Below are 110909 nucleotides of genomic sequence, written 5' to 3'. Positions count from 1 at the left end.
TTATTTTTCAGCCCTCTCCAGAAAGCACATCTCTTACCTATTTTGAGCTGATGATGTGGCTTCTTATGCACAAAGTAACATTTCTTGATTTGATGTCTTATTTAGCTCCAGTATATCCCTCCTCAGGATTCCACCTATCTAAAAGTTTGGTATTTACTTTTCAAGCTGCCTGCTTTTGGCCATGGAATATTCAAGTTTCTTTTAGAGTGGGAATTTGGAAGGTGATTATAGAGAATTCTCTATGGTAGATCGTTAATTGTCTGGAAAGCTGTCTAGGCTGAAAACTTGCTTCTATAGATTTTAGATTTCTTTCTGATGGTTAAAATTGTTTTCTGTATGCTTAACACCAAAGCAGTGCCCGAGAAACTACGTCAGTGCATGTCCAATGACAATTTCTTTGAATTGTGAATCAGGATCTGATTCTCTGTAATCAGTTGGCCAAATGGGGTTCCTAAGGAATGAGGAAGAGAACACACAGTCTCAAGTTTTCTGAGGAACCCTATCCGAAAACATCACTACTTCCTGAGTTCCCCAACTTCCTCTTGTAGGGAGACTCCTATGTGTACTCCCACCTGTGTAGGTCACGGCCTTTTCTCAGGGAGTGCCACATAAAATGATTACCAGAATTTAGGAACACCTCTTGTGGATCTACTTGGCAGTAAACATTCTAATAGAATGCTTGAAAATTGTAAGTTCTTGCACCTGCTCTCGAGTCATTTATAACCTAACCAACTGGTCTTCCTGATATGAACAGAGTTGTTTGCTTGTTAATAAATTCCTACCGTATGATCCTGACTTGTGGTTTGTTTGTCCATAACTAGGGCAAATACTAAAGTGTTCTCTAACAAAGGAGGAAGCATCATGTGCATCTCCCCCTGCTTTGAATAGGAAATAAATTTGAATCCCCAAATCATGTGACTGATTTAGAGTATTGTAAAGGTCATGACAGCAAATATCAGAGAGTGGGTTTAATGAGTAATAGTGTTCTATATGCCTTTGAAAGATTTTTATTCCGTTGTTTTAACTACCTTGCAATAGGGTAGGTTATGTGTTACAGCACCTATTCGTGTTAAAATCACCTTACTACACATCAGTGCCTTAAAATAGTCAAATGGTGGTTCACTAACCAATGGCAATACATTGTTGGTTCCACAAAATTGCTTCACAGATTACAAATGCTACTTCTTAGGTGCACTGAATTGTGTGCCCTTTAAGATAAATGCTATAATCAAGGGCCTAGCCCTGAACAAATTAGAGCCCAAAGGTTGCACTGAGGAGAACAAATCAGATAGGTTGGTAAAGGGTTGGGAACAGATGCTCTTGGAGTAGGTATCCTTAACCCACCTTAGTTTAAGTTGATCTGTAGAAATGACTTTATTATAAAATGTGCACTGTTAAGTGTTCACATTAATGTTTCAACAGTTGTATACATCTGTGAGATAACCCTCCTCAAAGAAGATACAGAATGTTCGCATTAACCCAGAAAGTTCTCTTGTGCATCTTTAAAATTATCCCTGTTCCTCTTTACTCCAGTGATCATTTGCTGATTTTTCTAACTATAGATTTATTTTGCCACTTTTGAACTTTATGTAAGTGAATCATATATACTCTTGCATCTGGCTCTTTCACTTAAAATGCTTTAAAGACTTCTCCATATTGTGTGTATTGTTAAATTATTCTTTATTGCTGGGTAGAATTTCATTCTAAAATGTACCAGTTTGTTTATCCATTCTGCTTTTAGGCTGTTTCGTTTGGGGCAATTATGAATAAGGCTGCTATGTATATTCTTAAGTTATATTTTTTTGTGGATACATTTTTATTCTCTTGGATAAATACCTAACCATAGAAAATTGCTGAGTCATATGACAAGTTTTTAAGAAGCTGCCTTCCTGTTTTCCAGAGTGGTTTATCGTTTGGGGCTCTCATCAGTAATGTATGAGTTCCAGTTGCTTCACATGTTTGTCAGCATTTACTGTTGTCTGTTTTTTTTATATTAATTTTCTTGGTGTGAAAGAACTCTGATTTTAATTTACATTGCATTTCCCTGATAATTAGTGACATTGAGCACTTTTCATATGCTTAATTTACATTTGTATATCTTCCATTCTTTAAGGAAATACCTTTCATGTGTTTCCTATTTTAGAATTGAATTGTCTTTTTATTGTGGTTATTCTGTGAAATCTGGATACACGGTCTTTGATGGGTATATGTGCTGTGATTTTTTTATTTTTTGTAGATTATGGTTTGTTCACTTTCTTACTGGCATCTTTTAATGAGCAGAAGTTTTTATTTTCATAAAGTTTACCTTATCAAGTTTTTCTTTTGTGATTTTATGACCCCCCAAGCTCACAGAGAATGTATTTTCTTCTAGAAGTTTTATGGTTTGGGTTACATCTACCTGTAATCCACCTCACTGATTTCAGGTTTTACATTTATGGTATGGAGTTTTACATTTAGGTATATGATGTGTCTCAGTTATTTGTACAGAACATGTTTATCTCAACATAGATATCCAGTTGTTCCAGCAACATTTGTTAAGAAAGATTTTCCTTCACCCATTAGATTGACTTAGCATCTTGGTTGAAAATCAGTTTACCATATGTGTGTTAGTTATTTCTAGACTCTCTGTTCTGTTCCCCACAGAATACTTTATTCCTCACAATACTTCATTAATACTGCTTTTCATATTTTCCAGCAAGTCTCACGTTCCACCTGGTACTGCTGCTGCTGTCCTGTCACTAAGTCGTGTCTGACTCTCTGCGACCCCCTGGCCTCCAGTGTGCCAGGTTTCCCTGTCTTTACTGTCACCTTGAGTTTGCTCAAACTCATGTCCTTTGAGTCGGTATAAATTCCCTTTAATCTGAAAAACTTCGTTGTAGCATTTGTTCCATTGCAGTTTTTCTAGAGATGAATTCTCTTGGCTTTTATCTGTCAGAGATTATATTTTACATTTATTTTTGAAGGTTATTTTAGTTGAATACAGAATTCTATGTTGACCTTTTATTTCTATTTTCAGTTCTTTAAATTTGTCCTCAGTTCTCATTTGTTTCTGGTGAGAAGTTGTCCATCATTTTTATGTGTTTGCCTGAGTATACTGTGTTTTTTCCCTTTGATGGTTTTATCTGCTCTTTATCTTTAGTTTTCAGCAGGTTGGTTATATGTCTAGGTATGTTTTTCTTTGTATGGGGTTTACTGAACTTGTTGAATCTGTATTGATGTCTTCCATTAATAATGAGTATTTCTTGTGGCTATTAGCTCTTCAGTTATTTCTTTTGTTCCATACTCCCTCAACCTATCCTCTCCTTCTGGGAGTCCAGTTACATGTATATTAGGTTATTTGATTTTATCTTGCAGATCTCAGGTGGTTTCCCCTCATTGTTTTCCCTTTTTGTTTTTAGCTGTCATCAGGTTCCCTGATGCTTTTCTGTTAAACCCATCTGATGAAATCTTTATTTCTGATACAGTACTTTTTACTTTTAGCATTTCATTATATTTGTTTAGTTACCATGTTTCTGCTTTTTCATTTTTCATGTATATTGTCCACATTTTCCGCTAGATTTTTTAAAGCATTTTCATCACAGTTATTTCAAAAATCCTGTCTATGGATTCTGACATGTTGGCCTCCACTAGATTTTTTTTTTAGCATTTTGCTTTTAGCCAGAGTTACTTTTAAAGATCCCAACTGATAATTCAACTGGGTCATTTCTGAGTCATTTCTCATTCTGCTGCTCTTAAACCTTTCTCTGTTACCATGGATCTTACTTTCTTGCTTTTGCACATGTCTTAATGTTTGATTGTATGCAAGGCATTTTGTATACAAAACAGGAGAGACTGACGTATTACTTACCTTCAAAGTGGGGCATGCCCATTTTTCTTTCAGCCACTTGAGTAGTGACTCAGTCAATCTAATGTTTATTTGAACTAGATCTGGGCTCTTTTGCAGCTTTAGCTTGATTCAGCTCACCATTAGCTTCAAATATTTTGAATGCAGAATCAGAACTTTCCCTTCAGTAGGGCCTACTGAAAATAGGTTTTGGGCATGGGCAAGATCCCAGATATCTGACTTTGCTTCATAGCTAAGGTGTCAACTTCTGGAAAAGTGCGTGATCTTTCCTTTCTAGTGGGAATTGTAGATAAACCAGCCGCTAACTTGGTCAGTGGGATAAGTGGCTGGGAAGGTATTTCTCTCAGTTCTTTTTTGTTTGTTTGTTTTCTTTTAGTTGATTATTTTTAGCTGCACTGGGTCTTCATTGCTGTATGCAGGCTTTTCTCAAGTTTAGGTAGGCAGGGGCTACTCTCTAGTTGTGGTGTACAGGCTTCTTATTGGGGTTGCTGCTTCTGTTGCAGAGCACGGGCTCTATCTAACTGGGTGGGGTCAGTAGTTTCGGCACACGGGTTTGGTTGCCCCATGGCATTTGGAATCTTCTCGGACCAGGGGTCAAACCCGTGTCCCCTGCATTGGTAGGTGGATTCTTAACCACAGGACCACCAGTGAAGTCCCTTAAGTTTTACTGTGTGCCCCACCCTTTGTCTTTTCCAGAGGAGTGCCTGCAATACCTGGGGGTTGGGTCTCCCATCTCTCCTGCCTCCTGTCTCCCTCTTAGCCTTCAAGAGTATCTCTGAGTATCTCTGGTGGATTTCTTAGCATTCCTGTGTTGCCCCCTCATTTTATGAGAATCTTGCACTTGGGAAAGGCTCCACTTACCTCAAGGGCAGGAGTGATCTCTCTCAACTCTTCTACTATACATACCCTGTCCCACTTCTGGTCTTATCACCTCCCTATACTTTTTTTTAACATCCAAGAGGTAAGATTGGTAGGTTTGTGTAGCTCTCTTTGTGAATTTGAGTCCTCTAGATTCTATTGACATGCCACCCTCAATGGGACTGTTAGATTTTTTGTTAAATTCAGCTTCCTTCTCTTTATTCCCCTATGGTGGATTTATCTTCCTGGCATAGGAATATAAGCAACCATGTATCTCCTCTCTCCTGTGAAGGACTTAGCAGGTTGCTTCACTTAGATTTCTGTCCTCAGCTCTCCGATGAGTTACGAATATGTTTGATTTTCAAGATAATCTAGCCTTTGTTTGCTAGGGTGGGAGATATATGGCTCTTGTGGTTTGTACATCCAAATGAATGAAATCCAGGAATGGGAGCTTTAAAAAATGGTTTCATCTACATATTTTTAAAATAGTTTTTAAAATTAAAACTACATGGATAATAAAAAGCTAAATTTTACAGAATGGTGAACAATGAAAAGGGAATTACTTTCCCGTTATAGTCCTCCCTCTCTACACCCTCTACAGACACAAACATCATTACATTTCATGTGATAATTTCTCAAAATTATATTTTCAAAAAGTATGCATATCCCTCCCCTTTTTAAATTTTGGCTTCACCACATGGCATGTGGAATCTCACTTCCCTGACCAGGGATAGAACCTGCACCCCCTGCAGTGAATGCTTGGAGTCTTAAACCACTGAACTGCCAGGAAAGTTCCCCCTGGCCCCTGCTTTTTAAAACACAAATAGAACCACACTGTATCTTTTACATTTTGCTTTTCCCCCCCCCCCCCATTTAACTATTTCACCATCTTAAAGTTCTTTACAGGCTGCATAGTATACCTTTTTTGTTTGTTTCCTGCCACTCTGTACTGCATGCTAGATCCTAGTTCCCCAACCAGAGATCAAACCTGTATCTCCTGTGTTGGAAGTGTGGCGTCCTAACCACTGGACTACCAGGGAAATACCAGGAATGGCGTGTTTACAACGCTTCAGGAAGCTCCTGGAACTTCAGGTTACTTCAAGGTGTTGCCCATGCTGAAGTTAGTGGTATGGGTTTGGGGAAGACTGAATATGGCAAAAGAGGTATGGGGTGCTGGAGATTTAGTTGTCTGGCAGGTAGTGTCAGAACAAAGTTGGTTTGTAGACCCCACCAGAGTGGGGATATTGAAGTATGTAAAATGTAGAAACTCAATTGCAACTCTTTTATACATATATTGGGGGTGTTAAAAAGTTACTGATGCCTGATTCTTCTCTTGCCTCATCAACTCTATCATGGGAAAAAAAAGATAAATTCCATTTTGTTTGTAATGCCTTACCCATCTATATGACTTTAATGATCCTGGTAAACAAGATTACATCCAAGGAGGTTTTCTAAGGGAAATGAAGACTTTCATGTTACATAAGAAGCATTATCTATGTGATTCTGGGATATTCCTTTGAAAATGTTACATGTTTTGAAATTTTTCTCATCTATCTAATTAGCATATTAGATTTAGTTATTGACATTTGAGAAACCAACATTCTTTCTCATGAAAAAGGCCCTTGCACAGAAAGTGCTCTTCTAATCTCTGGGGTCAAAGGAGAGATTCTTAAACATGTAATAATGACTTCTTACTTAATAACAAAGTCACACAAAAAAGTTATTTACTTTTCATGGGGCCCCTTTCCGGGAGATTTTATATATTGGGAAGTATGCGTATGGGTTTTCCACCAACATCTTCCCTGAGGCTCCCCATGTCAGTAACTGTGCTGTGCACTCCATTGCTTTGAAAGTTAGAAATGCAGTCATCTTTCTGAGACATCTATATCCCTTTCCCTGATTCCCCCATATCCAATTCTACACCACAGGAAATTGTTTACCTCACAAAATTCTTCAAAATACATTTACCTTTTCTCCATTTCTTTTTCCCATCACTCCAGTCTAGGTGAACTGTTTTATTTCTTTTGCAGTATCCTTTAGTCAGCTCTAGATTATCAATTCTTGTTCTCTCAATTCATTCTCTACTCATTGGCTAATATAAACTCATTAAACGTTAATTCTGGCTATATCACTCATTGCTCAAAACTCTCTAGTGCCTTCCCAATGCCCTTAGAATGAAATCCCTCACATGGCCTCTGTGGATCTGCACCACTAGTCTCTCCTGTTGTTGTTTAGTCACTGAGTAGGTCATGACTAAGTTGTGTCCAGCATGGCACCCCACTCCAGTACTCTTGCCTGGAAAATCCCATGGACCGAGGAGCCTGGTAGGCTGCAGTCCATGGGGTCGCTAAGTGTCAGACACGACTGAGCGACTTCACTTTCACTTTTCACTTTCATGCATTGGGGAAGGAAATGGCAACCCACTCCAGTGTTCTTGCCTGGAGAATCCCAGGGACGGGGGAGCCGTCTATGGGGTCGCACAGAGTCGGACACAACTGAAGCAACTTAGCAGCAGCTCTTTGTGACCCCCATGGACTGCAGCATGGCAGACTCCTCTGTCCTCCACTATTTCCCAGAGTTTGCTTAAATTCATGTCCATTGAGTCGGTGATGCTATCTAACCATCTCATCCTCTGCTGACCCATTCTTTTTCCTTCAATCTTTCTCAGCATCAGGGTCTTTTCCAATGACTTGGCTCTTTGTATCAGGTGGCCAAAGTATATTGTCACCCTACTTGTTTAACTTATATGCATAATCTCAGTTCAGTGCAGATATATGCATAATACATCAGGTGAAATGCCAGGCTGGATAAATCACAAGCTGGGATCATGGTTGCTGGGAGAACTATCAACAACCTCAGATATGTAGATGATACCACTCTAATGGCAGAAAGTGAAGAGGATCTAAAAAGCCTCTTGATGCCGGTGTAAGAGGAGAATGAAAAAGCTGGCTTGAAATCAACATTCAAAAAACTAAGAGCATGGCATCCAGTCCTGTTTCTTCATGGCAAATAGAAGGGGAAAAGTGGAAGCAGTGACAGATTTTTTCTTGGGCTCCAAAATCACTGTGGAGGTGACTGCAGCCATGAAATTAGGTCTTTCCTACCTCTCCACCAGTTGGAACCAACTCCTCCCCCTTCCTCTTTCCATCTGTGCTGGTCTTCCTGTGCTACAAACTGGCCAAGCTTCTTCCATCCTCAGGGCCTTTGCACAAGCTTTTCCTTTGCCTTAGAATTCTTCCCTGGCCTACCCACTTCCTCATCCCTCTTCCCCAAGTTAATGCCTTATCCTTTAGGCTTCATTTTAAACATATCTTACCCAGGGAAACTTCCCTGTCTAAACAAATCTACAATGGATCTCCCTGTTATTTGCTTTCACTGTTTCTCCTCAGCATTTATCCCAATTTTACAGTTACGTTGCTGTTTTAGGTTTTTTTTTTATCTTTTGGCTGTGCTGCACTGCCACACTACACATGGGATCTCAATTCCTCAACCAGGGATCGAACCTGTGTCCCCTGCATTGGCAGCGCAGTCTTTACTACTGGACCATGATGGAAGTCCCTTATGTTGTTCCTTTAATTTTCTCTATTATTGGAATATCCATTTCATATAAAATTTAAATTGTAACAGGGTATAAAGTCTCTTCCTTCCCTGTCTCTCTGCTATGGATTTCTCCTCCTTACAAGTACTTAGTTTTAGCATTTTGAATATCCTTTCAGAAATATTTTGAGTATATAAGCAATGATGTACATAATATTCCTCTTTATTTTTGCCTTCTCTTTTATTAACACAGATCTTATGTACATTTTTCCACACTTAGTTTTTATCTGTTACTAATATATTGTGGCAGTCTTTTATATCACTGTGTAAATAGTTTATTTTTCATGTACCATATGGTATGGGCACATCATAATTTAACTTCAATTATTAGGCATTTAGGTTGTTTTCATGCTTTGGTTATTACAAAAAATGCTGCATTGAATAACTTTGTATTTAAGGCCATTTCCCACATTTATACTTATAGTATATATTCCTAGAATTAAAGAAATTAAAGGTTATGCGCATTTTTAATTTGGGAAGTAATTCTCAAACTGCTGTCAACGGAGGCTGTAACAATTCACATTCTCTCTAGCTGCAGAGGAAGAATGCATGTTTACTCATAACTCAGTGAAAATTTTGTTCTCTGCCAATGTAAGAGGTAGAAAGTATCTCTTGGAACCTTTAATTTGCATGTTTTATCTTCCTTGCAAAGTTATATTTTCATATGTTTAAGACGCATTTGTATTTCTTCTTTAGTGAACTGTTTCTTCATAAACTTTGCTTATGTTATTATTTAATGTGTGACTTCCTCACTACACTCTAAGGCAAGGGTCCCCAACCTCTGGGATCTAATGTCTGATAATCTACGGTACAGCTGATGTAATAATTGAAGTACACAATAAATGTAATGCTCTTGAATCATCCCCAAACCATCCCCCCTACACTGGTTGTGTGGAAAAAACTGTCTTCCATGAAACAGATCCTTGGTGCCAAAAAGGCTGGAGACTAGTGCTCTAAGGTCAGGGATCCCCTGTATTTTGCTCATCACATAGGTCTTGGTACTGGAATGAATGAAGCTCAAAGAAATGACTGGCTCATGTTAAGCAGTAGTCAAATTTAGAACTCATGTTTGACTCCACAGCCCACGTATTTTCACAATCACCCCGTGGAAAGACAAAGCATTTAATTCACCACACCAGGGGCTAGAAAGGTAATGTAAAACGGCCCAAGTGTGCTGGGAAGCCAGGACTATGGCAGAAATGGTGAACAAATGCTACCTACGGTAGCAGCCAATTTTTAGACCTGTTTTACCATCAAGCAGGACTGCACACCTATTGTCGGATCTTTATTTACTCCGAGGCCAGATTTCTGGCTTTCTTAAGAAATCTAATTTTTAAGTTTCCGATCAATACAAGACTGCATTCAAATACAGCCCACCGGCAGGATTTGCAACCTCTAGCATAAACAGAAGTGGGAGGCTGATGAGGCGGGTAATACCTTAGCTGGATAAAGACAGCCAAGAAAACTACGAATTTTTACGTAAGGCGAAAATGAGGTTCTCAGCCGTAGGGTCTGTAGGGTCTGGGCTTGGGAGCCGGGACTCCCAGAAGGCGGCTTGAAATAAACGCTGGGTGGCGTCAAAGCTGGGCAGGGCCAGGAGTGGCTGTACCCAGCGCTGTCGGGGTTTCTCAAGGAACGTCCACACAGGGGCGTGAAGGCGGTAGGGGCTGGCCAGGACGAAGACGACGACTGGCTGCGCATCGCCTCACTGGCTCCTTTAGAGCCAAGTGGACCGAACGGAAACGCTCGACCCGTTCCGACATTGTAGAAGATCCTCAACCTCCCAGGCAAACCCTTCTGCTCGGCGATCTACTTCTTTCCCTGTTCGGCCCCTCCCCTCTTCCCCAGTCCTACGAGTTCCGTTTGCCTGGTCGTCTGGGAAACCGTCAACTTCCGGCCTCGCAGCGGTGGGCGGAGCTAAGATGGCTGAAGAGAAACTGTCTGCGGTGAGCTTCGAGATTCTGTTTCGTGTGTGGGCCTCCGGCCGGGGTTGCGGTTGGGCAGGGTCGGGCCGGGTCGGGCCGGGCTGAGCAGAGCGGAGAGGCGGGTAGGCGGGTAGCCGGGTGGCCTGTGTCCCACGTAGCGGCCGCTGGAGAAATGCGGGGCTGGGCCGGACCACCTCGGGTCGGGCCGGGTGACGCGGTCGGGTTCCGGGGAACTGCTCGGCCTGGGTCCCGGCTGAGATCTTTCCAGTTACTGGGCTTGTGCTAGGACTGGGGTTGCTCTTGGAGTGCTCCGGACAGAGAAGTGAGGTTTTCATCAGAAAAGGCTTTTTTACTCGCCCCATGCTTTCTGTCTTACGAGGTTAGGGAAGGAAGCACTCTCACCTGTGCAGACATTTCCTGTTAATCTCTGGATTAGGCAGTGAGGCAAATCCTGAAAGCTTTCTAGTGCGTGTGGGTCGGGACCGTGGTTTGGCAAATATAGGAATTCAGCTGGTCTGAGTTAAGCGTTGATTAAATTCCACGAAACTGCTAATACAGAGTAACTCAGTTGAATTCAGGATGACCCAGTAGTAGTTATTTTGGAGGCGTAAATTCACAATTGGCTCTAATTTCTATCGAGTTCCAAGTGTGAAGCTTTGTTTCCCTTGTTTTAATGTTAAATTTCCAAGCATGTTCTGCGGATTTGTTAAAATGACTTATTTGTTGTTATTTTAGTGGCTAAGTCGTGTCCAACTTTTTTGTGACCCCACCCGGAATTTATTGTCCTTTTAAAAAATATAGGAGGCAAAATAGCAGTCTTTGACAGACTGTTTTATGCCTTAGTTTTGGCTGCTGAGGAGCACGGCCAGTAATACCTGTCGGGGGTTTGTTTGTTTTCTAGTCTGTCTTAAGAGAAATCACATTATTTTAGTATAATGAGAAAACTCTGTATACAAACCATGAGGCCCAAAGCAATTTATTAAGCTACGAATTAAAAACAAAATTAAAAGCGTTATTAATGTTCTTAGAATTTAGACATTGAAAACATGATAACTTAAGCTGCATAATCTTAAGTGTAAGGTATACAGGGCAACATGACATTGCTGCAAATATAGCTTATTCTTCAGTGCTCATTGTAGGTGTGGGTCGGTATTCATGAACAGAATATGAGTGTGATGGCAGAATTGTCCTATACTTTTGAATCCCTGGTAGTGTATTAAAGAGAATGGTTTATTTTGATATGATTTAGCACTTTGGCTGCAAGTTAATCATTTTCATTATTATCAAATTTATTGCTAGCAGTGTTACATTTATAATAACTCATCTTTCAGGTTAGGGCTGAATGGAAATTTGAATTTCTCCCCTTTTTGGAAATTATATGGCATCTTGTAATAGAATTAAAAGGACCTAGCCATGCCACCGGAGAAGGCAGTGGCACCCCACTCCAGTACTTTTTGCCTGGAAAATCCCATGGACGGAGGAGCCTGGTAGGCTGCAGTCCATGGGGTCGCTCGAGTTGGACACGACTGAGCTACTTCACTTTGCATTCTTCACTTTCATGTACTGGAGAAGGAAATGGCAACCCACTCCAGTGTTCTTGCCTGGAAAATCCCAGGGACGGGGAAGCCTGGTGGGCTGCTGTCTATGGGGTCGCACAGAGTCGGACACGACTGAAGCGACTTAGCAGCAGCAGCAGCAGCAGCCATGCCGCTCCACCTGTATCGTATTGAAATAAAAGCAAACCGTAAGCACCTGGTCCACTGGTGTTCCTTGCAGTACTGTTTATAGTGGCAAAAAGCTGGAAACAGTGAATTCCCATTAGCAGGGTAATGGATGACTTCTGATATTCCCATACCAAGGAATATTATGCAGCCATTAAAAAGAATGTCCGAACTATATATTGTTGATGTGGAGGGATTTCTGTGGTGTACATTTAAGTAAAAACTAGTTGTGGAGTGGGGTGTTAAAGAAAATTCAGAGTAAATTTTAAAAATTATATTGGGTTTATTCAGTGATATAGCATCCAGTCTAGGAGACAGAAAGGAGCTCTGAGGAGCTGTACAAAATAAAATACTTATAGGCAAAAGGGAGCAGGAACAAGGAAGTTATAGACAAAAGGAGGGTTGGTTATGGCAAGGTGCACTTTCCTTCAGGGGATGGCAGAGGTCTGTCAGTTATAGTATACAACTAGTGCTGATCAGAGGACCCCTGATTGATTTAAGATTCCATTTCTGGGAGAGCTGAAACTAAGCTTCGATATGGTGACTTGGGGCTTAGCAAACAAACATGAATCCATGTTGGGCCTGTTGTTAACAGGGATATTTTGTGTGATGTTAATTTGTGATGCAAAGGAAAAACGTGTAGATCTGTAGATATGCGTTTATAGAGGAGGAAAGAAGACGAAAAGACTTAAAATTCAGAATTTTGAACACATTTGTAAGGAAAAATCTAAGAATTCTACAGCAAAGACCTTGAGGCTAGGAGACATCCCAGCAAAATGAAGTATGACTAGTCCAGTGTGGGACACAGAGAAATTCTAATATGCTACTGAAACTACTGAGGATTATTACTTGTTCCTTAGGAGAACTGGGGACTGATATTTCTGTCTTATTTAAGAATATATAATAGTTTAGAGAGCTTAACGAAACAAGTGAATAACTGGTTTCCTTGCTTTATACCTAAAAACATTTTTATAACTCCCTAATTCCTGTTTTTTTTTTTTTTTTGGTGTGTTTGTGTAAATACCCATCATTCTTCCTGTAAATTACAAGATTAAACCTTTCAGAACAGAAAGCAAGAATTACTAGTTGCTACTACTTGCTCAAATATAGTGCATAGCATATATCATCTAACATGAATGTTAGATGAATAAATAATCATAGAGCTACTTAAAGATGAAGAAGGAATCAAAAAAAAGTAAGGAACTTACTATATATCTCCCAGTTATGAATGAGATTGAATGGGCTAAGAGAATCCTTTGTATCGCAGAATGTCCTGGAAGATCTTTTGAGAAAGAGACTCCTCAAAAAATTGTAATTTATTTTAATTCTACTTTGTGCAGAAAGAAGCACTGCTGATTCATGAAAGGGCTTTCTGACTATTTAAGACTCTCTAATTAATATGTTCCCCAAAGTTAAAAAAGTCCCATTTAGATAAAAAAAATTTGGGGTTCTTTAGCCAGCTTTGTTGAGGTATAATACACATACCATAAAATTTACCTATTTTAAGTGTACAGTTTGATCAGTTTTAGTAAATTTATATAGTTGCACAGCTGTCACTACCATTCACTTATGTCCATCTCTCAAGAAAGTTCCCTTAAGACCTAACTACAGGTATACTCCTAACGCCAGCACATGGCTAATCTGCTTTCTGTCTGCACAGTTTTGCTTTTTCTACAGTTTCATGTAATGGAATCACTTAGCATGTATTTTGAGGTTCATTCATATTGTATGTAATAACAGTAAAAGTTTGTAACTTTTTATTTCTAAGCAGAATTGATGGATATTTAGATTGTTTCCTGTTTTTGGCTATTTGAATAATGTCACTATGACTATTGGCATACAAGTCTTGGCGTGCCGTGTTTTCATTTCTCTAGGAGAGTAATTGCTATGTTATTTGGTAAGCTTATGCTTTAAAAAGAAACAAAACCTAAAACTGTTTCCTTAAGTGGCTAAACTATACTATTTAACATTTCTATGAGCAGTGTATGAGGAATTCAGTTTTTTCACATCCTTGCTAACACTTGGTATTGTCAACCTTTTTGAATTTAGCTCATCTAGTGGGTGTGTAGTAGTGGTTATTGTGATTTTAATTTGTATTTCCCTAATGAATAATGGTATTGAATACTTTTTTATGTGCTTATTCATCCATATCTTTTTTAAGTGTCTCTACAAGTCTTTTGCCCATTTAAAAATGGATTGTTTCGTTTATTAGTTAAGAGTTCTATGTTTGTTCTATCAAGATAATAAAATAACTAAAAGAACATTATAAATTCTTTTTTATTTTGAGGTCTTTTTGGTTGGTCTGAAAGAATAAAAGGTTATTAAAAGTTTTAAAGAGCAGTGCTATTCATCTTTGAATACAGTGGGGATTGGGGCACTTATTGTCTGCACAGTTGAAAATCTAAGTCTAATTTACAGTGGCCCTGTCTATCCCTAGCTCCCTTGCATCTGTAGATTTAACCAGTCTTGGGATATGTTTATATTTTTACTACTGAAATAGACTCAAAATTTTTACTAAAAATATTCTATATAAATATTAAGTATTTAATATATAAATTATACACAAGTTTAAATATTTAATATTTTTACTATTGAAAAAAATCTGTATATAAGTGGACCCTCAGAATTCAAACCCTTGTTGTTTAAATGTCAACTCTATAATGAAAACTTATACTTCACATGTTAAGAAATGAGTCATTAAAAACTTACCTAAATGTCTCTTTCCTGCTGCATTTTCCTCTTTTTTTTTTTTTTTTACCAGAAATGATCTCATTCCTTAATTTTATGTTATTCTTTGGTTTTAAGTATAGCTTTTATCATACTTAATATCTTTAAATAATATATTGATTTTTTAAAAAAATTAATGTTTCTTCATTTTTTAAAGCTATGAGGTATCTTCTTACAGGGAAATGCTACAATTTGTCCATTCTGTTAGATAGAGATTTGGGTTATTTCTGATTTTTTTCACCTTTATTGAGGTATAATTGACAAATAAAATTTTTACGTATTTATAATATACAACGTGATGATTTCATATACACACACACACAGTGAAAGCATTCTCATCATTGAGTTAATTAACACACCCATCACCTGTTTTGTGTATGAGGACAGTTAAATTCTATTCTCTTGGCAAATTTCAGTTATTCAGTACAGTGTTATTAAATATAGTCACCATGTTATGCATTAGATCCTTAGACCATATTCATCCTATAACACCTGGCAAGCACTTTTTTCTGTTTCTGTGAGTTCAGTGTTTTGTTTTTTTTTCCCTTCTGGTTTTTAATTAAAAGAAAAAAAAAATGCTGCTGTGAACAGGGCCAGGACTAGGGCAAGGCAACTTAAGTACTAAGGATGCAAAATTTATTAGTATCTCAGACCTGGCTATGAACACTTTTATATATGTCTCCTGATGTAAGAGTTTCCCCCAGAGTATTCCTAGAAATGGATTGATTGCTGGTTTATGGGCTACATCCATCTTTAACTTTATAGCTTATGGGAAATTTTGAGATGATTGTAGCTATTGATGCTTGTACCACCAGTTCTCATTGCTCACATCCGTGTTATATTTACAGCTTTAAATTCTGTCAACATGGTGGATATGAAATCTTAAACGAGAGTAATTTACATTTCCCTGATTAGTATTAGTATTGTTGGTTGTCTCCATTTCCTTTTCTCTGCAATGCCTAGGTCTTGTGTTTTATTTAATTTTCTACCTCAATATTTGTTTTTCTTACTGACTTGTAATACCTACAGTTACTGCCTGTTACTTGTCTTTTTTGGCTTTGTTTTGTATTGCATATATCTTCCCTCAGTCTTCATTCTTTGCTTCCTTTTTGGAACAGAAGCTATTATTTTTTGGCTGTGCTGTGCAGCTCAAGAGGTCTTATTTAGTTCCCTGACTGGGGCTGAACCTGAGGCCTCAGCACTGAAATCACCAAGTCCTAACCACTGGACTACCAGAGAAGTCCCCAGAAGTTATTCATTGCAATGTCGTTGAATGTTTATGTCTTTTCTTAATTGATTTATGCTTTTATATCTTGTTGAAGACTTCCCTACCCTATGTATTTTTTTTAAAGGCTTTAAAATTTGCCCTTTCCACATTAGTTTTCAATCTGTTTTGTTTTCGTTTTCCTAATGAAGCTTTTTTCTTGAAGTCTCTTTTGTCTAAATGTTAATATTGCTACTTTCTCTTTTTGCTTCTGTATTTTTGGCGTATGTGTTCTCCCTTTTACTTTGTTTTCCTTTGCCCTTTTGTTTTAGATGTTTCTTTATACAAAATAGCGTATATCTAGATTAAAAAAAAAACAATTCTGGCAATCTGTCTTTTAACTAGAGAATTTCATTTTTTTCTCTATTCTGACTTTCATCTTCCTTAACAAAGTACTCAGATTTTTTAAATAATATATATTTAACTTAAAGTTCATATTTAAACCTGAATAATATAGGGATCATCAAATGTTTTATTACCCATTGCTTTCTGCCAATTATGCCATTGTTCAGTTTTTTTAGTTTTTGTATATCTCAGTTCAGCCCCACAAATTATACTTTTTGTTTGTTTTATGCAGTAAGTAGATGCTTATACTTCCATATTTTACCAGTTCCTTTAGTTGTTCTACTCCTTGCTTCTGAGATTATTTTCCTTTTTCCTAATGTATGTTCATTAACAATTTATTTAGGCATTATAAAAACTTAAATTTTGTCTGAAAGACTTAAATTTTGCTGTTCTTGAATGTTAGTTTTGATTGGTGTAAAAGTTCAGGTTGGGAGTTGAGAAACTGTTTTTTAGGGGGCCAGTTGTAAATATTTTGAGCTTCAGGGGCCATATATTCTCTGTCACAAGTAAGTCAATTATGCACTTATAGTGGAGATCATTCATAGGGAATATGTAAACATGTGAGTGTAACTGTTCTGATAACATTTTGGTTGTAGACACTGAAATTTGAATTTTATATAATTTTCATGTGTTCTAAAATATTAAAATTGTTTTTAATATGAAAAATGTAAAAATCATTCTTAGCTTGCAGGCCATATAGCAATAGGCTGGATTTGACCTGTGAGCCATAGTTTGCTGATCTCATGTCTAGGTTAGTATTCACTTTACTTAGTACTTTACTCTTGGGTAAGGTACTAATTCTAATTATTCTTATAATGTCAATGATATCTTCTGTTTTTAATTGTTGAGAAGTCACCTGTCAGTCTAATTGTCGTTTTGTTGCTGATAATCTGGTGATACGTTTTTTCCTTTGGCTGGTTTTAAGAACTTATTGTCATTGGCGAGGTCCTATGATGTATCTAAGTGTGGATTTATTTTCATTTAACTTGGTTAGAATTGGTTGAGCATCCAGAATCTAAAGATTCGCATGTCTCATTACTTCTGGAAATTTTCAGCCATTATTTTTGCTTATGTACAACATGCATGCATGCTGTCGTTTCAGTCATGTCCGACTCCGTGCGACCCTCTGAACTGCAGCCTGCCAGGCTCCTCTGTCCGTGGGATTCTCCAGCCAAGAATACTGGAGTGGGTGGCCATGGCCTCCTGCAGGGATTCTTCCTAACCCAGATTGAGCCTGCATCTCTTACTTATACCTTGCATCAGCAGGCAGGTTCTTTACCGCTAGTGCCACTCGGGAAGCTTCTTACACACAACATGGGAGGCAGATTAAAAAAAAAAATTCATTTGAAGATTTTCTGCCAAGTTATAGTATAAAATAGTGTGTCTATGATATTAAATAATGGCTTTGTAAAAATACTCCATCCTAGAATTGAGTGCTTGATCATCTCTGTGTAGATGACTTTATAGGCTTCCTCTTATCAAAATTGTGATTTTTTTGGTTTTGGTGCAAATCAGTATAGCATTGAGTGTAATACTAATATGTTTTATAATACTAATATGTCTAAGAACTTAACACATTTATTTGTATACTTTATATCATGCATTACAGTTCTGTATAATAAATGCACATTGTAAGTATATACAATAAATATGCATTATGCATTATTAATAATTGGGACAGCAAAAGTGCAACTTGACATTTGGTTTTTAAACCATATTCAAAATAATTCTTTGTACTTTTATGCAGTTAATAGATTACTTGCATGATTGGAGAGCTGATGATTTTTATTTGAATGCTTCTTTAAGCTAGCAAGATTTATGGTGGTACTTTAACATAGGCTTCTTCATTTCAGAGAACTCAGCTTCCTGTGTCTGCTGAATCTCAAAAACCCGTGCTGAAAAAAGGTCTGTATATAATTTCATTGCGTCTGTATATTTGCACAGATTTTTCTGTCTTATTGATTCTATTCTGCCATATCTAGCTTTCATTTTGTGAAGTTGTTAGATATTAGGGGATTGATTTTACCTAAAAGTATGTTTAAATGGGGTTTTATTTTAATATATAAATGTGTACTAACTTTCTACTTGTGGAAAAACCACTATAAAGTTCCTGTAGTATAGATCAGGCCTCAAATAATCTCATGTATATGTGTGTTGAATAAGTGTGAGGTTTTATAAAAAGTCTGGGAAGCCTAACTTGGTGAGGACTCAGCGCTTTCACTGCCAGGGGCCCAGGTTAGATCCCTGATCGGGGTAAGATGCTGTGAGATGCAGCAAAAAATAAAATTAATTAATAAAAAAAATAAAATCCAATAGAGGTACGTACTGTATAGAGGAATAAGATTTCTTCATTTGTTAACCTAGGAAATCTTAGGAGGGTTTGCATCCCGTTTGTCAGTGACTATACTGGCTCTTCCTCCATGTTCACCCAGTTTTAAAGGACTGGGTGTCTTATCTACTTCCTAGGCCTTAGACTATACCTGAACTTTTTGTTTAGCAGGAGAGACCATCTGTTTTATTGTTTATTCATTTATTTATTATCTGCTAGATGAGGAAACATGGAAGGGGTATGCGTTGCCCAGGGTCTTGTGTGTTGCTCTTGTTTGCATACCCGAGTTACAGTCGCCAGGCTATATGCCGTTTTGCAGCATGCGTTCTCCTGTTGTTTGCTCAGAGTTTTCATTTTGTTAATAAAGTGTTTACTTGGGGCATTTCTGTTTCTGTTATTCTTTGAAATTATAATACAAGTTGTTGGAAAATACTAACTTTCAGGAATTTATTTTCAAAGGGTTTTTTTTTTTTTTTGGAAAACAGTTTTCACTGAAAGAACAGTACATCTACAATGTAGATTATTTGTGAAATTTAGATGAATTCTGCCAATGTCTAACATCATTGCTAATTTTTTTTTTATATTTGTGTGTATTTATTTGGCTGGACTGGGTCTTAGTTGTGGCATGCAGGATCTATAGTTCTGGCATGTGGGATCCAGTTCCCTGACCGGGGATCAAAGGGCCCCTGCATTTGGGAGCAGGGAATCTTACCCACTGGACCACCAGGAAAGTCCCCACTGCTAATATTTTAAACACCATTTCTGGACATGAGCATCTTCTTGCTGTGATATCTGTTCATTTAATCAGTAGGGTGATTTGGGACTTGTGCTATTGTAATCATCCCTCCAGTATTCTTTCCATACTTCCTCCAGGGTCATGTCGTGTGGTTCAGTTGACTTCCAGTCCAGGAAAATTGTAATTAGTACACACCAATCAAGAATTGGCCCATGCCCAATTGAGGCTAATGAGATGAAAAGTTTATAGCTATTGGGAAAGGGACATATTGACAAGTATGCTAAAAAATTAAGCAGTGCCATAGTGCCCTTTGGGAGAAGGCAATGGCACCCCACTCCAGTACTGTTGCCCGGAAAATCCCATGGACGGAGGAGCCTGGTAGGCTGCAGTCCATGGGGTCACTAAGAGTTAGACATGACTGAGCGACTTCACTTTCACTTTTCACTTTCATGCATTGGAGAAGGAAATGGCAACCCACTCCAGTGTTCTTGCCTGGAGAATCCCATGGACGGAGAAGCCTGGTGGGCTGCAGTCCATGGGGTCGCACAGAGTCGGACACGACTGAAGTGACTTGGCAGCAGCATAGTGCCCTTTCCAATCAGTTCTTCCTCCCTTCCCCACTGCAGAGCAACCACTTTCTGGTTTCTGGTATTAAAGTTTAGTTTTTCCTGTTCTTGAACCCCTCATACCTGTGAGTACTTAGCAGGTTCCAAGACCAGTGAGTGATAGGTATTTGGAATGCACAGATAAATAGGGCATGGATTCTGCCCTCAGGGAATTGACAGTCTTCAGGGCATAGGGAATATAAGCAAATAATTAAAGTGCAGTGTGTATTCCCTAGGCCCATCCTTCTGAAGGTTAAACATATCCAGTTTCAGCTCTTCCATGTGGGAGTTTAGAACTCTTTTGCCATTATTGCTTTGGCTCTATAGTGAAATTTGTTGGCCATCTTGGAAGTAGAGCGTTTAGAACTAAATAGAATATTCCAGGTATGATGTGAACAGGGCCAAGTGAAATGTCTGGAAGATAAAATCTGTTGATTTGGATCTTTCTGTTAATCAGCTAAGATTGCTTTGCCTTTGGGCAACCATTTTACACATTTGCAATACCATTGTATTGCATAGTGTCAGAGGTGTGATTCATATATAAATATAGTTCAATTCAGTTCAGTTCAGTCACTCAGTCGTGTCTGACTCTTTGCAACCCCATGAACTGCCGCACGCCAGGCCTCCCTGTCCATCACCAACTCCTGGAGTCCACCCAAACCCATGTCCATTGAGTTGATGATGCCATCCAACCATCTCATCCTCTGTCGTCCCCTTCTCCTCCTGCCCTCAGTCTTTCCCAGCATCAGGGTCTTTTCCAGTGAGTCAGCTCTTCACATCAGGTGGTCAAAGTATTGGCGTTTCAGCTTCAACATTAGTCCTTCCAATGAACTCCCAGGACTGATCTCCTTTAGGATGGACTGGTTGGATCTCCTTGCAGTCCAAGGGACTCTCGAGAGTCTTCTCCAACACCACAGTTCAAAAGCATAAATTCTTCGGCGCTCAGCTTTCTTTATAGTCCAACTCTCATATCCATACATGACTACTGGAAAAACCATAGCCTTGACTAGATGGACCTTTGTTGGCAAAGTGATCATAACTTTCCTTCCAAGGAGTAAGCATCTTTTAATTTCTAATGAGAAAATCAGCATAAGCTTATAGAAATTTGGAAAACATAGGGAAGTATAAAGAAAACAGGGGAAAAAATCAGCCCTAAGGATTAGTGAACTTTGACAAATTAAAAATCAGGGTAGTATTTTGAACAGAAAGCTTCCATATTTCACTGTGCAATCTTTAGATGTCTCACAGATGGCCAGCAGGCACATGTTAAGATGCTCCTAATTACTAATTATTAGAGAAATGCAAATCAAAACTATGAGGTACTGCCTCACACTGATCAGAGTCTTCATCATTAAAAAGCCTACAAATAGTAAATCCTGGAGAGAGAGTGGAGAAAAGGGAGCCCTCTTACACTGTTGGTGGGAATGTAAATTGGTGCAGCCACTATGGAATACAGTATGGAGGTTCCTCAAAAAAACTAAAAATGGAGTTGCCATATAATCAAGCAGTTCCATTCCTGGGCATATACATAGACAAAACTCTTAATTCAAAAAGATACATGCTTCCCTGTGTTCATAGCAGCACTATTTACCAAGCCAAGACATGTAACAAACCTAAATGTTATTGACAGATGACTGAATAAAGATGTTGTGTGTGTGTGTGTACATATATATATGTACACACACACAGAAAATTACCAGCCATTAAAAAGAATGAGATAATGCAGCAACATGGGTGGACCTAGAGATTGTCATACTAAACGAAGTAAGTCAGGAAGAGAAAGACTAACACCATATGATATCACACATGTGAAATCTAAAATATGGCACGAATGGATGTGTCTATGAAACAGAAGCGTACTCACAGACACAGAACAGACTTGTGGTTGCCAAGGGGCAGGGAAGTGAGGGAGGGAAGTATTGGGCATTGGAATAAGCAGATGCAGACTACAATATACAGGATGGATAGACAACAAGGCTCTACTGTATAGCACAGGGAACTAGATTCAGTATGCTATGATAAAGGTTTATAGTATATTGAAAATCTAGTATTTTGTTGAAATAGTATGTAACATAGTATATGAAATGGTATATATTTAGCATATGAAGCAGTATATATCATAGCATATTGAAAATCTAGTATAAAAAAAATCATAGTACTTTGTTCAAAATCATGGTAACGGTTTATCACAGTATATTGATTTAGTTCCCTGCGCTATACAGTAGAACCCTGTTTATCCATCCTGTATATAATAGTTTGCATCTGCTAGTTCCAGACTCCCAATACTTCCCTCCCTCACTTCCCTGCCCCTTGGCAACCACAAGTCTGTTCTCTGTGTCTGTGAGAGCACTTCCCTGGTGGCTCAGCTGGTAAAGAATCTGCCTGCAATGTGGGAGACCTGGGTTCAATCCCTGGGTTGGAAAGATTCCCTGGAGAAGGGAATGGCTACCTGCTCCAGTATTCTGGCCTGGAGAATTCCATGGACTGTGTAGTCTATGGGGTTGCAAAGAATCGGACATAACTGAGCAACTTTCACTAAGGTTTCACGTGATAAACCATTATGGAAAAGAATATGAAAAAGAATAGATAGATATAGATGAGTCACTTTGCTGTATAGCAGAAATTAACATTGTAAATCAACTATACTTCAATAAGAGGCTTTCCACATGGCACAGTGGTAAAGAATCCACCTGCCAGTGCAGGAGATGCAGGATAAGTGGATTTGATCCCCAGGTGAGGAAGATCCCTTGGAGTAGGAACTGGGAACCCACTCCAGTATTCTTGCCTGGAAAATGCAACCATGAGGTTGCAAAGAATCAGACATGACAGCACACACACATACTTCAATAAAATTGTAAAAATCCTAAATATCTTTTTAATCTCTAGATTTTCTCAATCTTGATACTATTGACTTTTTGGTCAAGATAATTGTTTCTTGGGGGAGCTGTCCTGCATATTGCAAGATGGCCACTGCATTCTTTATCTCTACTTAGTAGATGTTAGTAGCACCCAGTTGTGACAACCGGAAATGTCTCCAGATAGTTCCAAATGTTCCCTAGGGTACAGAATTGCTCCTGATTGAGAACCACTGCTGTAGTTAAAGAGTATGATACTTCAGTAGAAGGTAGACTGTAGGAAGTTGGTAAGTTTATCATGGGGACTTCACACATAAGTTGAAATAACAGGCAGAGAGACTTTATTTGAACAAGCAGCAGCCATGGCATTTTAACCAAGAAGTTCTGAGTCTGGGTTTGGATGTTGTCTCCCACACCCTTCCCTCCTCAGCTTGAGAGGCCAATATCCTAGCTTGACTCCAGTCTTAAGGGTAGTGAGTGCCAGCTCACTGGAGGGGATAAACAACTTTTTATTTGGGATTCTTGTCTAAATATATTAGGACTTTTTCAACAACAAGCAACTTATTTGGAATTGTTTACAGAACTACTTGATGGTTCTGAGAAAAAGTATCCTACGTGGGGCTACTTACATCCTCTTCATTTTCCTCCCATGATACGACCTCAGATAACTCAGAAAACTTTCTTCTGGCTTTCAGTTGAGGTGAGTTAACTGATTTACTTCATGGGCTTATTTGCTTCCTTAAAGGAGTCTTCACTGAAGACCTTACTCATTTTGGAGTGGCTGCATAGGCTAGGATGAATTTAATTTACAATCTGAGACAATCTATTTACTATGTGAGAAACTTGGTCTCAGCTTGTGGTTTGCTTTTAAAGTATTTTTTAATAAACGAAGTTTTAAGAAATTGTGGCAAAACACACATAACATTTACTTCTTTAATCATTTAAAAGTACAATGCAGTGGCATCAGTGGCATTCACCATGTTGTGCAACCATCACCATCATCTATTTTCAAAACTTTTTTAGCACCCCAAACAGATTCTCCAGCCATTAAATATAAACTCTCCATCTCCCCTCACCTCTAGCCTCTGGTATCCTCTGTTGGTTTGGCCAAAAAGTTCCTCTGGCTTTTACATTTTTCATTTTCACCAAGAACTTTATTAAACAACGTATTCACTGTTTTGTTCCACTATCTTCTGCCATTTTTCAGGCAACTTCATAATTTCATCTTCCCAAAACTTTTTATCTTTTTGAGCAAAGAACTGTTCCAGGTACCTTTTACAGTCTTCCAGGAAATTGGAAATTTTTTCCATTGAGAAACTTCTGTAAAGACTGAAATAAATGGAAATCCAAAGGTGCAATGCCTGGTGAATATGGTGGATGAGTCAGAGCTTCTCAGCCAAGCCATGACAGTTTTTGCCTGGTCATCAAAGAAACATACAGTCTTGCTTTATCCTGTTGGAAGATTATGCATTTTCTAGTGATTAATTCTGGAGACTTTTCAAGTGCTGCCTTCATTTGGTCTAATTGGGAGCAGTACTTGTTGGAATTCATCATTTGGTTTTCCAGAAGGAGCTTATCAATAGACGACTCGCTTCCAGTTCCACCATACAACATATCACCTTCTTTGGATGAAGACTGGCCTTTGGTCTGGTTGTTGGTGGTTGATTGCACTTGCCCCATGATCTCTTCCATTCCATGTTATTGTACAGTATCCACTTTTTGTTGCTTGTCATATTCATTTTAAAAATGGAAAGTTTCCATTATGTTTAAGTAGAGAATCACAAATGGAAATACAGTCAGTTTTTTTCACTTAACTTATGGGGAACCCAAGCATCAAAGTGATTAACATAACCAAGTTGGTGCAGATGATTTTCATTGCTTGACGTGGATATTTTGAGTATGTCAGCTATCTCCTACGTGGTATAGATATGATTGTTCTCAATGTCTTGATTTGATCACTGTCAACTTCAATTGGTATATCCAACTGAGCATCATCTATCGAGAAATCTACAGCATGAAACTTTGCAAACCATTTTGACATGTTTGATTTAGTCATCTTCTTCATACACTGCACAAACCTTTTTTTTTTGCGTTTTAGTTGTGTTTTTACCTTTCTTGAAATAATAAAGCATAATATGCCAAAAATGTTGCCTTTTTATCTTCCATCTTTAGTATTAAAGTGGCTACAGAAAAATTCACCAATTTTGATAAATTAAAAAAAATGCATGCTGATATGACAGTTGTCACAATAGAATCTAACAGAACTGTTCTGAATGACGTTAAAGACAACTAAGTGCAACTAGCTCCATCATACAGAAAAAACCAAGTGAACTTTTCAAGCCAAGCCAATACTATCTGTGTGAATTTGCATATTCTTGATAGTGCATTCATATATGCAGAATTATGCAACATTTATCCTATTGTTTCTGACTTATTTCACTTAGCATATTTTCAAGATTCATCTGTGTTATAGCCTGTTGAACAGATTTCATTACTTTTTAAGGCTAAATAATATTCTGTTGTTTGTACACACAGTAAATATTTTGTATATCCAGTTATCTGTTGATGGACTTACGGGTTGTTTCTACCTTTTCACTATTGTTAGTATCATTGCCATGAATGTTGATGTATAAATAAATACATTTGAGTACCTACTTTTTTTATGTTTTTTTCTAGGACTTCGCTTTTTATTGAATGTGTTACATAAGAGATTTAGTCAAAAAGCTCATGTTGTCGCCGGACTCCTCTTGTTCTTCTTTCTTTGCCTTCCACTTCTCAACTGGAGAGCAATGGTGGAGGGGCAGGACTTCCTGGTAGGGCAGATCCATCAGCCCCCACATTGCAGATGAGGCTTCCCGTGTTGACAAGGCTGGAGCCCTGCCGGAAGTGTTCGGCATTTCTGTTAGTTTTAATGAGAACATTGATCTGTCCCTCTATGACTGAATGTCATCTCATTGTGGTGTGGGGTGAGGCCAGTAGATGAAGATGAAAGTGCCCAGTTAGTGGCTGACTGCCCACCTCACTGCTGTTCAGGGCCTCATTGCAATGTGGCCTTAACTTCCTTGGAAGCATTTTAGCAGCACTGTAGAAAGGGGCTCCCTGCTTTCAGCTGTTTTGGGTATATACTCTGAAGTGGAATTGCTGGCTCCACTTAATGACGTAATTTTACTTGATTTTTTTGAGGAATAGTGTTAACTTCTAATTTAAATAGAAGGTACTGTATACAACTTTTATTTTTCCCCGATGATAGTAAAATCTACAAATTTTAGGTGCCCAGTTTTTGAATTTTGACAAATAACATATGTAGTCATCAGCTAGGATGAGCTAAATATTTTTATCACCCAGAAAGTTTCTTCCAGCTCCTTCCCAGTCAGTCCTTCCTTCAGTTCCCTAGAGGGAACCATTGTTCTGATTTCTGTCCCTGAAAGTAAATTTTGTCTGTCTGTGCTTGAACTTCTTGTCATGAAGTCATACAGCAGTGCATCTTTTGATCAGTTTTTTTTTTTTTTTTTTTTACAACTCGGTTACAGTTCTGAGTTTTATTTGGCAAGCAAAGGATAGTACACCCTCGAGGTGTGAGAGTGGGCCGGCCCCAAAGGAGAGGCCTCAGTCCATCTTGCTTCTCTTTTTATACGTTTTGTCTTCTCCTTGCTGAGCCTGCTCTATGTAAATTGGGCTAGCCCAGAAGGGGGTGTGCTTGTTTCACCTGAAGTTCTCACTCTGGTCCACGGATTTTCTATTGTTCCATTTTCAGAGGCTTTTCCCTTTCTTTGTCTTTTAGCCACTGCCATTTTTTACTCCTTTTTTGATCAGAAGTTTTAATTTTGATGAAGGGTGATTTATTAATTTTTTTCTTTATGGTTAATGCTTTTTGTGTCTTGTCTAGAAGGTTATGACCCTTACCCTCAGACTGAGTTGTGTGCCCCCACCTCTTCTGCATTGGTATTGCAGAAATTAATCTTTTTGGTTGAGGGGGTGTTTAATTTGATTCTTGACACTTTTATTAACATATACCATATATACAGAAAAGTACATGTTATAATTGTACAGCTTAATACGTTTTTACAAAGTGAACATATCCATGTACTCACCATCTTTTTTTTAAACATAAAACCAATGTATGTATTTGTTTTTAATTCATTGATTATTTTATTTTTGGCTGTACTGGATCTTCATTGCTTTGTGCAGGCTTTCTCTGGTTGAGGGGAGCTGTTCTTCCTTGTGTGTGGGCTTCTCACCGCAGTGATTTCTCGTATTGTGGAGCTCCGGCTCTAGGGCGAGTGGGCTCAGTAGTTACAGCACACAGATTTAGTTGCTCCACCACATGTGGAATTTTCCTGGACTAGGGATCAAGTCTGTGTTCTCTGTATTGCCAGGCGGATTTTCTTATCCACTGTGCCACCAAGGAAGTCCTTGTACTCACCATCTTGATTAAATTATAGAACATCATCAACATCTCAGAGGCCTCCCTCATACCCCCTGCTGCTGCTGCTGCTAAGTTGCTTCAGTCGTGTCCGACTCTGCGTGACCCCATAGACAGCAGCCCACCAGGCCCCGCCGTCCCTGGGATTCTTCAGGCAAGAACACTGGAGTGGGTTGCCATTTCCTTCTCCAACGCATGAAAGTGAAAAGTGAAAGTGAAGTCGCTCAGTCAGAGCGACTCTTAGCGACCCCATGGACTGCAGCCCACCAGACTCCTCCGCCCATGGGATTTTCCAGGCAGGATACCCCCTACCAGTCATTAACTACTCCTCTCAAAGATGGTTACTTAGGTATTTAGGGTTTTACCTACTTTTGAACTTTATATAAGTGGATGGAATCATTCAGTGTATACATTTCAGTATCTGACTTTTTTGCTCAAAATTATCTTTTTGGTATTCATGTATCTTGTTGCATGCAATAATGGCTGTTTTTTCCATTATAACATAGTATTGCATTATGGGTTGATAGCCCAGTTTATTCACTTTACTTGGAATGAACATTTGGGATACTTTCATTTTGAGATGTTACGCATAATGCCATCCTTAAAGTGTATGTTTTTTTTGGTACACTTATGTAGCAGGATTTGTACTTATGTACACTTAGTAGCAGGATTGCTGGGTCACTGGGAAGGATGTACTTAAGTTCAGTAGATATGAGCAACGTTTCCAAATACATTTAATATAATCCCCTTTGTGTATGTGTACACTTTCCCATATGCTTAATTATGCATAGAAATTCCTTAGAAAATAACTCACTTTCTAGCGAGGAGGAGGAATGGACAGAGTCTTTAATATTCTCTCTGTCCTTTCAGTTTTATTTTTACTGTATGTATGTAGGGTTGTTTTAATTTTTTTTTTAATTGAAAATCTTGCTATCATAATATGTCAAAAGTCCTGTTCTGCTTTTTTTGGTAATAGGAAAACTTTGATATCATTATTAATTTTGTGTTGCTAAGTTACTCATTTAACTACACCAAGTTTCATCCCAATTATAAAGGACTTTCCAGTGTTAAAATGTATAAAATTGGAAAGTTCTTTACAATTGGGACAGAAACTTGCTGTGGTTAAATGAGTAATTTGGAGGCCTGGGATATAGCCCTGCCTTTCCCATTAATAAGCTCTTGAATATAGGCAAATCACTTAACCTCTGGAATCTTAATTTCCTCATTTGTGAATAGTCCCAAAATTGTATGACTCACTAGCCTCATGGGAATATTCAGTGGAATAATAAGGGAGAAAACACTTTGCACTATATATATATATAAATTAATGTTCATATTATTATAGATATAAGTAAGCCATATAAATGTATAAAAATATCATATATAAATATGGGGAATTACGTTTTGATTTTAGAAAGTAAGATAGTTTAAAATAATCTAGGGTATATAGTAAGGGCTTCCTCAGTGGTGGAGTGGTAAAGAATCCACCCGCAATGCAACAGATGCAGATTCGATCCCTGGGTTGGGAAGATCCCATGGAGGAGGAGATGGCAAGCCATTCCAGTACTGCCTGTAAAATGCCATGGACAGAGGAGCCTGGAGGGTTATAGTCCATGGGATTGAAAAGATTCGGACACAGCTAAGCACACATGCACACAGGGTATGTAGTAAAACCATAATCTGTTATATGAATTGTTCCTTTCTTCCTCATCCCAGTTTATGTTCATGAGAGGCAAACCTGTTGGATAGGTAGCAGTTTAATATTTTTTTTATAACGCTGTCTTCTAGCACGTACCCTTGGGTGACTGCTGAGTCAGTCTAGTTTCTGCCTCCTTCATCCTCATTTATATTTCTGAGCAGAGGTGGCATTTCTGCTGATCCTGGAGCTGTTTGCCCTCAAGTCCGTTCCTCACCCTTCCCTTCTCTGCTGAGTATTGTGAGGAGCAGACCCTTGCGGGCTTCATTCCTTCCTAGGCTGTGGTGTCAGCACAGTTTCTGGCTGGATTAGCAAGTGAGGGGAACTGGCAGGAGACTGGAGGGTGGGAGGAAGGAGAAGACAGGGCTTTCCCTTCTTTCTCTCTGCTTTGGGAAGTTGGAGGAGTAGCGTGGCTTCTGAAGTGTCTCTTGTTGCTTCTGGCAGTCAGGCCATATGCTTTGAGCTTCTTCCAGGTAAGCTCAGCCTTAGGTACTGGTAGCAATACACTCCCTCGTTTTTTCCCTCAGTTCAGAGGTGGTAGTGACTTGTTCCCATGCTAACCTCTGATTTGCATCACTGTTCCCCCGTTGGTTCTCATTTCTGCCCTCACCTGTTCGCTGCATTGAAGCCCTTCTGTTTTAAATCCTCAAGTAGTTTCTGTTTCCTCATTAGACCCTGTCTGATACAGAGCTCAAATTGATATAACAAAAATGCCTTCCATATTTCAAGATTTGTTATTTCTTTTGATGTCCCCAGTAATATACTGAGGTAGAAAAGTATTATAGTTCCTATTTTAACATGAGGAAATTAACTTGTTGAATAACTACTTGCAGATTTTTCATAATTTCTCCAGTGAAAATTATAGGGGGAAAATGGAGGCCCAGAGACTTAAATTACTTGCTCTAAGTCCCACAGAAGTCTGTTACTGATTGAAGATTGGACTTCTACATGTAAAAATCCTATGTGCAAGTGTCTTCTCCTTAATGAGATCTGTTACCAAAGAAGTGTTCATTTATAATGTACTTACAAAAGCTTTAGTCATTGTAGAAAATTTTTTAATTAAAAATTTAAAGCACTATAATTTTCTGCTCAACATCCCAGATGCTGGGAAAGATCGAGGGCAGAAGGAGCGGGGGGCAACAGAGGATGAGATGGTTGATGGCATCATCAACTCAATGTACATGAGTTTGAGCAAACTCCCAAGAGAGAGTGAAGGACAGGAAATCCTGGCATGCTGCTGTCCATGAGGTTGCAAAGAGTCGGACGTGACTTAGTTACTAAGCAACAACATTTGTATATCCAGGGTGCTATTCACTACCGTTAATCAATGTAATGTAAAGTTTTGAATTTTGGTTATTTTTATGAATAAAAATACAATAGGGCAAATTACAGGGAAGAATTCTTGTGATGTCATGTTTGTTTGGTTATGGAATTGTTTAAGACGTGTCTGGTGTATTCTTAAGAGGAGGAAAGAAAGAGACGTCACAAAAGAGTGGAATGGGGACAGGAGAAGAGAAGGGCAAGGGAGTATTGTTGCCAGGTCACCAGCCTTCCGCCGCCACTGCCTTGGTGATGGTGGAGAGCTATGTGGGAGCTGGAGATGTGAATCAGGTCTTTTTACAGTCACCTGAAAGGCTTTACCTTGTCTTGATAAAAAATGGGAGGGGGCAGTGTGCTGAGTGAGATCTTTTTTACAAACAGCTGAAAAACTTACTGTGTCATTATCTCATCAGCTGGTTACCTGACCTCCATGGTAATATAGACTCCTAAATTTAGTGTAGCATGGGAGATGACTACCTTGCTCTGCTATAAAATACAGGAGGAGGCTCTACTTTGCACTTAAATGTCTTATTGTTTTTAGGATCTATCAAATAGGTAATTCTCCTAATACTTGCGAAAGCATGTGTGAACCAGTATCCCTGTTTGTAGGGGGAATTTGACTGAGCAATGATCTGGAGTACAAGAAATTCAGCTTACACATTTACAGGTAAAATTCTAACTAAATTCAGGATTCATAGGGATTTCTGTGGTATCTAGAATTTCCTCATCTTCAAAACTGACTAATAATAATCATAAAAATAACATCCACAGCTAGCCCTTCTTTAGGGCTTACTGTGTACCAGACAGTACTCGAATCTCTTTATGTGTATTGTCATTCAGTCCTCACAACTCGGGGGGGATATTTTATCCCCTGATCCTTCTACTTAAGTGTGAGGAATATATCACTAATAATGGGTATTTTATTATCATCTGTCCCTTCTGCTAGTACTGTCTTACCAGCCCCCAACTCTGCCCTGATTACAAGCTCCCCGGAAGCTTATAATCAGTTTTGTTCACTTTTGTATCCCCATTGCCTAGAACAGTGCCTGGCATGTGGTTGGTACTCCGTGAATATTTGTTGAATGAATGAGTTTTTTATAGATGAGGAAACTAAGTTTTCCAAGATTACACAGTAATAGGACAATATTACAGATCACTGTAATGATCTGTAAAGTCTTTGGTGAACCTAGAGTTCTTTTAACTTTTAGACAAGCTATCATCAAGAGTGTGAAATGACTGTTGCTGCTGCTGCTGCTGCTGCTAAGTCACTTGTCTGACTCTCTGCGACCCCATAGACGGCAGCCCACCAAGCTCCCCCGTCCCTGGGATTCTCCAGGCAAGAACACTGGAGTGGGTTGCCATTTCCTTCTCCAATGCAGAAAAGTGAAAGTGGAGTCACTCAGTCGTGTCCGACTCTTAGCAACTCCATGGACTGAAGCCCACCAGGCTCCTGTGTCCATGGGATTTTCCAGGCAAGAGTACTGGAGTGGGGTGCCATCGCCTTCTCCAGAAATGACTGTTAGGCACTTGAATTTGGTGGTGCTTTCCCTTCTTCTAATTCCTACTCTATTTCATGAGCCTCTGGGCCCTTGAGATACTTTACAAATTGAACTTTTTTTTTCTCCCATTCGTCACCCATGGAACACAAAAAATAGTTCATCCTTTATTGTAAGATTTTAATAATACTGTGTGTGTGTGTGTGTGCTAAGTTGTTTCAGTCATGTCCAACTCTTTGCGAACCTTTGGACTGTAGCCTACTAGAGTCCTCTGTCCATGGCATTCTCCAGGCAAGAATACTGGAGTGGGTTGCCATGCCCTTCTCCAGGGGCTCTTCCCAACCCAGGGATTGAACCTGCATCTCTTGTGTCTCCTGTGTTGGCTGGCAGGTTCTTTATCACTAGTGTCACCCAGGAAGTCCAAGATTTTAATAATAAGAAAGACTCAAATTTGCATTTTATAAATTTTCTTTAGGCTATAGAAGCAGTGATAGTGATATTATAAACTCAAAGGATTCAGTGTCTCCTTTCCTTCAGAAAAGGGGTAGGTAACAGTGAGGTAGGTCATACAGTTGAGACTTGCTTTAAGATTGCATACACACCCACTCACATCTGCCTTTAAGCTTGATGATTTGTGTGGTCTTCTGTAGGAAATTTAACTTTGGAAATGGTTAGTTAGGCAGAACAGGAATGGCTAATATCTGATGTTTGATGGGGCGCAGGGGAAGAGAAGGAAGGAAAAAAAAGTCTTTGAAGAGTCTCACATAAGCCCTACTGACTAGAAGAAGGGTGATCCTAGTCAGAGAATGTGGGTAATTGGAAAATGAAGAGTTAGGTTGCTTAACATTTAATCTTTTTTTCTTTCTTCTTCTTTATCAAATCATATCCATATTTCTGTCATAATTTCACTTTATAAACTCCATTGTTATTCCCTATTGGAAAAGAAAAAAGCATTCTTAATTGTGGCTCAGCTTGGTAAAGAATCCTCCTGCAATGTGGGAGACCTGGGTTTGATCCCTGAGTTGGGAAGATCCTCTGGAGAAGGAAAAGGCTACCCACTCCAGTATTCTGGCCTGGAGAATTCCATGGACTGTATGGTCCATGGGGTCACAAAGAGTCAGACATGACTGAGTGACTTTCACTTTCAACATTAATTCTGGGTCACAGTAAGCTTTTTTCCTTCCCATCATTATTAATATTATGCACATGTAAGTCTTGGGTTTTTTGTTGTTATATCACCTATGGTTCTGGAACAGAATGATTACAAATCATTTCCCTTTCTTCCCCTGGTGTACCCTTTTTTTTACATTTTGAAAAATAAGGGAACACCAAAACTTCCCCCGTGGTCCAGTGGTTCAGTCTCCACTGTAGGGGATGCAGGTTTCATCTGTAGTCTTGGAACTAAGATCCCATATGTGGTGTGGTGTGGCCAAAAAAAAAAGTGACCATTAAACTAATCAGGGAATACCTCAAACATGTATTAAAATGCATAAAAAATAACAAATACCCATGTGCTTACAGGCCAGATTTAATAAATAAAAACATTTAGACTTATATATTTTAGAGCTTTTAATTTTTTTGATAGCTAAAGCATTAAAGAGTTTAATTCTCCTTTTTATTGATTTCTAATTCATTCTTCCTTCTTCCTTGAGGTCTCCACTGTTCTGAGGTTGATGTGAATAACTGTCTCCCTTTTTACCATAGAAAAGTTAACTTCTTAATGAATTTTTACCTATAATTTAATTGAATTCAAAGAAATAGTAACTCATAGTTTCTCTATTGTGAATCATTTTCAGTGTCTGAGGTGTCTGAAATATTTTTCTCCTTGTTGACTTCTCATAACTGGGCAACAGTATAACGTTTCACATTTGAGCTATTGCTAAGACTGTGTTTAGCTATTTTTGGTCCTCTGATCTGTTAGATGTGATATTAACTATGTTATATATATTTTGTTAGTAATACTCCTGAAATATCTTTTGGAAAGTCATTTTATTCACCTACCAAAACCCGGAAGAGAGAGAAAGGAAAAGAGGGAAGGAATGATTCTGTTTTCCCCTTCAGGCAAGTTATCAGTTGAGAAACTGATATTATGAACCACACAAACTTTACAGGAATATATATTGAATTTGTACTAGTAGGACAAGTATCTCTTAATGTAATAATCCACACATTTTTAATACACTTTGGTTAAAAATGGTCAGCAGCATGAAGAATTTAACATGATATTACAGTCTCCTTTTGGTTAGTTTAGACATGAGGACAATGCTCAAGGAGAAAACCTAACAATGACTGTTTGTTTTTGTCAAAATATGCTACCCAGCTCCGGAGTTTCCTATTTTGGAGAAGCAGAACTGGTTGATACATCTCTATTATATCCAGAAGGATTATGAAGCATGCAAGGTGAGAGGCTGCGGTGATAGAGAACACGAGAGGCAGGCTTTGATTAAGCATCTGTCTCTGTCACTCAGTTTGTATGGCAGGTAGTAACCCGTTATTTTAATAATGTGTGAAATCTTGTTTCTTCACATTTTGTGTATCAGTTAGCTTTTGCTGTGATAATGCTGCTTAACAAACAACCTCAGAATGTCAGTGGCCTTATTTATTCCTCGTGGGCCTTCAGATCGGCTATGGTTGGCGGGGTTTAGCCATAGTCTGGAGCAGGTTCCAGTGTGCTCCATGTGTCTTCCCTTTTCAAGACCAGGCTGAAGGAGCCGCTACTCTCTGGGACGTGTTGGTCTTATGGTAGAGAGCATATGTTCAAGTCAGCATAGTGTTTAACTTTTTGATCTTTGGATAGGTGAAAAATGGTGTTTCACTTTTATTTCATAATTCTTGTGGTGAGCTTGATCCTTTGTATATTTTAAAACCATTTGTATTTTCTTTTTTCTAAACTGTATCTTTGGTGACAGTATATATGTTACATACTTGCTGGCAGAGAATAGTATCACCATGCAAAATATATCCTTGGTATTGTCTTTTTTTGGCATTCAGAGCTTTGTAATGCTTTTAAGGTTGTGATTTTTGTACCTGTCACATTTGTACCCACAGCAGTGCAAAGAACTAGCAATGTTTTGTTCCAGTATGGATTTGGAAAGTTTTTTTTTCCTTCTGTGATACTATCCTTATTTCCCCTTTCCTTTATTGACCACTTTTTCTGTTTCCTTTCTTTCGGCTTCTCTTCCTTTGTTTGTTTCTTAAGAATTAGGGCCGTCCCTGTGTACTATCCTTGACTCTTTTCTTTGCTTGTTCTGCACACTTCTTCCTGATTGCCAGATCAGTCTGATGCGTACTGAATGCTTCACAGACATTTCAAATTCAACTTTTCTGTAGCCAAATTTACCTGCTTCCTTCCATACCTATTGCTGCTTTTTTCCTATCCCTTGATTCCTCACATATACTCCTTGTCCATGTCTTGTTGTTCAGTTGTGTCTGACTCTTTGTGATCCTGTGGATTGCAACATACCAGGCTTCTCTGTCGATCACCATCTCCCAGAGTTTGCTCAAGTTCATGTCCATTGCATCAGTGATGCCATGCAGCCATCCCATCCTCCGACGCCCTCTTCTCCCTCCACCGTCAATCCTTCCCAGCATCAAGGACCTCTCCTGTGAGGCTGGCTGTTCGCATCAGACAACCAAAATACTGGAGTCTCAGCCTCAGTGTCTGTCCTTCCAGTGAATATTCAGGGCTGATTTCCCTTAAGATTGACTGGTTTGATCTCCTTGCTGTCCAAGGGACTCTCAGGAGTCCTCTCCAGCACCACAGTGCGAAGGCATCAACTCTTTGGCGCTCTGCCTTCTTTATGGTCCACCTCTCATAACTGTATGTGACCACTGGGAAGACCACAGCCTTGACTACTTGGGCCTTTGTTGGCAGAGCAGTGTCTCTGCTTTTCAACACACTGTTTAGGTTTGTCATAGCTTTCCTACCAAGAAGGAAATGTCCTCTGATTTCGTGGTTGCAGTCACCATCCACAGTGATCTTAGAGCCCTAGAAGAGGAAATCTGTCACTATTTCCACGTTTCTCCCCCTGCATCTGCCGGGGGGATGGCAGGATCTAGTTTTGTCAATATTTAGTTTTAAGCCGGCTCTTCCACTCTCCCCCGTCACCCTCATCAAGAGGCCTTCCAGTTCCCCCTCGCTCTCTGCCATCAGGGTGGTACCGTTTGCATATCTGAGGTTTTTGATATTTCTCCCACCTATCTTGATTCCAGCTTGTAACTTATCCAGCCTGGCATTTCTCATGATGTGCTCAGTGTATAGATCAAACAGGGTGACAGCAGACAGGTGTCCATGTCTTCCTGTACTTAAAAACACTTGAAGACACTTAACCACTACTCAGAAGTATTGTTTGTTTCTTTTTCAGGCTGTTATCAAAGAACAGCTTCAGGAGACTCACGGGTTATGTGAATATGCTATCTATGTCCAAGGTGAGACATATATTTCTTCTCTTCTTGCTAGAGAAATGCACACTCTGCCTAGATTCTGGAAAAAGAGCAACTTATGAAATACTTAAATGCAAGTAAATGTTCCACAAATCTCTTGCTTAGTATTACTGTTTTTTTTGAAATCAGAACATAATTATTGTGCTGGATCTGACCTCAGAAATGACTAGTTCTGTTAAAAAGCTTGCTACTGCCCTTCACCCCTATTCTAGTTTCTGGCTCGTGTTTTTCAGAATTGTTGTTAGGGTCGCTGCCTCCTGCAGCAGTGTTGGGCCCAGAAGAGGCTTTTCAAGAATTCTTTGCAGTCAAGCTAGAAGAGATGAGAAAAAGCTTGAGGATTTTTTGTACGGGAGTCAGGGAAGGGAAGAAGCTTAGAGGTATACAGGACAAAGCAGAGAATAAATGGAAGTCATCAGAAATCAAATATTATAGGGACTGAATAATATAGGGATTAGAGGGATTGACTGGAATTTTACTCTGTGGTGCCCAAGTAGCGTCCTTGGTTGCTACTTGGGCACCGGGAACTTTCTGACTCTTTGATGTAAATGAATGGTTTTGTTTCCCACTCTGCATTTGTAGTCTTCAGATTAATATGCAGTTAATTAATATGCAATTTTCTGATGTAATTGGTAATACATTAACATATCTAGGACATTGTGGCAAAATAATGCTTATTTATTCCCAATATCACCAGTTCCAGACTTACAGTGCCTCATACTACTTAAGCATGTAAATCTTCTGAAAACTTAGGCCTAGGAAAATGATTGATTCTGATTGGTTGCTAGACTGAGAACCAACTCTGAAATATTACTGCATTCTTTGCCAGCATCTCCTTGTTGGACTTGGGTTTTTGATTGCACTTGCCCCATTTGGGTGTACTCTCTGAAAACTATCAGGTGAAGTTGGAATTATCGTGATAAATAGCGCATCTGATAGGAGCTATAAGAATTTCTTACAGTGAAGAGTTTCTGGAATAATTTACAAGGCACCCGATTATCTGCCTGTTGGAAGCTGGGAGTGGAGAAATAGGTAGGTCCCAGATACCTTAAAAAAAGGTTTTAGCTCATCACCAACTTTGCTGCTTGTTTCAATCCATCTGAAGTCATATCTGATTGTATTTTAAGACACAGTTATCCAAGGGGTTTCTTTGATAAGATTTCCTACTTCCCTCTTTCTCCAGTTTTTCACATGGCAGGCTCCATTCTTAGAACATGATTTTATTTTCTGTGTTTTCTCTCTCTTGGCAGCTTTGATATTTCGCCTGGAAGGAAATATCCAAGAATCCCTAAGACTCTTTCAGATGTGTGCTTTTCTCAGCCCTCAGTGTGCTGATAACCTCAAGCAGGTGGCCAGATCTTTGTAAGTATTGGCAGCCTGGAGGCCTTCGGGCACTGGTGGAGAATAGTGTAAAGTGCATTCTCAGGCTGGGGCTTGCTTACAGAGAAGTGTAACGAATTCACTTTGAAGAGTGTGGATTAATTTTGAAATTTGATAAAATGAGATAACCAGTATAAAGCAACTGAGTATTTCAAATACTGCATATTCTAGTTTGATAGGAGAACGCTGATAGTATTTCTCAAATAGTAACATTTTGTGCTTCAAGTACCCTAATCATATTGCCAACCCATGGAATTTTTCTTGCCTACTGTTCCAATACTTAGCATAATACTATATACACAGTAGTTTTGTAGTGTTTGTTAAGTGTTTGTTCTGTTTTGTAGTGTTTAAGTGTTTGTTAAGCCTCTGAAGGCTCCTGGATTCTGGCACTCTCTAGAATCTTTATAAGCTTTTAAGTACTAATAGCTTTACTACTTGGAGAAGGCAATGGCACCCCACTCCAGTACTCTTGCCTGGAAAATCCCATGGACAGAGGAGCCTGGTGGGCTGCAGTCCATGGGGTCACTAAGAGTTGGACACGGAGCGACTTCACTTTCACTTTTCACTTTCATGCATTGGAGAAGCATATGGCAACCGACTCCAGTGTTCTTGCCTGGAGAATCCCAGGGACAGGGGAGCCTGGTGGGCTGCCGTCTATGGGAGTCGCGCAGAGTTGGACACGACTGAAGCGACGCAGCAGCAGCAGCAGCAGCTTTACTACTCCAGAGTAGTAGAGTGTGATCTGTGGAGTTCCCACCCTCACTTTCTAACCTGCAGTGTCATCGATACCTGCATTGTCTTTGTACAGAGGCTGATTCTCCCCTGTGTCTCCAGAATTAGTATCAAGGAAAGAGACTTAGTTTGGAAGAGAAGGGCATGTTCCTAATACATGATGATGAAAAATTGTGGCAATTCTTGTTTAACGTAGAATTAATTTGGCTTGTTTCTTGGTCTACATTTATTGTACATTGGGGAAAATACACAAGACTTTGATTAAAATTGGGGCTTCCCCAGTGGCTCAGATGGTAAACAATCCACCTGCAATGCAGGAGACACAGGAGACCTGGGTTCAATCCCTGGGTCAGGAAGATCCCCTGGAGAAGGGAATGGCTACCAACTCCAGTATTCTTGCCTGGAGAATTCCATGGACAGAGGAGCTGGGCAAGCTACAGTCCATGGGGTTGCAGAGTTGGACACGACTAAGCAACTAACGCTTTCACTAAAATTGGTATAGAATGGAACCAAGGCCTTGGAATAGCTACCAGCTCTGTCCCTACCAAGAGCTTCTGCTGTTGGTATATAAGAGTCTCACTGGCTAAACCCACACAAGCCAGTCATAGAGAAGAGGCTTCCAAAATTCTCTGCTGGCTAGATGAGTCAAATGTGGGACTAGTGGGGTTGGTCTTATAAAAAGCTTTATGTTAATAATTACGGAAAATGTGTTTCTTCCCCAGATTTCTTTTGGGAAAACATAAAGCTGCCATTGAAGTATATAATGAAGCAGCTAAACTTAATCAGAAAGACTGGGTAAGTTCTTTGTTCTTAGTAACATGCTAATGGTTCATTTCTCATATGGGCTATCATTTGTATTTATTACTGAGTTATTACATGCCAAAACTGTCTTTATTTTATCCTCACACTTGATTGATGATTTGGCCTAGGTATAAAATAAAAAATTAGGTTTCCTCATAACTCAGGAGACAATGCTGCCAAGCTTCTTGCTGTAAGTATTGTTGATGAGTAGTCTGTTACTAGTCTGATTCTTGTTGATAAACCCACTCTCCTGTCTAGAACCTTTGAGGATTTTCTGTTTACTATTAGAGTTCTGAAATACTAGTAATAGTTGTCATGATGTGTTTCTTTTCTCTTGCATTCAATTGGCTCTTTCACTTTAAAGACCCTTGCCTTTGGATAGAGGGGTGGTTTTTTTTGAGTAGTTCTTCGATTATTTTTTCCTCTCCATTGTCTGTATCATTTAGGGTGTGTGTAACTGCAACAAAACATTAAACACTGACTTTACAAATTATGAGTTTACTTTTTTCTTATGTAACAAGAAGCCCAGGTAAGTCGTTACTGACATTGATTTGACAACAACACTGAGACTTTTTCTTCATGGCTACAAGATGGCTGCTACAGCTCTAACACCACATCATCATTCTAGTGGGGAGAAAGAGGAGGCAACAAAGAGAAAAAGACATAACCTTTATCAAGAAAGTATAACTTTCCCAGAAATCCCCGATAGACTTCCACGTACATTATATTGGCTACCTGTTTTGTAAAGAAGACTGGGAAATATAGATTTTAGGTTGAACACACTGTCACTCTGAATGTGGTTAGGTTTCTGTTCGTCAGGTAATCAGAGAGAGTGAGCATTAGGGAGGCAACCAGCAGCATCTGCCACACGTTCCCTACTCTGTTACATATGTTCTGCATCTGCTCTCATTGTCTTCTAACTTGCCTCTCATATTTTCCACATCCTTGTCTTTGCTGTACATTCAGAGATATTTCCTCAGTCATATCTTCCAAATCATCATTTTTGTTTTTGGCTATATTCATACTCAGTATTTTTTATTTCAGTAATTATATTTTTAATTTTCAAGAACTTTGTCTTTTCTTACAGTTGCCTCTTCATGTCTCTGACCCTTTGAAGTTCTCTTCTGCTTTCCACCATTATCTTTTTCTTCCTCTCTTTATTTTGGTTCTTCTTTTTCATGCTGATGGTTTTTTCAAAATACCTGTGATTCTTAGAAAGATACATCTAAGAGTGAAGGAGATTCCTAGATATATCGAAGGGTGAAGGATTAGATTGATTAGTAGAAAGAGCTAGCATGGGTTTTCCCTGCAGTTTTATGGCCCTATTATTTTTTAGATGTGTTTGTCAGTCACTTTTCTGCAGATCTGAAGACTGAGATGTTTAAGTCTTTATGCCATTGAGTATTTTATAGCCAAAGGCCAAAGTAAAGCTACAGATAAAGGAAAAGTGAGTTACTCTTTTGTTCATTTAGTCACTTTTTTCAACAAGTGAATGTCAGCTGTGTGCCAGGCACTGGGCTGCAGATGCAAAGATGGATTGGTGGTTTATGGGACAATCAACCAGGAAATAAAGAAGGAAGAGAAGCAAGTTAGGGGAAAGGGTGGTGGTAACAAATTAGAATTAAATCCTATTTTCAGAAGATTATGGACATGATGAATTGTAGCTTCTGGTAGGGTATCTAAATTGAGATGTATCTAGTACATGGCTGTATATAGAAATGTGAAGCTCAAGTGTTCTGGGATAGAGACACATGTTTTGGAGTCAATACAAAGGTGATGATTAAAACCATGAAATTGGATGAGATCACTCTGCAGTGAGCTGAGGATGGTATCCTGGAAAAAACACTTTGAAACGCTGAGCTGAAGAGAAAATGAGTCCATAGAGGGAGATAGAGAGGAAGTGAGACAGGTGAGCTCAGGGATGGGTTGGGGAGGGAAGGGAGGATGTTTATGTCCAGTTGGTTGAAAGAGCTCATTTGGTTTTACTCATCTGGGATAACACGTCCATTGGTGCCAGTAGAGGCGGTCATTTCTCAAACATCCATTCTCTGCCCTGATGCTTCACTGGTGCCTGTGGCCTGTAGAAAACCTGTAGCTCTACTCTCTTGGACTCATCGGGGTATTCCACAATCTAGCTGCAGCAGGAGAATAATTCCTCTTGCCATGATCTCATTGGACTTTTGGAGCAGCTGTTAAGTAGGGAGGGTTTCCTGCACTTTTAGATGAGGAAGCTGAAGCTTTTGGAGATGGAGTGACCTGCTGAAGGGCGCACAGTGAGGTAATGGCAGAAATGGAGCCAGAATTCAGGTCTAGAGTCCAGAATTCCTCACTTTAGGCCTGTAATTTTTCCACTGTGTCAATTGCCCTTGGAGGATGTCTGCTGCATCCTCTTACCCCATGAAAAACAGAACTTAACACTGATTTGTTCTAGTTTTCTTTTCAAATTTCAAAAATTTCCTTGGCTGTCTGTTTAAGGCATATTGCTGTTGTTTTGCCAAGTAATAACTATGGCAAATTTCAAAAGGGTAGGGGCATTAGTTACCTTCCAGGACATTAAAGGACAAGTAGGCTATATTTCTCCTCTCTCCAGATTCGTGTGTACATTCTTAAAGGGTGATGAAGTGGAATGTACTTGTGGAGTTGGAGAGAGGAGAATTACAGCCCTACTTTTAGAGACAGGCCTGAGTTCAAATCCCACTGCTTGGCAATGTGTGGACATATTTTGGATTGTGATTTAAGAAAAATTTATTGTAATGTGAGTCATTTATCAGAAATTGAACATGATTCAATATCAGATATTAAACAGTAACTAATTTTTTTTTCCCAAGTATGATAATGGTATTGTGGGTAGATTTTATAAAAGAGAGATCTTATCCTTTGGAAGTACATACTGAGGGACTTCCCTGGTGGCTCAGTGGTAAAGAGTGTGCCTGCCAATGCAGGAGACATGGGTTCAAGTCCTGGTCTGGGAAGATCCCACATGCCAAGCAGCAGCTAAGCCCGTGCACCACAACTAGTGAGCCCGTGCTCTGGAGCCTGGGGACCACAACTACTGAGCCACGTGTGCCTGCGTGCCCTGGAGCCCGTGCTCCATAACAGGAGAAGCCACCATAATGAGTAGGCTGTGCACCAGAGAGGAGCCCTCACTCACCACAACCAGAGGAAAGCACGTGCAGTAGTGAAGAGCCAGCACAGCCAAATACATACTGAAATATTTGTGGATAAAACATTATCTGGTATTTGCTTACAGAAGTAGTGGGATGGATGTGGGGGTATGGATTGGATGGTTGTTGGAGCAAGACAATGAGTACATGGTGATTCTCTACATATATATATATATATATATATGTTGAATTTTTTTTTTCTTTTTAAAAATAGTCCCTTCTTAGCGATCTGAGACCATTTCTTTTTTCTTTTTTTTTTTTTTTAACATTTATTCCTTTATTTTGGCTGCACTAGGTCTCTGCTGCTGTGCTCAGGCTTCCTCTAGTTGCAGTGAGCAGGGGCTACTCTTCGTTGTGTGCAGGCCTCTCCCTGTGATGGCTTCTTGTTGCAGAGCACAGACTCTAGACATGCGGGCGCAGTGGCTGTGGCTCGGGAGTCTCTAGACTGCCGTCTCAGTAGTTGTGGCGCATGGGCTTAGTTGTTGCCCAGATGTGGAATTTTCCTGGACCAGGGTTTGAACCAGTGTCCTCTGCATTGTCAGGCTGATTCTTAGCCACTGGACCACCGGGGAAATCCTTTCTTTTTATCAGCTTTATTGATATATAATTCAAATACCACGCAATTCACCTATTAAAAGTAGATGATTCATTGTTTTTTAATATATTTACAGAGTTGTGCAATGGTCATCACAATCTTACTTTATTTTTATTGGAGTATAATGGCACCCCACTCCAATACTCTTGCCTGGAAAATCGCATGGATGGAGGAGCCTGGAGGGCTGCAGTCCATGGGGTCGCTGAGGGTCGGACACGACTGAGCGACTTCACTTTCACTTTTCACTTTCATGCATTGGAGAAGGAAATGGCAACCCACTCCAGTGTTCTTGCCTGGAGAATCCCAGGGACGGTGGAGCCTGTTGGGCTGCCGTCTGTGGGGTCACACAGAGTCGGACACAACTGAAGTGACTTAGCATAGCATAGTTGCTTTACAATGTTGTGTTATTTTCTGATGTACAGCAAAGTGAATCAGCCATTCAAATTCTTCCTTGGGTTTCCTTCCCATTTAGGTCACCAGATAGCATTGAGTAGAGTTCCCTGTGCTGTACAGTAGGTCCTCATTATCTGTTTTTTATAGAAGTGTATATATGTCACTACTCCCAATTCATCCCTGCCCCTCCCCTCCTTGGTTCCATATGTTTGTTTGGTATGTCTGTGTCTCTGTTTCTGCTTTGCAAATAAGCTCATCTGTGTCATCTTTCTAGATTTCACATATAAGTGATATTAGACAGTATATGTATTTTTCTCTTTCTGACTTGCTTTACTCTGAATGACTGTCTTTAGGTGCATCCAAGTCTCTGCAGATGGTACATTTTCATTTTTTATGGCTCAGTAATATTCTGCTGTATATATGACCATGTCTTCTTTATCCATTTCTCTGTTGGTGGACATTTAGGTTGCTTCCATGTTCTTGAAATTCTTTAAGATTTAGAACTAAGGAAAAAAAAAAAAAAATCCCTGTGCTGATGCTTTCTGTATTAAGCAAACTGCTTAACTTCTCTGAGCTTCAATTTCCTTATCACTAAAATCAGAATTGTTATACTTATGTTTCAGATTTGCTGGGAAAATTAAAGTAATATATATGAAAAACATGTGGCATAGGATCACTGATTGCTATTTTGTTGTTATTTTAGGCAACTTGGAAAACATTAAATAGTTGTCTCTGAGCCCTTGAAGGTTCCTATTTCTTCAGAGAGGGACACTCCTGGGTCTGCAGGTGCTTCTGCACTTCCTCACTGTTAACAAGATGGTCCTTACTGTTTCCCAAGAGCAGTTTCCTCACCCTTGCCTTTTCCTTTCTTTAAAGCTGCGTTAAATAAAAACGATTTAATATAAAAGTTATAGAGATTTTATAGAACACAAGGTCACGAAATACAGATTGATCTTGCAGTGAACTAGAACTGGAAAGCTGTCAGCAACCAAATTAGCTTCTCTGCATTTCTGCTGTTTTTTTCTTTCTGTAGATCAGAGGTTGACTTTTTGGGGGGGGTGGGTAAAGGTCAAGTTAGTATATATTTTAAGCTTTGCGGCTTTATACCGTCTTTGTTGCAATTACTTAACTCTGAAGTTCTATGAAAGAACCACAGAAGATACATAACAAGTGGCTGTGTTCTATACAGCTTTATTTACAAAAAGGGACAGAGGGTGGATTTGTCCCATGGGTCGTAGTTTGCTGACCTGTGCTGCAGACTTCTGTAGATAAGCCCCAGTTACATATCCAATTACATATCTGTAATTGGAGCCAGTCTGCAGAAGCCTGCAGCACAGGACCATGCAGGAAACCTGGATTTGATCCTTGGGTAGGGAAGTTCCCCTGGAGAAGGGAATGGCTACCTACTCTAGTATTCTTGCCTGGAAAATCCCCTGAAGAGAGGAGCCTGGTGGGCAAACTGTCTGTGGGGTCACAAAGAGTCATATACGACTGAGCAACTAACACTTTCACTTTTCACATATCTGTAATCCATTGTAGTAGCCTCCAGATGGCACTGTCAGCCTCCAAGTTCATATCACCTAGTGAGTGAATTCCTAGATTCCTGTGAAAAGAAGTCTGACACCCACACCCCTCCTTAGAGCTGGAGACGGGACTGTGGTAGTTTCTTCTGAGAAGAGGGCACAAAGGGTTTGTTCCGTGAGCAGCTCTAAGAGAAAGAAAGGTATAGGAATGGGCTGGGTGTGCACCCAAAGGTACTGCATAGGCCCAGGAAGATCACCAGTTTATTCTGCTTTTATCTCTTATAATCTGAATCAGATTCAAGTAAAAAACTAACCATAGTGCATATTTTCAAGCTTAAATTTTGTCAAGCAGCAATAATCTCTAGATGCCTGTTCACACTCTAATAATTATTGTGGAATTTACACTTGTTTTCCTTTCTTTTGTGTGTAGGAAATCTGTCATAACCTAGGAGTTTGCTACATTTATCTGAAACAGTTTGACAAGGTAATCTGTGGTGGTGGTGGGTGAGTAGTTGGCTGGGGATTTCACTGAGGATACATTTTTTACACAGGTCCCATGGATCATGTTGTATTATTCCTACTGCTTGCAGAGACTTTTAGAAGTAAAAAATGAAAGTTCCATATACATTTACCCCCATTTTTATTCTCATTTGTCACTATTCATCTGGTTTTTTTCCCCCTGCTTTTAACAAGAAAGTGACAACTTCTAGAAATAGAGGAAATGGCAATCTCATCCCTTTCTTCCTCTCTTTTTTTCCATACCTTAATTTTCCAGAATAGAAACACAAATGTTCAATAAAATTTAAATATAAAAAAGTGGATGTGGAAGTCTTAAAAGTGTAATTATGGCCAAGTGAGCTATCTTACATTTCAGTTTTCAGGTCATTGGAAATGAATTTTTAATCTTAAGTAGTTTGATGTGAGAGTTTAGTTTTTAAGGTTATTTTCCATGTGAGATTTTTATATATCATTGTGATTAGGCTGTAGTGCCCAAGACTCTTATAATCAGATACAACTTTTGAGCTTATTCTGGTACTCAGATAAAGGGAAAAAATGTATATATCTTAACTGAGGGGTAGACCAAATTATTGAGAACTCTCAAAGTTAATAAAAGTGGGGTTGGTTAGTTTCCTTCATAATTCTCCCACTTAGTGACTGAAGTTTTATTTTCTTTTCTCTAGTGCTGACAGGACTGAGAACCTGAATTAGTTGATACTCATTTGATAATGTTTAATATGTACCAGTTTGTAAACTGAAGCAATCTAATCAATCCCTTGGGGTTCTTAAAAAACAACAACTGTACATCAGCAGTTGAGGTGTGAGAATAACTTTTGCTCTTCTGAGATATATAAAAACAATTAATACCTGTATCTGTGCAAATAAAATATACATATTTAGTCGATTAGGTTTTCTGGGCAGATGGCTCTTCAGTGTTACATACTTGGTTAGGAGCTTTTTCTCTTCAGAGAAACTTTAAGCAAGTACATATCTGCTGCTGCTGCTAAGTCGCTTCAGTCGTGTCCGACTCTGTGCGACCCCATAGACGGCAGCCCACCAGGCTCCCCCGTCCCTGGGATTCTCCAGGCAAGAACACTGGAGTCGGTTGCCATTTCCTTCTCCAATGCATGAAAGTAAAACGTGAAAGTGAAGTCGCTCAGTCGTGTCCGACTCCTAGCGACCCCATGGACTGCAGCCTACCAGGCTCCTCCATCCATGGGATTTTCCAGACAAGAGTACTGGATTGGGGTGCCATTGCCTTCTCCTAAGTACATATCTATTCATGGGCTTATTCTGAGCCAAGAGAGAGCTGGATTTGGTTTTTGGTCAGAACTGAACTGAGGAGGGAGGAAGAGAATTATATTTAGATTTTACTGTAAAGCTAACAGGCTAAGCAAATACAGTAGCTGGCATTTATATAAATACTTGTTGAATCAGTGAAGGACTAAACAGCCTTTATCATCATCTACAAGATAAGCTCTAACAGAGTGAGGAGTTTTCTGTTAGCTTTGGTATACTAGTACCCACTTTCACTTTTCACTTTCATGCATTGGAGAAGGAAATGGCAGCCCACTCCAGTGTTCTTGCCTGGAGAATCCCAGGGACGGGGGAGCCTGGTGGGCTGCCGTCTCTGGGGTCGCACAGAGTCGGACACGACTGAAGCAACTTAGCAGCAGCAGCAGCAGAGCAATAGGCACTTGATGATATCTACTGAATGAATAAATGAACATTCATTCATTTATCCAATTACTGGTGAGGAAAATGAAGTCCCCCCTGGAGAAGGGTGTGCAGTTGGTCAGCAGTGCAGCTGGGGTCAAGTTTGGGGCAGTACTCTCTATGTACCATGATATCCCTCTTGACATATGGAATATGAGTCATGGGAATGGATATCAAAAAGCAGAAAACACTCAAAAAGGTTAATCCTCTTGTACAAGCCCCCCAAGTGGCACTAGCGGTGGACATTTCATGTTTCCAGCTGTCCTCTGAGCACAGTTTGGGTATGTTTTGGGACATTTGCTGAAATGTGATGTTCCTACTTGAGTAGAGCGGGAGCTCTTTCTTTACATTAGCCATACGGAGTCATTGTCCTTTCCTGGTGGTGATTTGGTTCTCTTTACTCTGTCAATCTTGTTAGGCACAAGACCAGCTGCACAATGCCCTGCATCTTAACAGACATGATCTGACTTACATAATGCTGGGCAAGATCTTCTTGCTGAAGGGAGACTTGGACAAGGCCATTGAAATCTACAAGAAAGCAGTGGAGTAAGTGTTGGTTCCTAAACAAAAATGGGAGCAGACGTGCTCTCCCATGCCTGAGAGAGGACGTGTGTGACTGGTTACACATTGTGTGAGTTCTGTGAGTTAGGGTGAATGTTAAGCTAAAGTATAGAGCTCCCAGTGCCTTAAATAAGGACGACTTAGGTTTCTTTCTCACCTGTCAGTGTGGCTGGTCCTGGGCAGCTCTCTGCTCCACAAGGTCAGTCAGGGATCCAGGTTCCTCCCATGTTAAGCCATCATTCCACAGGTTGTTGCCCAACCCCTGTTGATAATGGAACTGACTAGCGTTCCCAGTGTGGTATTCTGTTTCTCCTTTCTAGGGAATCTTATCTTTTCTGCCTAGATCTTGTCTGGTTTAAGTGGGATAGCTGTAACAAAATGCCTTTGTCTCATTTGTTTGGTCACTTGATAGAATTCGTCATCTGTGGTTCAAGGCCACAAAGTCTATTATTCCTGATAACAAGACTTTGGACTAAATTTAGATTTCTCTTGTTAATTACTCCTGTCTTCTACCATGATAGTAACTTTTCTGGTTACATTAGTCACAACAACGCTGCTTCTGGAATTTTTTTCATATTTTATATCTAAAAAGATATAAAAAATCCTTTGGTTTGTTAGGCTGCAAGAAAGACTTCTGTCATCTATGTTTACAGGGACAAGTAGGTAGGAGCCCATGTAGCCATATGTTTAATCTTTGTGGTGCTGAGTGGAAGCCTTGACCCCTGACCCCTGCATTCAAGAAACTGGCTCTTTGAGCTTAGCTTACATTAATTACATTAGCTCACACATTCTTCCTGTGTCTGGCTAAGGACTTAAGTCAATGAAATCCTCAAATGAGAATTTGGAGGACAGCTGAGCATTTGGAGCCTTACTGAGGTGATAGAAACCATTGTTTATGGCCCACAGTTTCAGAGACAGTAGTCATGTTTTGGTGGGGGGCAGGACGCCACTAGAATCATGGAAATTACCTACTTGGTTGGGGAGAGGAAGGTGATCAGAATGGGAATTTTTGGCAGAAAGTGAAGAGCAAATACTTAGTTGAACTGAGTAAGCTCTGTCTGGCCAGCTCAGGCCTCCCCAGGCAGGGGCTTTGCCCCTGTGACTCTGGTCTCCCCATAGGTAACCTGCATCCTACCTCATTCCTTAGAAGCAGGAGATGTTCTTCACCTTTTGCCATTTTCACTGTTGAAACTGTCTAATGATCCTGTAGTCAGATCATCTCAGCTCAGTGTTGCTTTTGTTTTGTGACAAAGACAGATGCCGGTGAGGGATTGGAAAGGCAGACAATCTTTTATTTAAGCCAGTGTTTACTCCACAAAGCCAATGGCCAGTTCTTTCCTAGAGCTGGTATGTGTCTTTCTTCTTTAGTTTGGCTGTTTAGTGTGACTTTTTGTTTAATGTGGAGAGCACAGCATCAGGGGCCTTGGGATCCTAAATTACCCAGGAAATAATTATGCTGGCTGGCATTGTGAGTGCAGTGAGAACAACAAAATCTCACAAGAGGGAAGCAGCTAAAATCGTGTGTGTTCTAGACCGACTTGGTTTATAGAGCATTATTCTTGAACTCTATTAGTGTAATTAAGACTTTGGCACAAAATAGTCCATAGGTTCTGAGGACTTTGGCTGTAAGCAAAGGTCCTGAGGAAGGAGTCTAGGTTCTAAGTCCCATTTCTGTCTTGTTGAGCAGTCCTCCTTATAGGCGGGTTGACGTACTCTTGGAGGAAATTCCCAATGCCTTTGAGAGTTCTTACGGGAGCGGGTGGTGCGGTTACTGCACGTGTCAGTATCACTCAGACACGTCGTGTTTCCCTCTGAGCGTCTCTTGTGTCGCAGGTTCTCACCAGAAAATACAGAACTTCTTACAACTTTAGGATTACTCTACCTACAGGTAAGAGGGCTTTGCTTATCCATGCACTGCTGTTAGAAATGCTTCTGGGGACTTCCCTGGTGGTCCAGTGGTTGGGATTCCATGCTATTACTGCAGGGGACACAGGTTCACTCCCTGGTCAGGGAACTAAGATCCTGCAAGCCACACAGCCAAAAAAGAAAAAAACACTTGTGTGTGTTATGGTTTTCTGCATTTTTACTTTAACACAATTTACTAAAGGTCATAAGCAGCACATAAACTTTACTCTGCACTTGATACCCTTTGTCTGCTAAAGGAATGAACTTAATTTTCAGCATGCAAATCAGAAGCAAATACACCTGTTTGAGCCTAGTTCTTACCCAACCAAAGAAAGAACATGTATGAGAAACAACTTGTGGTCAGGGAGACTGGCATTTTGTGGTGGAAGTACTGTGGTGGTATTAGGGCTTTGGGGCAAAGGCCGCTTCTGTTGTTCCTTCTTCCCAGCCAGGTTAGGGTTAGAGAAGGCAAAGCACTGTCTAGGATAAAATCCTGCCTCCAGCTCTGCCTCTGTCGTGTCCTTGTTTGTTTCACTTTTCTCTAAGGAGCTTAACCCTGGGCCTTCCTGGGCTTTGGCTTGGGAGTTTGGCCCCAGGGGAGAGGAGGCTCACCAGCCTGCTTCCTGCCAAGAGTCCTCAGTGTGTGGCAGCACCAGTGTGGCAGAGATGGTTCCTGGCAGATAGCTACTTTGACCTTATTAGGGAACAAATCAATGAAGTAAGAGGGAAGAGAAATGTGGGGCCCTTAGTTTCCTTTTTTTAAAATTTGGTATCTATAGCTTTTGTCAGAAGAACCCAGAAAAGTCAGGGTGTATCTGTTGAGGGTGTGGTTGGCCAGACTCCCTAACGCCATCTCCCCTGATGTAATTCTCTGGTTTGCTTTTTTCCAAGCTCGGCATTTACCAGAAGGCATTTGAACATCTTGGAAATACACTAACTTACGACCCTACCAACTACAAGGTATTGCTGGCTGTCAAAACCCCAGCGCCTTCACACACAGGTGGTCCCACTGCTCCTTGAGGTGATCTAGCCCTAGAATGCATTTCAAATATCCAAGAAAGTACTTATTGTCAGTGCTCTGCTGCTTATCTTCTTAAAGAGCACATCTGTCATAATGGGCCTGTAACTTACACAGACAGCAGAACTGCAGTGACGGCGAAGTTGTATGTGTTACTTAGGAAAGTAGCAGAGCCTCCACATGCTGAAATGACCTGCAGCTTCCTGATGAGCCCGAGACGACAACTCTTGTCCAGTTATGACTTTGGGATGAGACGATCATTGTGTGGATGAGTCATTGAGGGAGCTGCAGCAAAACAGGCTTGTTGTTAAGGGTAAAGACTCAGTCCTTTCTTGGAAGTCATATTAGCCTGCCTGAGAGACATGGAAAGCTGGACTGAGGAAGTCTAAAGCTGACTCACCATCTGCCCGGTGGCAGAAGGAGCTGCATTTTTAGAGGCCAGCGACAGGTGCACTTGAGTCGTCTAGAGCTCTTGGTGTCTACCAGGCAGGGGCTGCAGGGCTAAAGGTGGTTTTTACTTAAAGGACCCTGATACTCTAAGGTAGTGACTTCCTGGCTACAAGTAGGAACAAAAGAGCTAGGTAGTCAGAGACTTTTCTTTATTACAGCAAAGAGCCATAGTGTGGGGCGTGAGAGTGTTCCTCTTGAGTGTTTGTTCCAGCAGCTGTGGATGGATAGGTCCCTGGAAGATGCTTTTCAGTCCCACCAGTGTTGATGGGCCTACTGAGTATCTAGATTCAGGAAGGCGTACTTCACTCCAACAGCCTTTTGGTAATGACTAAATTACAAACTTTCCATGTTTTCAGGCCATCTTGGCAGCAGGCAGCATGATGCAGACCCACGGGGACTTTGATGTTGCCCTCACCAAATACAAAGTTGTAGCGTGTGCTGTTATAGAAAGCCCTCCACTCTGGAATAACATCGGAATGTGCTTCTTTGGCAAGAAGAAATATGTGGCAGTGAGTGTCTTCTCCTTTTGCCTTCATAGTTACTGGGTCTGCTGAGCTTGCCCCAGACCTCACTGAGTGCCCCCTCCCTCCTCCAGGCCATCAGCTGCCTGAAACGAGCCAACTACCTGGCGCCTTTAGATTGGAAGATTCTCTATAATTTGGGCCTTGTCCACTTGACTATGCAGCAGTACGCTTCCGCTTTCCATTTCCTCAGCGCAGCCATCAACTTCCAGCCGAAGATGGGGGAGCTCTACATGCTCTTGGCTGGTAAGAGACATTTATGTGGAGCAGCCCTCTGCAGTCTGTAGTGAGGGAAAACGGAATTAGAATCATGGCAGGCCAGTAGTTAAATATCCCACAGAAGCCATTCCCTTGCAGATCCCATAGGTATCTGGATGACTGTCCTAGAGTCTGAAGAAAACGAAACAGAAAGAGGACAGAGCACCTGGTTGCTTCTCGGGGGCATTTCACTCAGAGGCCAGCAGGTTAAATAAGGTTCATATGTAGTTCATCTTTTAACAGTGGTGGTCCCTTGGCTTGACAGTTCATATATTGAGTCCAACCATGTTCTTAGTTATCATTAAGTGTTAAGATCGTAGGCTTTAGGTATCATCAGGTGTTAAGATCCTGCCTCTAGTACTTACCCTTAGCTGTATCTCATAGGGTTCATGAGAGGATTACATGATTAGATAATCAGTGAATGTTAACTTGGTTTTGCTGTCACTACATGTCTTTTATTGTTGTTAGTGTAACTGGGGGATATTTCTCCTTATACTAAATTCACTACATGTTTAATCTAAGAGCAGTTTCCATGTTCTCACTGACAGTTTTCAGGTGGTTTTTTTTTTTTTTTTTTGGTCATTACTGTGGGGTTCTATATAAGTAAATCGAGTGGTGGTTATTTGGGGGCTGTCTGAATACAAAGATAGCCCAGTCATAAAGGGATACAGGATTGTAAGCAAATTACTGTAGGGCATAAGCAGTAATTCTGTAACACAGTAGAGATGGTCTTCACACTGAGTTTTGAAAGATAAACTGCAATTCAGTGGCACAGAATGGCTGAGAAGCCCCTGAGGAAAGGCATGCAGCCATGAATGTGCAGGCTGCACCCAGCAGGTAGTGGCGATAGTGTGGTAGAGCGAGCATAGTAGGAGATGGGTCAGTATGGAGGGCTGTGAGTGCAGCACAGGGACTATGCTCAATCTCAGAGGTTCTGTTTCCCAACTGTATTCCTGGATCTCCTCTAGTGTCTGGAGAAAGTAGATGAATGGTTGTGGGGGAAGTGGAGTGGGCTTCCAGGGCAGCTCTGTTATTGTCTGGTTTATAGATCAAGCTTCCAGAAAATACTGATTTAAAAAGGGAGAGTATTCTGTTGCTAAAGCAGTGAGGATTCTTGAGTAGGACAGTGACGCGGTCAGATCTGTTAACGAGATCCTGGCAGCACTGTGGCAGGTAGATGGAGGCAGGTGGGACAGTGTCCCCAGGGAACAAAATGGAAAGCCTGACATGACTAAAGCCAGGGCATTGTCACTAAAGACACTAAAAAAGGAATGCATGGAACCTGGCGATGGATTAACTGGAGAGGGGGCCGTTGAAGATGACACTAGGAATCCAAGCTGAGTGGCTGAGCAGACGGTGGTGCTAGGAGCTGAGAGGGTGCAGTAAGAGTTACATGTGGGGGCTGAATGAACTGCAGTCTGGAAACATGTCCTGTGTTTTCATGCTGGGGGCTCTTCAGCCATAACATTCACTCTCTCTGTTGCAGTGGCTCTGACCAATCTGGAGGATTCAGAGAATGCCAAGAGAGCCTATGAAGAAGCAGTCCGCCTTGATAAGTAAGCTGCCCTGCTGAGGATGGTGTCAGGGGGCTAGACTCTGCAAAGCCATGAGGTGGCGCCAGGGCCCCGGTGCTTGCTCTCATGTGCCTTTGTGCACAGCAGGTCTGTGTGTGGAAGGACGTGGCCCCTGAGCACAAGGGCCCAGCAGGACCCGGCGCTGGCTCTGCAAGACCTTGCTGTGGAATGGGGAGCTCTCTATTGCACTAGTTCTGTTTCTGTAGAATGATAAGGATCTATTCTAAATGGCCATTTGTTGCAAAGCCCCAGCTCCATAGCGTCCCTGTCTGTCTGTGCAGGTGTAACCCTTTAGTAAACCTGAACTATGCTGTGCTGCTGTATAACCAGGGTGAGAAGAGGGACGCCCTGGCCCAGTATCAGGAGATGGAGAAGAAAGTCAACCTACTCAAGTACAGTAGCTCTCTGGAATTTGATCCGGAGGTAAGTCTTAAATCCAAGAGTCATTAAGCAAGCTGTCAGGAGACTTTTGAATCAAGCCCAAATAATCCAGATATAATGTATGTTTACACCTGTTTTGGCTTTGATGTTCCTAGCAGCATGAATTCTTAAATTAAGGACAGCTTGAGAAAAAACTTTTCCTAAAAGAAAATAGTAAGAGGAAATTCAGGCTTACTGAGTTGTATCTATTATTGGTAATACAACTCATTTGAGTTGAGATCTGTGTGTCTTTGTAGCTTCCTCCCACTTCTCCCCACATAGAAAAGGCAGGAATTTAGTCCATTAATGCACCAAACTTAAATTGTTGGGTTTTTAGAGCCTTTAAAGAATTTCCATGCCATCCACTCAAGACAGTGTGTTCTTTGCTGTTTAAGAACCATTTCTTTGCAATCAGTACTTCCTCCCTCAAACGGTAGCAGACACTATGTCAGCTAACCTTGCCTGCCTGCTAAAGGCCTCAGATGAGGCTTGTCTCTGCTTGTCATACCTGTGATTTTTTTTTTTGCTTCCTTCCCGCATGGACACAAGATGGTGGAGGTAGCCCAGAAGCTGGGAGCCGCTCTACAAGTCGGGGAGGCACTGGTCTGGACCAAACCAGTTAAAGATCCCAAATCAAAGCACCAGACTGCTTCAACCAGTAAAGCTGCCGGTTTCCAGCAGCCTCTGGGCTCTAATCAAGCCCTAGGACAGGCAATGTCTTCAGCAGCCACATGCAGGAAGCTCTCCTCAGGTGGGAAGCTACACACAGCTATGGAGACCCATGGCGACAGCCACATGTGCCTGCAAAGAGATTACAGCTTTGAGTGAGGCTTGCGCTTTTCAGACTCATAACACGTCCAGTGTAGTACTGCCCAGAAGGGGAGAAAAGCCCAAGGGTGTCCAAACTATCACTTATTTTCTCAAGGGCCATTTGTGTAAAAGTTCCCAGCTATTGGCAGACTTAGTTGGATGGTCAAGACACTGGGTATTCACGATATGCAGGTTTAGAAATACATTATGGTACCTTTGTTATGTAGTCTGTTTAATTTTCACTGCCTTATCACGAGTCAGCATGGCACAGGTAATGAATGATTTCTTTTATAAGGTCAGTGAAGGCACACCTGACTGACTGTATCAAGTTATGGTCTTCCTTCACAGCTGCACAGATACGCCACAGTCCTACTAATCCCAGAAAATAAGCTTCAAGAAGAAAAATCTTGATTTTTGATTTTAACTTCTTTTTGATTTCTTCTGGAACCAGGCTACTGAGAATTCACGCTGTTTGTTTTGTTACTAGGTGCTGCAGGAACATCCCAGCTCACAAAGCCACCATCCCTTCCTCTGGAGCCAGAGCCCACTGTGGAAGCACAACCCACGGAAGCATCAGCACAAACCAGAGAAAAGTAGGTGTAGGATGACCCCAGAGCTGGGCTTGCTTTGGCGAGGACCCACCAGATTAGGGAAGGTCCCATGACACAGGCAGCATGGAGGCCGGCACGTACGAGAACGTGTTAATGATCACCAGGAGCCAGAAGCCTTCACAGCCCCTGGCTGCCCCGTGAGCTAGGAGAGGACTTACCTCCTGCTGACTGAGCCCTTTGTGGACGAAAAGTCTGAGACAGACCTCTGCTGTCATGACAAAGTCTTGGCTTAGCTGAGGTGATTCTTGGGCTGTGTGGTAGGTACATTGGCCACCAAGGCAAACACAAATCTTGAATTAATAATCCAGTTCTAATAGTAGAAATTCAGAAGATGAAAAAAAAGCTCTTTAAATTGTGGCCCAGTCTATTGAGTATCCCAGCTGCACTTGCCCAGAAGAATCCAGAAAAAGTCCCTATAGCTTGTTCTTGAGCAAGGTCAGAGTGCAGAGCCAGATCATGTCAGTATGAAAAGGGAGAAAGGGCTGGTCTGGTATCAGCACCAAGGATTGGGGGGAAAAAAAAGGAGCTTCTTAACTGAGGAGGTTTTAGACATTCAGTGATACCACTGACCAGATGCTAGTAATACATTATCTATATATCCTTTTCAGAATAAAGATTATGTATCATCCCTTTGGGAAAAGTTGTTATTAATGTGTAAAGGATCACAATAAAATGTTTCTGGAAGAACCTTGTATTGGCCCAGTCTTGGGGCTTCTGGATTTCTAGTTTCTCTGTTAAGAAAGGAGCTATTCTGATTTCTAGTATGGTTGTTACTCATGTCATCACAGTTAGAAAAATGAGGCTACATACACAAGCACAGATATAGACATGGTTTTAGATGGCTCAGATTAGAGGCAAGAATGAACTAGCAGTGGGAAAAGTGCCCTTCTTACTGAATAATGTTAGTACAAAACAAGGTAGAAGTCTGGAGTGTATGATTACGATGATTATTTTGTTCTTAAGGAAAAAAATCAACATTGTCTGATAGTTGAATGGTTCACAATGGACCAGTCCTCCCACAGACAACAAATAGTAACCAGTAGGTAAATATAAAATACTTCCTTGGTTTAATTTTTTAAAAATACCTAACTATTCCAAGTAAAAATTATATATATTAAGCCTCATATATAATGTCATAAAGATTTTTATATTTTACACAATGTGATACAAAACTAATTCTAAATAGTTTGTAAAAAGTTAACGCTGTATATATTACAATCCTTAGAGCAGCCATTTGAAAGAAGCATAGCTCAAAAGACAGTAGAGAAGGGGGGAAAAAACAGAAAACAAATAGCAAACTCAATCCAGTCATATCAATAAAATGTAACTAGGCTAAACAGTTAAAAAGCAGAGAATGATAAAAAAAAAACCCTCATACTATATTAATGTCAGATAAAGTAGAGTTCAAAGTCAGGGGTGTTACCAGAAATAGGGGCATTTCACAATGATAAAAAGTCAGTTCAGTAGAAAAACAATCATAAACATGTATGTACCTAACGTTACTTCACAAGACATTAAGTAAAAATTGACAGAATGAAATCCATATACTTGCATGTTAGCGATTTTTCTTTTAGCATTTGATAGACAAGTGTAAAAGAACATATTGGCTAGCTTGACCTAATTAAACGCTATAAGCAAGAAGTATAGAAAATGCATTCTTTGCAAGTACACACAGTACGTTTAGCAAGACAGACCAAATGCTGGGCCAGAAAACAAGTCTCAAAAGTCAACAGGTTGAAATTTACAGAATATGTTCTCAATACACAGTGTAATTACATTAGAAATTAAAAGGAACATAACTATTACAGAAAACAACATATTTGGAAATTAAACATATGCTTGGAATAACTCATAAGGAAGAAATCAAAGAGAAACTAGTTTGAACTGAATAATGAAAACAAAATTTGCAGGGTTCAGCTAGGAACTATGCTTATAAGGAAACTTACAGCTGTAAATGCTTCTATCGTAGCAAACAATTATTGATAAAGGTTTCTACCTTAAGCTAAAAACAAAGCAAAATAAACCCATTTCAGGAATTATTAAAGAATAAAAAGCCAAAAGTTTTACCAAAAAATGCATATGCAGAAAGTTGACAAATCCCTATCAATAGCTAAACTGATAAAAAAGAGACAAATTACCAATATCAAGAATGGAAGATGGGATAGCATTATAAAGAGACTACAAGACATGAAAAAGAGAAAGGAATGTTACAAGGAATTTTATGACAATAAAACTGGCAACTTGGATGCAACAGACCAAAACTGAAACAAGATGAAATGTGAAGCCTTAAGGCCTGTCAAAGAAATTGAATCTATAAATCAAAAGCTACCCTTTAAGCAAACTGCTGGCTCAGATGATTTCACCAGTGGATTCTAATAAATCCAATCTTACAAAAATTGTTAGAAGACAGGATTGAGAACTTCCCATTATGCCATAAAGAAAACAAAAATCTACAGATTGAGAATATATTCTAGAAGAATAGATTCACAAAATACATCTGACAAAGGACATATCCAGAAACTATTAAAAAAAACAACTACAACTCAGTGATGAAAACTATTGGGTTGGTGAAAAAGTTTGAGTTTTCCTGTAAGAATAACCCAAACAACAACATACACAACCCAACTGAAAAAAAAAAAAAAATAGGCAAAAAATTTGGATACCTCACAAAAATATATGGCCATATATACTGGCCACATATGAATGGCCAGTAAGCACATGAAAACATGCCCATTGTCTTATCATCAGGGAAATGCAAAGTAAAACCACAAAGAAGTACCACTTGGGACACATCAGGTACACATCAGAATGGCTAAAATCAGACACAACTCCAAATGTCGGCAAGAACAAGAAGCAAACAGAATTGTCATCCATCACTGGGGGTGTAAAATGGTCCATCCACTTTGGAGAAAGCTCTGTACCCGTCCCATGATATATCTCCAACCCAGCAATTCTACGCCAATGGAGTAGAATTTTTACTCAAAAGTAAAAATGATTTTTACCCAAGAGAAAGAAAAATGTCCACACAGACTTGATAACATTCATAAAAGTTGCAAGTGGAAACACTGTATTCACAATACTTTGTAGCCACAAAAAGCAACAAACTACATACAACATCATCTCAAAACCACCTGAATGAGAAGAGCTGCATAGGCTACAGTAATTAAAACTATGGTGCTGGCACAAAAACAGAAATCTAGATCAATGGAATAGGATGGAAAGCAAAGAAATAAACCCGTGCACTTATGGCCAAGTAATCAACAAAGGAGGCAAGAATATACAATGGACATGGCAGTCTCTTCAAATGGTGCTGAGAAAACCAGACAGCTACATGGAAAAGAATGAAAACATTCTCTAACATGGTTATACAAAAATAAAACTCAAAATAGACTAAAGACCTATATGTAAGACTGAATACTATAAAATTTCTAGAGGAAAACATAAGCAGAACACTCTTTGATAAATTGCAGCAAGACCTTTTTGGATCTCTAAAGTAATGAAAATAAACACAACCTAATTAAACTTAATGGCTTTTGCACTGCAAAGGAAACCATAAAAAGACAAAGAATGGGAGAAAGGATTTGCAGACAATGCAGCCAACAAGGGATTAATTCCCAGAATATACCAACGCTTGATATTTTTTAAAAAATCTAAAAAACAGGCAGAAGACCTAAATAGACATTTCTCCAAAGAAGATGAACAGATGGCCAAAAGGCACACGAAAAGATTCTCAACATCACTAATTAAGAGAAATGCAAATCAAAACTAAAATGAGGTATCAACTCACACCAGTCAGAATAGTATAATGTCAAAAAGTCTACAAATAACAAATGCTGGTAAGGATGTGGAGAAAAGAACCCTTCTACACTGCTGGTGGGAATGCAACTGGTGGAGCTGCTATGGAGAACTACGGAGGTTCCTTTTCATTGCTGTTCATGGGGTTCTCAAAGCAAGAATACTGAAGTGGTTTGCCATTCCCTTTCTCCAGTGGACCACGTTTTGTCAGGACGATTTTCTACCATGACCCGTCCATCTTGGGTGGCCCTACACGGCATGGCTCATAAGTTTCATTGGGTTAGACAAGGCTGTGGTCCATGTGACCAGACTGGTTTTCTGTGATTGTGGTTTTCAGTCTGTCTGTCCTCTGACGGAAAAGGATAAGAAGGCTTATGGAAGCTTCCTGATGGGAAAGACTGACTGAGGGGAAAATGGGTGTTCTGGTGGGCGGGGCCATGCTCAGTAAATTTTTAATCCAATTTTCTGTTGATGGGTGGGGCTGTGTTCCCTCCCTATTATTTACCTGGGGCCAAACTGCTGGGCCAAACTCCCACATTGAAGGTCAGGAAGGGCAGTGGTGAGGAGATAACCCTCGTCCAAGGTAAGGAGCAATGGCTGTGCTTTGCTGGAGCAGCCATGAAGAGATACCCCACACCCAAGGTAAGAGAAACCCAAGTAAGACGGTAGGTGTTGCAAGAGGGCATCAGAGGGCAAACACGCTGAAACCATACTCACAGAAAACTAGTCAATCTAATCACACTAGGACCACAGCCTTGTCTAACTCAATGAAACTAAGCCATGCCCGTGGGGCAACCCAAGACGGGCGGGTCATGGTGGAGAGATCTGACAGAATGTGGTCCACTGGAGAAGGGAATGGCAAACCACTGCAGTATTCTTGCTTCGAGAACCCCATGAACAGTATGAAAAGGCAAAATGACAGGATACTGAAAGAGAAACTCCCCAGGTCAGTAGGTGCCCAATATGCTACTGGAGATGAGTGGAGAAATAACTCCAGAAAGAATGAAGGGATGGAGCCAAAGCAAAAAGAATACCCAGCTGTGGGTGTGACTGGTGATAGAAGCAAGGTCCGATGCTGTAAAGAGCAATATTACATAGGAACCTGGAATGTCAGGTCCATGAATCAAGGCAAATTGGAAGTGGTCAAACAGGAGATGGCAAGAGTGAATGTCGACATTCTAGGAATTAGCAAACTCAAATGGACAGGAATGGGTGAATTTAACTCAGATGACCATTATATCTACTACTGCGGGCAGGAATCCCTCAGAAGAAATGGAGTGGCCATCATGGTTAACAAAAGAGTCCGAAATGCAGTACTTGGATGCAATCTCAAAAACAAAAGAATGATCTCTGTCCATTTCCAAGGCAAACCATTCAATATCACAGTAATCCAAGTTTATGCCCCAACCAGTAACGCTGAAGAAGCTGAACGGTTCTATGAAGACCTACAAGACCTTTTAGAACTTACACCCAAAAAAGATGTCCTTTTCATTATATGGGATTGGAATGCAAAAGTAGGAAGTCAAGAAACACCTGGATTAACAGGCAAATTTGGCCTTGGAATACGGAATGAAGCAGGGCAAAGAGTTTGCCAAGAAATGCACTGGTCATAACAAACACCCTCTTCCAACAACACAAGAGAAGACTACACATGGACATCACCAGATGGTCAACACCGAAATCAGACTGATTATATTCTTTGCAGCCAAAGATGGAGAAGCTCTATACTATAGTCAGCAAAAACAAGACCAGGAGCTGACTGTGGCTCAGACCATGAACTCATTGCTAAATTCAGACTCAAATTGAAGAAAGTAGGGAAAACCACTAGACCATTAAGGTATGACCTAAATCAAATCCCTTATGATTATACAGTGGAAGTGAGAAATAGATTTAAGGGCCTAGATCTGATAGAGTGCCTGATGAACCATGGAATGAGGTTCGTGACATTGTACAGGAGACAGGGATCAAGACCATTCCCATAGAAAAGAAATGCAAAAAAGCAAAATGGCTGTCTGGGGAGGCCTTACAAATAGCTGTGAAAAGCAAAGGAGAAAAGGAAAGATACAAACATCTGAATGCAGAGTTCCAAAGAATAGCAAGGAGAGATAAGAAAGCCTTCTTCAGCGATCAATGCAAAGAAATAGAGGAAAACAACAGAATGGGAAAGACTAGGGATCTCTTCAAGAAAATCAGAGATACCAAAGGAACATTTCATGCAAAGATAGGTTCAATAAAGGACAGAAATGGTATGGACCTAACAGAAGCAGAAGATATTAAGAAGAGATGGCAAGAATACACAGAAGAACTGTACAAAAAAGATCTTCACAACCCAGATAATCACCATGGTGTGATCACTGACCTAGAGCCAGACATCCTGGAATGTGAAGTCAAGTGGGCCTTAGAATTTATCACTACGAGCAAAGCTAGTGGAGGTGCTGGAATTCCAGTTGAGCTATTCCAAATCCTGAAAGATGATGCTGTAAAAGTGCTACACTCAATATGCCAGCAAATCTGGAAAACTCAGCAGTGGCCACAGGACTGGAAAAGGTCAGTTTTCATTCCAATCTCAAAGAAAGGCAATGCCAAAGAATGCTCAAACTACCGCACAATTGTACTCATCTCACATGCTAGTAAAGTAATGCTCAAAATTCTCCAAGCCAGGCTTCAGCAATATGTGAACCGTGAACTTCCAGATGTTCAAGCTGGTTTTAGAGAAGGCAGAGGGACCAGAGATCAAATTTCCAACATCCGCTGGATCATCAAAAAAGCAAGAGAGTTCCAGAAAAACATCTATTTCTGCTTTATTGACTATGCCAAAGCCTTTGACTGTGTGGATCACAATAAACTGTGGAAAATTCTTCAAGAGATGGGAATACCAGACCACCTGATCTGCCTCTTGAGAAATTTGTATGCAGGTCAGGAAGCAACAGTTAGAACTGGACATGGAACAACAGACTGGTTCCAAATAGGAAAAGGAGTACGTCAAGGCTGTATATTGTCACCCTGTTTATTTAACTTATATGCAGAGTACATCATAAGAAATGCTGGACTGGAAGAAACACAAGCTGGAATCAAGATTGCCGGGAGAAATATCAATAACCTCAGATATGCAGATGATACCACCCTTATGGCAGAAAGTGAAGAGGAACTAAAAAGCCTCTTGATGAAAGTGAAAGTGGAGAGTGAAAAAGTTTGCTTAAAGCTCAACATTCAGAGAACGAAGATCATGGCATCCGGTCCTGTCACTTCATGGGAAATAGATGGGGAAACCGTGGAAACAGACTTTATTTTTTTGGGCTCCAAAATCACTGCAGATGGTGACTGCAGCCACGAAATTAAAAGACGCTTACTCCTTGGAAGGAAAGTTATGACCAACCTAGATAGCATATTCAAAAGCAGAGACATTACTTTGCCAACAAAGGTTCGTCTAGTCAAGGCTATGGTTTTTCCTGTGGTCATGTATGGATGTGAGAGTTGGACTGTGAAGAAGGCTGAGCGCCGAAGAATTGATGCTTTTGAACTGTGGTGCTGGAGAAGACTCTTGAGAGTCCCTTGGACTGCAAGGAGATCCAACCAGTCCATTCTGAAGGAGATCAGCCCTGGGATTTCTTTGGAAGGAATGATGCTAAAGCTGAAACTCCAGTACTTTGGCCACCTCATGCAAAGAGTTGACTCATTGGAAAAGACTCTGATGCTGAGAGGGATTGGGGGCAGGAGAAGGGGAAGACAGAGGATGACATGGCTGGATGGTATCACTGACTCGATGGACGTGAGTCTGAGTGAACTCCGGGAGTTTGTGATGGACAGGGAGGCCTGGTGTGCTGCAATTCATGGTGTCGCAAAGAGTTAGACACGACTGAGCGACTGATCTGATCTGATCTGAAACTGCTGGAGGTAATGAAGATAATGGCGACCTCCTTCAAAAGGTCCCATGCATAGACTGCTACACTCAGTGCCCGTAATCCTGCAGCAAGCCACCCCTGATCCACGCCTCCGCCAGAGACTCCTGGACACTCATGGGCAAGTCTGGGTCAGTCTCTCGTCATGGGGGTAACTGCTCCTTTCTCCTGGATCCTGGTGCGTACCAGGTTCTGTTTGTGCCCACCAAGAGTCTGTTGCCCCAGTCCTATGTAAGTTCTGGCAGCTCTGTGGTGGGGTTAATGGCACGTGCGTTTCCCAGGGGCTCAAACACACCTGACCAAGATGCCCTTGGCAACCTCGTCTGCCCCCTCCAGAGCACGTGGGAGCCAAAAAGCCCCCAAGACGAGAGGGCCTGCCTACCTCCCTCCCTCTGCCCGCTTCCCGAAGCAGAGCCGGGGTGCATTTACAGCGCCGGCTGCAATGGACTGCACAGAAGCGTGACCAAGAGGAGCTACCCCTCGCCCAAATTCGGGCGGCGGCTGAGAGAAGCAACCCCATGCCCGAGGTCAGGGGCGGCGGCTGAGAGGAGCTACCCAACTCCCGAGGTCAGGGGCGGCGGTGGAGAGGAGCAAGCCCACGTCCAAGGAGAGGTGGCTGCATGGGTGCAGGAGGGCTGAGAGGAGCTACTCCACGTTCAAGGTCAGGGGTGGTGGCCAAGAGGGGCAACCCCATGTCCAGGGTAAGGAGCAGCGGCTGAGCTTTGCTGGAGCAGCCGTGAAGAGATGCCCCATGTCCAAGGTAAGAGAAACCCAAGTAAGACGGTAGGTGTTGCGAGAGGGCATCAGAGGGCAGACACACTGAAACCATAATCACAGAAAACTAGCCAATCTGACCACACGGACCACAGCCTTGTCTAACTCAATGAAACTAAGCCATGCCCGTGGGGCAACCCAAGATGGGCAGGTCATGGTGGAGAGGTCTGACAGAATGTGGTCCACTGGAGAAGGGAATGGCCAAACCACTGCAGTATTCTTGCCTTGAGAACCCCATGAACAGTATGAAAAGGCAAAATGATAGGATACTGAAAGAGAAACTCCCTAGGTCAGTAGGTGCCCAATATGCTACTGGAGATGAGTGGAGAAATAACTCCAGAAAGAATGAAGGGATGGAGCCAAAGCAAAAAGAATACCCAGTTGTGGATGTGACTGGTGACAGAAGCAAGGTCTGATGCTGTAAAGAGCAATATTGCATAGGAACCTGGAATGTCAGGTCCATGAATCAAGGCAAATTGGAAGTGATCAAACAGGAGATGGCAAGAGTGAACGTCGACCTTCTAGGAATCAGCAAACTAAAGTGGACTGGAAAGGGTGACTTTAACTCAGATGACCATTATATCTACTGCGGGCAGGAATCCCTTAGAAGAAATGGAGTAGCCAGCATAGTCAACAAAAGAGTCCAAAATGCAGTACTTGGATGCAATCTCAAAAACAAAAGAATGATCTCTCTTTGTTTCCAAGGCAAACCATTCAATATCATGGTAATCCAAGCCGATGCCCCAACCAGTAACGCTGAGGAAGCTGAAGTTGAACGGTTCTATGAAGACCGACAAGACCTTTTAGAACTAACACCCAAAAAAGTCCTTTTCATTATAGGGGACTGGAATGCAAAAGTAGGAAGTCAAGAAACACCTGGAGTAACAGGCAAATTTGGCCTTGGAATACGGAATGAAGCAGGGCAAAGGCTAATAGTTTTCCCAAGAGAACACACTGGTCATAGCAAACACCCTCTTCCAACAACACATGAAGACTCTACACATGGACATCACCAGATGGTCAACACTGAAATCAGACTGATTATATTCTTTGCAGCCAAAGATGGAGAAACTCTATACAGTCAGCAAAAACAAGACCGGGAGCTAACTGTGGCTCAGATCATGAACTCCTTATTGCCAAATTCAGACTTAAATTGAAGAAAGTGGGGAAAACCACTAGACCATTCAGGTATGACCGAAATAAAATCCCTTATGATTATACAGTGGAAGTGAGAAATAGATTTAAGGGACTAGATCTGATAAAGTGCCTGATGAACTAAGGACGGAGGTTCGTCACATTGTACAGGAGACGGGGATCAAGACCATCCCCATGGAAAAGAAATACAAAAAAGCAAAATGGCTGGCTGGGGAGGCCTTACAAATAGCTGTGAAAAGAAAAGAGGCGAAAAGCAAAGGAGTAAAGGAAAGATAAAAGCATCTGAATGCAGAGTTCCAAAGAATAGCAAGGAGAGATAAGAAAGCCTTCCTCAGCAATCAATGCAAAGAAACAGAGGAAAACAACAGAATGGGAAAGACTAGAGATCTCTTCAACAAAATTAGAGATACCAAGGGAACATTTCATGCAAAAATGGGCTCGATAAAGGACAGAAATGCTATGGACCTAACAGAAGCAGAAGATAAGAAGAGGTGGCAAGAATACACAGAACTGTACTAAAAAGATCTTCATGACCAAGATAATCACGATGGTATGATCACTGACCTAGAGCCAGACATCCTGGAATGTGAAGTCAAGTGGGCCTTAGAAAGCATCACTATGAACAACGCTAGTGGAGGTGATGGAATTCCAGTTGAGCTCTTTCAAATCTTGAAAGATGATGCTGTGAAAGTGCTGCACTCAATATGCCAGCAAATCTGGAAAACTCAGCAGTGGCCACAGGACTGGAAAAGGTCAGTTTTCATTCCAATCCCAAAGAAAGGCAATGCCAAAGAATGCTTAAACTACCGCACAATTGTACTCATCTCACACGCTAGTAAAGTAATGCTCAAAATTCTCCAAGCCAGGCTTCAGCAATATGTGAACCGTGAACTTCCAGATGTTCAAGCTGGTTTTAAAAAAGGCAGAGGGACCAGAGATCAAATTGCCAACATCCACTGAATCATGGAAAAAGCAAGAGAATTCCAGAAAAACATCTATTTCTGCTTTATTGACTATGCCAAAGCCTTTGACTGTGTGGATCACAATAAACTGTGGAAAATTCTGAAAGAGATGGGAATACCAGACCACCTGACCTGCCTCTTGAGAAATCTGTATGCAGGTCAGGAAGCAACAGTTAGACTGGACATGGAACAACAGACTGGTTCCAAATAGGAAAAGGAGTACGTCAAGGCTGTATATGGTCACCCTGCTTATTTAACTTATATGCAGAATACATCATGAGAAATGCTGGGCTCGATGAAGCACAAGCTGGAATCAAGATTGCTGAGAGAAGTATCAATAACCTCAGATATGCAGATGACACCAGCCTTATGGCAGAAAGTGAAGAATGAAATAGCCTCTTGATGAAAGTTAAAGAGGAGAGTGAAAAAGTTGGCTTAAAACTCAACATTCAGGAAACAAAGACCACAGCGTCTGGTCCCATCACTTCATGGCAAATAGACAGGGAAACAGTGGCTGAGTTTATTTTTCTGGGCTCCAAAATCACTGCAGATGGTGACTGCAGCCATGAAATTAAAAGACGCTTACTCCTTGGAAGAAAAGCTATGACCAACCCAGACAGCATATTAAAAACAGAGACATTACTTTGCCAACAAAGGTCCGTCTAGTCAAGGCTATGGTTTTTCCAGTAGTCATGTATGGATGTGAGAGTTGGACTATAAAGAAAGCTGAGTGCCGAAGAATTGATGCTTTTGAACTGTGGTGTTGGGGGAGTCTTGAGGAGTCTTTAGAGTCTGTTGGACTGCAAGGAGATCCAAACAGTCCATCCTAAAGGAAATCCGTCCTGAATATTCATTGGAAGGACTGATGCTGAAGCTGAAACTCCAATACTTTGGCTACCTGATGTGAACTACTGACTCATCTGAAAAGACCCTGATGCTGAGAAAGATTGCAGGCAGGAGGAGAAGGGGACAAGAGAGGATGAGATGGTTGGATGGCACCACTGACTCAATGGACATAAGTCTGAGTTAACTCCGGAGTTGGTGATGGACAGGGAGGCCTGGCATGCTGCAGTCCATGGGGTTGCAAAGAGTTGGACACAACTGAGTGACTGAACTTAACTGATGGATGTTCCTTACCGTACGATCCTGTAATGCCACTCCTGAGCATATATCCGGAGAAAAATATAATTCGAAAAGATACATGTACCCCAGTGTTCCCTGCAGTGCTATTTACAATAGCCAGGACATGGAAGCAACCTAAATGTCCATCCACAGATGAATGGATAAAGAAGATGTACACACACACACACACAGGAATATTACTCAGCCATTATAGAGCGAAATAATGCCATTTGAAGCAACATGAGTGGCCGTAGAGTAATATACTGAGTGAAGTAAGCCAGACGGAGGAAGACAAATAGGTTGCTTACTGTGGAGTCTAAAAAATGATGCAAATGAATTTACTTACAAAACAGAGACTCACAGACATAGAAAACAAAATTACGGTTACCAAAGGGAAAGGGGGGAAGATAAAATAGGGAGTTTGGGATTAAAATATATATACTACTATATATAAAATAAATCACCAACAAGGACCTAGTATAGGGCCCAGGTTACTATACTCAGTATCTTGTAATAACCTATAATGGAAGAAAATGTAAAAAAGAAAAAACCTACATATTTATATACACTTATAACAATCAGTTCGCTGTACACCTGAAACTAACACAACATTGTAAATCAACTATTCTTCAACAAAAATTTAAAAATCAAAGTCAGGAAACATTAAAAAACGAGAGCCTTAAACAAAAGGATAAATATCGTATGTTTCCATTTCTAAGAAGTTCCACAACAGACAAAATAATTTATGATGAAAAAGATTATGATGTGTGCTTCGGGGGTCAGGGTTGAGGCTGATGCTATCCTGGAAGTGGCCTGACGGAACTATGTGGGTGATGGAAACGTTCTGTATCTGGACAGGTGCTCGGGTTAGATACATATATAGATTTCCCAAAACTTACCAAGTGGACTTGAAATTTCTACAGTTTCATTGTTTGAATGAAAATCTTTACCTAAAAAAAGATCAAAAAATGTTAAATGATCACTGTGGTAGTGCTTCAGTGATTTTCAACTATTTTTAGAGACCCAGGAAATGGCCTATTCAGTTGTAACTGACAATTACCCAACTTTTAAATACGTGCCACATATTGTACTAATATTTTGCTTGGTATTCCTTTTTAATTAACACTATAAGCGTAAGGACCATTACAAGTCTCATTTTACAGATGAGGAAAGATGAGGCTCAGGAAAAGTACCAACATCATATGACACTTGCCATCTCATGCCCTGCAGAGAATTCAGATTTCTTCTGCTGATGAATAATTACTTCTGCCCCACCCAAACTTGACAGAGTAAGAGCATGGAACTGAATCTGCACAGTAACTATTACTGATTTTTGGTTGAATTTTTATGTCTCCTGACAGTGTTCTGTGTGCTGCAGCTTTTCCCTGAACATTAAATCAGTTTTAAGGGAATGCAAAGAGTGAGTGATAGAAGTTTTTAGGAAGGATCCTTTTTCACCAGGCATCCTTTCTAGTCCAGGGGATTTTCAAACTATTCTTCTTCATATAAAATCATACATGGAAACCTTTGTAAAATATAGCTGAAAGCCATGGGGCTAGCAGCTCCACCTCTTCACTCCTCAGGAGTGGCATTACAGGATCGTACAGTAAGGAACATCCATCAGTTAAGTTCAGTCACTCAGTTGTGTCCAAGTCTTTGCAACCCCATGGACTGCAGCATGCCAGGCCTCCCTGTCCATCACCAACTCCTGGAGTTAACTCAGACTTATGTCCATTGAGTCACTGCTGCATCATCTGTCCGTGCTCGGTGACGGAGCCCAGTTAATCTTCCTCCCAAAGCTTAATGTGCTTGTAGAAAGGTGGGACGTTCACAGAGGGATACACGTACACTCATACCTACACACACACACTCAGGAATATAGTTTTATAAACAATACTTAAAAGAATTATTCCTATGATGTATGATGCATTTTGATACTTCATAACCCAAGTTGATTTAGTCATGATTAATAGTTCAAAACCCACCTTTTGGAAAACACTGCTGTCCACACCTCCTGATCATCTTCCTTGACATCACCAGCGAGAACTGGAGAACTTGTTGAGAATGTACTAAGGACAAGGGCTGCCTGTAAGAAAAAGATGACACGGAGAACATTGCTGCTTAGGGTTAGAACATAAATGATGAATTATTCTTTCTTGGGAAAAGAGAAATTTCTTCTCACTTAAGCTTTTCTAATAAAAACATAAGATTGTTGAATTATTTTTAATTGAGTTTCAAGGCAGACTGATGAGGTAGCAGCCAGAGATTTCCTTAATAAGCTCCTTGGCTTTGAATTTCAGTCTGCATAGTTCTCTAGCCTTGTCTTCAAAGGAGTAATCAAGCTGTTCCTTCTCAGCCAAACCAGGAGGGAAGGTCATAAATTGAGAACGCGAGGTGGCTTTGAGATTCCAGAAGCTGCTGCTGTGAGCCCAGCGTGAATGATTACCCCTGACCCAAGAAGGCCTGCCACCAGTTGACACGTGTTCCCAGTGTTCTCTGAACAAATCGAGATGGCTCTTCACACACATTTTCAAATTACTGGGTCATATTGGCTTGACTGCTTGAGACTAGTATGTCACTTTAAACCAGAGGACAGACCTACAGCTCAGACTCAATGTGATGGGGAAGACAAGATAATCAAACACCTCAACAGCAGAGGAACATGTAAGTCACAAGTCAAGATCAAAATGATTTACATTTTAGCTGGCTCCAGAATCATGGGAGAAATGAAATCAATCACAGACAGACTTAGGATTCCAGAAATGTAAATCGTTTTTAATATATTTAAAAGCACGCTGAAGTCTCGATTTATAAAAATAAATACGTAATATGACAAATTTATTTATGATCCTGGGGCTCTTAGGAGGTTGAACTCTTTAACAGATGTGATGTATCACTGTAAAATATACATGATCTGTTATACACCCAGAAGCAGATTCCAGTTGTAAAAGTAAAATTCCTTTAAGGATCAGAATGAACACAGATCAGTCTTCTGCTATAGCAATCATGTCCAGAGCTGGGCAATGAAGGTGGGCCCAGGCACAGCAGCCTCTGACCAGCCAGTCTACAGTTAAGGAGCCAGGGCAGGGAAGTGCAGCCCTTTAGCTCACAGCACCACCCTGCAGGCCAGCCAGGCCCCTAACGCAGAGTGACTGGTTTCCTCAAGGGCTCCACGAGGCACCCAGCCTCTGCTGTCTCTCTGAAACACAGGAGGGCTATTTTGTCCTTACCTGTGGCTCTGTCTTAATTTGGGAGCAGAAAACTGAAAAGGCGTATTCACTGAATATTGTCATTGTAACACTGAATGGAAATTATGATCCTGTCATGGGTGCTGAGCTGAGAGAATGCAAGAACTCACACTGGGCTTTCAGAGACGGGGAGAACGGGTGAGTGAGCATGCACATCTGAGGTGGGCAAGAAGGGAGTGCTTTCTCCAACTGACATGCTCTCATGGGCAAGGAGTCTGGCCTAAAATACCTGAAAAGGGGTTGGAGAATCAAGTTTTTACCCCTGTAACACACAACATAAAAATAAACAACGAGAACAAAAATCCAGTCTTGTTAGTAGATAGCTGAATTGCGATTAAAACCTGAAATGTTTCTGTGTAATTGTCAAAAGGCTGGAATGTATCTGGTACAGTTTAATCTGCTGTTGTTTCTTTGGCTGTCTTTCAGTTTGATCAACAGAAATGGTTTTTGACATTCTCAATCCTATTTCCCAGAGCACTGAATTCCTGTCATTTTTAGGTTGGCTGGTTTTCCTTCATCAGAAAAATGACCCCAACAACCTTCCTACAAGTGAGGGTGTACTTCTGAATAGAAGAGTCCTTCGGCTGAGATGGCATCTCCGAGGCCCACAGTTCGAACAGGATCTTTACACACCAACACTGGTGTGAAGTGGAAGGACACGCCCTCCCTGTGCCATTCGACCACTGGCTTATTTGGGTTTAACACAACCTTGGAGCCGGCCTCCAAACGGGAGGTCATGAACTCGTGGGGTGCCTTCAGAGATACGCGGCGGGTGTCTATGGTCTCCGTCGCGCAGGCCTGTGTCGCCGCCACGCGGGCGCCTGCAGCCACAGCAGCCAGCTGGTTGGCCCAGTGTCCATCCACAGTCGCCAGGATGTGGTAGGCCAGCGTGTGGAAATGGATCCTGCTGAGGTCGGAGGCTCTGCTTTCACTTTTCCCATGTTCCTTCAAGATCCAAAAGAGGATGTCGCTGACCACGCCCACATCAGGAACACCATTCCAGGAAGAAAGAGAAGAGTGAGGTCCAGATGCCGACTGGCTGAGAAATAACAGCTCCTGTTCATTCAGCCCCAGGGAAGTCACGGCAGGAAAGACCTGCTAACAGAAACAAAATGGGGGTCTCTTTCTGATGGACACCTAGCGCCTAACCTCCTAGGACATGGCCAGTGACGGAAGTCAAGGAGGGAAGGCAGGGCCATCTTCCTTCCTTCCCTGCCTCTGAAGGCACTGAGTGACAGATCAAGGTCACTGTCTTGGCTCTCACACCTCTAGCTATCTCCACTCGCAATATCACACAGTAACCGGGAAGGTGCAGTGATGCTGTATTAGAGCCAGCCTCCTGTTACACGCTGGAGGACAAAGCAGAGTGTGCACTCTGGATTCCTTTCCACAGTGCCCAGTCTCTGCCTCGGCACACGCAGCAGAGCCTCTCACCACTGATGGGGCCTGACTCTCAGTTCCCGAACATCAGCAGGTGTTATACCCGCACAGTGGAGAAGAGCCCACCCCACAGCCAGGGTCGCCAGGAGAGTGCCTCGTGTCAGATCTAAGTCTTTTGAGCAGGTGTGGATTAGGAAGACTGTTACGCGATAATAACACTGTGGAAAACGGCACCGAACAGGAGCCAAGTCTTCTATTTTGAGGGGAACCACGATGTCCACCTCACTATCTTTCTTACTTAGCACTTCCTTTCTCAGAGCAGGGACTTGCATAAAGTGAATGTTTGTGCAAGAGAGATGAGCCCTGTGTGTATTTATATAAAAGTCAGGGGTGCTCATGTAACAGCACTTCTGTTTGCCGTATGGTCTATATCAGATGCCACGCAAATGGCTCTATTTCACTCACTTCTTGCTGTAACGCTCTGAAGGAAGGAGGGGTTGCCTCCACCTTACAGATAAGGGGACTGAAGCTTAGAAAGGTTAGGTAGATAGTTATGCAGAAAATGAAACAAAGATGGCTTTTTAAAGAAGTGAAAAAATAACCTCAAGGAAGAGAAATACATGAATAAAAATCATACTGAAAAGCACCAGGCGTGAACCCTAATGTAAACTATGGGCTCTACATGACGACGACTTGCCAGTGTTGGTTCACTGACTGTGACAAATATCCCATCTGCGGACAGGGGAGGCTGTGGCTGGGGGCAGGGGTGCGAGAGCTATGCGGGAACTCTACATCCTGCTCACTTCTGCTGTGAGCCTAAAACTGCCCTAAACACCTTTCACATGTTTGACTGATAAGAAAGCACATTTAAAAATCATGTTTCACCAGGAGGGAAAGAGACACATGTACCCCAATGTTCATTGCAGCACTGTTTATAATAGCCAGGACATGGAAACAACCTAGACGTCCATCAGCAGATGAATGGATAAGAAAGCTGTGGTACATATACACAATGGAGTATTACTCAGCCATTAAAAAGAATACATTTGAATCAGTTCTAATGAGGTGGATGAAACTGGAGCCTATTATACAGAGTGAAGTAAGCCAGAAGGAAAAACACCAATACAGTACACTAACACATATATATGGAATTTAGAAAGATGGTAACGATAACCCTGTATATGAGACAGCAAAAGAGACACTGATGTATAGAACAGTCTTATAGACTCTGTGGGAGAAGGAGAGGGTGGGAAGATTTGGGAGAATGGCATTGAAACATGTAAAATATCATGTATGAAACGAGATGCCAGTCCAGGTTCAATGCACGATACTGGATGCTTGGGGCTGGTGCACTGGGACGACCCAGAGGGATGGTGTGGGGAGGGAGGAGGGAGGAGGGTTCAGGATGGGGAACGCATGTATACCTGTGGTGGATTCATTTTGATATTTGGCAAAACTAATACAATTATGTAAAGTTTAAAAATAAAATAAAATTAATTAAAAGAAAAAAAAATAAAAAATAAAAATCATGTTTCAGCAGGAAAAATAAGAGCACTGCAAAGAAGTAGAAGTAAACCTGTGCTGTGCTCATGGATGCTAACTGTGCAGGATCAAACTGCCAAATGCTTTTTACGCCCCAATCTAGCAGTTCAACTTCTGAGAATGTATCATCCACATGTACCTGGTCATGGGTCGAATTAAATTCATGTAAAAGGGGACGACCCAGAGGGAGGGTATGGGGAGGGAGGAGGGAGGAGGGTTCAGGATGGGGAACACAGGTATACCTGTGGCGGATTCATTTCGATATTTGGCAAAACTAATACAATATTGTAAAGTTTAAAAATAAAATAAAATAAAAAAAAAAGTTAAAAGTTCATATTTGAACTTTGAAAAAAAAAAAAAAGGTTACTCACTGCAGCGCTGTAGGAACAGAAAAGGGCAGTGAGCCAAACACTCGGCTCTGGCTGGCATTAAAGACCCTGTGTGCACCACGGCTGCTTCTACGCATGTGGCAGCAGGGAGACTGATGACTCTCCACGTGATGACAGAGAAAACATCTCCAAAATGCATCCAGTGGAAAAAAGCAAAGTGCACAACTGTCTATGCAGTATGCTATGCTATCTTTTGGGATAAAGAGGGATGAAATTATAAGGCTCTTCCCCATTTGCTTATATATGCACACAATGAATCTGGAGGGATGAGACAAAACTCGTAAGGAGGTTACTAACAGTGGGTACAAGGGCAGGAGGAAGGGAGATTTCACTGTGCATCTTTTAATATTTTGTGACTTTTGAACCATACATTACCCCATGAAAGACGTTAAAAAACAAGAGGTTAACTAACCTGCCTAAGTTCACAGAACTAGAGAGTGGCAGGCAAAGCTGGTATTCCAATCCTGGTTTTCAAAATCTGTGCTCTCAAGCATCCTACTCTTGGATTTATCTGATCATTATTACTGTCCAAAGGCTGAACACCTGGGGGCCTGATGGCGAGGGAGTGAAGTGTCCCCCAAATTTCCTTTCTCTGAGCTTCCTGAAGTTCAACTGAAAGCACCAGGGTTGGGTTTTTGGTTTTCTCCTTTGGGTTCCACTGCAAAAGGCATTCACTTCCAACCTCCCCATGCTAGAAGGAGAAACACACACTACGAACCCATTGGTAACACACCCCGTGAAACACATCAAAATCAGACTGATTATAGTTTTTGCAGCCAAAGATGGAGAAGCTCTATACAGTCAGCAAAAACAAGAGTGGGAGCTGACTATGGCTTAGATCATGAACTCCTAATTGCAAAATTCAGACTTAAATTGAAGAAAGTAGGCAAAACCACCAGACCATTCAGGTATGACCTAAATCAAATTCCTTATGATTATACAGTAGAAGTGACAAATAGATTCAAGAGATTAGATCTGATAGAGTGCCTGAAGAACTATGGACAGAGGTTCATGACATTGTATAGGAGGCTGTGATCAAAACCACCCCCAAGAAAAAGAAACACAGAAAGGCAAAGGGTTGTCTGAGGAGGCCTTACAAATAGCTGTGAAAAGAAGAGAAGCGAAAGGCAAAGAAAAGGAAAGATATACCCATCTGAATGCAGAATTCCAAAGAATAGCAAGGAGAGATAAGAAAGCCTTCTTAAGTAATCAATGCAAAGAAATAGAGGAAAACAATAGAAAGGGAAAGACTAGAGATCTCTTCAAGAAAACTAGAAATACCAAGGGAACATTTCATGCAAAGATGGGCACAATAAAGGACAGAAACAGTATGGACCTAACAGAAGCAGAAGATATTAAGAAGAGGTGGCAAGAATACACAGAACTATACAAAAAAGATGTTAAGGACCCAGATAAACATGATGGTGTGATCACCCACCTAGAGCCAGACATCCTGGAGTGCGAAGTCAAGTGGGCCTTAGGGAGCATCACTACAAACAAAGCTAGTGGAGGTGATGGAATTCCAGCTGACCTATTTCAAATCCTAAAAGATGATGCTGTGGAAGTGCTGCACTCAATATGCCAGCAGATTTGGAAAACTCAGCAGTGGCCACAGGACTGGAAAAGGTCAGTTTTCATTCTAATTCCAGAGAAAGGGAATGCCAAAGAATGTTCAAACTACTGCACAAATGCACTCACCTCACACACTAGCAAAGTAATGCTCAAAATTCTCCAAGCCAGGCTTCAACAGTACTTGAACCATGAACTTCCAGATGTTCAAGTTGGATTTAGAAAAGGCAGAGGAACCAGAGATCAAATTGCCAACATCCATTAGATCATAGAAAAAGCAAAAGAGTTCCAGAAAAGCATCCACTTCTGCTTTATTGACTATGCCAAAGCCTTTGACTGTGTGGATCACAGTAAACTATGGAAAATTCTGAACGAGATGGGAATACAAGACCACCTGACTTGCCTCCTGAGAAATCTGTATGCAGGTCAAGAAGCAACAGTTAGAACCAGATATGGAACAATGGATTGGTTCCAAACTGGGAAAGAAGTACGTCAAGGATGTATATTGTCACCCTGCTTATTTAACTTCTATGTAGAGTACATCATGTGAAATGCCAGGCTAGATGAAGCACAAGCTGGGATCAAGACTGCTGGGAGAAATATCAATAACCTCAGATATGCAGATACCACCACCCTTATGGCAGAAAACAAAGAGGAACTTAAGAGCCTCTTGATGAAAGTGAAAAAGGAGAGTGAAAAAGCTGGCTTAAAACTCATTTTCAAAAAAATAAGATCATGGCATCTGGTCCCATCACTTTATGGCAAAGAGATGGGGAAACAAAACAGTGACAGGCTTTATTGTTTTGGGCTCCAAAATCACTGCAGATGGTGACTGCAGCCGTGAAATTAAAAGATGCTTGCTCCTTGGAAGGAAAGCTATGACCAACCTAGATAGCATATTGAAAAGCAGAGACATTACTTTGCCAACAAAGGTACTGTCTAGTCAAAGGTATGGTTTTTCCAGTGGTCATGTATGGATGTGGGAGTTGCACCATAAAGAAAGCTGAGTGCTTTTGCACTGTGGTGTTGGAGAAGACTCTTGAGAGTCCCTGGGACTGCAAGATCAAACCAGTCAATCCTGAAGGAAATCAGTCCTTCACTGTAAGGATTGATGCTGAAGCTCCAATACTTTGGCCACCTGATGTGAAGAACTGACTCCTTGGAAAAGACCCTGATGCTGGGAAAGATTGAAGGCAGGAGGAGAAGGGGATGACAGAGGATGAGGTGGTTGGATGGCATCACCAACTCAATGGACATGAGTTTAAGTAAACTCCAGGGGTTGGTGATGGACAGGGAGGCCTGGCGTGCTATACAGTTCATGGGGTCACAAAGAGTCAGACATGACTTTTTAGTTTAGTTGGCTAAACTGAACTAAATGAACCCATCAGTAACTCTGCCGTCTTCCTAACTTAGCAGGAGATCCTGCTCCAGGGCAGTCCTGGCTCCTGACTTGGATCTCGTGGACCGGGTCTGGGTGAGATGACACCCACAGCACACTGAGCCCCGAGTACTGCCCGTGGGTTACCTGGTGCACAATGGTGCTCATGAGCTCCTTGTTGGTCATGCTGGCCAGCTCCAGGTGAACTGGAACACCCGTAGGGATGTCAGAAATGGAGGTCACGACCTGCAGAGACAAGAGAAGAGCACTGCCATCAGAAACAAGGAGTCAGGCAAGAGGGAAGGATGGGTCCAAGAGGCAGTGCATCCTCATGAGAGCTCCTGGCTACGTGGGCGACCACAGTCTCTGTGGACAAGGGAGGCTTTGCCCAACAGGGACAACTAGGCTCTGCAGGGAGGCGCTGGGGTTAAGGACTTGGAGTGCACTGGGAAACCCCCCTGAACGTTCACACAGCCAGCCTCTTCCTGGGGACCTAAACTGAGCAATCGGCTTCAAGTGCTGTGTGAATCTGCAACACGCTGATGTGAATGAGATGATATGGAAAACCTGAAGGACACAGACCACAAACACTGCAGCCTGCAGCCATGTTTGGTTTAGCACAGGAAGCAGAGGCTCAGGCAAGATGATGTTCTGACCTGTCCTACTCAAGCTGCCGCCTGCGCCTGGAAGAACACCGTGAGGTGCCCTGCTGGAGTGGGAGGCAGGCTTCTTGGCCTCCACGACCTATCCCGGGAGGCTGGGACCTAGGGCAAGGCAGTGCAGGCTGCAGAGGCCGAGAGAGGCAGAAATCCGAAGGAAAACATGAGCTGCCATCTGTGAAATTCTGTAACAGTGCCACCATTACCTCCAAGAGCCTCTTCCTCTGGAACTCCTTGCTCTGTCCCTCCATCATGTGCAATCCAGAGAGGACCACAAGGTCTGGCTGAAACTCCTCCAGGCTAGACACAAACACCTCCAGCATATTCATGGCCCCGTTGGAGAGGTCGTGGGAGAAGATGAACCGGTTGGCATGGGGAGCTTTTAACTGGTCCCACTCCTCCCCTAGAAAAGCCCGGTCAACACAACGGGAAGAAAAGGAAGAAGCTTTGAGTCTCCAAGCTGTGTGGGGAAGGCAGGACCTCACTGGAGCCTTGGCTCGGGGCAGGCGGGCCTCTGGATGAGTGAACCCCAGCTGCCATGGCCTAAGGGGAGCACAGTGCCACGGCCAGGACCATGGTTGGCAATAAACCAGAAACCCCAACCCCACAAAAACACAGTATGGGTGCTGTGTGCCTTTGTCAAGGGCTGGCAGGGTCATGCCCCTCGAGTCCCAGGAAAGTTCTGTCCCCTCAGCCCTCATACCCAGGAGCCCGGGTCCCTCCCCACCCAGAGCATGACTCCCAAACCCCAGTGTGCAGCACACCGTGTGGGCCTGCGTGCAGGACAGGCTGCTTTTCCTGAAGCAACTTCCACCTCACGGGCGCGCCCTAGCACCTGTCACTTCGTTGGGACCTAAGGAGGCTGGAATTCCAAGAGCCAGGCTGACCACACCCCACCCCCCAGCCCTGCTGCCCAATGGTGACTTCTGGGCATTTGATCTGGAAGCTAAGAGTAAATGGCTGCTCCAGCCTCCTGTGAGCAAGCTTCTGTGGAATAATGACAGTAATAAGGAATAAAGACTAAGTTCACGCATTATTCCCTCCCTAAATGGTTGCTGACTGCTCAGCCCAAGGTGTGCTCCCGCTACTCTGAGGATCCAGTGGTTTTCCTTTACACGGTTTGATGATCTATCACTTTGCTTTGAGTTTTCTACTGTTTTATCTAGTGTTCAAACCTGTATCATTACTCATCTTTGGGCCACATCCCCACTCAATACTGTGTGTCTTTGATTCCCACAGCCCAGTCACGGCCCCCTGCAGAGCCTGCCCACTCAGTGTTCACTAATCTGACCCAAGCAGGAGGAGGCCAGGCCCTCCCCAGCTGGGTCCTGGGCAGCAGTAGCTGGGAGTCTCTGCAGCTACAGGAGTGCCTCTCAGCATCGGCCTAGTCAGAACCTAGTTTTTAATGTGCAGACAGCAGCCCCTGTAGATCCTGGTGTGCAGTTAGGTGGTGAAGTACCAGTTAAGATGCCCCCCACCCCACATACACACAGCTGCCACACACCCGAGGGGAGGGTGCTGGTGCCTGAGTCCTAAGGGAGGGCCGTGTGGGGCACAAGGTTTTTCCAAGGTCACTCTGCGCCACACCATGAGGATCCCACATTCCTCTCCTTAAAGTCCTGAAAATCTCAAAACTCAGCCTAAGGGCTGCCTAGGCAATTCCTTAAGGCCATGTCCCCCTGAGCACCAGGGGAAAGCAGTCACCCCCAGCCTGGGGTGCTGCCAGAAACTGGCATGATTTATGACCCGCATTTACACAGCTTTCCTTCCACGTGAAGCATCTGTCCCATTTACAAAACCGAAGTCCATATGATGAAGCCTAGTTTTTCATTGGTTTCATCATTTACTGGCTATTCCTTCAGAAAGTTTTTCCCAAGGCAGACTAACCCTGGCAGAGGGTCTCTACGCTGCAGGCTGATCTGTTCCCTGGGTCAGCGCCCCGCTTCCTTCCTGCCTCCGCTGGGCCTCTATGTTTTTTTTTTGGGGGGGGGGAGTGGGGTGGTGGCAGCCATCCTCCCCTTGCTCTGAGTTCAGCTTTACTGAATCCATTCCTCTGAAAAACATTTTATATGTGGGACATATGTATAAAAATCTATGAAAGCAGGAAAGAAAACATCACCAATTTCCTAAAACCTGATGTAATGGTTATATTTGTTAAAACACCACATTCGTTTCTTAACTCCTCACCCATATCTTATTCTTTGTCCAAAGAAAATGCCCCATGGTGATCCACAGAGCTGATGGCAGCATTCCCCCTCTGCTTCATCTCTGAAGACCCAGTGCAGGGGGCCTCACTGAACTGTCACCTCCGAGCAGACTCAATTCCAGCACCTTCTCCCCCAGGCCACTGCTGTATTAGAGGACTCGGCACGTGACTGTGCCATCATTTATTCAAGAGTCCATCTCCTGTAGTGATGTGTGGGTTGGGGAAGGGGCCCGTGTCTTCTTTTACCAACACACTTTTACTGCCTCACACCACACCTGGCATTCAGCTGCAAGACCGAAATCAGCACAGGAACAGTGAAGACGAGGACAGACCCATGACTCAGGTGCCCACAACAAACGATAGGGGTGTGCGTCCTAAACCAACACGATTCTGTACAATGGCAAAAACACGCAACACGGGTATTCTCTGCAGGACAAGACCTGGAACTGCTACTCAGACTGAAAGTGTGCAGAAGCACGATCTAACCCAACCTAGGAGAGAAGAGCCACACAGCATTCAAAACAAACGAATCTCCTCAGCAGAAAGGAGAGGGAGGCAGAAACAAACATGCTTCCGCAAGACAAAGACAAGGAGGGGTGTGGAGAGCTGACCGCTGCAGTTTCCACAGGCCTGATGGAGTGGCTCGAGAAGCAAAATGACTGAAACGCAGACAGGGTGAGCCTGTGATAAAAGTCCATGCCCTTCTTTTCTAGGTTTTGAATTTATTTCCTTAAGTGATCCCTTCTCTCAGTTTATGATCCTGCCCTTCAGCCAGTAAGTCAGCAAAACCAATGCAGTGACTCACTGGCCCAAAGCCTGAAAATAAGCTTCTCCGAGGAGGTCTGGTAGGAGAGAAGGGACAAATGTTGACAAATGCCCTCTGGGAATTTACCCATCTAGGTTAGAGGCGCTGGGGATGGATTTATGTTGAGAGAGCTGACCTGAGGGCTGCTGCCACCAGACTAGGTTTCCTCCAGAGGCTGATGAAAATGCAACTTCACACTGAGCTAACTGGAAGGCCGCTGCTTAGTACTAAGAAATAAGGCACGGAAAAGAAAAACCAAAGTGGGAAGCTTGTAAACCCAAGGATGGAAACAACTTCTTCTCAAGATAAGCTGTGCTGTCTTCTTTACCACATACAAGGCACAGCGGTCAAATACACCAAAGGCTTGGTGCTAGTTCTCTCCACTCCGTCATCACCAGGGACGATGACTGGAACAGGGACCACAGGTTCCGAAGGGAGCACCAACAAAGCGAACACGAGACGGACGTGGAACTAGCAGCAGCGGCAGCAGCGCCCCAAAGGCACACCTTCAGCCGCTCTAGACCCTTCCAGTCAACAGACTGACTCATGCCTTTCGCTGAAGCAGTTCACTGCTCACCACCACCTTCAGGCACTGAAAGCCATTACTCTGCTCACTCATGAAAACTGAGAGAAACTCAAAAACTGTGCAGATGGGAACTGCCCAGTCCAACATTCTGGCTCTAATTTTCAGACTCTGCCCTTCCTAACCCCCTCAATTCTACTAAGCATCCAAAAGAGAAACAGAAACAATTCTTTTTTTGTACTTGGAGGAAGGCGTAATTTTTAAGATGCACTATATTTTATATCTTAGTCAATTACTCTAGTAGGTCAGAGCTTCTTAAGCATCAGACTTGGAAGCACTTGGCTAACGCTTATCAACTAAGCACTGCTTTAAGGTACCATTAGTCTATTTAGTTGCTTAAATCTTTAACTTGAGTTAACAATGTGATAAATCGAAAATTCAAGAGTTCTGTGCACAGGAAAGACACAACAGCAAATACATGGACTCAAGCAATTAAAATACATTCTGGTATTTAGGATCTCTCAGAAATCAGATCTGTGTTCTGTTTAACATATAAAATCTAGTTGGGGTAGGGTAGGATGGGGTGAATTTGGAATTCTAAATCTTGCAACATTATATAATGGGAAATAGTATGTGTTGTTAAATATAAAACGCTTCCACTAATGCACCCAAAGGAAAGGAAAATCCTTCAAAGGAAGTTTGCCAGAGGCCTGGAATTAATCCTGAGCAGCCTGGAACAGCTTGCCAACAAGGCCGAGGGCAGAACCCAGCACAGAGCTCAGAGATGTTACCTGCCCTTCTCTTTTCTTTGTAATGAAGGAAAACTTTATATACATGTGTTTCACACATTTTCATTTAAGGTGCCTGCTCTCCTACCGCCTGATTTCTCTTGGGTTCAGATCAATCATACTTGAGGACCTGGGAACTTTATTCAGTGTTGTAATACTCTCCATTACTCTCCCTTGAGACAAAGGCCTGTATCAGCTCCATAGGACCAGGGACCAGGAAACGTGTGGTAAGGCAAGAACAGGGCCCTGCCAATTTACAAAGAAACATTTCTAGCGCATTCATACCCCCAACCTGACAACACACAGCCTTCTGACCAGGCTTACGCCATTACTTACTCATTTCCTCTTACCTGCTTGATACTCTAAAATGAGGTGGAACTCATCCACTTCCTGCAATGACTCTGGTGGGACAAATACATTGTCATCAAGGAGCTCATGCAGCTTTGGACCAACTGGACCACAAAGAAGAACCTGGAGACAAGCAATATGAAGTCTATCAGGAGATCTGCCCCCTTCCCGTGAAATCTGTTCAGTAAGGTACATCCAGCACTTTCATTTTTTTCAACAAAAACCACTGGACTCCAAATCCAATTCTGAAAGCTTCTGGTTTGGAGGTATGGACTGGAAGAGCTCCTACCAGGGTGCAGGCCTGGAGGGTATGGACACAAAGTACCCAGAAATGAGAAGCTGGCAAAAGACCCTTGTCAAGCATCCACGTGTGTTACACGGGCACTCGTGCGTCTGCTGAATCCCAGGCACTCTGTTAGGGGCTGAATGTTTGTTCCCCGCCCCTACCCCCGCCCCCCTGGTTTCCATGTCGAAGTCTAACTGTCAATGTGATGATACTGGAAAGGGTTTTCAGGAGGTAAATGAGGTCATATGGGTGGGTTCCTAAACCAATCGGACTGGCAGCCTTAGAAGAAAAGGGGGAGAGAAACTGCTCTTTCTCCACTACATCCATTAAAGAAAGGCCCTCTGAGGACACAGAGGCAAGCAGCAGTCTGCAAGCTGGAAAGAGAATGCTCGCCAGGAACTAGCCCCTCCTGCAACTGTGATCCTGGGGCTGTCCAATCTCCAGAACTGTGAGAAAACGAATTTCTGCAGTTCAAGCCACCTCGTCTACTGCATTTTGTCATCAGGGCAGCCTGAGAAGACTAAGATGCACTGTACCTCACTTTCCTTTCTTTACTGACTCACATCCTGTGTAAGCAAAGAGATACTGGGTGCTGTCTGCTCAAAGCTGCCAGACAAAAGCAACTGGTTGACTTGTACACAGTATAGAAAAGAACCTCAGGGTCACAAGACTCCAATCAACCAGTGACCTAACTTGTGGGGGCAGGCTCCCTACTACACTTAGCTGCCTTGTGAACAGGACAGACTTCCCAGCAGAAGAATTAAAGAGCACTTCAGTTCATTAAGTTTGGGGGGAGGTATGCTGCAACTTTTAAAAAATATTTTCTTCAACTCCAACCTGGGCCTCTTCCTGGAAGTTCCTTCTAGAAGCCATTTCACACCTTCTGCTGTTTCTGCCATGCCAGCTCTGGCCCCACTCATGACCAGGCCAGACTCAAAACCACTGAAGCATGAAGGCTTGGACCAGGAATCAAAGGAAAGTCCTCAGAGATGATCGTCATCATTTCAGGTTTAATATGCCCCACCAGAAGCTTCCAAAAGTATTTTTACTTGCTAATTAATCACTTGTTTGTACAGAGGCATTTTCATGTATCTAAGAAATCCCAGCTACTGGGCAAAAATACATCTCCCTCTCCTTGACACATGTCTGCTGTTTGCCAAATCTGAAAAGTCTCACCCCTGTAATTTTATTTATTTTCTCTAATTATTGGCTAGAATTTCGGCTTCCAAGGTGAGACAACAAGGGCCAGATTTACCCTCCTGCCTGAAACAATAACAATAAAACAGATAAAATACATGAAACAACGGTTTTCAGAACATTTGGGCACTGGGCAACAAGGACAGTGATACCTATGAAACAGAAAAAAACTGAGTGAGCCCTACAAATCCCTCTGCAAATGAGCCCAAAGGAATGTTCAGATGTATAGATGGTCAATACCAAAATCAGACTGATTTTATTCTTTACAGTTGAAGATGGAGAAGCCCTATACAGTCAGTAAAAACAAGACCTGGAGCTGACTGTGACTCAGATCATCAGCTCTTTATTGCAAAATTCAGACTTAAATTGTAGAAAGTAGGCAAAACCACTAGACCATTCGGGTATGACCTAAATCAAATCCCGTATGATTATACAGTGGAGGTGACAAATAGAGTCAAGGGATTAGATCTGGTACATAGAGTGCCTGAAGAACTATGGACGGAGGTTTATAACACTGTACAGGAGGTGGAAACCAAAACCATCCCACAGAAAAAAAAATGCAAGAAGCCAAAATGGTTGTATGAGGAGGCCTTACAAATAGCTGAGGAAAGAAGAAAAGTGAAAGGAAAAGGAGAAACGGAAAGATACACCCATCTGAATGCAGAGTTCCAGAGAAGAGCAAGGAGAGTTAAGAAAGCCTTCTTAACTGAACAATGCAAAGAAATTGAGGAAAACAACAGAATGAAAAAGACTAGTGATCTCTTCAAGAAAATTGGAGATACCAAGGGAATATTTCATGCAAAGATGGGTACAATAAAGGATAGAAATGGCAAGGACCTAACAGAAGAAGAAGCTATTAATAAGAGGTGGCAAGAATACACAGAAGAACTACACAAAAAAGATCTTAACAACCTGGATAACCACGATGGTGTGATCATTCACTGAGAGCCAGACATCCTGGAGTGTGAAGTCAAGTGGGCCTTAGGAAGCATCACTACGAACAAAGCTAGTGGAGGTGACAACATTTCAGATTAGCTATTTCAAATCCTAAAATGATGCTGTTCAAGTGCTGCACTCAATATGCCAGCAGATTTGGAAAACTCAGCAGTGGCCACAGGACCAGAAAAGGTCAGTTTTCATTCCAACCCCAAAGAAATGCAATGCCAAAGAATGTTCAAACTACCATACAATTGTGCTCATTTCACATGCTAGCAAAGTAATGCTCAAAATCCTTCAAGCTAGGCTTCAACAGTGGATGGACCAAGAAATTCCAAATGTACAAGCCAGATTTAGAACAGGCACAGGAAACAGAGATCAAACTGTCAGTGTCCGCTGGATCATAGATAAAGCAAAAGAATTTCAGATAAACATCTGGCTCATTGACTACTCTAAAGCCTTTGACTGTGTGGATCACAATAATCTTAAAGAGATGGGAATACCAGACCACCTTATCTGCCTTCTGAGAAACCTGTATTCAGGTCAAGAAGCAACAGTTAGAACCAGACATGGAACAACGGACTGGCTCAAAATTGGGAAAGGAGGACATGAAGGCTGTATATTGTCACCGTGCTTATTTAACATCTATGCAGAGTACATCATGAGAAATGCTGGGCTGGATGAATCACAAGCAGGAACCAAGAGGCTGGGAGAAGTATCAATAACCTCAGATATGCAGATGACACCACCCCTATGGCAGAAAGCAGAGAGGAACTAAAGAGCCTCTTGATGAAGGTGAAAGATGAGAGTGAAAAAGTTGGCTTAAAACTCAACATTCAAAAAACTATGACCATGACATCCGGTCCTATCACTTCATTGCAAATAGATGAGGCAAAAGTAGAAACAGTGTCAGATTTTATATTCTTGGGCTCCAAAATCAATGTGGATGGTGACTGCAGCTATGAAGTTAAAAGACGCTTGCTCCTTGGAAGAAAAGCTATGACCAACCTAGACAGCATATTAAAAAGCAGAGACATCACTTTGCTGACAAAGGTCCGTACAGTCAAAGTTATGGTTTTTCTAGTAGTCATGTACAGATGTGAGAGTTGGACCATAAAGAAAAAGCAGAGTGCTGAAGAATTGATGCTTTTGAACTGTTGTGCTGGAGAATACTCTTGAGAGTCCCTTGGACACCAAGGAAATCAAACCAGTTAATTCTAAAGGAAATCAATCCTGAATATTCATTGGAAGCACTGATGCTGAAGCTCCAATACTTTGGCTACCTGATGCTGGGAAAGATTGAGGGCAGGAGAAGAAGGGGACGACAGAGGATGAGATGATTGGGTGGCATCACCGACTCAATGCGCGTAAGTCTGAGCAAACTCCAGGAGATAGTGAAGGACAGGGAAGCCTGGGTGCTGCAGTCCATGGAGTCATAAAGAATCAGACAGGACTTACTGACTGAACAACAATGAGATATACAGAATCTGAAAGAATTCATCACCAGCAGACCTGTACTACAAGAAAGGAAATCCTTCAGGCAGACGGAAAATACCAGATGGAAATACTAATCTAAACACACAAATAAAGAATGCCAGGAATGGTACGCTGTGTAAGCACGTAAGATCTTTTTATTATTTAACTGTCTTTAAAGAGAATTAACTATTTGAAGAAAAGTATTAACAGCATAGTGTGAGATGAATAGTCTGTCTTGAAGGAACATATATGCCGACAACAGTATAGAGACTGGAGGGGAAAAATGAAGGCACACTATTGTAAAGTTCTTAAACTCTATCTGGTGGTTTAATAATATCACTTCAAAGCAGACTGTGATAACCTAAAAATGTACATCAGTAATCCTAAATCAACCAGGAAGAAAACAAGAAGCAAGCTGTGAGACTTAAATTTAACCTGATACAACAACAATGACACTAAATGAAAATGGTCTAAATGCCCCAATTAAAAGGCAGGAAGGCCTTCCCTGATGGTCCAGTGGTTAGGACTCTGCCTGCCAATGCAGAGGACGTGGGTTTGATCCCTGGTGGGAGATCCCCCATGCTGAGGGACCACTAAGCCTATGCACCACAACTAATGAGCCCGCGCCCTGGAGCCCTTGCTCTGCAACAAGAGAAGCCTGGGCACCGCAGGAGAGCAGCCCCTCCCCGCAGCAACTAGAGAAGGCCCGAGCACAGCCACAAAGGCCTAGTGCAGCCAGAAAAAAAGATAAGGAATGTCAGAGTGCGCTACAAATCCAGCCTCTACTGTACGCTGCCTTACAAGAAACACATTCTAAATATACAGACACAAACAGGTTAAAAGCAGATGAACGGGAAAGGATACATCACGATGACACTAATCGAAACTGGAAAGGCTATTTTAATCAAAATTGATTACAGAGCAAAGAATATTATGAAATTATTTTCTTTATCCCTGGTAATGATAAAAAAAAAAAAAAGTCAGTCCATAAAGGGATGAAACAATTCTACACAGTTATGCATCTAAAAAGAGGCTGAAAAACACATGAACCAAAAAGTCACAGAACTTCAAGGGAAACAGACAAGTCCATAATTATTGTGGGAGATGCCAATCTCTCTCTCTCAATAGTAGATAAATCAAGTAGACTGAAAATCAGAAGACTACAGGAGACTTGAAATCAATCGACTTGGCCTAACTGACACTGATGGAACACTCTACCCAAGGGCTCACCAAGGCACACTATCTGCACGGCCATAAGTCTCCATAAATTTAACAGGAGTCAGAAAAGCGTGTTCTCTGATCACAATGGCATTAAAATAGAAATCAATAATATAAAGATATGTGAAACCCTCTCAATATTTAGAAACTAAATACCACTTCTAAGTATTCCACAAGATAGGCTATTAAATACCTCATCTCAAGAAATCAAAGGGAAATCAGAAAGCATCTGGATTGAATGAAAATAAAAACAAAGAATCAAAATCTGGGGGATAGAGCTAAAACAGCACTTAAGGGGACGTTTACAGCACTAAACACCCTGCATCAGAAAACAAAGGAAGTTCTCAAATCAGTGACCTTAGCCACGACTTTAAGAAACTAAAAAATGAAAGTTAAATTAAAAACAAATAGAAACCAATGAAACAGAAAAGAAAAAAAAGAAAAAAAATCAATGAAACTGAAAGCTCTTTGTTTATTGGAAAGATCAATAAAATTGATAAACCAATAGCCAAACTTATCAAGGAAAAGGAAAAAGAAAAAGATATAAATTACCAGTTTCAGGAAAGACAGAACATCACTACACATTCCACAGACTTAAAGGAGTAAAAGAACATTATGATTAACTTTAAGTCAATAAATTCAACAATTTAGATGAAATGGACACATTTCCTGAAAGACAAAACTACCAAAGCACACTCAAGAAGTAGATAATCTGAATTTCCTTTTATCAAATCATTAAACACCTTCCCACATCAAAAACTTCAGGCCTCTACATGGGAAAAGAATTCAAAAAAATATATGTGTAACTGATATACTTTGTCGTACACCTGAAACTAACACCACACTGCAAATAAACTATACTCCAATAAAATTTTTTAACCCCCCCTCCCCAAAAAACAACAAAGTGAAATGGAAAAATAAAACACTAAAAACCAACCAAACAGCAGAAAAACTTTATGCCTGGAGGGCTTCACTGGTGAGTTCTACACAAACACTTTAAAAAAAAAAAATCAAAATACTCCCCAATTCATTCTATTAGGTCAGTATTACCCATATTAAAATCAGACAGACATATGAGAAAAGAAAAATACAGATCAATATCCCCCAGGGAAATTGATGTAAAAATTTTAAACAAAATGTAAGTAAACTGAATCCAATAATATATAAAAAGGGTAATACATCAGAAGCAAGTGAGGTTTATTCTGGGATACATGGTTCGTTTGACATTTGAAAAATCAGGGTAATTACCATTTACCAAAGTAAAAAGCAAAAACCACACAATCATCTCAACAGATGCAGAAGCAGCATCTGACAAGATCCAACATCTCCTTCTTGGCTAAATTCCAAAATATATTTCGTTAAGACACTGTTCTCTTCTGCTATCTGGCTTCTATTTCACCATTCCATAACATCTGCCTTTATTATATCCACCAGGGTCTATTTCTGAGACACAACATAGTTTGCTTGGAAACAACATGGACTCTGGAGCTAGACGGCTTGGGTTCAAATTCCAGTTCCACTCCTTACTAGGTATGTGACCTTGAACAGTTTTAACTTCTTCATGCCTCATTTTTCCTATCTACAAAATGCGGATAATAATAGACTTCCCTCAAGGGCTTTTTGAGGATCAAATAGGTTAATATAAAGTAAAGCACTTACGACAGTGCCTGGGAAACAGTAAGAACTATGAAAATGTTAATGATTATTATTACCTATGGAAAATGCTGCTGCTGCTGCTGCTGCTAAGTCACTTCAGTCGTGTCTGACTGTGCAACCCGGTAGTCTGCACACCACCAGGCTCCTCTGTCCCTGAGATTCTCCAGGCAAGAATACTGGAGTGGGTTGCCATTTCCTTCTCCACTGCATGCATGCATGCTAAGTCGCTTCAGTCATGTCTGACTCTGTGTAACCCGATGGACAGCAGCCCACCAGGCTCCTCTGTCCACGGAATTCTCTAGGCAAGAATACTGGAGTGGGTTGCCATTTCCTTCTCCCTAATCTGTGGTTGTTTTTAGATGATCACTTGGTTATGTTGAGAGGCATTTCAGCAAGTTAAATTGAATCTGAGACAGCAGTATAGGGTGGTGAGGTCAAGGCAGAGCCTGGTGTTTGAATCCTGGCTTTATTATTTTATCACCCAGCATTAGCTGGGTGACCCTGGGCACATTACTTAACCTCTCTGGACCTCCTTTCTTTAAAAGGATGGTAATACCTAAACCCATCAGATTATTGTGAAGATCATAACAATCTGATGAAGGAGTAACAGATACCCTTTTCTTCCCCTCAATCTTTTATTAAGGTCAGGCTCTTTTTTTTTTTTTCCTTCCCCTTTTTCTTACCAGAATACTTTCCAATTGGACTGGTCTCAGGCCCAGATTCCCTAGTGACCAAGAGCAAATACTGGTCTCAGAGGAGGAAATACTGAAAGGAACATCTAACCTAGAACTTCCAGGGACAGAATTAAATTACTTCTCAGGGTCAAGAGGGTGTTCTTTTCAGGGCCCAAATGCCCAGGATTCTGATGCAAAGGGCCTGGGTTCTTTCCATTGAGCTTATGATTGATCTTCTCTTTCATCCATTAGCTGGCAATACTTCTAAAGACCAGCTCTGGAACTTCTAATATTCTTTGTTTGGGAGTTTATTACTATCTATAAAGATAATGACTCTTAAAAAAATTTCCCACTGTAATCTTTTATTAAAATTTTAATCCTTATAAAAATGTGAATGTCCACACTTTAATATGCTCTCTATATCTAAGCACATCCATCCCTTGGTGTACACTGTGGGTCCATATGAATTTTGTCCCCTCACACTGTTGATCATTTATCTGTGTTTCTGGGTCCGTCTCTGCACTTTTGATTCTGCACCCCTAAGAACTGTTGATGGTTCCCTCTCTCCATCGTCAGTAGTCACATCTATTCTGCACTTCTCAAGTTCATTTACTTCAGAACCATCTCCGTTAAACTTACCTTCTTTGTCCCTACATATGGTCTATCACCAAGTGATTCCACTAGGCTTTAGACAGACATGTTTCTCTTCTTCTGGTTACTCGAGCCAAAGTCAGCAAGGAGGCTAGTGCTGTGGTCTTGCTGTAAAATGATTGCTTTTATAAGACAACAGCAATAACCTCCTTGTTGGCTTTCCCTCTTGGACCTATTCCACTTCCAGCAAAAGAACTTCTTACTCAGAAGCTATTTTGAAAATAGCAGTAATTTTAATTCTACTTAAACCAAATGGTTTAAGACTTGAAGACACGACCCTAACAACCCCCATCCAGTGGCCTTTGTTTTTAACACTCCGGATCCAGCCTCAAGAATCAGCCAACTAAGTCTTCTCTCATCACTGCATAGTCCCCAGCCTCAGGCACTGACTCCAGAGCCCACACGCTCTTAATGACTACATGGTAAGGTACTCGAGGGCATGGACTCTGGGGTCTGAGGTTACAACTGTTCTATTTGTTTAATACAATTGTTCTAGCTGTAAACTTCTCTATGCCTCAAGCTTCACATAGAAAGCACGACAATAACAGTACCAACAACAGTACCTATGACCTTATAGGTTATTAAAGGAATTAAATGAGGTAATCTACGTCACACACTGGAGACAACATCAGACATGCAGTAAACACTCAGGAATCATTAGCTACCGCTCCTCTCCTTCGATGACTCTATTCCTAACAAGAATCCCAAGCAAATTGAATTAAGGAATGGGCAGGTACTCAGTATTGCCTCTAAAATTACTGAAATACTAGTGAAGGACATAGGTTTTAATCTGGGAATCTGACTTACCTTTAAATCTGAGTTGGCTGCAAACTTCTGTCCAATTAAAGCTGCATTTCCTCCTACATAGTGCTGTAAGACAGTTCAAGGTTATTAGGCAGTTTTTTAACATAACTATGCTACTCAAGCTTAATAATGTTTTATTTAATTATACTCCATTTTCCCCCCCAAAAAATTTGAGGTGACTTTACAACAAGTACACACAGATGGGGTTAATAAAAACATTAACTCCACAGATGAGGAGACAATGAGTTATAAGGAAAGGTGAAAAAAAAAACCAAATTGCTACCTTTGGAAAACAGTATAATTGCCTTAACTGTAGATCAACCTTGGCTTTGAGCTTCCAGGCAACCAGAACAGATAAATGAAACAAAAGGAAATACAAGTATGGACAGACTTTATCTTCTGCACTGTGATCCTTCTAAAATGAGTGTATGACTATGTCAGTCTCCTCCTGAAAATCATTCGATACTACAATGATCTAAAACTCTCAATTTTTTTTCCTGATATATATTTGATACACAAGTTACAATGGTACAATGTAGTGATTCACATCTTTTCAAAGTTATATCCCATTTATAGTTATTATATTTTCTATATTCCCCATATTGTACAATATATCCCTGTAGCTTATTTTATACCTGACAGTTTGTACCTCTTAATCCCCTACCCCTGTATTGCCCCTTCCCCCTTTTCCTCTCCTCACTGATAACCACTAGTTTGTTCTCTTTATCTGTGAATCTGTTTCTTTTTTGTTATATTCACTAGTTTGTTGTATTTTTTAGACTCCCCATATCTAAGTGATAACATATAGTATTTGTCTTTCTCGGACTTTATTTCACTAAGCACAATCCCCTCCAAGTCCATTCATGTTGCTACAATGGCAAAATCTCATTCTTTTTCAGGGCTGAGTAATATTCTATTACATGCATGCACGTGCACACACACATCTTTATCTGTTGATGGACACTTAAGGCTGCTTCCTTATCCTGGCAACTATCAATAATGCTGCTGTGAACACTGGGATACATGTATCTTCTTGAATCAGTTTTAAAATCCAACTCTTAAGTGAAGTACACGGGTCTTTATCTGTCCCCTGCTTTCCTTTCCGCTTCTACCTGTCTATAGCTCTCCAAGCCTTCCTCTCTGTGTCTATGCCTTTAAGCACATGCTGCTGCTTTGACTAGGATGCCTCCCCTTTCTCATTCACTGGTCAGGGATCACTTTTCAAATATCAGCTGTAACGTCACCTCTTCTGTACTGCTTTCTGTTGCCCTTTTCCTATGGTCACCTCCATCTCCACAATCCTCCTTCTAGAGAGGATTACGGATCCTTTGCTTCTTGCCACCTCTAGACTCAGAACAGACATCCACTACAGCCCTTGTCCTCGTGAGCTAGTGTCATCTGGGGACATGTCTAGCTCCTTCAGGGCAAGGACTGTCTTCTTACAGTAAGTGCTCAGTAACTGCTGCTAGATTTTGAGAAAGGAAGAAACACACACTGATGCATCAGGAAAGGTAATGGGTTCTAAAAGATGACACACCCCATCTCTCAGCTGAGGACTGAAGGAGAACAGCAGAGAATTCTAGTATTCCTTTGTTCTAAGGATGGATTCACATGCTCTGGAAACCTGACAAACAGGAAATAAAGCTCTGATGCTCTATTATGTAAGCTGAGAAAATGCATCAACAGCCCTGTCTGGGAGGACTGAATGCTATCAGCTTACCTCTCTAGTCCCTAGCCCCATGAAGAGGCACAGACTAAACAACTCAATTCTAGATGCTCAACAACACTTTTAGTCCAAGTTTTGTGCTGACGTATCACTGGGCTCAGACGGGACAGTGATGGCTTTCTACAGATAAATTTGAAACGCTGTGATACACAGGCTGAAATCTGGCCTTTTAACATGTTTAAAGGCCATTTAACTCTGATGGTTAGAAGAATTTACTAGAAATTCCAGGGAAACATTAAGATTCCATGTAATGGATTTTAGAGTTTTCATTTAATAGTTATTATTAACTGCTGTTTATCAGTCCATCTGCCTTATAGTTTAAGGGAGTTTGACAAAGTACCAAATGAAGTGTCACACTAGTGGGAGATAAATAACACATTTTAGGTTTACAATGTTAAGAAATAATTTTGATGAGGTAAAAGATAGATAAAATTTCTGTAGAAAAAATGTCTGCATTATGAAACAAAAGGCCAAAGAGACTAAACAGAAAGCAAATTGGTATTTTAGATACTACAATCTTAAAGACTTTTAAGCAGGAGATTTGCCATCTTGTTAGAACTTTCAAGACTATTTCATAAAAGATAGAATCTTGGGAGTTCCCTGGTAGTCCAGTGATTAGGATTCCACTGGGGAACTGAGATCCCACAAGCCATGCTGCATGTACAGAAAGCAAAAAAAAAAAAAAAATCAGAATCTCACTACCAAATTCAGCTATCAAAATGACTAAGTGAGGTTTTAACAGCTTGCTGTCTCCTTGAGAAACTCAGCTGGGAAATACCTGTGCCCACTGCTAATGTTCAAATGGGTGGCTTCCAAAGAATAAAAAAAACTTGAAGAGCTCCCCAAGTGAGAAGTACATCCAGACTGGGGTGATGGGTAAGAGAAGATTTTAGGTAAAAACTGGGGATGAGATGCTCATGAGATGCAGTGGGCATAAAACAGATGCTTAAACAACAAAATCCTGCCCTTAAGAGGTGTGTGAGCCTTGAGGAAGTGTCTGGACCATGCAGGCTCCAGAGCCTTGTTTGTGATCACCCGGTGGGTGTGGAGACTCCTAAGTTCTATCTCTGACAGTCTTCACCCTGTAGACGAATGGGTCTCAGAACAAGGTGTTCAGAATAGCATCAACATAACCAGGAAACTTGCTGTAAGGGTAAATTCTTGGGACCACCCCACGAGTACTAATCAGAACTCTGGAAGGGGGGCCCAGGAGTCTGTTTCAATACCTTCCACATGACTCTGATGCACATTCAGGTCAGAGAGCCACCAAACTAGACCAGAAGTTCTCAATCAGGGTGATTTTGCATCCCTTCTCTCCCTGACCTGGAAACATCTGACGTGCTGGGAGACATTTTTGACTGTCACAGTATGGGAAAGGAGGGGTGACACTGCCACTATTTCTCTGTGGGTTTGGCCTTTTTTGGTTTAGGAAGAACTGAGCCATATTAATATTACTGCAAGGTATCAGCCAAGCAGTACCCAGACAACTCTGGAGTAGACATTTTCCTACTTTAAACCTGAGTAACATGAAAAAAGAGCAATTTCATGGATAACTCAGGGCTAAAATTTTAGTAAGTATGCCTCATTAACGTTGGCTGAAGTGAAATGACTAGCAACAGCGGAGTTAAAGGAAGGTCAGGTACACATTTTTCCAAAAAGAGAAAAACACTACAGAATTGTATTGCCAACAATCACCCTCTATGGGTGAACTGGAGAAGAGTTGCTTGGTTGCTTCTAGAAACCATACAAACAAAGTATCTTTTCCCACCCTATCTGAATTTACCACTGGTAGACAGACCTGGGCTTCTGGGAACTCTGATGCAACCTGGGCAATGTCATGGAAAGTTTCCTTATCACTGAAGAAGCGTTCAGCAGCTGCTCCTTTCCCCATGAAGTGAACGAAGGCTTCTTCTAGATCATTCCTCGAATGCAGCTCGCTGTGATCTTTCCCATTCCCAGGACTCAAGCCAAGGGCCTGCAAGAGCTTCACCCCTGACAGCACTACGTCTACACAGGCATTGACGCTGGAAGGAAGGAAGGAAGAGATGGTGTGAGACAAACAGAAGCACTGGGGCAACAGCTTTGCATTTAACAACAGGGAAATGTTTCAGAGGCCTGTGTTCAAACAGGGAAACAGAGGTAGTGGATCTGAAACCTGACCTGGAAAGCAAATAGCATATGGTGGAAGGAGGATTACTTTATCTGGATATGTATGTCTATCCCGGCAATAGCTTGATAAACTTTTACCCTCATTACAAAGAGAGAAGACAGGTGTTCAGCATTTCAGAACGAAGCATCGTAACACAAATACACCATTTCTGAGAAAATGATGGCAAAGCCAGACTGGATTCACCCTGGCTGTGCGACCTGGGCAAGTCACTTCAATTTCTTTGTCTTCAGTTTCCTCCTCTCTAAAATCATGTAATATGAGTATTTAACTCATAGGGCTGTTGTGAAGATTAAATAAGATAATACATGTTTAAGAACGCTGCTTGCTACAGAGTAAGCAAAGTAAAGTTTTGGTCGAAAGCCACCTTCCCTCAAAAGACAGCTGAGGATGGTGGTAAAATACACTGACTACTTCCGGGTGAAACTGAGAGCTGAGTGATGGCTTAAAGACTTAAGCGCACCTGCAGCCTTGTAACAACTCAACACTTGGCAGGTGTTCATCATGAACTTTAAAGACTAGTAAGAAGTCAGTGTGGTGTCACCTGGTTAATGCTTACAGATTTATAAAATACACATAAGGTTGTCTGGCCCCACCTCTCCCATGCACACATGCCGAAGTTGTGGCTTACATTTTCAGTGTTTTGTGTGTGTGTTTTCCAAAAGCCATTTCTTAAAAAAGAAGTTCCAAATACTTTGGGCAGGTAGGTGAGGTCCCCGGGCACCTTTATTCCTGCCTCTGCCATCCCTGCCAGTGGGGTTGGATGACCAAATGAAACAGCCTTGGGCGACAAGGGTGGCTGCCCTTCCACGTTAGTTCCAAGTATTTATGAAGCCAGAAGTTGTGTGCTTCCCTGGTAGCTCAGATGGTAAAGAGTCTGGGTTGGGAAGATACCCTGGAGAAGGAAAAGGCACCCCACTCCAGTATTCTTGCCTGGAAAATCCCACAGACGGAGGAGCCTGACAGGCTACAGTCCATGGAGTTACAAAGAGTCGGACACAACGGAGTGACTTCATTTTCACTTTTCATGAAATCAGAAGGTAAATTCATCAATCAAGAAGGCCCAATGGATTGGATTCTGGTGTGTAATATATAACTACAATGTCTCCCTTGTAGTCTCCTTTAAAAATCTCTTGATCACCAAATCGTTAATGGTGGCCAGCTCTAAAGATGAGGAAAGAGACTGCAGTAAGGGAGAGGAATTTTATTTTTCATCAGATGTATTTTTAATGTTGATAAGCATACATTACTTTTAGAACTGAACAAATAATTCTTAAAAGGTCCTCATGTGGGGTAGATATTATTTACATCACTCAAGGGAGGTTTACAAGGGCTGGAAGAGACACAGCCCTCTTCACAACACAAAACTGACTACATTCTCATTAAGATTCTATTATTAACTCTTCTCCTATGAATCACACATTTTTGAAAAGGTTTTTGCCTACCATACAGCATTTAAATACTCAAATGGTCTTACTCTTTTGAAGTCAAACATACATAATTACTCTGGTCAACTGGGAAAGCATAGCCTAAGAGTGAGTCCACCTTTCATACAAAGCACATAACACACACTGACACGCACGTGGCAGGTTCTTACTCACGTAAGACATTCCTTTCACAGCTTACAGGATACGAACCAACGCACCTTGTAAACTGGTCTCAGTGCCACCTCACACGAGTGTCCTTTCTTTCTACTGGACACCACACTGGATGTCTGAAGGGAGAAGCTTAAAAGGGATACAGGTATCCCTGGCTCTCGGACTCCAGGGGCTCCCAATGTTCAGACAGTAGACGTCTGGATAGTGTGGGACATTATTTCCATGAAGTAGTCCTACCTCAAATAAATGTATCTAAATGGATCTGGGTCCTGAGTCTGCATAGCAAAGGTTCAGATACCAAGGGATGTACCCATATTTGGAAATAACAACTTCAAAATAGACATCAATAAACACATCACTTCCATATCTAGTTCTGCTGAGAACTTAAGTAGTTTGATTTCTTAAAGATGAGAATGGAGGAAGTTTCAGTTACAAAAAACAAAACCAAAAAGAACACTGTTTATTTAGCACATTTTGCAGCACAAGACGAAACCCAACTGAACTAATTTTGAGTTTAAACAATATAACTACCATAGGAACATTTTCCAACCCCCACCTAATCATCCCATGAATACTAAAGAGGAAAATCATAGGAAAAAATTTACTTGGTAGCTATTAAAATAATTGTACCCTACTATGTGCCAGATACCAAACAAAGTACTTTTACCTCTGCTTTCTAGTTATATTTTATAATGCTTCAAACAGAACAGGAATCTTTCTCTGCACTTACATCAATTCAACAGCATACTAAAATGTAAACAAGCACGATACTTATAGGGAAAAGAAGTGTGTGTGTGTGTGTGTGTGTGTGTGTTTGTGTGTGAGGGGTGGTCTGCTGCTGCTGCTAAGTTGCTTCAGTCGTGTCTGACTCTATGTGACCCCATAGACGGCAGCCCACCCAGGCTCCCCCGTCCCTGGGATTCTCCAGGCAAGAACACTGGAGTGGGTTGCCATTTCCTTCTCCAATGCGTGAAAGTGAAGTTGCTTAATCGTGTCCGACTCTTAGTGACCCCATGGACTGCAGCCTACCAGGCTCCTCCGTCCATGGGAGGGGGGTGGTCAGGGTGGAGCAAAAAAAAACAGAAGACAAAATTATGTTCATTTGACACTTATGTAGAATTTCACAAAAATGTATCAAAGATTACAATGTGAGTTTTGAGAAAACACAGACACAGATAAAACAACTGGAAGGTAAAATGAGGTAACAGACGCTGAATGCCTACACAAGTGGCTGTACTAACAGAGGGCGCTGGGAGCCAGGGCTGCCAGGCATATTATCAGAGATTTCGGGTTGGGGTGGGAAAGAGGAATACTTTCTTCTAGTCTGTAAATTCCTTAAAGACAAGGACGGTGGTTCTTATCACCTCCCTTCTGTTTTATCATCTGTAAAACGTTTCCTAAGGTTCTTTTCAGCTTTCACACTATGCCTGAGCTAGTATGAAAGCTAATCATAATCGCTCTAAGATACACAACCACAGAGAAGAGAAACCCAAGAGGGCAGGATCAGCAGTCCTTGGGCCACACCCTGGATGATGCTCTGGACAGAGAAGAAGGCAGGCATTTTCAGACAGACCACACCGATCTGCAAAACATTCTAAGATAGGGAAGCAGTCATCACTGCTTTCAGCTGAGAAAAGTAAGGCTGGGGGTTAACTAACATTTCAAGGTCATGACTGGAGGAGCCCACACTCAAACCCAGATTTATCTGATATTGAAAGCCATAGGAGCAAAGACGTAGAAGAAGGGATAACCTTGTGTCTGGATATAACAGGAATGGTGAGCCAGTTAGGAGTCTGAACATGGTCCAAGAAGAGCAAGGCAGGTTTCAAAGGTCAGAGTGAAGCCAGGTGAGGGAGAGTGAGTGCTAGGATGAGGGTTCATCAGGCGCCCAACGAGTCTGAGGACCAGGGCCCGACTCGGAAGCAGAGGAGGCAGCATACGTTTTAGAAAAACGTGGTGTGGGCTTGCCATTGACCATCTCCTTGAAACCACTCCTTTATTTCTCTGGTCCTTTCCCATCAGGCCCTTACATGGCAGTGCCCACCCCTCCCCCAGCCCTGCCATTTGCCTTCCCTTCTTGTTCTCTTCCTGGGTGATGCTGTCTAGCCTCTGGCCTCAACCTAGGTGCAGGAGTCTCCAAATTGCGACCATGCTCCTCAACTACAGCCTCTAGCTGTCAGCAGCTGAGGGCTCAGCTTCCTCTATAATCCTACAGGAATGTACATTTCTTCCCTCTGAAACCAAACTGGTTACCTTTCGCCACAAACTTGTTCCTTTCTTAATCTCTCTTCATGGCAACAATGTGGCACCTAGAGCCACAAATAGGTTTAAGCTGCACCTCTGGCATTTGACAGCTGTGAGATCATGGGCAGGTCAGTATATATGCTAAGCTGTGTCTGACTCTTGTGCAACCCCTGGACTGTAGCCCATCAGGCTCCTCTGTCCATAGGATTTCCCAGGCAAGTATACTGGAGTGGGCTGCCATTTCCTTCCCCAGGGACTGAACCCACATCTCCTGCATTGCAGGCAGGTTCTTTACCACTAAGCCACCAGGAAAGCTTGACAATATCTGTATCTGTCTACATGAAGTTATAACATCCCCAATACTAAGAACTTGTCATTTGCAACTGCCTCTATTTACTCTACCACATCTAGCCTCTTGTCAAATCTCACCTGTTTAGCACCAATGCCAAACGAGAAAAAGCTCTATGGCTTCATAGCTAGTGTCAGGGTCTCAAGACTTTCCTCATTATTAGTCTGTTACCCACAAAAATAATGTGAAGCAGTCAAATAGGTCAGAACCACTGCTCAAATTTTCCATTCCTCCAGTTAAGTCTGTGAAAAGAACTTAGCATCATTGTGTGTGTGCACGCCCATTCATGCTCAGTCGTGTCCAGCTCTTTGCGACTCCATGGACCGTACCTGCTTATTAACTTTCATGGTTTTCCCATCACCCACACTGACACACAGGGCTCCTTTCAGATTCATCTCAACATCTATCATAAAGTCCTTGCCCTAAACACAGGACCAACCTTGCCAAACAAGCCAAATACCTTTTCACATTTGGTTCTCTCTTCCCAGGTGGGCTGATTCCCCAGCGTTCTTGTGGATAAATTCTTTTTTTCTCCAGGGCCTGACCCATGCACGTCACCGTAGCAGAATATATTTTCCGAGGTGGCCACAAGATGCCCCGTCCCACGTGTTCATTTTACAATGAGATGCTGACGCCCCTCCCTCCCAGGTGTGTTCTCTGTCCCCTCTCCTCAAAACCATTTGGACCTGAGCCTATGGGAGAGGTGACACTGTGTGCTTTTAAGGTCAGGTCATAAAAGGCATTAATGCTACTGCCTGGTCCTCTTGGGGAATTCCTTCCCCTAATCTAGTCATCCTGCGGTGAGAAAGCTGAACAATTACAAAGAGAAACCGCCTGCATGTGTTCAGGTAAAACCACGACTGAGGTCACAGCTGATGACAACAATCAACACCTTGAGATGATCCCAGGCCCAGCCATCATCTGCCTGAAACTGCACGGAACCCCAAACGAGAATCGCCTAGCCAAGCCCAACTGAACCTCAGAATCATGGAATAAAATGACCATTGGTTTAAGCTAAGTTGTGGGGTAATGTGTGATGTAGCAGTAGTAAATGGATTGTCAGCTTCTAGATGGAGATTCTCTTGAAACCTCATCCTGGGAAGAATTACTAGTTATTCTCTGGGACACAAGAAAGCACTTTTTTAAATTGTTATGGACAGCATTGTGTCCCTCTCTCCCACCCCCCCCCACCCCCGTTCATATTGAAGCCCTGACCACAAATGTGACCATATGTGGAGACAGGGACTATTTAAGGAAGTAATTGAGGTTAAATGAGGCCATTATGCAGGATTCCCAGGTGGTGCAGTGGTTTTAAAAAAAAAACAAAACTGCCTGCGAGCGCTGGAGACAAAGGAGCTGAGGGTTCGATCCCTGGGTTGGGAAGATGCCTTGGAGCAGGAAATGGCGTCAGTCTTCTTGCCTGGACAGAGGAGACTGGTGAGCTACAGCCCCTGGGGTCACAAAGAGTCAGACGTGCCTGAGTACACATATATGCAGCCATTATCCAATAGGGCTACTGTCAGTTTAAGAGGAGGAAGAGACACCACAAGTGCTCAAGAATAGAGTAACGGCCGCATGAGTACACAGGGAGAAGTCTGAAAGAGAGGACTTCTTGGATTATCAGCCTGGAGAACTTCGAGAAAATTAATTTTTGCTGTTTAAGCCCCTAGTCTGTGGTCCTCTGTTACGGCAGCCTGAGTGAACTAATACAATAATGAATATATTTGTTTCCAAAAAATGAGGCTGGGACCTTGCTTCATTCATCCCTGGATTCTTAGAACTTAGCATGGACCTGCCGCATACCATGTAGTTAATGAATATTTATTGAAAGTGTGTGCTCAGGAATGTCTGACTCTTTGCAACCCCATGGACTGTAGCCCACCAGGTTCCTCTGTCCATGGGATGTGCCAAGCAAGAATAGCTCCAGGGGATCTACCCAACCCAGGGATCGAACCCATGTCTCTTGCATCTCCTACATTGATAGGCAGATTCTTTACCACGGCACCACCTGGAAAGCCCATGAATTGACTGAAGACTCACAACAGCAGGGAGGACAATTAAGCTGATAAGGATACAGGTGAAAGTGCCTGAACTTGAAAGAAGAGTTAAAAGAAGATACACCTGAAGAAACAATAAAAATGTTAACATATATATATACACACACATATATATACTACCTAACCGGAGAAGGCAATGGCACCCCACTCCAGTACTCTTGGCCTGGAAAATCCCATGGACAGAGGAGCCTGATAGGCTGCACCATGGGGTCGCTAAGAGTCGGGCACAACTGAGCGACTTCACTTTCACGTTTCACTTTCATGCATTGGAGAAGGAAATGGCAACCCACTCCAGTGTTCTTGCCTGGAGAATCCCAAGGACAGAGGAGCCTAGTGGGGTGCTGTCTATGGGGTTGCACAGAGTTGGACACGACTGAAGCGACTTAGCAGCAGCAGCAGCATACTACCTAACATTAGCTGTCTGCTCTTTAAAGCAGATACTATGCTAAATAACAAAGATAATTTAATCTTCATGATAACTCTGCTTGGCTCAGAGGTTAAAGCATCTGCCTGGAATGCGGGAGACCCGGGTTCGATCCCTGGGTTGGGAAGATCCCCTAAAGAAAGAAATGGCACCCCACTCCAGTACTCTTGCCTGGAGAATCCCAGGGAGGAAGGAGCCTGGTAGGCTACAGTCCATGGGATCGCAGAGTCGGACATGACTGAGCGACTTCACTTTCACTTTCAATTTGTGGTCCCAATACTCACAGAACTAGTAGCGTACTTGGTAGAAGATCTGCTTCTGTGGCAAGATATTCACGTCGAACTTAGACAAGAACTAAAATTTGTAGAGGGAATAATTTACTTACACGCGAGAGGAGAATATAAAGAAAGGAGGCACTGTGATTCGAGAGAATCCTAAAATTGCAATGTCATTGAAATCTGGGGAAGAAGAGTTTCAAGAAGGCATGCTTAACGTGTGGAAGGCTGCAGAGAGCTGACAGTGAAGACTAAAAGTGGAAGCTGATTATGAAAACCCACAAGGCTTAGATAAGCTTTGAGAGTGAAGTTTCAGTAGAATGGTGGTCTCCAGACTATGGCATTAAGGAAGCGAAAACAAGGCGTAAAGAAAGAAATTCAGCAGCTAAAGACAGCGACTACACCTTCAAGTAGTTCAGAAGCAAGAGGGTGCCACTAAAATGGAAAGACCAAGCATTTTTGACTGCAAAGGAGTAGCCGCCAGAAGAGCAGAGATTGGAATGAAAGCGACTTGAACTTTACGGAGTCAGGCTGAGCGGGATTTCCAAGAGGCTATTAGGCTGGTTCTACGGGCGATGGCACTCCACTCCAGTACTCTTGCCTGGAAAATCCCATGGGCGGAGGAGCCTGGTAGGCTGCAGTCCATGGGGTCGCGAAGAGTTGGACATGACTGAGCGACTTCACTTTCACTTTTCACTTTCGTGCATTGGAGAAGGAAATGGCAACCCACTCCAGTGTTCTTGCCTGGAGAATCCTAGGGACGGGGGAGCCTGGTGGGCTGCCGTCTATGGGGTCGCAGAGTGTCGGACACGACTGAAGCGACTTAGCAGCAGCAGCAGCAGGGGCTGGTCCTACCGAGACGAGGAGGGTGCAGGGGCCAGCCGAGAGGAAAAAGCAGTCTGGTTGAGTCCCGGTAGCAGTGACGAATGGGGCTCGTCCCAGACGTGCGACGCTTCTCGCCAGGCAGGTAGCGTGGACACCAGCACCAAGGGCCCTCCGGGGGACCTCTAGGAATCTGTTTCCACGCCGTCTGACCTCCGGCAAGGCGGCCCTCAGAGGCCCAGAGAGCCCGCACCTCCTGCAGACACTTGCCTGCTTGCCCAGAGAGGCAAGCCCCGCAGACACTCACCCCACGGCCACGCGGCGCCAACGCCGGGCCGGCCGCACGATGAGCGCGTCCCAGGCGGCTGCCAACCGGCCCTCAGGGGAGCCGACTCCTGGGGGCGCGGGCGCGGGCCCCAGCTGCAGCGAACTCCACAGCGAGCGCAGGGCCGACCCCGGCAGCTGCGGCTCCAGCAGGAAGACGCAGCCCACCGCGAGCGCCAGGAAGCCAGCGTACGCGGAGCCGCGCCACAGCGCCATGGAGACAGAGGCGTGGAAGCGGCGGCGAACACCTCTTTGCCCGGCCCGCGCCTCTTCCGGGCTCAGCACGCGCCGACGTAGACTCGCGCGCCACGTCACGCCGGCGCGTCGTGGTCCCTCGGATGGGCGGGGCGCCGCGAGGAGGTGGACTTAACAGAGGGGCGGAGACTCCTCTTCCTTGGTCCGAATTTTAGCTCTTGGGGGCGCGCGCGGTTTTGAGGCACTGAGGGAGGTTGGACAAAGGCCATAATGCTTGTCCAGGCGCTGTACCTTTTCCCAGAACTCCATTCGTACCCAAAAATAGAGAGGCAAGGATCCGTTTGTTTTCCCAGTAGGATGAACCAGACCGATTTTGAAGAAGCGGGTAAACCTCGTGTCAGTCTTTGAGCCGGTCGGTGTTCCCATTTGAGCTGAACCCGCAGTTCCTCGGAGGGGCACAAATCACACTCCCCCTGTTTTAATCTGTCCCTCTGCCAGTCTGTCCATCCTCCATTGTTAACTAAGCTCACTCTCTTTCAGACCCGGGGCTTGGCCCTCCCCGAAGGAATACGATGGCAGCGGCGCTGCTTGTGAGCCCTTGGGGACACGAGTGGCAGGGGGATTCTGTCCCTTTGGAGGGTGACCGAGACCTGCAGCTGCTTGGGGGCGTTTGCCGAGACTGAGGGGAGTCCGCACGGATTGTCCTCGCTGGATGATCAGCTTCGAACCTTAAAATAACCCTTTGGGGGCGCTGTTCCCTTTAACAACCTCAGAACATGTACACATGCACTCAATCTTGTGTACAACACAAGGGGTTTTGGACATGCGTTAAGAAACCCTGGTTTCTTCTTCTCCTTTAGTAACATGACTTACACCCAGCAGACCCTGTCTTCACTATGACTCTTCTGTGTGTGAGCCTCGGTTGAGAGTCAGTGAAGCTAGGCTTACTGCCAGCTCATTCTCAGCAGTCGTCTTGCCAGGCCTGATCTTGTTCCTGGATGGTTTCCATTTTTCCAGTTCTGCTGGCTCCTGACCTTGGCTCTGCGTCCGATTTTCCACTCTGCTCCTGACCTTTGGACTTGGCAGTGGTTCTTTATTTCTCTAGCTTTGATCTTGGGCATTTGGCTTCATTTCCCCCAGCATATCCTTATCCTGGTCATCTACCCTCCCTGTCTCACCCCACCCAGCCCACCTGACCATAACATCCCTTTCAAAGGAGATGTTCACACAGGAAGAGATCTGGGCTATTACAGAAAGGAAAGGAGCCAGTGAGATCTGTGTGAAGCTGTCTTCACTAGAGTTACCTGCCCCTTCTCTCACCTCAGGGAGACATGTCAGTTAGGTCCCAGAGAAACTGCTCCCCCACATGACCCCCAGTGAGCAAGTTTTCCTACCACCCTATAAGTGACTGAACCAGCACGTAATTCAAAAGCAGTGAATTCACTGGCCAGAGCTCTCCACTGAGAATTTGAGCCAAGAGTCAAGAGTCTGTAGCTAGTCGGTTTGGGTTGTGGATCTCCAAGGTCATGTAACGTTGAAGGTGAGATAGGGCCAGTTAAACAAATTCCCAAGGTGGAGTTTTAGGGGGGGAGCTGAGGAAGCTGAACTGTGGGAAGACCATGGAGCAAACAAGCTTAGAGGAAGAGGAAAAGTGATGTAAAGAGAAAGCCACCTGGGGCCTTCCCTTCTGGCTCCCAGAAGACTTGCTAAGCTGCCAGCACTTTGTACTAAATTCTTTTGCTTTTTCCTAATGGCACCCCACTCCAGTACTCTTGCCTGGAAAATCCCAAGGACGGAGGAGCCTGGTGGGCTGCAGTCCATGGGGTCGCTAAGAGTCGGACACGACTGAACGACTTCACTTTCACTTTTTACTTTCATGCATTGGAGAAGGAAATGGCAACCCACTCCAGTGTTATTGCCTGGAGAATCCCAGGGATGGGGGAGCCTGGTGGGCTGCCATCTATGGGGTAGCGCAGAGTCGGACACGACTGAAGCGACTTAGCAGCAGCAGCAGCAGGCTTGCCAGAACTTTTTCCCCCTCTAGTTTTATTGAGATATAATTGGCATATAACATTGTACAAGTTTAAGGTGTATTACATATACATTTTGTGCAATGATTACCATAATAAGTTTAGTGAACATTTATCACCTGCATAACAATTTTCTTTTTTTTTTCTTGCAGGACTTTTAAGATCTACTATATTAGCAACTTTCAAATATATCATACTAGAATTTGAGCTTTACTCACAGAGGCAAAACTGAGGGTAGAATCTGGGACCCTTTACTGCGGTCCTTTTACCTGGACAAATGTCTCCTCTCCTCCTCCTGGAGAAACAGAATACAAAGAAACTATGCTGCTGCTGCTGCTAAGTCGCTTTAGTCGTGTCCGACTCTGTTCGACCCCATAGATGGCAGCCCTCCAGGCTCCCCCGTCCCTGGGATTCTCCAGGCAAGAACACTGGAGTGGGTTGCCATTTCCTTCTCCAATGCATGAAAGTGAAAAGTGAAAGTGAAGTCGCTCAGTCGTGTCCAACCCTCAGCGACCCCATGGACTGAAGCCTACCAGGCTCCTCCATCCATGGGATTTTCCAGGCAAGAGTACTGGAGTGAGGTGCCATTGCCTTCTCCGAAGAAACTAAGAGGGACTAAAAATAACTGAATATTTTTATATTCAGTTATTTTCAGGGGAGTCAGGCAAATTATGAACTATAAGATACAAAACGGCCAAAACACAACTGCCACTTCTTTTTTTAAATTTAGTTAATTTTTTAAAATATATTTTTTATTGAAAGTGAAAGTGTTAGTTGCTCAGTGGTGTCTGACTCTGTGACTCCATGAATTGTAGCCTACCGGGCTCCTCTGTCCATGGCATTTCCCAGGCAAGAATACTGGAGTGTGTAGCCATTCCCTTCTCCAGGGAATCTTCCCTCCCCAGGGATTGAATCCGGGTCTCCTATATTGCAGGCAGATTCATTACCAGCTGAACCACCAAGGAAGCACAGCTCCCCCCACCACCCCCCGCTTTTTTTTAATTGAAGTATAGTTGAATTACAGTGTTGTATTAATTACCCATACACAGAAAGGGACTCAGTTATACATAATATGTACATCCTTTTTCATATTCTTTTCCATTATGGCTTACCTCAGGATATTGAATATAGTTCCCTGTGATATACAGCAGGACCTTGTTGTTTATCCATCCTATATACACCAATTTGCATCCAACCAGTTCCCAATCCAACCCTCTCCCATTCTCCTGCCCTTTGCAGCTGCCACTTCTGAGGTGCCGGGAGCCAAACCAGAGTACTGCATGTGATCCCTGCAAACAGCACCACGAAGAGGGTGGGCAAACCACCTGAGCCAACCTTCCAACCAGACCCACCAATCCACCCTTACCCTCCCCCTCTTAAGGGACCAGCTCACCCGTCCTCCCTTAGAGAGCCAGCAAAGGCACCTGTTAATTGTCTTCACTGCCTTGTGCTACATCATGAGTTCCAGTAAAGCCTTGCCTGAATTTCTTGTCTGGCCTCTCAATAATTTCTGTTGATTAAAGAGTTCAAGAACCCAGGCTGGTAACAAACAACAGCAGCTTGAACAAAACGGAAGTTGATTTCTCCTGTAAAAGTCCAAACGGGACTTCTTTGGTGGTTCAGTGGTTAAGACTCTGAGCTTCACAGTGCAGGCAGCTTGGATTGGATCCCTGATTGGAGAACTAAGACCCCACATTCCACGAGGTGAGGCAAAACAAAAAGTCCAGACAGGGTGCTAGTACTCCGTGGGCAACAGCAGCAAGCTAGAGATGCTCTGTGGCTCCTATTGGTTGGTGGTTCAGCGTCAGTTTGCATTGTGGATGGTAATAAGGTTGGACACGGTGCTCGCCTAATTCTAACTGAGAATTAGAGGCAGGAGCTGCAGGAATTGAAGAATATGAGTGAGCATTGCCCGTCATGGTGGAGGCTGTTGCGGCTTCTGGTCCCATAACAGTCACAGGGGCCTTGATTCCTTCTACTCGCTAGGGGCTCAGGGGCAGGCATTCAGTGTTCTTGGCACTACAGTTCCTCTTGAAAGATTTCATTAGTGAGCAATAGTCATTTCAGATTTTGATCATTGATCTGTTTAATGACTCTGGAATGCTTTACAAGCCAATTGTTTTTCTTGAAGTTAGATTTCTGGGGGCAGTTATACAAAACAGCCCTAAGTGGATAGGCGGGGCTGCCCAGTTCTGAACAAATAGAAAAGGACTGTACAAACCTCAAGGCACCCTTCCCTCAACCCAAATTGCTTCCAGACATGGCCTTTGTTATTGGTTATCTCTCTGAGGACCTTGAAATGAGAGCAAAAAGCAACTTTATTTCAGAAAATTCAGAGGCAGACGGAGGCTACAGGTGTCCCACCCAAGACCCTGACCTGGAAGGCCAAAGAGCAGATCCCATATTTATATAAGGAGTTAGCAGAATCCTGTCAGTCCCAAATTAGCTTAAGGCAAGGTCTTCCTTGATGGCTCAGAGGTTAAAGACTCTGCCTACAATGTGGGAGACCTGGTTTGATCCCTGGGTTGGGAAGATCCCCTGGAGAAGGGAATGACAACCCACTCCAGTGTTCTTGCCTGGAGAATCCCATGGACAGAGGAGCCTGGAGGACTGCTGTCCATGAGGTCGCAAAGAGTCTGAGCACTGAGCAACTAGCAACTAACACATGCACAGTCCTTGCTGCTGCTACTGCTAAGTCGCTTCAGTCATGTCCAACTCTGTGCGACCCCATAGACGGCAGCCCATCAGGCCCTGCTGTCCCTGGGATTCTCCAGGCAAGAACACTGGAGTGGGTTGCCATTTTCTTCTCCAATGCGTGAAAGTGAAAAGTGAAAGTGAAGTCGCTCAGTCCTATCTGACTCTTAGCGACCCCATGGACTGTAGCATGGGATTTTCCAGGCAAGAGTACTGGAGTGGGTTGCCATTGCACAGTCCTTAGCCTTGACATAAACACCAGTCAACACACAACCTATGTTACCTGAAGGGTTTTAAGAAGCAAGTTTGTTCCCACATTTGGAATAGAAACTAAAGTAGGACCAAACAGGTCTCATGAAAGCTGGGATAACCCACTTTTCCCATAGTTTCAAGCCTCTAGGGTTTGATCCAAGGTGCTCGCTGAAGTCCATACTGTGTCAAGGCCTTTCCTGATGCCGGGGACATCACCCAACACAGGTCACACCCGAAGGCCAGCATCAGAGCACAGCTTTGACGGTTGTAGAAAACTCCCAGGAGACAAAAAAGAAGGAATAAAGGATCCTGGGATCCGAAAAGAGCAGGCTTTGTGTCTGGAGCCAGAGCTCTCAGGCCATCAGACATCCTCCTCCCTAAGCTGAATCAGGAGGAAACCAGCAAAACAGAGGCTGGGCTTCTGCCTGGGGTGAGGCGGCGCCCTTGGAGGCACAGGAGCTGGGTGACAAGAATGGTGGCAGCAAAGCAGTGAAGAGAGGTGTGCTGGTTCCTTGCCAGTGACCAAACCTTGCTGCATGGGTTGGGAACTTCTTAGTGTGTAACACTATTGTAACGATGCAGTGGTCCTACGTTTACACTTCAGGATGAATTGCTCGGAGAGAGTGCTGAGCAGGGGAAAGTGGGAGGTGCAGTGTTTCTGTCTGGCAGGGACCCAAGAGCTTCACAGGGCAAACTAGTCAGCAGGCAGGGGAAGCACGGGCTGGTCCCATGGTGCTGTCTGGGCACCTCAGGCTCCCTGGAATACCACCATCACACTGCCTGGGGACTTCCCTGGTGGTCTAGGGGTTAAGAATCTGCTTTCCAATGCAGAGGACTCAGGTTTGATCCCTGGTCGGGGAACTAAGATTCCGCATGCCATGGGGCAAATAGGCCCCTGTGCTGCAGTTACTGAGCCCATGTGCCACAACTAGAGAGCCCTCACACCGCAGTGAAGATCCCATGTGCCTCAACTAAGACTCAACGCAGCCAAATACATATATAAATACTTTTAAAAATAGACAAACACTGCCTGTGCAGCCTTTTCTCTTGCACAGGCCCTCCTGCTTGGTGTTCCTCTGCAGGTCGTGTCCACCAGCCCTGTCACGCATCGTGCAGTATATGCTATAGTTCTGATTTGGGTTCTGAAACCCTTGCAGCATATGTTTGGAAGGAAATGGAAACTGTGCCTTCAAACTGCATTTCCTTCTTAATTCAAGAACCTTAACCATTCTTGAAGCATTCTGCCTTCGAGAGTTGTTTTCCAAACTAACATAAAGAAAAAAAATAAATGAAAGGAAGCAAAAACTGATCTGGCAGGACACCTCTGCTCTCCAGTCGTCAGGGGCTCAGACTTGTTCTGTCTTTTGCTCTGCCATCCCTAGGGGACAGCAGAAAGGCGGGAGTACCTGATGACAAAATCATGATGGCTTTGAAAGAATCAAATCAGGGCTCTGAAAGAAAAGAGAGGCAGTGAATGCTTGTTGCCAGGCAACCACCAGTTTCTACTTAAATGGAGAGATTGTGGGGCTTGATGCCTGTGTGTGTGTGTGTGTGTGTGTTTTCCGGTTGTTGTTTGTTTTTGGCCAAATTACATGGCATGTGGGGGATCTTAGATCCCAGACCAGGGATTGATCCCATGGCTGCTGCATTAGAAGCGAGGAGTCTTAACCACTGGGCCACCAGGGAAGTCCCTGATGCTTGGTTTAAAAACTCCACTTCTGCCATCCACTATCTGTGTGACCTCAGGCAAGTCATTTAACCTTTCTGTTCCTCAGTTTCTTTACCTACAAAATAATTCCTACTTTACCAAATGGTTGCGGGCAATAGAGTTATTCTAAAAGAGCCTACCACATGTCTGCTACATGTTGACACATGCCCAAACACTCCCTGACATTGCTCTGATTGGTTCTTGAGAACTATATTTAATTTTCTTCTCAGGCTTCCTGGACTGCCACTCTCTCACTTTAAGGAGGACTGGCATCTCTGCATGGATCACTGTACAAGTGGCCTTTTCTAATTTTTAGCTGCTCAGCACCTGTACAATATTCCACTGAATGAAAATATGACAGTTCATTTATCAACTTTACTGTGTGTAGGACATTTGTAATTTTCCCAGTGTTTTCCTATTATGTATAATACTGCTCTGCACACACTTCTGATATGCATATACAGATGCTCCTTTAGGGTGTACACTAAGAGTGAAATTTCTGAGTCATATGCTCACCCTTGTCCTCCTCAACTTCACTAGATAATATAAGACATCTTTCCAAGTGATCCATCAGTTTACCCTCCCACTGGCAGCACATGAGTTTCTGTTGCTCCAAATACGTACCAACAGATTCTTAACATTTTGCCATTCTATCGGATGTGCAGTGGTATCTGCCTGTGGTTCTGACAAGGTTTTATCTGTTAGTTGTGAATATCTCATCCTCCACCCCTGTCGCTTGTTTTTTCATTTTCTTCGTAATGTCTTTAGTGAATAAAGTTCTTAATTTTAATGTAGTTAATAGTTTCTTCCTTTTTATTGTTGCCTTCTCCTTTGTCATTGGTACTTTTTGTTACTGTTTTAAAAAATAGTTCCTTACTTGGGGTCATGAAAATAAATATTCACCTATTCTCCTTTTCAGAGGTGTAAGTTTTTATGTTTCATGTTTATATGTTTAATCCACTTTGAAACCGATTTTTGTATGTTGTGGCGGGAATTTTTATAGATACCCAATTGGCACAGTGCCTTTTATTGGTCATTTCTCAACAACTCTGCATTCCCACTTTTGTCCAATATCAATTATCTACATATACGTGGATCTGTTTTGAGGCTCTTTATTCTGCTCCATTGGTCTATTCATTTATCCTCATACCAGCACCTCACTATTTTGATATGAGAATGTAAATTTTTTAACCTTAGTTTGCAAGAGCAGCTTGGCTATCCTTGGCCTTCTTTTCATTTCTGAATACATTTTCAAATTGACTTGTCAACAACAACAAAACAAAACCAAAAAATCAGTTAAGATTTTCATCAGTTTCATTTGGGGAGGACTGACATCTTTTCAGTATTGAGTTGTATTTCCTAAGACTACAGTATGTCCATTTATTTATTTAGACCTACTTAAATGTTTTGCATAATGTAATAGACTTTTATGTGTAGAAGCTTTGCATATTTTTAGCATGATTTACTTCTAGGTGCTTAAGATTTTTAGTACC

General features: G+C 42.2%; 2 protein-coding genes and 2 long non-coding RNA genes across 50 annotated transcripts; 2 read left to right on the top strand and 2 right to left on the bottom strand.

Moving 5' to 3' along the window:
• Window positions 1–10200: 10200 nt before the first annotated feature.
• BBS4 (Bardet-Biedl syndrome 4) lies at window positions 10201–55798 on the top strand. 39 transcript variants are annotated; one of them, XM_086322636.1, is made up of 19 exons: window positions 10201–10245; window positions 16966–17032; window positions 18135–18186; window positions 23388–23506; window positions 30855–30912; window positions 34062–34141; window positions 36106–36169; window positions 37432–37543; window positions 39016–39088; window positions 45200–45253; window positions 47402–47529; window positions 49378–49432; window positions 50341–50409; window positions 51274–51426; window positions 51513–51684; window positions 53183–53252; window positions 53552–53693; window positions 54240–54441; window positions 54988–55798. In XM_086322636.1, exons 5-19 carry the CDS (start codon window positions 30873–30875, stop codon window positions 55095–55097), a joined length of 1524 nt encoding a protein of 507 aa, XP_086178762.1. In that variant the 5' UTR covers window positions 10201–10245; window positions 16966–17032; window positions 18135–18186; window positions 23388–23506; window positions 30855–30872; the 3' UTR covers window positions 55098–55798. The 39 variants fall into 39 exon arrangements, with proteins under 39 accessions (XP_086178762.1, XP_086178760.1, XP_086178749.1 ...); XM_086322634.1 differs by lacking the exon at window positions 16966–17032; XM_086322623.1 differs by lacking the exons at window positions 16966–17032; window positions 23388–23506; window positions 30855–30912 and adding exons at window positions 17384–17466; window positions 33698–33802.
• LOC147365215 (uncharacterized) lies at window positions 48816–68899 on the bottom strand. Its single transcript, XR_015135248.1, has 3 exons — window positions 68804–68899; window positions 54199–54491; window positions 48816–51719 (listed from the first exon to the last, which is right to left on the bottom strand). It is a non-coding gene; the product is annotated as an uncharacterized LOC147365215 (long non-coding RNA).
• A 673-nt stretch (window positions 68900–69572) lies between these two features.
• Window positions 69573–102822, bottom strand: ADPGK (ADP dependent glucokinase). Of its 9 annotated transcripts, none has more exons than XM_086322668.1 (7): window positions 101401–102822; window positions 94076–94301; window positions 90555–90617; window positions 81656–81776; window positions 77190–77386; window positions 76472–76570; window positions 69573–71164 (listed from the first exon to the last, which is right to left on the bottom strand). In XM_086322668.1, exons 2-7 carry the CDS (start codon window positions 94166–94168, stop codon window positions 70610–70612), a joined length of 1128 nt encoding a protein of 375 aa, XP_086178794.1. In that variant the 5' UTR covers window positions 94169–94301; window positions 101401–102822; the 3' UTR covers window positions 69573–70609. The 9 variants fall into 9 exon arrangements, with proteins under 9 accessions (XP_086178794.1, XP_086178795.1, XP_086178797.1 ...); XM_086322669.1 differs by having other exon boundaries at window positions 101914–102822; XM_086322671.1 differs by having other exon boundaries at window positions 69573–71161; window positions 101914–102822.
• Window positions 102823–102970: 148 nt separating this feature from the next.
• Window positions 102971–103962, top strand: LOC147365213 (uncharacterized). The gene is made up of 2 exons (XR_015135250.1): window positions 102971–103117; window positions 103273–103962. It is a non-coding gene; the product is annotated as an uncharacterized LOC147365213 (long non-coding RNA).
• Window positions 103963–110909: the final 6947 nt, after the last annotated feature.

Source organism: Bos grunniens, chromosome 10 (assembly GCF_055505025.1).
Source record: "Bos grunniens cultivar Pamir isolate PY7600 chromosome 10, Bosgru_T2T1.0, whole genome shotgun sequence".
Classification (NCBI taxonomy): domain Eukaryota; kingdom Metazoa; phylum Chordata; class Mammalia; order Artiodactyla; family Bovidae; genus Bos; species Bos grunniens.
The sequence above is the reverse complement of the archived record's forward strand: the minus strand, read 5'-3'. Positions and strand labels throughout refer to the sequence as shown.

Bases quoted from the DNA above. Each gene is read 5' to 3' on its own strand.
- BBS4 (XM_086322621.1), top strand. From the start codon at position 17,386: ATGTCCGACTCCGTGCGACCCTCTGAACTGCAGCCTGCCAGGCTCCTC. The intron at 37,544-39,015 runs GTAAGTATTGGC...TTTCTTCCCCAG, and splicing joins AAGCAGGTGGCCAGATCTTT to ATTTCTTTTGGGAAAACATA. The intron at 39,089-45,199 runs GTAAGTTCTTTG...TTTTGTGTGTAG, and splicing joins AACTTAATCAGAAAGACTGG to GAAATCTGTCATAACCTAGG.
- ADPGK (XM_086322663.1), bottom strand. From the start codon at position 102,753: ATGGCGCTGTGGCGCGGCTCCGCGTACGCTGGCTTCCTGGCGCTCGCG. The intron at 90,618-94,075 runs GTCTGTCTACCA...ACTGTCTTACAG, and splicing joins CAGAGTTCCCAGAAGCCCAG to CACTATGTAGGAGGAAATGC. The intron at 81,777-90,554 runs GTAAGTCAGATT...GCTTGTCTCCAG, and splicing joins CAGCCAACTCAGATTTAAAG to GTTCTTCTTTGTGGTCCAGT.